General features: G+C 33.0%; 1 long non-coding RNA gene across 1 annotated transcript; it reads right to left on the bottom strand.

The window, feature by feature from the left end:
* Positions 1-69,446: 69,446 nt before the first annotated feature.
* Positions 69,447-136,870, bottom strand: LOC127543603 (uncharacterized). The gene is made up of 3 exons (XR_007949264.1): positions 136,782-136,870; positions 136,576-136,676; positions 69,447-69,646 (listed from the first exon to the last, which is right to left on the bottom strand). It is a non-coding gene; the product is annotated as an uncharacterized LOC127543603 (long non-coding RNA).
* Positions 136,871-144,179: the final 7,309 nt, after the last annotated feature.

The raw sequence follows: 144,179 nt of genomic DNA, 5'->3' as shown, positions 1-144,179 counted from the left end.
AAAAACAAACTATCACTAATAGTACAACTAGAAAGAATATAGAGAGCATAGGTATAGGATGAATTTGAGGGAATTTCATAAAAGTAATCAAAGTATGAGAAAGAGGAGTACATGAGGAGCAGAAGGAATGGAGAGACAGAATAGGGTAAATTATTTTACATTAAGAGATGTAAAAAACCTATTACAGTAGAGAGGAAGATTGGAGGGTAGGCAATGGGCATTGCTTGAACCTTATTCTCATCAGTATTGGCTCAAAGAGGGAATAATATATTCAACAAATAATTCAACAATCATTTGAATATGGAAATTTATCTTACCTGATAAGCAAGTTGAAAGTGAAAAACTGAGTAAAGGAGGTGAGAAGGAAAACTGACAAAAGGGAAGGCAGATTAGGGTAAATGGTAGACAGAAGCAAAATACTAATGAGGAGGGAAAGGGTTGCCAGGATATTAGGAGACACCTTGCTTTTTAGACCTAAGGCCTAGTAGGCAAGCTTTGCCCTGAATTTGGCATAGCAATAATCTTTTGCACTCACCCTCTGACTGATCTCACCTTCTGATAAAATCATATAATTTTTGATCCCTATTTGGGAAGGGATCCTGGGGAGCTAGTACAACAGAATGTAATCACTCAAATCCCCTAATGTGCTATCAGGGGTCCTCAAAATTTTTAAATAGGGGACCAGTTCACTGTCCCTCAGACTGTAGAAGGGCCTGCTTTGTGGGCCTTTAAATAAACTTCATAGTTCTGGGTGAGGGGGATAATCATCCTGCATCTAGCCCACTAGCATCTAGTAATATGAACCAAGCAAGGTGCTTCAATTCCTGTTCCCACCATGCTAACTCCAGTTCTGCACTCTCCTCAATCATCCCAAGTCCCTAAGGAATTGAGACAATCTTAAAGCTCAGTAATTCTAAAAACTTAGAAGCTATTCCCTTGGGACCCAAGAAGACCTAGATTGTTCTCCAAAATGCCAACTATTGAAACTGTTTACTCATTACTTAACAATGACAGTGTGGTGGTTATGTCTTTTGTGGGTTTTCTATATAAAAACCCTATCCTTGCCATAAACTATGAGCCCTCCTTGTCTGGAAGACTTCAGCTTGTAAGAGTTTTCATCACTTTGAAATTAAATTTCTATTAGATTCCTGATTCTCCTGTCTCTAGCTTGTTTTGTTTAGCTCTGACCATCCACAAATTAGAGACTTATAGAGTTTTTGATTGATTAACACTAGACTCTCTGGTACCAATACAATAGGAAATCTCCAGAATCTAAAATACACTCTCCACCCTCATCTTATGAGGCCTGTCTCTTATTCCTGCTTCAGTCCTCAGAACTCTACCTTGATTGAGTTCAGACTTCTTTGTGAGGAAAATTTCAGGGCCCTCCTATAATCTGGTTCATTTCAGATCTCTTTAGTAAGGATATTCTTTCTTACCTGCATACCTCTCTTAAATGGCCTCCCTTCGTGTCTCTAAAAAACTTCAACTATTTGCTTAACTGCATTCCTCAGTAATGTGTATGCCTTAACTGAACTAGTTCTGTTTATAACTGACATCATTTTGGCTGTGTTTCTATTTTTGTAAAATGCAAAATGTTGGTGTCATATTTGTGTTGTGAGCTAGAAATTGTTACCTTGAAAGATTTAAAATATAGGCAGAAAGATAAACTATTAAGGAATATAGCCAGAGAGTTTATAATACTGGGAAAGACTGATGAACTTTCATAGTGGAAGTAATTGTCCCAGTAAACATAGCCAACTTCCACTTTGGGCTTTCCATATGAAATTAGGTTATAAGAAGAAAAATGCATTTTTTTTGTCATTTTGCTTTTCCTTGTTGAAATTACAGGGAAAAAAGTCATATAATCAAAGTTTGTAGAACTGTTAAAAACATCTTAACAGATTCTAAAAGTTTGAAGATGAATCATTAAAGAGTTTGAAGATTTATCATTCTTAAAGGGACAACTTTTAGGATCTTTAGGAGGTAATTCTTGGAACTCACTCTTCTGAAATATCTGAGTATGTTTTGAAATACCATTCTGTAGAATTTGTTTTAATGAAAAATAAGATTAAATTTTAAAAGTTTTGAAAATAAATGGTAAAATTAATAACCTCATTTTTCTAAGGCAATAAATGAAGACAGCTAGTTTGGAAATAATTCTAGAATGAAGAAAGAAAAAAATAGGTAAACAGTTTGCACTTTACAGCAACATGCTGTTAACTCTTCCTTGAGTGTTTTAAATCAAAAAGACTCCTATTCCTCTACATGGATTCCTTTTCCATATTAACCCCTTTATCCCAGATCAGATTTCCAAATTCAGATATTGAAAAAAATGCTGAAAAATATTGGAAAGTTTGAATTATGTTCTGTTCCTCTAGCTATGCAGTTTTCAAGACCCACCTGGTAGAGGTGATTAGCAGCTACAGTGGTACTCCCCATTGTCAGTGGCCACAATGATCCTGTACTCCAGGAATCCTTTGAAATAGTGTACAATTAGCCTGTGAAGGAAATAAAAAATGCAGGCAGACAAAAGTAGAGGGACTGGGAATTCTATGTAATGATTCATAGTCATCTCCCAGATTTCTTTCACTGGGTATAGCTGTTTCAATTCATTACTGCTCTATTGGAACTGATTTGGTTCATCTCTTTGCTGGATTTCATCATGTCCATCAATGTAGATCATCATATAGTATTGTTGTTGAAGTACATAATGATCTCCTGGTCTTGATCATTTCACTCAGCATCAGTTCATGTAAGTCTCTCCAGGCCTTTCTGAAATCATCCTGTTGATCATTTCTTACAGAACAATAATATTCCATAATATTCACACACCACAATTTATTCAGTCATTCTCCAATTGATAGACATTCACTCAGTTTCCAGTTTCTGGCCACTACAAAGAGACCTGCCACAAACATCCTTACACATACAGGTCTCTTTCCTTTCTTTAAAATCTCTTTGGGATATAAGCCCAGTAGTAACACTGCTGGATCAAAGGGTATGCACATTTTGATAACTTTTTGAGCATAGTTCCAAATTGCTCCAGGAATCCTCTCTTTAAGCAAGTCTGGGGAGAAAGTACATGCTGCAAATAACTCTAACCTTAGTAGCACCTTGCCCCAAAGTTGAAATTGTTGGGGGTCAGGCTCCATGGTCAGCATCCACTTTACCCTGCTACCAAGATCTACCACCAACTGAAAGATCTTATCATGAGCCACTCTGGCCCTAGCATTCCCATTCTACAGCCAATAACCTCATGCCTATCATGGTAATAACAGTTGGGAGGGAGGGGAGCAACCAGCCTTTGCTCTTGGTGAATCCACCCTTTTCTAATAACATTGCAGAATTTCATCAGCTGTGTAATCTTAATAAATTGTCTTTTCTCTGTTTGCTTTAGTTTCCTAATGTGTAAAGAAAAATTTGGAACTCAAAATCTTAAATGCTAAAAATTGTCTTGGCATGTTATTGAGAAATAAAAAAGGGAAGGAGGGAAGTTTTTGTTTTTGTTTTTGTTTTTTTAAGAATGTGCTGACGCCTCAATTAGAATGATGTCCCTTGAGTAGAGATTGTGTGTGTATCCGTGTGTGTGTGTGTGTGTGTGTGTATGCGCTATTATATTTCCTGGCACATAGTAGTCATTTAAAAAGTGACAAATGATTGATGTATGTTTTTTTTTTCTTTTCTCATTGTCTAGTTCAGGGGTCCTCAAACTTTTTAAATTGGGGGCCAGTTCACTGTCCCTCAGACTGTTGGAGGGTCAGACTATAGTAAAAACTACAACTTTTTGTGGGCCTTTAAATAAAGAAACTCCATATCCCTGGGTGAGGGGGATAAATGTCCTCAGCTGCTGTATCTGGCCCGCAGGCCATAGTTTGAGGATCCTTCTCTAGTCCAATAAGTCACAAATTTCAGGAAAGTCTACCTAGCTATTAGAGGTTTAAGTGTGGTCCTAGAAAGAAATTGTATATTGTAAAAGGATAATACTTCATTTGTCTTGACCAAGGATATTTAGTTCACCTGGATTCTTACTAAAATGTTAGCTTCTACATGTTTTTTGTTTTGTTTTTTTTTTGTTTGTTTGTTTGTTTTTTGTTTTGCTTTGTTTTGTTTTGTTTTTTGCCACAGTATCTCATTAATAATCATCTATTAGAGACTGAAAGGGTCAGCATCTAAATTAGAGGAAAATAATAGCTAGTATTTATAAGATTTCACCAAATACTTTACAAATGTTGTCTTATTTTATTCTCACAAGGACCTCAGGAGGTAAATATTAATATTAATCCCTTCTCACAGCTAAGAAAATTAAGGCAGACAATAGTTATATGAATTATACAGAATCAAATAGTAAGTGTCAGTCTGTATTTGAACTCAGGTCTTCATATTCCTGATCTTGAACTCTTTCCAGTATGTCATTTATCTGCCCATTGATGTTCACTTAATTTAAAAAAAAATGTGGAAGAAGTAAAATATTTTACTTAAAAAATATATGTAGGGGCAGCTAGGTGGCATAGTGGATAGAGCACTAGCTCTGAAATCAGGAGGACCTGAGTTCAGATCAGACACTGAACACTTCCTAGCTGTGTGACCCTGGGCAAATCACTTAACCCCAATTGCCTCAGCCAAAAAAAAGATAGTATCTAAAGAGTCAAAATTTTTTTTAAAGGTTTAAAGGAAAGAACTTCAAACATTAGGATAATTAGCACATGGCAGAACACTTGATAATGTCAGATAAAAGAAATATCATGTGATTCTCTTTTACAAGCTGCATATATTAATTAGCAATTAGATTTATTAATTTTTTGTAATAATGTAACTGATGATGATGATGACAAATTGGTGAAGTTGATGATGGCTATTACATCTAACTTCTTCACTGAGAATTTTTTTTTAGTCTGAAAATAATTGAAACAGCTTTTTGAACTTCAGATTGTTCTTTCAAAATATTGCTTTGATGAGTTGAAAGTTGGTGAAGAAATGAATTGCTTCAATTTAGAAGCACACATTTACTGGCTAATCATTTAGCAACACTCATTTATGATTTATTTCAACTCAATAATATGTTGAGTTCATATCCTTAGAAAAAGGGAGAATCAGAACCTCTTGAAAGTATAAAAAGAATTAAATGTGGTTGGAGAATAAATTTTTTGGAGCTTTATATAGATCTTTCAATGATATTAGCAATTGAAAAATGCCATTTCAATACTTTTCATATTATGAATTTTAACATTGGAGTTATATTTTATTAAAAAGCAAATTTTAGCATATATGGTAATTATTAAACAATTATTTATTTCAGTCACTTATCATCTATGAGAAATATTTTACCTAATATTAGAAAATAAGATTTTTTTTGGACAATATGATCAAAGCAAATGGCTGAATAATCTGATATCCTCATTTCTTCCCTAAATATTCTATTGATAAATCAAAATGTGTTTTCAGCAAAGTACTTGACTAAGGCTTTCTGATGATTTTGTTCAATGAGATCTGTTCTCTGGAAGGCTTGCTCAAGTCTGTGAGAAGCAATATTTTTGATAAGATCTTTGTTTCCTTGTTCAAAAAAACTGTTGCTGGATATTCTTTAGTAGCACCTATTTTCAATCTTGCACAAAAATTATCAACAAATAAAATGTCAAGAAATATAATTAAATACTCACCATGGACAAGGATGGGCCTATGGCTAGAGTTAAAAATTCTTGGACTTTCAATATTACATGCTATTCTATAATGCTATCTAAGTTGTTGTTGAGAGGGTTATCTTTATTGAAAAGTAATCTTTCTGGGGCAGTTATGTGATGCAATGGACAGAGCACCAGTCCTGAAGTCAGAAGGACCTGAGTTCAAATCTGGCCTCAAACACTTAACACTTTCTAGCTGTGTGATCCTGAGCAAATCACTTAACCTCAATTGCCTCAGAAAAAAAAAAAAAAGATTTTTCCAATTCCAAAGGATTCATGATAAAAAAAAAAGTTCTTTCCATCTCCAGAGAAATAACTCATAAATGCTGCATTCAGATTGAAGCATATTTTTTTTAAAGATTCATATTTTTCTTGCTTTTTTGCAACATAGCTAATATGAAAATGTGACTTTGTATGACTTACATGGTTGATATATTGCTTGCCTTCTCAATGAATGAGGAAGAATAAGAGAGAAAAAGAGGGTTCAAAAGTTAACTTTTTTTTCCTGAGGCAATTGGAATCAAGTGACTTTCCTAGGGTCAAACAGCTTGGAAGTGTTAAGTGTCTGAATTCAGATTTGAACTCAGGTCCTTCTGACTTCAGGGCTGGTGCTCTATCTACTGTATCACCTAGCTGCCCCTCAAAAGTTAATTTTAAAAGAAAGGGTGGACCCAAGATGTGGAGACAAGCATTCGCCTGAAGTCTCCCAAATACAACTTCAAACAATTATCAAATAATACATCAAAATCAATTTTGGAGTGACAGAATGAAAAATGTTTGGTGAAATAATTTTTTAGTCCAAGACTACTTAGATGGTTGGCAGAAAAGGTCTGCCTCTATAGGACAAAAGGACAAGCATTGTCTGGGCAAGCCAGAAGCAGGCTATAACTTGCCAATTCAGCACTCTCAAGGCCTGTGACAGGACATGCCTCAGACAGAGGCCATGTGTGAGACCATAGAATCCCTAGTGCAGACCAGCAGCAAGGCCCAAATCATCCTTAGCATAACTCCACATCAAGTCCTCACCTATGAAAGAAGCTTGGGATGGTATCTAGTCTAGCATAGGACTAGGGTCCACTGTAAAATAAAAATAAAACTCACAAAATGGTCTGGAAAAAATTAGCAAAAAAAGGAATAAAAGAATTTGGCCGCAGAAAATTACTACAATGACAGGAAAGTTCAAAGCACAAACTCAGAAGAAGACAACAAAATCACAATGCCTATCAGGAAAGCATCAAAGAAAACTGTCAATTTGTCTCAGGACAAAAAAAGAAATCTTGGCAGGGCTCTAAAATATCTTAAAATCCAAATAGGAAAGGCCAAAAGAAAAAAAAAGAGAGAAATGAAATGAAAGTGATACAAAAAAGTCATGAAAAAAGTCAACAACCTAGGATATGAAGCACAAAAATGAGAATATATCAAATTCATTTTTTAAAAGCCCCCTTGAAAAGTAGAATTGGCCAAAAGGAAAAGGAGGTAAAAAGTTTTTAAAAATCCTTAAAAATTTAGAGTTAGGAAATGGAAGTTAATGACTTCATGAGACATCAAGAAACAATTATTTTTTAAATCAAAAGAATGAAAAAAATAGAAAAATGTAAAATATTTCGTTAGAAAACAAGTGATCTGAAAAAAAATGGATTAAGGAGAGAGAATTTAGGAATCATTTGGACTATTAGAAAGGTAGTACCTTTCAAGGAAATATCAAGGAAAACTGTCCTGATATTACAGAATCATAGAGTAAAATAGAAATTTAAATGATTACCAATCATCTCCTAAAAGAAATCCCAAAATTAAAACACCCAGGAATATTATACCCAAATTTCAAAACTCTGAAGGCAAAGAAAGAATACAACAAGTAGCCAGGGGAAAAACAAACAAACAAAAACAATTCAAATATTGTGGAACCATAATCACAATCACACCTGATTTAACAGCTTTTACGTTAAAGAACCAAGGGCTTAGAATATGATATTTCAGAAGGCAAAGGTCCCAGGATTACAACCATGATACCTATCCAGAAAATCTGAGCATATCTTTTCAGGGGAAATAACAAAGATTCAATTAAATAGAGAACTTTCTATGCATTTCTGATAAAAGAGCAGAACTAAACAGAAATTTTGATCTTCAAATACAAGATTCAAGAGAAGCCTAAAAAGCTAAAAAAGAAAGAGAAAACAAGGTGTTCAATAAGCTTAAATTTTCTACATTCCTACAATGAAGATATAATTGTCATTCTTAAAAACTTTAACAGCATTGTGGAATTTAGAAGGGGTATGCATAGACAGAGGGCATGGGAATAAGTTAATTATGTTAATTTTCTCCTCTCAGAACTAAATAAATCTAAACAAGAAAAAAATTAAAGAGATGAACATAATTTTAGAAAAGTTAGATTGGGTAGACCTCTGGAGAAAACTGAATGGAAATAGAAAGGAATACACCTTTTTTCTCAACAGGACATGGTACCCCCACAAAAACTGAATAAATATTAGGGCATAAACATGTCACAATCAAATGTGGAAAAACAGAAATATTAAATTCATTCTATTTCAGATCATAATGCTATAAAACTTACACTCAATCAAGTGCCATGGAAAGACAGATTGAAAATTAATTGACAACTAAACAATCTAATCCCTTAGAATAACTGGTCAAATAACAAATCATAGAAAAGATCAATAATTTCATTAAAGAGAATCACAAGACAATATGTCACAATTTATGGCATTTCGCCAAAGTAGTACTTAAAATAAAATTTATATCTCTAAATGCTTACATCAATAAATAGAGAAAGAACAGATCAATGACTTGGGCATGTAATTACAAAAAAGAACTAGAAAGTTAACAAATTAAAATCCCCACTTAAACACCAAATTGAAAATCTCAAAAATCAAAGGAAAGATTAACAAATTTGAAAAAAAATGAACTAATAAATAAAGCTATGATCTGGATTTGGTTTTATAAACAAAAGGAAAGAAACTATTAATTAATTTTTTTAAAGAACACAAAATTACCAGTATCAAAAATTAGAAGATTGAATTCACCTCCAATGAAGAGAAAATTAAATCAATTATTAAGAGCTATTTTCCCCAATTATATACCAATGAATTTGACAATCTAAGTAAAATGAATGAATGTTCACAAATAAACAAATTGCCTGGATTAATAGAAGAAGAAATAGAATATTTAAATAACCTCCTTAGAAAAAATAAATTGAACAAATGACCCATGAACTCCATAAGAAAAATTCCTCAGGGCCAGATGGATTCAAAGTGAATTCTATCAAACATTGAAAAAACAAGTAATTCCAATACTATGTAAACTATTTGGAAACATAGGCAAAGAAGAAGTTTTACAAAATTATATTTATGACACAAATATAGTACTGATATCTCCACTAGGAAAAATGAAAACAGGAAAAGAAAACTATAGACCAATTTTCTTTCTTTCTTTCTTTCTTTTTTAATAGCTTTTTTATTTACAAGTTATATGCATGGGTAATTTTATAATATTGGTAATTGCCAAACCTTTTGTTCCAATTTTCCCCCTCCTTTCCTCCACTCCCTCCCCTAGATAGCAGGTTGACTAATACATGTTAAATATGTTAAAGTATAAATTAAATACAAAATAAGTATACGTGTCCAAATAGTTATTTTGCTGTACAAAAGGAATCGGACTCTGAAATAGTGTACAATTAGCCTTGAAGGAGATCAAAAATGTAGGCAGACAAAAATATAGAGATTGGGAATTCTATGTAATGGTTCTTAGTCATCTCCCAGAATTCTTTCCCTGGGTGTAGCTGGTTCAGTTCATTACTGCTCTATTGGAACTGATTTGGTTCATCTCATTGCTGAAGATGGCCAGGTACATCAGAATTGATCATCATATAGTATTGTTGTTGAAGTATATAATGATCTCCTGGTCCTGCTCATTTCACTTAGCATCAGTTCATGTAAGTCTCTCCAGGCCTTTATGAAATCATCCTGTTGGACATTTCTTACAGAACAATAATATTCCATAATATTCATATACCACAATTTATTCAGCCATTCTCCAATTGATGGGCATCTACTCAGTTTCCAGTTTCTGGACATTACAAAGAGGGCTGCTACAAGATCTTGCACATTCTTGCACATACAAGATCAATTTTCTTAATGAATATTTATGTAAAAGAAAAATTGAATATGCAATCAAGTAATTACAAAAAAAAAGTATCACTAGTATAATACAGTATGATTAGACAAGATTTATACCAGGAATACAAGAGTGGTCCAGTGTTAGGAAACTAAGCATTATTGATTATATCAATAAAAAATCCATCAAAAATCATGTAATTATTTCAATAGATGCAGAAAAACCCTTTGACAAAATATTATAACCATTCTTATTAAAAAAGAAAAAAACTAGGGAGGATAGAAATAAATGGAGCTTTTATTAAAATAATAAGTAGTATCTACTTAAAAACATCAGCAAACACTATCTGTAAAAGTAATAAATGAGAAGCCTTCCCAATAAGCTCATGACTAAAGCAAAGAAACTATATGATCATAATAAAATGAATAGTCCAATCAATTTTTTTTTTTTTTACATAGAGTCCTATCAAAACAATTGGAAAAAAAAAACTGTTTCTAGGGAGGCAAGACTAATACAACAAAAATGATTCTACCTAAATTAATTTATTTATTCTGTGTCATTCAAGTCAAACTACCAAAAATGTTTTAAAGAGCTAGGAAAAAATCATAACAAAATTCATCTATAAACAAAAGGTCAAGAATCTCAAGTAAATTAATGAAAATAAATGTGAAGAAAGTGGTCTAGCCATATTAGAACTCAAACTGAATAATTAATCAGGAAACATCAAAACTATCTCATACTGGATAAGAAATAGAGTGACAGATCAATGGAGTTAATTAGTACACAAGACTCAGTTGTATATGATTATAGTAATCTAATGTGTGATAAATCTGAAAACATCAAATTTTGGGACAAGAACTCATTATTTGACAAAAACTTCTAGGAAAACTATATAGTTGTATGGCACAAACTAATTATAGACCTTATACTAAGACAGTTCAAAATAGTACATGATTTAAACATAAAAGATGGTTCTAGAAACAAATAGTTTACCCAGATTTATGGTGTCTCATAACTGAATGTGGGGATTGTGAAATTATGATTTATTACCAGTAAATGCTTGATTTGCATATTTATTTTATATAAGTATATATCCATATAGATACCTATATATTTCACAATTATGACTTTATATCCAGAGTCATATAAAAATGTCTCAGGTGAATAGGGATCATAAGTAGAAAAAGTTCAAGAAGCCCTGAATTAGAGAAGTAAAAATTTAAACAATTCTGAAATACCATCTCAAATCTATAACATTAGCTATTATGATAGAAAAGGAAAATAATAAATGTTGAAGGGTACATGGGAAAATTGGGATATGAATGCATTGTAGATGGAGTTATGAATTGATCCAACTTTTCTATAGAGCATTTTGAAATTATGTCCAAAACACTTTAAAACTGTGCGTACCCTTTTATCTAGCAATATCACTGGTTTTTATTTCAAAGAGATTTTTAAAAATAAAGTAGGAGGAAGATCTGTTTGTATAAAAAGATTCATAATATTTATTTTTGTGGTGACAAAGAATTAGAAATTGAGGGGATGTTCATCTATTGGTGATTGGCTAAACAACTTATGGTTTATGATTGTGATGGAATATAATTGTGTTATAACAAATGGCAAGTAGGATGATTTTAGAAAAACCTGTAAAGATCTACATGAATTGATGCAAAGTGAAATAAACAAAACCAGGAGAAGATCAAAGAAAGTAATCAATGATGATAAACTGTAATGTTTTAGCTATTCTCAGCAATATAATGATCCAAGACAATTTTTAAGCACTCACAATGGAAAAAGTCATTAATCTTCAGAGAAAGAACAGATGAAGTCTGAATGTAAATTGAAATTTATTATTTTTAAATTTGTTTTTCATGTTTTGTTTTGGTTTTTTAGTCTGTTTTCTTTAGTAATATAAATAATATGGATATTTTTTGCATGATTACACATGTATAACCTATATCAAGTTGTTTACTTTCTCAGGGAGGAGGTTAAGAAGAAAAGAAGAGACAATTTGTAATTCAAATGTTTAAAAAAAATGATAAAAAATTTTATGTGTAATTGAGAAAAAATAAATGTTTTTTTCTAAAAAATGAATATTGAAATGATTGAAAGAAATTGACTGAAATGATTGAAAGAAAAAACAAACAAATGGTCTTTCCTTATCAAAGAGTTTCCTAAATGGAAAAAGTTACAAGTTTGAACACAATAAGATACCTCCCACCCCAACTCCCACAAACCAAAATTCACTCTAGGTGGATATGAAAGTAACATATAATAGCTTCCCTCCAAGTACTTAAAGTCAAAATCTGACATAAAGCAGTTATATTATAAGTGCACTACAAAGTAAATAATGATAAATTCATAAGGGATACACAAAAGTTTGCCATAAGAATTTGAAGGCAAATAAGAATATGCAATGGGTAAGGAGATTATAAAAGAAGGCAGTAGTGAATCAACTTTCATGAGGAAATAACATAAAACTCAGATCTTTAAAGACATACAGGGTTTTAAAAGTAGGTTATCATCAGGGATAAGGTTCTAATAAATAAGAATGTTAAGGTTAGGAGGTAAAGCAATAAAGAGTACATTTTATCATCTTACTTGGTAATCAAAAGTAAAATAAGCCTACAAAAGCATACACTAATACTAAATTGTGGCAGGCTCTGAATTGTAGCAAGCCAAAGACTTTGGTAATAAAAGAGCTATTGAGAGTTTCTAATTGATTAATGAAATAAAAGGATTAAATCTATGCATAAGAAAAACTAATCTGATGAAGGTTTAAAAGGGGAATTGTAGCAATTCCCTCCTACTTGTCCCTCCTACTAGTATAAAGAGTTGAAGGCCTAATTTGCACTATCCCCATTCTATTTGTTTTGGTCTTTTAGTCTGTTTTCTTTAGTAATATAAATAATATGGATATTTTTTGCATGATTACACATGTATAACCTATATCAAGTTGTTTACTTTCTCAGGGAGGAGGTAAAGAAGAAAAGAAGAAACAATTTGTAATTCAAATGTTAAAAAAAAAAGAATGATAAAAAATTTTATGTGTAATTGAGAAAAAATAAATTTTTTTTTCTAAAAAATGAATGTTGAAATGATTGAAAGAAATTGACTGAAATGATTGAAAGAAAAAACAAACAAATAGTCTTTCCTTATCAAAGAGTTTCCTAAATGGAAAATCAATTCCCTAAACTTAAAATGTCATATTTCACTTCAATTCATTTGCATAGCCATAAAATGTGTTTTCTTCCTCATTTGAACCTTTCTGAATCTTTCTTTTCCTTCTAGGTTCATTTCACTTAAGTCCTTTATTCAATAATCGAGAAACTACTGTATTCAGAATGTATTTCCTGTATTTCCAACTAATAATCTAAAATTTTCAATAAGAAATTATTTTAATATTATATTTAGTAAAATTGTCTATGTTTTATATTTGAGGAGTAGAAGTATGATTTATTAAGGTTCAAATTAGGGAAGCTTTACTACAATAAAATAACTCTCTGAAAATAGGATGTTCATGTATCTACAGCATCAAAAAATCAGATATGTGCAACAGAGAAAAAACAAACAGACAAATAGCTTTGAAAGTATATACTTATTAAGATGCTAAAACAGTTTCTGGTGTTTATTATGAAAAAAAGTTAATTAAAGAGTTTACATTTTATCATGCACAGTAAAGCATTCCTGACAGGCATTGTTAAAATATGAAATGCTTCAGTCTCCAGTAGAGTTTAATTTAGAGCAACAACAAAGACAGAAGAAAAAAAGAGAAATGAAACAATTGAAATGTTGCAAGCAGACTGGCTTAAGCTCAGGGGAGGCCTTTCAGAGAAGTGTTTGGTGGAAGCAATGTGAGCTATGTTGCTACCCTGGGAATAATATTTTTCCTGAAATTGTTTCAGGCTGAAGTGTTTATAGAAGGCAGTCTATAAGTTATATATAAGTCTTTGGCTAGAATATTGGGGATATACAGCCTGCCATCAAAGCCTAATCAAACTGATATACTAGTATATGAGAGCATAGTGGGGTGCAGCCCCCAAATAGTAAAATGGCTCCATGTAGCCATTAGAACATCACCTCAAGTCTGATAGATGCCACCTGCATAGTTTCGCATATAATAATCACCATGACAAGAATGATACCATGTACCTTTGTCTAAGTCAGTATTTCTTCTGGCTCTCACTTTTTCTTTTCTTTACAGATATTATATACATTTATGGCAAATACTAAAGAAAATAGCCTAGCTATCAATGAGAAATAAATCATTGACAAAAGACAAGAAAGGGGATTGGCAATTTTTTTTTCTGACAATGGTTAAATACTGGAGGTAGTTGAAAACCAATCTAATCAAAGACAAGATCACTTCCATGAATAATGCTGAAGTTCTTAATGCAATGAACCTTTTTGAGCAGAGTGTGTAAGACCAGTCAATTAAAACAGAAGGAGGAAGGAAAGGTTAGCAAATGTTTTACTTTACCAAAGTGGCTATCACTGTGAGGGATGTCATTTTCCCTGCTATATGGCTCACCTCTTGCATCCTCCCAATGTTTCAAAGAGTTTTTTCCCCAATTGCTAAATAATGCTGTTCCAATGTTGCCAAGTATTGTCAATTCTACTTCCCTATTAATGTCTACTGCATGTTACTTTATTACCACTCACAGAACTACCACCATAATTCAAGCCATTATGACCTCTTACTTAGACTATTGCACTAAGTCCTAATTAAATTCTTCTTTTCTACTTTCACCCTTCTCCAATTCATTCCATACACAGCTATTAAAGTGATATTCCTATAGCATAGATTTGAGGATATCATTCCCCTTCTCATCACATATTGGTAGAACCTTATTCCTTCTAGGATCAAATACAAACTCTCTTTAACATTTGAAGCTTTTTACAATATGTTTCCATATGTGTGTGTGTGTGTGTGTGTGTGTGTGTGTGTGTAATAGTAGTCATCGCTAGGGTACAGAAGAAAGAGGAGAAAAAATAAAGAATTTTACATGATAATTTTATCATCTTTTTTTATTTTACCATGTTATGAAATTTTTATTTTATTCCACAGATTAAAAATAAAATTAATTACAAATATGTTTCCAATCTATTTTTAAGAAATATTAAACATGAATCCCATTTACATATTCTATGATCCAGTCTCCTATTTTATGTTCTTCACATGTAACTATAAGAAAAGGTAGCATCTATATAGTGCTATGTTCCAGTCACTATGTTAAGTACTTTATAAATTATTTCCTCATTTGATGCTCACAACAACCCTGGGAGGAAGATGATAATATATTATTGCCATTTTACAAATGAGGAAACTGAGACAAATAGAGGTTACAAGACTTGCCCAGAATTGCAAAACTAAGTATGTGAGTCTGGATTTGAACTTTGGTCTTCCTGACTCTGGGTCTAGCAATTTCTTTTACTGTACCACCCATCTATCTAAACAAAGGAAATAAAAACAGTTGTATCTTTTAAGGTCAAAGATATCACCAATAATTTATCTGATATGTGCTACAGAGAACTAATGTAATACCTTTGTTCAATAATATAGTCACTTTATTCCAAATATATCATCTATATTTCATTAATCTCATCAAATTTCATATATTGGATATAATTTCCCCAATTTCCACAAAATGACATAGGAAAAAAAAATGAAATGACTCATTATCCTTGAACTTATATCACTTAATATTTCAAGGATCTGTGAATATTTGATCTACCAATACAGAACACAGTCATCTTGGTTTTATTAGACCATCTTTAGCCATTGCTGTTGGCCCCTTCTCCAGAAATTTATATTAACTGATAATGACCTGGTAATAGAACTTATTTGCACCTTTGCCACACTTAGTTTGTTGCCATATCTATAATTTAACCTTCAGGTGTAGTGGATGGTCAGATTTTGTATTCTATTGATAAAATCAAAAATTGAGATCCTTTCTACACCACAAGGAGGCATTAAGTTATGACTTTTGAAAAGGATTTTTTAAAAAAATATGCTGTATTTGTGAAATCACCAAATCACAGACTTGAGAATTCAAAAGGATCTCATCAGTTGTATACGGTAATCCCTGCCTGTGAGAAATCCACACTAAATTGCTAGCTAACATGGTATGACTCTGCATTTTATTTCCCCATGGAATTATGGAATGTTAAAGATAGGAAGAGCATGGGAAGAGTAAATGTGATTGTGTCCTCATGTTATAAATGAAGAAACTGAGAGTCATGAAAGTTATATTAATTACCCAATTACACAACTAGAGAAACTAAGTAGACAGAAAAAAAAAATAGGAATAAAGACAAGAGAAAAAAAATGTTTCCCTTACTCCCTTTTCTATTTCCATTCCTAGGAAACATTTTTAACATCTATCTTATGTTTCCTTTTCTTAACCTTCCTTTTCCTAATTTCAGTCCCATAAGACTATGAAGAGCATCTTTATGTCCTATATGTTTGCTTTCTCAAGACTTTAGAATACATAAATCATATTTGGCTTCTTTATTTTGAGTGAAGTTCTGAATTTGGAGAATGTAATAATAGCATTGTGAGAGCTTAGCAAAGAAAGTACCTAGCTAAGGCTACAGATCATTCTAGTTTCATTTCAGTCTCATTTTATCTCTGCCACTAGTCCTATATTCAGACTTTTTTCTCTTTTTTAGTGCTTTCTAATATTATCCTTCTGTATTATTAGAAATAATAGAAAACTGAATGTTTTTTAAATTATGTGGGAGAATTGTTTAGAGAAAAATAATGCTAGATTTGAAGATAAGAAACCTAGATTTGAATCTAATTTGGACAAGGAAACTCACCTGTCAAGTCTCAGTGTTTTCATCTTTAAAAGTCAGAGAGAGGAAGAGGTGAAGTGGGAAAAGAGAATGTTAGACTAGATTTTAGATGTTTTTTTTTCAAACTCTAAAATCCCCTGGCATAAATTTTATTTATTTTCTAAAGATTGCCTTTAAATGCATACTTTTTTCCCCCTACATGGCTTGCTGTTATTTTCAATGACCTTATCTAATCACTTCAGTGTGGTAAATATAAGATGTGTTCCTTGATCAAACTCTTGGCTTAAATATTTCTTAAAATGATATGCATGTGAAGGAAACTAAAGAAAGGAAAGTTATGGACAAGTATGATGTTTAGACTCTCTATTCCAACTCAATTCTCCTTCCAGGGCCAGGTTTTATATACACAGCCACCTGATTTGTATTTTTAAAGTATCACTAAAAATGCATCAATTAAAAATAGAATATTAGGCTTTAGAGACATTATTATTCAAAAACATCCTTTAATTTTTTTTTCCAAAAAAAGGAAGCTCATTCCAAAGAAGTATGACTTGTCAGAGCAGAGAAAAGTATGTAGCAAAGTCAGGATTTGAATCCAGGTTCTCTAATCCCCAGATGCAATGTCTTTTCCACACTACAACTCTCGTGTCTTTTTCTCTCTGTCATTTGCTCTTTACTATTCATGCTTGGGAATTAAAGCTTTAATTAAGTTATTAAATATAAATTGATGTAAAAGTCTTCATAAATATATTATCTGGAAAGGATAATCTTAATAATTTGCTTAGAGTTATATAGTAATTTACATTGTATAACTTTAAAAAGTTATGAAGTACATATTACAAGTATTATTATATTATTCATTTTACATATAAATGAAAATTTGAGATTCAGAAATGTTAAGTGATTTGCCAACAGCTGTTCAGACTTTTTAATATCAAGTCCAGGACTTTCCATTATATCATGTTGTTATTAACAACATTAAAGTTTGAAAGTAGAAAGAGAAGGCAGAAAAGATCCATAGCTGACCCAAATGGAAAATGAAGATGGGAGGTCACACTAAAATACTTTGAGCAAATAGAATGTCAATAATCATAAACAGTCATTTGTATTGTATTTTAAAGTTTGAAAATTGCTTTATATAGAGTATCTCGTTTGATGTTCTCTAAAATCTTGTAAGTTAAAGTTTTCTTTCTGTTTATTTTTTTATCACCTACAAATAAGGAAATAGAGAAATTTAATAGTCTCTATTGCCATAGAGACTAGAATACAATATTTTTCAAGATGTGTTTAAATCCTACTTCAGATACTTTCTTGCTTTGAGACATTAAATTCACTTAAACTCTGCTTTTTCAGCTTCCTCACTGTTAAAATGGGAATAATAATAATGCAGGGTTAGTTATTAATTAGACCAATTGAGATAATGGACATAAAATACTATGTCACTACTAATTACCAAACAATGGAAGCTATTTTAAGGCTAAAAAAATTGAAGGATTGAGGACTGAAGGGAGGAGAACTTACTGAATATCACTGATAGTGGAAAAAAATGACTGATATGAAACAATAAGTGCTAATTCATAGCCCTTTCTCTTGTCTATATTATTAGAGAGAAAGGAATTGATGAGAAAAATTTTGAAAAGATGGAATCAAAAAGACTTGTAAACTGAATGGATTTGAGGAATGATGGAGACAAGTCAGTCAATCAACGAACATTTATTAAGAACCTAGTGGATGCCAGGAACCATGTTAAAGAGGAGTCAGTCAGTCAATGAGCATTTATTAAAGGTCTAATGGATGCCCTACAGCCAGTGCTAAAGTCTAGAGCTATTTTGACAATGACAACTTTCAGAAAAAGATTTCCTGTAGGGTGTGGCAAGCAAACTATGTTAATTTACTTGTGGGATTTTAAGAGTCAAGACTATATTCCAGGGGTAGCTTATTCAAAGATTTGTGCAGCAGTAAATATACTACAGAGCCCCAGTAATAGCAAATAGAGCGGTTTGACAGGAACAGACATTGTGAAGGGGTATTATATTCAATAGGCCTGAAAAGGACCTAATTCTTTTATATGTCTATTGATTATTGAAACTTAGAAAGATTGACTGGAGAAAGATTGTGAATAGATTGAAATGCCAACAAAGCAGGTTTTATTTTATTCTAGAGGCAACAGGTTACCTTCTTTGAATGTAAACATAACTTCTTATTAGTATCTCTACCTACAAGCCTGAAAATCACTCTGATACTTCTTTTTCTGACTTTTTAGAAACAAGGTCACGGCGATTTCTGTCCTTTATTTGGACCCAATGCCCTTCTTGAGCATAGCTATGAAGAGATAAACAAAAGAAAGATTGTTTTAAAGTTTGCTTCATCTGTGAAGAAAAAAGAGAAAGGGAGATATCAAAAAGGGAAGTTGGGCAACAGATTGCTAACCATTAGAAAGGATAATGTTTCACTTGTTTTAAATGTTCAGTATTTGTCACAGCCTGAAAAGCTATAGATCTAGTGATTTACCAAGGGCTTATAAACACACTTAGGTCTCAAAGCACAAGCTTTCCTTTTCTATATATACTTTTCTTCTCTTACTTAAAACAGATATGAATTTTCTCCAAGAAAATGCTGACAGCATACCTCTATATATCTAAAGGCAGAGAAGTTGCTTCCCCCCAGGCTGTGTGCCAACAACTTTCACATGGACACACACGACTGAACTGCCTATGGGCTCTCTTACTTTATTTGCTTCCATGATTCAATGCATTTAAAAACAGCCATGCTAACCACTAGAAAGAAAGAGAGATGCTAAACACCATGGGATTGAACATCAAAACTGTAGAACAGAAAGAAAAAAGGTGTTTAGAGTGTACTCTGCAGGACTCATCATCACAGTATTTGTTAAAGGAAAAAAGCAAATCTCTTAAGAAAGAATGACTAGCTCTTATTTATTGAAGAGAGAGAGAGAGAGAGAGAGAGAGAGAGAGAGAGAGAGAGAGAGAGAGAGAGAGAGAGAGAGAGATTTTTCCCAAAGGAAAAAAGTGAAGAAATGGGCAGATAAGGTTTGTTTTTGTTTGGTTGGTTGTTTGTTTTTGTTTTTATTTTTTATATTATTCCTTATCTGTTAAAGAAAGATAAAAGGGAAAGGAAAGTATGAGAAGTTGTGCACTTCTCCAAGTAACCAAACAAAAACATTTTAATTGCAAATAATACTAAGAACCAAATAAATGACCTTTTAGAGATACACATGCATTGACTCTAGTATTATAATTTACAAGTTAATGAATTATTCTCTCTCTTTTTTTTTAAAAACAAACTTGATGATTACAAATAACTTGCCTGATAGAATTTCCTGTGATGATCAACCCTAAAGAGTTGATCTTACAGTTTACCTCTCAAATCTGTGGAGAACAAAGGAATTTGTGGCCAAAGAATTAAGAGAACATTATTGAATACAAAATAGTTAATCTTGATATATTGATTATATTAAGTTAAAAAAAATTGTACAACAAAACCAGTGTAGACAAGATTAGAAGGGAAGCAATAAACTGGGATTTTTTTTTTTTTTTACATTCAAGTGTTCTAATAAAGACCTCATTTCTAAAATATATGGAGAATTGACTCAAATTTATAAGAATTCAAGCCATTCTCAATTGACCATTTATGGTCAAAGGATATGAACAGATTATTTTCAGATGAAGAAACTACAATTACTTCTAGTCATATGAAAAGGTGCTCTAAATCACTATTGATCAAAGACATACAAATTAGACAACTCTGAGGTACCACTACACACCTCCCAGATTGGTTAAGATGAGAGGAAAATATAATGATGAATGATGGAGGGGATGTGAGAAAACTGGGACACTGATGCATTGTTGATGGAGTGGTGAACTGATTCAACCCTTCTGGAAAGCAATTTGGAACTATACCCAAAGGATTATCAAACTGTTCATACCTTTGATCCAGCAGTGTTTCTACTTGGCTTGTATCCTAAAGAAATCATAAAAGACCCACATGTGCAAAAAGGTTTGTGGCAGCCTTTTTTGCAGTGACAAGAAACTGGAAACTGAATGGATGCCCATCCACTCAGTTGGAGAATGGCTAAATAAATTATGGTACATGAATATTATGGAATATTATTGTTTTGTAAGGAAAGATCAGCAGGGTGATTTCAGAGAGGCCTGAAGAGACTTACATGAACTGATGCTAAGTGAAATGAACAGAACCAGTAGATCACTGTACACCAAGGTAACAAGAAGATTATATTTTAGATCAACTCTGATGGATGTGACTCTTTTCAGCAATGAAAAATGAGGCAAGTTTCAGTGATCTTGTGATGAAGAGAGCCATCTACACCCAGAGAGAGGACTATGGGAACTGAGTATGGCTCACTGTTGAAATACACGGGAGAGCTGTTGGAATACATAGGAGCCACCTGACAGTGGCTACTGGAGATCCAATACAGAATGGATCTTCTCTTGTGAGAGGATGATACAAGGAGACTGAGGGGCAGTTGCTGTTCTCTGACCTCTCTGACTGAGGCTATTGTGTTGTTTGACTTCTCTCCTCTTCCCTATACATCCAATTTATCTCATTTCCAGTCTGCTACATTTGTATCAGCAAAGGCTGCCTTGCAACACATTCAGATGCATGATCCACAGCTGTGGAAGTTCTCCGAGAATTGATCTGCCTTTTAACAGATCACAACATAACATTCTCACTCTTTTTGTTGTTGTTTGCTTGAATTTTGTTTTCTTTTTTCTTTTTTCTCTCTTTTTGATCTGATTTTTCTTGTGCATATCAATAATTGTAGAAATATGTATAAAAGGATTACACATGTTTAACATATGTTGGATTACTTGCCCGCTAAGAGAGGAAGTGGAGGAAAGGAGGAGGAAATTTGGAACATACAGATTTGCAAGGGTCAATGTTGAAAAATTATTCATGCATATGCTTTGAAAATAGAAAGCTTTAATTAAAAAAATGCATTGATTTTAGTCAATACAAAGGATGATAGGTGTGAACACCTTTGATCAAAAGATGAAATAAAATTTAAGGAAGGTAACATTTAATCTTTGAAACTGTAGAATAAACAGGAGTGGAGCTCATGAATTTGGTAGTAGCTTTCTTGGTAAACTTGGAAATATTCACTCCCTAATCCAAATTCCTTGTTGAAGGGATTAAGCTATATGTTTTTGGAATGTGAAGGAGGACTATAATATAATATATGTGTTCCCTCTTGAGGAATAGCTAGGTTTTTCTAAATTTCTGCTTCTGTTCCCTCTTCTATTTTTATGTGTATATGTGTGTATTTTGAGCATGCTACTGAAGGTGAAAGTTACAAAAGCATGTTCTTTTGTTTCACTTGATATTTTGGTCATCTAATGTTAATGAGCGTCACAGAAGCAAATTAGACAATCTACTCATCTCTAATTCATTTTCTACTCCACGGTTTTCACAAGACCTTCACATTGTTGACAAAGTGGTTTTCCTTAAATATAGTTTTAATTATATCACTCCCTATTCAATTTATCTGTTACCTCTGGAATCAAATATATCCTCTTTTGGTTAGCATTTATAGCTTTTCAAAACCTGAGTTCTTCTCCCCTTTTAGTTTTCTTACACATTACTTTTATTTAAGTAAGACTTTGTAGTTTAAGAATATTAATATATTTGCTGTTTATCATGTGCAACTTTCCATCTACCCTTGTTGAGATAGGCCAAAGAAGTTGGAGTACCTGGGCAAGGACCACAATCAAGTAAGGGCACTTACCTGAGCATTCATTTGGGGTAAAGGGTGACATATCCTTTAGGCCTCTTCTTTAAAGGAGACAGGCAACCCAGAAGATTGAGAAGAAGATTTATACTCAGAAGAGAAAGTAATAAACAAACAAAGAAAACCTGGAGAATTGGGCAGAGTTGGTTAACCCCCAGCTGAGCTCATCATGGTAATTCAATTCAAAATCATTCAGATAGATAGAATAGTGGGAAATTTTACTTTTTATAAAGGTTGTCACAGCATCTAATCTAAAGCTGAAAAGTCAACACTTACTCAAGTGATCTTATGAGACTCCAAAATAAATGGGACCTGTGATTTTGTCCTGAACAATAAAAGGCAAATCTGACTTCCTTAGCAAGACTATGGTTTAACTTAGCACATCCTTTGCCATTGCTTATGCCCACTTGGATTTATTTCAACTGTGGTACAGCTCTCTAAAATGCCAACCAAACACATATCGAGTCCATATACCACATGATTCATGCAACCACATTATTGGAATTGAATTGAAAGGATAAAAACTACTGATGATTAAAAACCAACAAGACAGCAAAATTATTCTTCTGTATATTTCACTGCAAATGTACCTACCCTTTTCTGACCTCTAAATTATTTTTAAAATGAACACTCCACAGTTGTAAATATTTCTAAATTTCAAGCTGAAATTTATTTGGATTTGATGTCATTTTCATAGCAACTGCATAATGTCATTACCTGTATTTATAGAGAACAATGAAGAAAATGAATGTTTGAAGTTAGCATGAGTCAGACAGGAAGCAAGTAGACAATCCTGCCATAATTAGTCACTATAATTACTCATTCAAGCATCCAAAATTCTAAACTGTGAAAAACCTGGGAAAACAAACATGGCTTCCTTGAACTCTTGTATCTTTTTCAAGCAGTACTTATTTTATGCACTCTTGGCATATCAGCTAGAAGTTCTGGGTGTTTCAATTAAGAAATCCTCTTAATTTTTATTTTTAGTTTTATTACTATCTTTTCTGCCAGTATCCTTTTTTTTTGTCTCTAAGAATTTAAATAGAACTCTGAACTAGAAGCTTATTTTATAAATGTTCCATGGATTGGACCACATTCTTGCAAAATAGATAAAATTCTCATCCCAGAAAGAGTCATCATATACATTGTTTGTAAGCATGTTAAGTAGATTTTTATTAATTTTAAAGACTTTTGTTCATAATTTCTATCATTTTGTGAAATTGTATGATTCTGTGCTTTATGCTTCACCCCCTTACCTGAATATATATATATATATAAATTTGGGAATATATCAAAATATTTTTGTGGTATTTTAATATGACATATATATGTGTGTGTGTGTGTACATATACATATATCTATATGTACATATATATGAAAGTGATCAAAAGAAACACAATAATGATAACAGATAAAAACACCAAGAAAGTGCTAATATCAAATCCATAACTTATAATTGTGTTTAGAATTCTACCGTGAAGGCTGCCTGTTTGTTAAACTTAAGTAAGACTCTTTGCTTTGACTACAATAACCATTATGTTAAAATAGTGACAGTTTGTTATAAAATTCTAAGAAACTTAGAGGAATTTAAACACATTACCATTCACTGATAGGCATTAAGGACCTGTAATGAAGACAGAAAACTTTATTTCAAACAAAAAGATGATAAGAAAAAACAGTAGAAGTATAAACGATATTGATTAATCTGCTATTTGTTGCTCCTGCTGAAGAGATTTTCCCAGACTGGTCTTTGAATAGTCTGTATATTTTTGTAAACTCTTTTTACTACTCCAATTAAGGTTCACTCAAATGTTCTGTTAGCAAGACCTAGGAAATAGTCAACAATTGCTTTAAAGATTCTGGAAAAGTTAGCCACACAGTTTACCCCCCAGCCTCTTTTTCAGATGCTAAACTACCCACAGAATCTCAAGGAAGTCAGGCTTTAGTTGTATTTAAAATGAGGCAGCTTAATCTTGACCTTGGCTAAAAACAAAGAAAACATTTAGTTTCCACTTATTCCCTGGACTCATAGCTATTCTAGGCTAGTTTCTATGGTTTACCCTTTAAAAACATCTTATATTACATTGTTATTTCTACTATTCTGTTCCACAAATGTCTCCAAAATTTACAAGAATTTTAAACGTTATCTTAATTTGATTTCAAATTAAAAGCAAAAGTAAAGTGTTTTTAGTTTTTGTTTTGTTTTGGTTTTTTGTTATCATTCAGTTTTGTTTTATTTATATTTTAAAGGACCATTTAATTAATTCATTATCTAAAGCAAGCAAATATCTGCAGAAATAAATGTTCTCTAATTCTATGCAAAATAATGATAAGGACGGGATGGAAGTGGGGAAAATAGGCTTTATTCTTTCTAATTATGTTGAAGTCCCTAATCTCCCCTGAATAGGTAAAAATCATTTTAGAAAGTCTACAATTGTGTTTCCCTCTGTGCAAAATGAAACCTTGTATGAAACAAGGCAAAGGGAGGGAAAGAAATAAGAAAAACAGAAATCTTTTCCAATGTTTTGTTTTTCCTGTTTTCCAATCCTGTTTACTGTGTCACTGTATATGTCATAAACTAAGTTTCTTCTTCAGCTGGATAAGGGATAAATTTAAAAGCTCTTTGGAATATGTTATTTGTAATCAATAAATTTCTAAGAACATAGTTTGAAAGCTTTGGGATTTTCAAGGGCTTTTGAGGCTAGACTATCACTTAATTTTACAAATAAGTAAATTGAAACACAGTGAGGTTATCATTTCTTGAAAGTCACAAATTAAAAAAGGTTTTGTGATGAATTTTAAATTTTTAAAGCTAAAAATATCTTGCTTATACCTAGGCCCATGCAAAGGAATTTGAGTACTAAGAAGACCATCTTCCTATTAAATCTCCTATGAAAACATAATACCTAATAAGTTCTAAATTTTGACTTATATTTTATGTGCTTATATAAATATGTATAAATATTTATGTGTATTTGTATGTATATGTGTGTTATATATGTGTGTATGTATATAAGTACAGTTACATTAGTAAACTATGCTCCATGGCCAGGTCTATAAAAATCTCAAATTCATTTTATCTTCTGAGTAGTTTTTCACTTATTAAGCATAAGAAAAAAACATCAAAGATTTTCATTGTCATAAACAATTCTTAAATATTGGACAGGAAAGAATTAATAGCCAGATACCATAATATCATGTCATTTCCCCTCCCTTTTGGTCAGGGTGTAGTTGAAGAGATTCTAAATCAATTAATAGATGACTCAGCATGGGTGGAGAAGATAAAAGAGAAATCTTAAAGCAAGAGAGATAAGCAGGAGTGAGAACATTAAGATAACAAGCCTAGACAAATCCACAATAAAAAGATTAACAAAGAACTTGTGATAGAAACAAGAGAACAGATCAAAATTGAAGAAAACTTGAGAAAATCAAATGAGATGGGGATAGAACAATAGCTCAATTTAAGAAACGAATCAAAACAAAACATTTTCTATCTCCTATATATGAAGTCTTATAATACTTGGTGGAATTAAGACAACAAATTAAGACTCAGTCTCTGCCCTCAAATATATTCTAATCTAAGAAGGAGATAAGATGTGATTAAAAAAAAAAAAAAAAAACTAACAAACAAGGGGTAATGTTGTAAGTAGATAAAAATAGTTCCAGAGACAATATTAAGAGAAATTTAAGGAGGGAATTATGGAAAAGGAATGAAGAATGTCTTCTAATGGGAGGTTGCACTTACAGTGAGCCTTGAAGGGTGAGGAATTTCAAAAGGTGAATATGTGAGATTTGTATACTGGGGTTCTATTCTAATGACAGGAGAAAAGGCAGATATGATACACCAATTGAAAGTGATGGAATATGTGAAGAAGGAAGAAAATCAGAGCGTCAATAAACAACTTCACTGGAACTTTGAGTACTTGAAGAAAAAGATGATGAGATATTAAAAAATATATGATGAGATAAGTAAATGTAATCGAATTCAGATGATGGAAGATAGTGCCAGGATAAAGTGCTTATATTTTATTTGATAGAAAATCTTATTTGATATTCTGAAAATAGTTAGCTAATTTCTGAAATCACTGAGAAAAGCAAATGATTTTTTTTTTCCTCAAGCTTTCCAAAGAGAGGTACCAATGAAGACATGAAGAAATTCAGAAAGTCATTTGACTGTTTCAGAATGTTTAAAGTTAGGTAAAGTTACCATAGGAAGTTAATCATTTCTGTTACCTTTTATCAAATGTTGGACCAATATAACCCAAGATATCTGAACTTTTGGTAAACAAACTATAATTATAATAATAACAATGATAATCATAATAATAACTAGAATTTATTTAATACTTTAAGGTTTGCAAAGTCCTTTTTACAAGTATCATCTCATTTTAACTTCATAATAATATTGGCAGGAAGGTGTTATCATCCTTTATAGATGTAGAAACTGGACCAAATGCTAGTTTAGTAACTTGCCCAGGATCACACAAGTAGTTTCTAAAACCCAATTGAATTCAGATCTTCCTCTGTCCAAACCTAGCACACTATTCAATAAGACACTTCCAGCATTTACAGATATACTAGAATACATAGCACAAAACTCAAAGGCAACAACTTTAAATAATGTTTAGTCATAAAATCTCTAATATTATGTCATAAATAATTATGATTGCCCACACATTTCCAAATTAGGAGTTCAACCTAAGTGATTTATCAAGTAATACTACCTGCTACCCCATTTCACTTACATGTAAGTAAAAGAATAAAAAATGAAGTTTGACCTTTTCAACAATTCTGTGCTATGATATTCACTGAATTAAACATATGATACTAACACTATTCTGAAAATAGCTAATCACTAAGAAAAATAAATGTTATGTTGTTGTTTTGTTCAAGCTCTTCAAAAAAAGGCAGCATTCCATGGTAGATGGACATGGAGGCAGGAAAATATGTACAAATTCTTTTTTTTTTTTTTAAACACCAGCTATTTTGACCGTAGGTTGATCTCTGAATCTCAACCTCATTTTCCTCACCCTTAAAAATGAGGATAATAATAGTACCTAACCCAATTCCAATAGACTTGTGATGGACTTTCTGCAACAAGAAAGAGGATTGTGGGGACTGAATGTGGATCACATATATTTTCACCTTTTTTTGTTGTTGTTTGCTTTCTCATTTTTTCCCTTTTTGATCTGATTTTTCTTTTGCAGCATGATAATTGTGGAAATATGTAGAAGAACCTCACATTTATATATTGGATAACTTGCTGTCTAAGGGAGAGAGTGGAGGGAAGGGAGGGAGAGAGAAAAAAATCTGGAATACAAGGTTTTGCAAGGATGAATGTTAAAAACTATCTTTGCATGTATTTTGAAAATAAAAAGTTATTATTTTAAAAAATATTAGTACCTAACTCATGGATTATTGAGGGATCAAAGGGAATCAAGTATGTTAAATGATCTATAAACTTTAAAATATGATATAAATATGTTATTTTTTATAATTAAATGTAAAATACAAAATATATTACAATATTTGTCTTTTGGGGGCACTCCTGAATATTAAATTAACCTCAGATTTTCTAGTCTTGTATGCCATATTGCTCATATAGACATTTATGATACTTAAATCTATATACACAATTAAATGTTACAGCACCAACAAAGCAAAAAAAAAAAAAAACACAATAAAATCATCTATAATTATTTTGATCAAACATGACATGGACTTTGTACTCACTGTGGAGATGTGGTTTTGTTACAGCTTACCATGTACTTGCTTTCATTTTTATTTCTTTTTTTAAAAATCTTGTCTGGTTCAGACCTTAAAGAATGCAGCATAACCGTTTCGGTTTCCAACCTGTCAAGACTTGGCACAAATGATTTGTCAAGAAAAAGACTAATTATGTCTGGCTTAAGGCTGCCATGTTAAACAGGAACAATTGTGGTGACTGAGAAAGAACCGCCTCTTGGCACTTAAGGGAAATGTGAAGGCCTGATGGGTCTGCCGTGTTTGTTTCCATCGACACCCTGTGGTTTGGAAAAAGAAACCTCAAAATACTTCTCTTCTATTTCTTTCAACTTCTGCAGACTGGCAGCACCCTGGCATTTGCCATGTACTGTTAACATTAAACGTACTGCTCAGGCAACAGGAGTGCCTGCTGAATACAAAGTTTGCAACTAAGCTGCCTTTTAGCCAAGACAGGCTTAAACAGTTTGGAAGCACATTTTAATGCTCAGTGGGAATATGGCTATCTGAGTAAAAATGTCTGAATCAATTGAACCATGAGTAGACTAATCAATGCCAGGAAATGATAAATGCAGGAATCTATTCAGGCCAATATGCTAAAATAAATTCTATATTTACTTTTTAAATTAGAACTAAATATTGCCAAGACTCATCAACAGTGTTAAATTGGAGTTACTCAAATGGAGGATTAAAATTAGAATTAGCAGCCTCTTAAATGAAAAATGAAACAGAGCATAATTTGTGGGAATGGGGTAGAAGCAATGTAGATTATAGCTATATGAAGAATTGCACAATGAAATGACGTGACGATATAGTATCTTCACAATTGTATAGTAGGTCTGATAAATAATTGAAAGTGAATTTTGAGATGGTTGAAAAGCATCTTTTTTTTGAGTGAAAAAGAAGCATTTTGAAAGTTATAAAAATATCATCTTTGAATAAGAAAATTAATAACATACACATGAAGAATTATTGCATATTTCCTGAAGATAGAACATAATTGTAACTGTTAAATATAGTGACTCATTTTTGTATTGACTAATCCCCTAGTTTGAATTTTAGAAAGGGTGAAAATTAATATTCTTTTCCTTTTGCTTTCTGAATAAAAATGCAATATTTGTATTTGATGCTGCCTTCTACCTCCTGACAATACAAAGAAAACAAACATAAATAGATAAGGACAAATTCCACCATTTCATAAAGTTTTCTTCTTGAATTCAACAATCCTAAATGAATTTATTCCTCATTCCTCCTAACTCCAACAACTTCAAATAAGATAGTCTCAGAAAATTATAGGCATAAAGTCTGTGTCCTTGTCTTCAACAAGTTAAAACAAAAAGTTAAAGTGTACTCACCTAATCAATTGTTCAGTTTCTATCACACCAATTATTAAATTATTTTTTCCTCCCATTGACTTAACTGCTTCTTTTTAAATTGTTGCAGACATAGCCACTGTGTAAAAATGAGTACTATTTAACTATATTTGAAATGAACTATATAAAGAACATGACCTTAATTATTCTAGGCTTTAATGAACTGTCACAGCCACTTGAGTGATCAAGGTTCTTTATACATCAAGAGTGCTTCCAAGATCATACTTTTTAATTTCATAGATTTTTGTAGTACCCTCCTCACACCAAGCTTTTAATCGAAAGCAAACCAACAAAAATAAACATTTTACATATGTTTTTAGCTGGACAGTATATAAAATATTCTTCACTACCATTTTCAGATATATCTAGGCACAAGTTGTGCTGAAAAGTACTTTCATTTCTCATTAATTTAGCACAGGCTCAAAGAAATCAGCCTTATAGAGAAGTTTTCTGTTCAACCTCCCACTTCATACTTGATCTAAAACTATTATTTCCTTGCAAATATATTTCTGGTGAACTAGGTAGTTAAGTCCTTACTGTCTAGATTTACTAGATAGAAACCTTTACTTTCCAACAGATAGACTATCTAAAGCATTAATTAAAATTAATTTAGAAAAAGTCAATAGTATTTATAGTCCTTTAGCAGGAGAAAATAGAAAAGGTTAATTCTGACATTTAGCAATAATAATTAGTTAAGATAGGAAGCTATCAGGTGGTAAGCTGGGATGAACTTAGAACTAGATCATCAGACTCCCTCCCCAGCTTCAGTTTTGCCCTGGAAGGCACTTTTCCTGCTGTCCAGGTACCTGCCTCAGAACACTTTGGGACACTGTTTGATTATCAAGTTCCAAATTATGGCTCTATCATCAATAATGATGTTTACCAATCTGCCTGACCCTCTAACTCTAACTTAGCAGCTTCCAAATATTTTACTCAGAAAAATTTCAAAATTAAATTATCTCTGTTCTGACATCCACTTTAGAATTGTACAAAAGCCTGAAAGAAGGGGACACTAAAAGAGGTCTCTTCAGCTCTACCTTGTTGATTACAGCTTGACTTTCTCATTAGCATATTAGTTAGTTGGTGAAAGTAGTCTTTATGGCTTTCTTTTTATCTCACAGAATTTAGCTCATAGAGGGCACCAGAAATGTCCTTCACTATCATACTCATTCTCTCAGATCTTTTTTTAATTTAAATTTTGCTCTTTATTTAGAGTAAGGAAATGGTTTGGATCTGGATTTGGATAATATAGCCAACCCTTAGTGTGGAAACTGGTAACCAACTAAACAAAGCAAATTGATAACTGCTTCAAAACTATTCTTAGAGAGCTGCCTTAAGATATTAAATGACTTATCTAAGATCATTTAGTCAGTATATATTAGAGGTATGGCTTGAATCTATCTCTTGCTAATTAAACAGTCTTTTTCTACTATATTGTCTCAAAATTCCTCACCATCTTACCTCATCAATCTAATAGAATACAAGTCTATTAGATTTCCATTGAGCTCTCTTTTCTCAGAATGTTTATTGACAGAAACATTATCATATTGAAAACCCAATTCCATTTTGATTACTTTGAGTTGTGCCACAATAGGATTATTCTCAATCCAAATTGTTTTTCTATATAATCAAATTTCCCCTGTCTGCTTAAATCATTTGCCTACTATATGTAAATATAACCACTTATTATTTAAGTTGATAGTCATTATTTAATCTTTTTTATGTTTGGAAATTCAAAGTCCTTCATAATTTATATACTGATTCCCCTCCCCCCAGAGCCTTTGTACACCTTAACATTCTCTTAACATTATGAAGTATTTATAAACTTAGATCAGGACCTGTTTTATGTCTTCTGTCAGTGATTCCTTTCCTTGTTTGTAACTTCTGGATAATATAAAAATTTCCATAGCTCATGATACATTGGAGTTCCCCATGGATACTGAAAATTCCTTTTTTTGAGAATTGACAGATTCAGTGAACCTCAAAGAAAGGAATGACATCATAAAACCTAAAATCTGATAAGAACAATATGATGGATCAACATAACACAGTACACTTTCTTTGTTAGGTATAACTTTGGATAGGAAGAAGATTTATATATTTTAAAATATAATATGAATATTTATGATACTGAATTCTTTTGAGAACTACATATTGGATTTTTTTTCTAAAAAAGAGAAAACAACATTATGCTTATTTGTGTGTGTACTTGGGGGGTGGAGGTGCTCCTTCTAATAATAGTCTAGCTCTAGTCATCTTCTAGATGGTATGAAAGCTTGCTTGTCTGCCTGATCCAGATCCATTGACATTCTTAGCTCATTCTTTTCTAGAAAACCAGGCAATTGTTGATATTATCAATGAAAATACTCATAACTCAAGGAATATATTTTCATCTTTTTATTGTAACAATGTTTAGTTTTAGTATTTAACATTTATAAACTTCCATAACTAAAAATCATATCATTTATAATAACATATAGAATAATGAGACTTGAATGAGACATTGACATTTTATCTGATGTAATTCAAAAAGACTTGGCTGTACTTCAGATCTAGATAAAAAAATCAGACATTTAATATCAGGATTCATTGTACTACCAGTATTGGGGACATGTTCTATATTAATTTGAAGCCTTTAAGGAGCCAATTGTAATTGGCCTGTGCAAGACATTGCAGGCATAAAGTATGAGGAAATGATGAAGATGATTCATATTCCTCTCATCTCTAGATGAAATCTGAAAATGATATATTAATGAAATATACCTAGATCACAGATAAGTGACTTAACTTGCCCTAACTTGAACAAATAAGGAAGTTGGTAAGAGAAAAAAATAAATATTTCATGTCTGAAGTTCTTTGAAGAGTGTTAAAGTAAATGTTGCTGCTGATGATAATAAAAGTCATAATAGCATTTTTAGAATTATTTTAGAGAGAATTATGGAGCTATATTTCATCAACTGTATTTCTGAGAATAATTGGAAAACAATAGTCTACAGAGAAAAAACTTAAAGCTTATTTCTTTTTGTTAAATATTTTCTGTACCTCGGACTTTTACAAAGTGTAAATAATTTATATAATATTATTAAATTCCATGGCTTAAGCTCAATCAGTTTAATTTTTTTCAATTTAAGAAAGTTCATTTGGATATGTCAGATTGCTTGCCTTCTCAATGGTGATGTTGGGAAGGAAGAGAATTTGGAACTCAAAATTTGAAAATAATTTTATTGTTTTTACATATACTTGGTTGGAAAATGAAATATTAAATGACAAAAAACATGTTGGTTTAATACATTCTATTCTGTGTCCATGTACATTTTACTCCTTTAATCTCTTCAAAAATCAGAATTTTCAAGCACTGTGAGAATTAGATTTCTTCCATGTGTAACCCAGACAAAATCATGAAACTTAAAAAATCAGAATTTTTGAAACAAATTGAGGCTTACATACTTGTAATCATCAAATATAGTTTTTGTTTTGAGGGCAAAGTGATTTAGATTTAGCTAGGAAAGTGATATTATTTGCCGTGGTCACAAAATTACTATTTGTAAGTGATATGACTTGCATTCAAATCACCTGAATCCCAAGGCCCACTTTCTGATTACTCCAGCAGTCTAGATCTCTTTATGTAGAGTATAGTAAAGAAATTTTTTCAGTATTCCATGATAAATTTTATTATTGTTAGGTCATTTTAGCTAAGTTCAGTTCTTTGTAATTGTATTTCATATTTTCTTAGCAAAAATGCATTTTTTCCTAGGTTTTTTTTTTTTTTTTTTTTTTTTTTTTTTTTTTTTTTTACAAATAAGGAAACTGAGACAAATAGTTAAATGACTTTCCCAGGACACAGTTAATAAGTTTTTGAAGCCAGATTTGACCTCAGGTCTTCTTAATTCTACACTTGGCACTCCATACACTGTGCCACCTGAATACCCTACATGATATGCATATGCACAAATAAGGTATCCAAATAAATCAATTATGTTAAATCACAGGCCACTAAATAATTTTGAAGAATGAGTTTCAAATACTTGGCAGCATATGGGGAAAATAATTCATCAATTAACAATATTTAACTTTTCAGTCAATTATATAATCAGTATCTTTATACATACTCTTAATGGCTCTTTTTTCAAGTCTGTCAACTGTGTGACCAAAACTAGGCAATTATTTGCTAGTTATATCGTTTCAACTAAGATTTTGATCTAGTAATGAGAAGGCAGCACTGCCATTGGAATGACAAAATCAATGGTAAAATCATATCTATTGAAATTAAAGCCATCTATTGTCATATGAAAAAAATGCTCTAAATTCTACTATTTATTAGGAGAAATGTAAAGTAGAACAACTCTGAGGTATTACCTTACACTATCAGATTGACTCAGATGACAGGAAAAGATAATGATAAATTAGTGGGAAAACTAGGACAGTAATGCATTGTTAGTGGAGTTGTGAACTGATTTGGTCATTCTGGAGAGTATTTGTAACTATGTCCAGAGGGCTATAAAACTGTGCCTACTCTTTGATTCAGCAGTGTCACTACTGGATCTATATTTCAAAGAGATCATAAGAGAGGGAAAAAAGACCCTAAGTATAAAAATGTTTTTAGCAGCTTTTTGTGGTACTAAGAAACTAGAAAATGAATGTATTCCATGCAGCTAGAAAATAGAAAAATAAGTTATTGTATGTGAATGTAATGGAATATTACTGTTTTATAAAAAATGATCTTCAGGTTGATTTCAGAAAAACCTGGAAAGAGTTATATGAAATGATGCTAAGTGAAGTGAATAGAACTAAGAAAACATTGTACACAGCAATGATATGTGATGATGATCAACTCTGAAAGACATGACTTTTCACAGCAAAACATTGATCCAAGACAATTCCAATAGACTTAGAATGGAAAATGCCATCTATATCCAGAGAGAGAACTATGGAAACTGAATTCAGATTAAAACACATTATTCTTATCTTTTTTTTATTTGCTTGCTTTTTTCTTTCTCATGTTTTTTCCCCTTTTTCCCTAATTTTTTCCCACAGAATGACTAATGTGAAAATATGTTTAAAATGATTGTACATGTATAACCTCTATGAGATTGCTTACTGACTCGGAGAGGGAAGAAGCAGAGATGGGAGAGAGAAAAAAATTTGGAATTCAAAATCTTACACACATGAATGTTGAAAACTATCTTTACATGTAATCAGAAAAATAAAATACTATTGAATTCAGAAAAAAATAAATCTTATCTTTGACCTTAGACAAGTAATTTCTTTGAGTCATAATTTCCTCATCTCTAAAATGGATTAGATCAATCAATCCCCAAGAATTTATTAATACGTACTAAAAAATTGTGCAAGGTATTGAGAGAAACAAGGATTAAAATTAAATAATATCTGCCCTCAAAGTCTTACATTATATTGAAGGGAGAGAGAGAAAGAGAGAGAGAAAAAGGGAGGGAGAGAGAGAAGAAGGGGGTAGATAGATATAGATAGCCAGCCAGCCCGGTGAATAGACAGGAAGATAGAAAGGTAGGTAGATAGATAGCCTTAGATATGGATAGAACTATAGGATATTGACAGGTATACAAAATATATTAAATGAAAGCAAGGTAAATCTTTTAAGGGTAAAGCATTAGCAACTGTGAAGATCAAGTTTGGTGGAATATAGAAAATAGTATTTGAGTTCAATATTCAAAGAAATTAAGGTTCTGCCTCTAAAATCTCTATCTAGATCTAAATTGTAGGATCCTATAAAGCTGATCATTAAATATCATAAGTTTTAAATGCTTCAAGCAGTAACTGTGCTTCTATTTATATAATTCTTAATGAAAAGTATTCAGCAATCAATTTGCTTTTCATTTTCAATGAGTTAGTAATAAAAATTACTCCCAATTAGGTTTAGAAATATCACTTTGAAGTATGTAATATTTTTGCCTTTGTAATTTCTCAAAATTCTTCAAAATTATTGAGATTTTTAGAACTTAAAAATTAAAAAGAAGAAACGTGTATGTGTATTTGTCTTGGAATGACATTTTTTTAAATAACCTAAATATATCTCTTGGGAATCTCCATTTGAAGTTCAACACAAAACAGAGATGTAGACCATATGCCATCAAATAAAAAGTATAAAACTTTAGAGCCATTTTGCCATTTATTAACTGTGTGATTTTTGACACTCACTAAAGTTCTCTAAAACTCAATTTTCTCATCACTAAAATGGTGAATTATACAAACATAATTGTTTTATCCTCCTCACTGACTGCAATGATGATCAAACAAAAACTGTTTGTGAACATGCTTTGAAAATGGTAAAATGTCATATATGCCCCTGTTGGTTATAATTACTTGCTAGACTGAAATGCTATTGTTAAACAGAATAGTTAAGTGTTGATATACAAACTCATTTGAACTCATTTTATTTTCTCATTTTCATATGAAGGCCTTTTGCCAATTTCAAAACTCCCAGATGCTTACACGATGTAAAATTGACAACTTGACTTCTTATTCAATCAATTTTTGGAACACAATTATTTCTGATATTTCTGAAAGTGCAGATGTTAATTTTCTAGCAGAAAAACAGATTCTTTATATTTATCTTATAAGTAAAATTAACTCTTTGCATGTCTATAAAAGACATCATACCATGGTCAGATGCCAGAAATATTGAAGAAAAGATTGACTGATCAAGAAGCATTAAAGAAGGATTCATCCTTAGGGATCCATCTTGCAAAGAAACTGTAATTAAGGCTGAAATTGTATTTTTTCCTCTCCAGTGTATTATGTTAACCAATCAATTTGCTTATAAAGCATGTTAATTTACTTCTTAATCAGTTTCCCAAAAGGGTGTAGCAGAAGCAGTATATTAGACTGATGATGTTTTTTTTTTTTTCCATTCCACAGAGCATCAAGGAGCTTCTTATTGGCAAAACAACTCTACATTTTGTGAACTTTCACCAACACAATACTATATAAAGCTTGTAGAAACTATTATTCTTAAATTAATATTATCATATATTTAGGAAGTACATAGATGTCTTTGGATACAACCATTTTCTTTTATAATAGAGGAAATTGAGACACAAAGATTAAGTGATTGGCCCAGGACTAAAAAAAAAATTAATAAGACTCTAAAGCAGAATTTGAATCCAGATTATCCTGACTTCGAGTAAAATGTGTTATCTCTTAAATCATACTGTTTTTATTTTCCTATCACTCACGGAAAAAAAAATTGTAGATAGAAGTCCACTATAGATGTGTTTATTATTTCAGTTTATCTTCAATCTGTTTTCCTAATCTAGTTTTTTTCTCTCCTACATGTAAGCTCTTGTATCTCTATCACTTCTAAACTCTAAATTCTGATTCTCATCTTGATAAACCTTATTTTCTTCCAGACCTTCTCCAGTTTTGCCACTCTCTTTAATCTAATCCATTGTGTCCTTGCTAATCCCAACTATTCTAACCAAACTCTCTTACATTTTGTGGCTTTATCTTGACTACTCCCTTCTATCTTTACTATAATCGAAACCTGGATTTCTGCTGAGAATAGAACATTCTTCTCAATCCTTTCCTATGAAGATCATGCTTTCTTCTCTCCTCTCCCACCACCACTCACAATACCTCCAACATTTATCTCATCATCTTAGAAAATGGATTGATGTATTCTTTTTTCCTTATTGCTGATTTTAGACTACCCATTAATAAGATATCCTTTTAGTCTCTAATAAGTCTCTACAACCTCACATCCAATCTCTCTGACTATATTAGATTACCATGTTATATTACTTAGTTTTTTCATTTGCTATTATAATGAATGGATATGAAAACATTAAGGTTTACAAAGTTCTTTTCATACATTATTCAGTTTAGATAAACTATTTGGATAAACTATTCACAATAGTCCTACAAACTTACTATTACAAGTAATATTAACTCTGAATCTCAGAGAAGTTTTGTGACTGGATTTTGATCACATACCTCTTGATTGAGACCAAGCCATCACCCGAATCCAATTCTAATACTCATTCTACTAAAAAACATATCCTTCCCTTGACAACTCTTATATCCCTCAACCTCACCTACCAAACGCTATGTCATTCTCCCAACTTAATTTTCTCATTGCATCTGTCCTGTGCTTCCTCTCCACATCAGCTTTTGTCATTATCATTAGAAATCTCACTCTTCAAAAACAAGGTATAGTGAACAAATGATCAGGCTTGGTATCTGGAAGAACTGAGTTCATGTCTTTCTGATACATAGGTGTATGTCCATTCATAATTCCCTTAAATTTCCAATGCTACAGCCAATTCTTTAAGATTTTATGTTAATGGATGAATTTCTGATTTCTACTTAGTACTTCTAAATCCAAAATTTACTCTACTAGTGAAATCACAGGTCCAGAAAAAATAAAATAAAATAGTATCCTTATATCAAACAAAACAAAACCAACCCAAACACAAAGAAAGGTCTGTTCCTTCTCAACTATAGTGACCTCTATCTCTATTTGAAATAAAGAAATTTCTTGTATTTCACCTTTTCATGGAACTGATTACTTCTAAGATCTTAAAACCTAAAATTATATTTTCTAACATATATATACATGCATGTATATATACACATGTATATGTACATATATCTGAATTTATATATAATCTATATATACTAACTGTAGATATTAAAATATCTCTGACACACACACTCAAATATATTTTAACTATGTTAGAGAATATGATTTTGGATTTTAATATCTTAAAAGTTAACTCAGTGTGTGTGTGTGTGTGTGTGTGTGTGTGTGAGAGAGAGAGAGAGAGAGAGAGAAAGTGGGTGTGAATGGATGAAGGAATGGATGAATAGATGGGTACACACACACACACACACACACACACACACACACACACACACCTTTCACTTCTCTCTTTCCCTCACTGGTACTTGAATCAACTCTATTACCTAAATCCATGGAATCTTGTCATCATGGTCATCCACTTCAATAATTTACTAAAGAACACACTTTGTACTAAAATTTCTACCATTTCTAACATGTTAATCTGAAATTTTAGAAAACCTCACATATTATTTCTCCATTCTTGTCCATAAATTGCATCTATAGAGAGATTAATGCAATTATCCTAATATTGTCCTTTACAAATTTATGCAGTATGGTTTTAGCTAAGTTTCAGTATTACTTCACAAGCCTTAGTTTCAACCTGTAGGAGAATGTCACCAAAAATTATACTGTTGCTACTACAAATATAGATAAGCATAAAAAAAAAGTTTGTTTCAATGACACATTATATGTCTTATTGATCATTGCACTCATCATTTAATCTTTATTTTATTCTTTTTTGGGGTAGCAGGTAAAATAATATTTTTAAAAGCCAAAGCTGTCCATGAATCCACATGTATACTAAGAGTTTTCATTGTAAACTATATATAGCTTCAAGAAACTAGGCACATAAGTACAAATAAAAAATATTACACAGGCGTCTAAAACATCTTTTTTTGACATTAAAATAGATTTTCATACTTGATGCGGTATTTTGGGTCGGCAGCATGGATAAGTGGTGAACTGAGTTTTGAATTGGATAGGAAGAGAATGAGTGTTGAAAAACGGAACAGTGCTTTTAAGAGTCCCGAGCTTTTCCCTGAAACAATGATCCATATTTTTCATTCCAAACTTCTTCTGATAATGTTAAATGGCCATGAATCTTATGACAGAAAATTCTTTAAAGAAATAAAATTACATATGGTAAGTATGAGTAGGATATGACATAGTAACAGAGAAAAAAATATTTTCTGGAAAAAGTGTATTTGACATGATCAATGAGATATGTTACTGGAAGAGGAGGAAGTTCAGTCATGTCTTAAGAGTGAGAGAAACAACTCACACATCAATAATAATAAGGGACACAAGGGAAGTTCTTTCATATATTGTGCCTGCTGTAAATAATCTAATTGGAATACATGAGCAAAAGTCGCACAAAATGAGAATGCAAAGGCATGGGTGAGTTGTAATCTCCCTTATTGGAGGAGTTATTAACATTGATGAGCTCACAAATATATTCCAATATTGAAGTAACCAATCCTTAAAAAGGTTGAAAAATCAATGAAATCAAATAGCATAAGGATACTTGAAAGATGACACAATTAACTAATTCTAAATAGTAATAAGTAACAATGATTAAAAAATAAATAGCTAAGCATTTTAAATTTACTCCCAAGTGACTGTGTATTAAATAGTAACAAACGTTTAAAGTTATTGGTTCAAAGGTATACTATATTTTAAGTTGATAACCCATTTGCCTCTTCTTGAGCTCCTTCAGGACTAGTATAAATTACATATGAAATAATACATCTAAAAAAGCTTCAGATACTTATAAATCACTATATAGATGCTAGTTATTATTATTGATTGTTGTTGTTGCCCCTTACTTTTGAAAATTATTTGCTATTTTCCTGAAATTTTGGCATTTTTATGCCAAAGAACTATTGTCTATTTTATGCCATTTCCTATATACCACTTTGTATCATAGTTATTTCTATACTTGCCAGATCTCTTCCAGCTGGTTTAAAGCTTCTTAAAGGTCAAGAGTATTTATTAATCTTCATAAGTTCCACAGCACTAGGACAGTATTTAGTAGGCACTTGTAACTTTGAATTTTCTGGTCTGTGAATGGAAGTATTAGATTAAAAAAAAAAGATTCTAACTCTTCCTGTGAATTTTGACTGAATGATAGTCTAGTCAGCTCCTCATTTTAGAGGATTTTACATTTTAGAGATAAATAAAACCATCAGTTTTTTAAAAGAAAAATATTTGTCTTTTCTAATAATTAAAGATTCCATTTCTTTACTCTTGGATCTAGAGCACATTACTGAAGGATTCTGACCACACATATTCCAACCCAGTCCAACAGCTTGGCTTGGCTCATTTCTACTTTCCCCTCTCCCACTTTCTAACTTCTACTTTAAAAATTTTACAATTAATCCAGCTGACTCCTCTTGTTACCAAACTTTTCCATTTTTTTATCAATTTTTTTAAAATAAAGAGTCTACATTCCTACTCCATCATTGTTCTTTCAATCTCATGAAATGTGGCTTTTACTTTAACAGTGATATTTTCCTTTTTCTTTTTATTTGAACAAATAGCATATTATAATATTAAACATCTGTTTCTTAATACTTTTAATTCCTTGGTTTTAATATCAACATACCTTCCTGCTTTTCATAATAGTATTATCCCACCTTCAGTCTCCTTTTCAGTCTCTTCTTCCTTCTCTGAACATTAAACCGCAGAAGTTAGAAGGAAAAAAAAAACACACTTAAGTAAATCTAATATAATTATCGATAACTCTAAATAATAAGACTTAGTAGACTGAGCATGGACCTTGAAAACAGTAAGTTCTATGTTCAAGTATAGCCTCTGACTCATACTGGCTATATAGACTCTAGGCAAATCATTACCTCTTGGTACTTTAGGTATCCCACTATAATTCCATATAGAGAAGGAAGAGCTCTGCATTGAAAGAGGGAATTTCCTCATTGCGAGTTCTTTATACCAAAGAAATCATACAACCAGTCTCATCCCCATGACCTATACTATCATAGCTATATTTCTCTAGGTATCTTTTTTTATGATGAGCTGAGCAGTTTGGTCTCAGGGTGACATCCTGTGCTTTTCAATTACTTTAAATTCAAGGAAAGATTTTTTTTTTAAGTTCAAAATCAAGGTAGCTCAATCTCCTCTTCATTCCTTTGATGCCTCCAGTCACTTGAATTCTGATAAGCTCGAGGGCAGATATGTGTGTGTCCATTTCATTTTTAAAAGTGTAAATGTTATATGTTCACCTCTTGATTTTTATGTTACAGAAAATATCTCTCCCAGTATCTTAAAAAGGCAACAATTTATGTTTATTACTGATTGAGGGTTCTTTGGACAGGGGTTTTCCTTAGTGAAAAAAACTGCAGTTAAATCAAAGGCATTCCTACAGTGACCAAGCCTAGTTTATTTGAACTATATGCTCCTTGTCAGATGAAATATCTTACTTGAATATAAGTAGCAATGGGACTGCCTTTAGACAGCTAAGAAAGGGAAAAGAAAATCCACACAAAGCTACTGCCTTCCAGGAGATGTGCCAAGTGAGCCTATTCTCTTTAGCCTCTTGAGTATGAAGTGCCCTTTGACCTGTAGCTTTGAGTTCAGCTTCAGGTCCCTTCCACTGTGATAATGAGTTCCTACTACCTTTCATTTCCATCCTGCTTTTATTGAAAGTCCTTCTATGAGCCAGATAAACCTCTCTAAGTCAAAGGAAACCACCTTATGGTAATGAAAGGAACAGTTAGCATAGGAGTAGAATTGATTTTAGAGTTTATTTTTTCTTATAAAAGAATGGTGCATTTTATTTCTCTCAACTCTTTGACACAGAAAGTCTGGTGATTGCTATTTTTTTAAACTTTTCTCAGTGATAGGTATGTCTAAACTGGAGCAGAGAAGTCTGGACATGCATAGTGAATAACTGGTTGTAGAATTTGACATGGAATATGAATTACCTCAAAGCTAAATTGTGTTTGTCTTTTTTTTTTTTTATAATTTGGAATAAAAAGCAGGAAAAAATTGTAGAGCTACTGAAAATTCCTGTATTGGGGTTTCTCAGAATGGGGAGGGATGCAAGTAAATTAAGACTCAAGTTATTTCAAATTACTATTGCTGATACCCAAAGATGAAGAGTAACATGGGATGGTGAAAGAACATAGAATTTCATAGTAGGAGTTACATAGGAGTGCTATTCTATTGAGAGTTGTGAAGCTGTGTGACCTTCAGCAATTTTTATTTTTATTTTTATTATCTGCAAATGAAATCTTTGGCAAATTAGCTGATCTCTAAGGTTCTGTTAAGATTTTGTGATCTTGGCTTACTCATGGATCTGCTGTAGATTTTACATTTTATTGTTTAGCCTCCATTGTTCCAAATAATCTCACTTCTCTTTACTCTTCTAATCTATTCACACCTCATGGAATTCTGACTGGACTTTTCAATTTCAACTTTCCACATGAAACTTTAATTCTATTTTAATCATACCTAATTAGATAGGAAGTTTGTGTTGTTTGGGCTAGATATTTAAAATTCTACTGGAGAAAACTCAAATCTTGCTAGACACAGAATAAGCACTATACAAATGTTGGTATTATAATTGTTATTATGCAACCCAATGATCAATCCTATAGTCACTTTTCAAATAACTTCCCATTTACCTCTTCCATGATAATGAGTCTATGAATTCATGCATGATGCCATTCCACCCAGTAATTCAGATTTCAACTCATCCTTGGTGATCCTTTTTGTCCCATAAATCCTTCAATAGGATCCTCTCAGTATGCTGGACCTTTTCCTCTAGATCTCTTAATTGCATAGATAATAATGGAGCACTAATTTTTCTATATGATTTCTCTCTGGAAATATTATTTGATCTTTTCAAAGATCCTATAAGTATTTCATTTTTCTTTTGGGCCATCCTTATATTTAATGCTATGGAAAACTCTATTCTTTTATGATGTATATTCATGTAGCATTAAAGTCTGAATAACGGTATTTAAATATGGGTTTTTGCTTCAGGATAAATCTTGAGGACATTGAAAAAAATGAACACTTGCCCCAAAGTAATTTTTCATGACCAAAATAAGTATACTGATGAACCAGTTCTACAGATTGCTATCTGTACATTATAGTATGGAGAATGGTATTAATCATTCATTTTTCTTTTTTTTTAAGTGGATAATTAAACCAAACTACATTATTGATTTGCACATTTATTTATTTATTTACTTTAGGAAACTCTACATTGTCCTAATGCTTGATGAAGTCAACAAAAAGGCAGAAATTAAAGTGCAAACCTCTGAATTTCAGAGGTTTCGCATAGTTAATAATGAGCTCACCTCTCACACAGAACATCTCTCTCCCTTGTACATACACCTCTATGTAAAGCATTTAATATTGTCTTTGTGATTTATTTCTTTTAATCATTACCAAGTTTTTGTGACCATACTTGGGGTTTTCTTGGTAAGGAAAAGGCAGTGCTTTGACTTCTCTTCAGCTCAGCTTATAGATGAGGAAACTGAGACAAACAAGTTATAGTTAATAAGTATCTGAGATTTGAATTCAGATTTTCCTTACCCTAAGCCCTGAGCTTTATTCAATGTAGCACTTAGCTGGGTCAAGGCACTTACAGGTCCTAGGGCAAGCCCCATTTAGTCATTGTTTGGGTCCCCATTGAGTCAAATTGAATGTAACTGGCAGTCATGTCTGGCTTGGCCAAAAACCCTGAAGGTCTTTCACTTCTCAGAACATTCATTCACTGATTCATTCATTTATTTAGATTTTTTGATCTAGGTGAAAGAGGAAATCCTTTTACTCAATTGCTACCTAGCCCTATTCATTAAATGGGTGCAGAAAATGATGAAATTTCTTGGGCAAAAAGTGATAATGAGTAGAAAAAGTTTAAGAAGCCCTGATCTCTGGTATCTTCTGGTAAAAGGTAATTTTTGCAATTATCTCTTTTAATTGGTTCTATTTTTGCTTTTGATTTATCTGAAATCATAATTTCTATCCCTGAGTTTTTAATTTTACCTGAAGCAAAATAGATTCTATTCTAGTCCATTATTTTAATTCTTTGTTTATGTTTTTCTGTTTCAGGTATGTATCTTATGAAAAATTTATGGTTGGATTCTGGTTTCTAATCCATTGTACTATCATAGTTTCCATTTTATGGTTGAGTTCATCCTATTCACATTCAGTATTGATTATTAATTATGATTTCAACAGAATTTATTTTGTTTATCCTTCTCTCTTTTTATGCCATCCCTCTTTAAAAGTTTCTTTTGTTTCTGACTGTAGTCTCTCTGAATCTGCTCTATGTTTTATTATCCTCCCATTTTTCATATTCTCTTCCACTCCTTCTCTGTTGGGTAAGATAACTTTCTCTCTCTCTCTCTCTCTCTTTCTCTCTCTCTCTCTCTCTCTCTCTTTTTCTCTCTCTCTCTCTGTGTGTGTGTGTGTATATGTGTGTGTGTGTGTGTATTCTCTCTTTGAACCAATTTCAATGATAATTAGGTGTTGCCCAGACCTTGTATTCTCCTCTTCACTTTAAATGCTCTTCCCTATGTACTTCTTTTAGTAATTTTCCCTATTCTTCCTTTCCCTTTTCCCCTTTACTAGTACATCTCTTTCCTCCTAAAGGATTGTATTTAGTTTTTCTGGGTAAACTATTCTCAGTTATTCTCATTTATTGTGATCCTAATTCCTTTGCCTTCAAGAATATCATGTTCCAAGCCCTCCACTCTCCTAAAGTGGAAGCTGCTAAATCTTGTTTAATCCTGAGTATGGCTCTACAATCTTTGAATGGTTTACTTCTAACTGCTTAAAATGACTTTTCTGGGGTAGCTAGCTAGGTGGTGCAGTGGATAGAGCACCAGCCCTGAAGTCAAGAGGACCTGAGTTGAAATCTGACCTCACACACTTAACACTTCTGTAACCCTGGGCAAGTCACCTAACTCCAATTGCTCAGGAAAAAAAAAAAGAAATGACTTTTCTTTGACCATGGAGCTCTTGAATTAGGTAACACTATTTCTGGAAGTTTTCATTTTGAAATCTGTCTGTTTTGAAATCTTTCACCAATCCATTAATTCTCTTTTTCCTAATTTTCTTTTACCACTCATCTCTCTTTTTCTTTGAAAAAAAAAACACATTTTTAAGAATTCTTGTTGAGCTTCCTCCAATTTTCATTTTCTTTGAGACTTGCTTTTGGCTGTTTTCACTTTGCTTTTTTCCTGAGTTTTTATCTTAATCTTCCCTGTCACCATAGTATCTTTTTTAGGCCTAAGTTCTAATTTTGATTTGCTACATCCTATATCTTGACTTTGAATTTTATGATAAGGTTGGACTCTGCTCCTCTGGGATTGTGAGGCACTGCTTCAAACTTCAAAGTTGTTATTGCTGCTGTTTTCAGAGTTTAAGATGTTTTTAGAGCAACTAGGTGGCACAGTGAATAGAGCACCAGCCCTGAAGTTAGGAGGACCTGAGTTCAAATATTACTTCAGACACTTAACAAGTCCTAGAAGTGTGACCCTGAGCAAATCACTTAACCCCAATTGACTCAGAGGTAAAAAGATGTTTTTAAGGTGATGTGATTTGAGGAAAAGTGTGGTTAGTATTTTCTTGGTCTTTATCCAAGAAGGGCGCCTTCTTTCCCTACAGTCACTAGCACCAATGCTGCCCTCTAACTGCAATCTAGAGCTGCATATAAACAATGGAGTTGCAATTCTGGCTCTGTGTCCAGTGTCTGTTCAGGGCTCCCTGTACATTCTTTCCAATCACTTTTCCAATTCTCTTCCTATCTCTTGGATAAGAGTTCCTGAAACTGCTGCAAAAGCTGTCATAAGTACCTGAAAGACCCATCACTGTTACAGCCCCATTCCTTCATCCCAGTGACACAGACATCTCCTATCAACCTCCAAATTTGTGTTGGGCTGGGAAAATGTCCACACTAAGCACACTGTTCTATAGTATAATTTGACACATTGTTTTAAAGTTGTTTGTAGGGGAATGTTAGGAGAGTTTGGAAGGATTACTGCCTCTATTCTGTCATCTTGACTCTACCCCTGAATATGCAATTTTTTCATGTTTCAGAAAGGTCCTTAAAACAAAAATGGGTGCATATATATATATATATATATATATATATATATATATATGTGTGTGTGTATGTATATGTACATAAATACATATATACATATAAATGCATGTATATATAAATTTAAGAATGTGTCTGTGCTCCTAAAGCATCTGTCCCACTGAACTTTAGATTGATGCCTAAAATCCCACTATATGTGTTTCATTTCTATAGGTTATCACATTGTCAAAGTGGTAGAAGGAAAGACAATTAGAATGATTATGTCTGGCAACATTTTAGTACTAAATCTGGCAATAATTTGGTGTTTAAACTATTTTTCTCCTATTGATAAATGGGATAATTATATCTACTCTCTCTACCTCACAGGACATTGTGGTCAAGTGTTCATTCCACTGACTTCTCATAATAACCTCAAAATCTTCATTTTATTCCCTCAAAAATTCAATTAATTCTTTATAAATTGTTAGGCTAATTATTATCAATTGTGAGAGTTCTTCAGTTATTCACACTTTAATAATAATGATAATAATAATAACAATAACAATAATAAATAGAATTTATATAGTATTTTAAGCTTGGCAAAATACCTTACAGATATTACCTCAGTTTATTCTCACAGCTACCCTCTGAGGGAGATATTATTATTTTATATATTTTACTGATAGGAAATTGAGATTAATCGAGGTTAAGTGACTTGACCAGAATTTAAAACCAGGTCTTCTTGAGTCCAGGTCCACCACTTTAAGCAAGAAGTAGTAAGAAATAAATTAAAATATAGGACCATAATTAATAGATTCTATTTTCCCTTGTCTTCTGATGAGAAGCAAACTATACACTTCTAAAAAGTCAGCAAAAGAAATGAAGTATCTTCTTGCAAAGAGCTACAGGTTTTAAAGGATGCAAATTCTATGGATGCTTAATATGATATTCAGAGAATAGAAACACCTACCATATCTTACCATAATGTAAAAAATATAGTACATCGCATAGCATAATATAATATAAACAAAATGTACCACAGCAAACATAACATCAAATAACATAACAACAGAGACCAACACAATATCACACTCGGTAAATCTCAGGTTTCTTGATTGGTATTTCCTACACTGATCATACAGTGTTTAAAAAGCATAGACAGTTTGATGTGTTCATCCAATCTGCATTGTTCCCAATTAAGACAGAGACACATATACTTCACAGCAAGCCTCCAACGGCAAGATACATGCCTATACAGAACCATGCTTGTCTCCTTCTGACACACTGGACTTTCTAGTTACCATCCATTTATTATCTTGAAGCAGTCTTTTTGAATGCATGATTTTGAAAGCTTGCTAGTAGAGACCCTCCATCTCTATTAACAGGCTGGAGACTGGTTCTCTTTGTGAGAAGCTGCAGGGGATGGAAATACTTGGCACTGCCTCTCCCTTTGCTTAGGAAAATGTTTAATATAATAGTACAAAAGACAATACAAGAACAGTCTAGCATCGTCTCAGCTACAATATCTGCTCAGACCCCCAAAGAACTGAAAGCTTTGCAACCAAGATCAGGAAGTAGCCACGACAACAGCAGTCTAAGGAACATTGGATTTAGGTAAATTCAAAAGAGATCAGGGTGACTTGTGTTTATATATGTAATCCTCTATGTCTAACATAAGCAGTGTTTCTACATTACCAAACTTATTTTCACAGATATCGCTAAATCAGGTAAAAAGCTTTCAAACTTTAGGCCTCAAACCTCAAATAAGTTGTGAAAATTTAATGTATTGTTGGAGGAGGAGAATTAATGAATCAAGAGACATATAATAGTTGAAAATTGTTGGGTAAATATCAGGGGTTAGAGGTGCATGCAAACTGGAAGTTTTATGCAATAGTGCCAATGAGTTTGCTTGTGAATTGAATTTAGAATGGATAGGCTGAAGTTGGGAGTTGGGTCTAAAATAGGATTCAGGAATCTAGAGATTTATAGAATAAAAAATATATATATTGAACTTGAAATCATAATACCTCAATTCAAATCCTGATTGTCACTTATTACCTGTACAATTATAAGCAACTATAAAATGGGAATAATAATTCTACTTTCTGCTTCATAGAATTATCGTGAGGAACACATCTTAAAACATGACTGTTCTTTTATTAATTAAAAAAAGAAAACAGAAAAGAAAAAACAACAAAACAGAACATTATCACATACCTAACAGAACATCAGGGAGGATTCAAAATTATAATAATAAATTACCAGTCCAAGAAAGGATATATAATTTTACAAGAAATTATATTCATGAGTGTCCACACTTTCTTTGCTTCTTTGTAGGGTGTTCTTTTGTTCTCTGCTGCATATACATAGAGCAACAAGTATATATGTCTGCGTATACTCAGACACATATATACATCCAAATGGTTGTAAACATGCATCTAAAACAATATTAATATGGCCATAAAATGTAGATTTCTCTCTCTTGTTTGACTCATTAAGTTTAATGTTGGCTAAGATCAATGATTAATAGCCATCCTTTTTCCTCTAATAAATTCTACTCCTGATCCTTGTTGTAGTGTTTGTATATATCTCTTCTTTCCTATTCCTGCTAACTCTTCTGCTTTAATTTTGTTCCTTAATTTGCCTTGCTATTACTTAATCTTTCCCCATCCATGAATCCATCCCTTGTATTCTTCCCCCATTCTTTGCTTTCCCACTCTGCCCATCCATTTCCCCTTATTTCTTTATCGATTTTGGAGGGTGCTATATTCTTCATGATATATATATAGTATTGCCTATTTAACTCATTCCTGATGTGAATAGGTTTTCAGAACTATGAGCCCTCCTCTCCACTCTAATGACTCTATGTTAAGTTTCTTGAAATTGATCTTTGATGGTTCTTCTATACTAAATTTTCTATTGAATTCTGGTTTGGTTGAAAGAAAGTCCTGAGAATATGCAAATTTGTTGAATGTCCATTTTTTTTTCATTCAGTATTAAGAATAATTTTGCTGGATATGATATTTTTGACCACAGGCATACTTCTTTTAATTGCTGGTATATATTATTTCAAGACCTGTGGTCCTTTATTGAGGCTGCTGACATGTCCTGTACAATTCTAATTGTAGCTCTAATGTACTTGAATTTTTTTCCTTATTTCTTGTAAAATTTTCTGTTTGATGTGGGTGTTTTAAAATTTTAATATGAACTTTCCATAAAGGCTTTCTTTGAAGTGATCAGTGTATTTTTTTCTATTTCCACTTTCCCTTCATGTTCTATCACTCCCAAACAATTTTCTTGAATTATTTCTTGCATCATTGTGTCAAGATTCTTTTTTTTTTTTTTTGGTGACAGCTTTCAGGTAGTTCAATTATTCTTATATTTTCTCTTCTTAATCTGTTCTCCAGATTTTTTTTTTCCTTAGGTTTTACATTCTGTTCTATTTTTTTCATTCTTTATATTCTGGTTTTTTTTTTTCTTGGTCTCATACAGATCACTGGCTTCTTCTTGCTCAATTCTAGTTTTCAAAGAGTTATTTTTCATTTTGAAATTCTGTATCTCCTTTTTTAGTTGGTTAACATTTTTTCATAATTTTCTTATTTTTTTGTATGTTTTCTTTATTTTTTTTTTGGTTTAGTTTTTCCTCAATGTTTCTCATTTGATTTTTAAATTTTGAACTTTTCTATAAATTCTGTCTGGGCAGGGAGCCATTTCATGTTGCTCTTTGGGGTAGAAGAAGCTTTTTTTTTTTTTTTTTTACTTCAATATTCTCTTCTGAAGGTGAACCCGGTCTTCCTATTACTGTGACAAACTTCTATGGTTGGGTTCTTTTTTTAATGAAAAGTATTAGAGTAGCACCTCTAATTGTGGGGCAGAGGGTGATGGTGCCTTCAGCTTCACTTCAGCTCTTCCCTCTCACCTGGAATCCAAAAGCTCATACAAATACCCATAGCCAGCAGCATTCCTGTGTCACTGCCTCCACATTCATGCCTTCTGTGTCTCATGAACACAGCTGGGCTCAGCATTCCTAACCAGCTGAGGTTGACTCAGTCTTCTTGGACTCAGACCCTTGTCTCTTCATGGGAGACTGCAGTCTGGGAGATGAAAGTTTCTGTGGTACCTGCTGAGATTCCTGTCAAATCCAGTTATCTCCAGAGGTACCCCCTTCCAGGCTGTTTCTGCAAAGCTAGCCCAGAAGTTTGCCTTCACACTGATTAATCCCAATCTGGGGTCTTTCTTCAGATCTTGTTAGATTGTACCTGAAGGACCCCTGTTCTGCTTCAAGTCTTCTTGATTTTTCACCTATGTTTGCCTTGAAGTGCAAATTTGTTCTATTTGTGGGAAATCTGAATAGCTTGAAATTTACTGGCCTACTATGCCATTTTTCCAGAATCTATTACTATTCTATTATTATATAAGTAATTTTGTTTCATTTAAAGTTGCTGAGACTGAAGCATACTATTTTCTTTTTTTGTTAATGTGTTTCCTTTCTTGTGACTTTTTTCCTTTTGTTCTGATTCTTCTTTCACAACATGACTAGTGTGGGGATATATTTAAAATAGTTATGCATATATAACCTGTATGAAGTTGTTTTGGGGAATTGATTTGGGGAAGGGAGGGTGAGGGAGAAAGAAGGGAAAGGAGAAAAAATGTTTAACTCAAAATCTTATAAAAGTGAATGTTGAAAAATCTCTTTACATGTAATTGGAAAATAAAATACTATTAAGTGAGGGGAAAATGAAGTTGATATCTTTCTATATGGTTCACTGTGTCTCATCCATCAATGTTTCTAGAAAATTTTACATAATAAAAACATATAATATCCATTAAAGAAAATGATTAAACTAACAGAATCACATGCCCCAAACTGCATAGGTTCAGATGAGAATTGGTTGTTTTACTTTATCTATCCCTAGTAATTTCATATTCTAATATAGTAGTAACACATATAAGTCTATGCTTAAAAGCTACACTTTACCAAAATTGTAGCCATTCAAAAGAATGTTATACAGACTCTGAGAATATTCTCTAGAAAAGAATACTAAATATATTTTGAGAATGTTGGATAAATGTGAGCTTCTCAAGGTAACTATGTTAAGGCTAATTGCAATTCTGGTGTAATAATATTGATAACAAAAATAAGAACATGTATATAGTGACTTAAAGATTAAAAACTAATTTATATATATTATGCATATAGATAGAAATAAAAATAAGCATGGATATGGATATAACCACAAATATGCATACTGATTTAGATATAAACCATTTTCAATCATCTAATCATAATTAGTATATATAAGTTTAATACTGAAAAAAATTAAGTTAAGCTCATGTCTAGAAGGCTGGAGGGGGAAATGGAAGCAAATTGCAATATTCATCAATGGTATCATCGTGGGAGTTTTAATTGCTATATCATACTATTATATGATTAATTCAAACAACAACTTACAAAATCAGTTAATCAATTCAGGAAAACGACTTCAAATCTTAACTCAGAGACAATACATGAGTAATTTTAAATGATCCATTAACATTTAAGCCTCATTTTCCTAAACTGCAAAATAGAGGTAATAATAGCACAAAATTTCACAAAGCTGTAGGAGAATCAAATGAGATATGTGAAATTGTTTTGTGAACCCTAAAATGTCATGTCAATTCCAGCTGTTTATTAAATGAAAAAACAAAATCCTGCCATTCTTGCCATGATCACTTTTAGCCCCAGTCTAAAATGTATCATGGATGGCCAAAGCCTAGTAACTATAGCCACAATCATTTAAAGCAACTAAAGGACTATATCTACCAAAGAACCATAAAATCTTTAAATTCTTTCATAGTATTCATCTCTAAAGCTGTTTATTTCAAGTAAGTAAGGTCCTTCTCTCCTTCATGAAAATTAAATTGCTTTTTTCCTAGTCTTAGAATATGCTTAGCCATTCCTCACAGTGTCAATAAGTATGTAGGTTAGAATTGTTATGGACTCTGTCCCATCTAGAGTACATTTAGAATATTGTATTTGATTATAGGAAGTTTAGGACATTTAGGAAGAAAATTGAAAAATTCCCATTTAATTAGGTAGAGAAGAGTGATGGTGTCAAGAACCATCAAGATGGTAGGCAGCCTCTAAACCATAATATGTAAGAGTTGATTGAAGAATTTGAAGGCATTTAATTTGGGGAAAAGGAATCTTAATATGATTACTACCTTCAAATATTTTAAAAATTGTCATGCAGAAGAGGGACTATTACTATTCTCTTTGGTCCCAGAAAGAAGCACTGACAACTTTACTGATAGTGCTATACCATGGGATTGAGTAACAATTTTTCACTCACAGGGAGTTCAAATCAGAAAAGATACCACCATATTCACCACTAATAAGGGCCATCAAGTTATTTATTAGGCAAAAGAAAAAAGGCGGGTATATAAACAGAATAAGCCACTAACCAAAGATTCTTTCCAACTCCAAAATTAGACTGGTAATGTGGGGGTATATGCCATCCATCCAGAAAATATTTTGATATGTAATTTTTAAAATGAACCTTACTAAAGATATTGTTAAGTGTGAAACCTGCCAGAATGGAATGAAATCAATGTCTAGTTTAGGACATCTGATTCATTACAAGATTCAATTTTTGCAGACATGTTTAAAAACATAGATGTGAGGCAGAGTGGAGAAGGAAGGGTCAAGTTAGTTCACTTAGTTGCAGTAGGAAAGAGACACTGAATATGCATTACCCAAGTACAATTTTCTATTAAAGCTGGACCATTAAATAATTTGAGATGGTTTGATAAAAATTCTTTCAAATGATAAACTCAAGATTTCTAGCAGTGATGGTTCACAGAGATGCCTTCTTTCTTTTCTTACTTTAAAAAAAAAAGAATTACACCAAAAGACTTTATTTTTTACTTTTCAATCTCAGACTTTGAAGCCACTCTAACAGCTTTGGATTTGAATCCCTTGATGAAGCCCATGATAGGAAGGGCATAACATTAGAAAAGAATGAATTCTTATAGTGGTGCAATTCCCACAGACAAAAAGACTTTGCTGATGAAATAATACATTTTTAAATGCAGAGGAGTAAAAAAGAAATGGAATGCATATAATTTTGAAAAATAGCAGAAAGATATTACCCAAAGTAAATGAATGACAGACATTGGAAAGACCGTTACTCCTTCATTCTTTAATAATTTTTTTCATGTGAAACCCACTGAAAGGTGGTGTTTGTTTTAAAAAACTTATTAGACATATTCTTGGAACTGAGGAAATTATGAAAATTCAGAGGCTAAGGATTTTGTGTAAGTTTTAGTCCCAAGTACATCATTCATTTTGTGTTAATTATGTTGATGTCTATAAATTTTATATTTCAGTTCCTTAGATACAAATGAAAGATGAAATTAAATGCATTAATTTTAAAATATATATTAAAAAGAAGCAATTTAAAGAATAAAATTGTGTCAGCAATTAAATAAGTACATAGTTCATCATTTCTCTTTGTTTATATAGACAGAGAAACTGAGTTAGAGTTACATTAATTGAATTCGTGAAAAATGAAGCAAAGTATATCTCTTTTGGGATGACTTATTGTATTATTCATAATATGTAATTATCTGAATAAAAGATTAATTTTTCAATTTGACTTTTCTTCCAAAATTATATTCTTTACATTTGTTTTTCCATATTGTTAGTCTATATTCATTATCATTACAGATACATTGCATTTGGTTAAATAAACCTTGATTTTATTATTAAATCTTTAAATCTCTAAATCATGAAATTTATTTTTTTCAGTTGGAAGGAATCTTGGAAGCCATTTGTTTGAATTTCATTCAAAATGAAGAATGTCTTCTTATAATACCCTTAGCAAACAATAATGCTATCTCTTCATTGTTGGATATCTCTAATTGCTATGATTTTCTTCTTTATATTGAACCATTATTTATTTCTCGATTGCTTCCAATTTTTGTTCCTAGCTTTATCTTCTGGAATAATATAGAATGTTTACTACCTTTTCCCACATGGCAGCCCTTCAAATAGCTGAAGACATCTATCACATCTTCCCAAAGTTTTTCTTTATCCAAATTAAAAATCCATTGTACCTTCAAATATTTCTTATGATATGGTTTCCAGACTTCTAACTTTTATAGGCACTCTACTTCAAATGTAATTTTTAAAAATCTTCTAAAATGGGTTATCTAAATCTTAACACACCCAATGATGCCTAACTGATACAGAATAAAGTAGAAATAGTACTTCTCTTAGTCTGTAAATTATATTCTGTTGATGTTTAGAAGTGTGCTGGCAAAGTTTAACAACTGGCTTTCCAAATTTAAAAATTTAAAAAGACAAAACACACACGTTTAATTTGAATTATTAGTATTTTCTCTATTGCCTTTTTATATCTAAACAATCAATAAACAATCAACAGTCCTGATTTGTAGCTTTTGCTAATTTCTAGATATAAATGCTAACAGTGAATGTTTAACAATTTTTTCTCATGAGCCAATGCAAGATGGCTCTTTCACCACTGGATTATTACATTGGCTCTTGCAGTAATTATATTGGCTCATATTGAGTTTATAGTTGATTAAAACCTCCAAACCTTTTGTACAGGAACTTTTTTAATAAGATAGGTCATCCCTGTCCTGAAATTCTATAATTGACCTTGTAAACTCTAAATGCACAATGTTATATATTCCATCACTATATTTCAGCTTGTTAACTTTTTAAAGCTTTTGTATCTTGACTCAGTTTATTAGATCCCTCTCTCCCATTTTTATTTCATCTTAATTTTTGAAAAGTATGATTTTCATGCCTTCTTCTAAGTTTGATGAAAATGTCAAGTGGGAAAATTCTAAAATGAGACATCAGTAAGCTCAACATAGTGCATGTTTTTTTCTGTCACTTCAATCCATTCATTGACAATCTTTAAACTAGGATTTCATCAACCAGTACTATCATTCAGGCAATAATCCTTTATTTTAGTCTTAAATATTTAAAAATTTGTCAAATATTTTAATGAAAAGACACAATATTGTTTTAAAGATACACTGATGTTTCCAGCACCTGACAATTTAGTGACCCAATATAACTACTAAATAAATATTTTTAAGAATGTCTAGTTCAAAATTGTTTTTTCTCTGTCATTTTTCAGACATGCCTGACTCCCTTCATGACCCAACTGGGATTTTCTTGGTAAAGATATTGCCATTTCCTTCTCCAGTTCATTTTACAGATGAATAAACTGAACCAAACAGGGTTCAGTGATCTGTCCAGGATCACACAACTAATAAGTGTCTGAGGTAGAATGGGAGTGAACTCAGGTCTTCCTGACTCCAGGTCCAGTACTTTATCTATTGTACCACCTACATTCCCCAAGTATTAAAAACATAAAGGTAAAAATTTATATGTCATATACATAAAATATGGTACAAGTAGAATATAAGAGACATAAAATACTTAGGAAATTTTGAGGGAGAGATCACTTTAAACTGTAGGTGAGGATGAAGGTACTCTAGGAAAGTAATACCTCAATTTTGAAGAATCAAAAGCATTCAACAAGTAGAAACAAAAAGTATGTGTGCTTTAATTATCAGTAAAACATGCTTAGTAAAGAGAAAGGTAAAAAAAGATCAGGTGTAGCTATTAGTTAATTTTGTATAGAATATACATCATGTAAAGGGAAATAGTATGCCATAAACTGGAAAGTTAAGCTGAAGACAGATAATGCAAGGACTTAATTGACAAGTCAAAATACAGAAGTGGGGAACCCTTTTTTTTTGCCAAGGGCCACCTCAATATTTAGAACATCATGTGAAGGCCATACAAAATTATCCATTTATAAAACTCAAGCAGTGGAAGCTTTCAGCTCATCATCACCTGTGGTTACCTTAGCAAATGATTTTGTGGACTTTATAGACAGGAGAGTGGATATTTCTGCACCCCTACATTAAGGAATTACTGAAAAAAAAATTTTCTATTCTTAACTGACTCAGTAGTTCCATTAAGAATGAAGTAGTTTGTTAATATCTCCTGAAAAGTGTTACCAAAATCTGAATTTAGTACTCTTTAACACATGAATATTGAGGGGAAAATAACCATGTAGTCATACCTAAGTTTTGTTGAATCTGTCACTTTCTTAAAACTTCTCATTCTGGTATCCTCAATCATGGTTTAGGATTTTTCTCTTCTCTGTTCCTATCTTCCCTATGTCTTATACATAGCTATTTGTCCAGTCAATATTTATCCATCAGATAAGAAAAGATGTGCTCTGCAGACAGACATTCAGTAAGACATAGGATAGATTCTGGACATATTTGAGACCATTCCAGTAATGACCAGAGACACACAAACAGAGAAATGTTATGGGCCAGAACTTGAAACAAGTACTAAATGGAATTGAGGATACAATGGTTAAATGTAGTTTAGCATTGATTTAATCCTACAACAAATAATGATTTCCTAATGATATAATGATTGGTTTATATTCAAAGTACAGTATATAAGCTAGGAACCTTAGCCAGGATTCATTGGAGAAACTGACAGAGGCAAAGGACTAGCAGCAGGAGCTCAAGCTCTTGGAACCAAGGAGAGAGATAGGCCTCTAAGAAAGCTAAGTACAAGAAGGAAACTTTGTAAATGGCTAAACTAGTGCTTCAGCTGAAATGAGACAGATGTTTAGAAAACAGCCTTCTTTTCCAATTCAGACTTTTGAAAAACCAAGGTTTGATTGTAATTGGGAGCAGATCATTGAACTTTTAGAAACAGTACAGTACACATCTCCTTGGTTCTCTAAGGAAAAAGAATTGGATCTAGACAAGTGGAAATTAGTAGGAGAGCAACTATGTGAATACTACAATGATAATGAACCTGACTCAATTTCCAAAGAATCACTTTATACATATAACTTAATACAACTGGTTTTAGGAAATTATATAAGTTATAGAATAAGGAAAAAGAAGAAAGAGCAGGAGAGGGAGGATCCAGACAAACTAGGTGAAAAGGATCAGATAAGAAAGGAGTTAAGTACAATTCTGAGTGTGGTGCTTCACAGCAGAAGCCATTAGGGCATTCCTTAGTTCATGACCCTCCCCCCTCCATTAAGCCTTCATGGGTGGAGGGAGAAGGAGGAGGGGGAGAGGCAGTAACATAATCAGAACCACTTATGAAGCAGCCTATGACAAAATTACAAAAGGCACTGGTTAAGGGTAAGAAAGAAGAACAGGATATATCTGATTTAATAAATGTATACCCTATGATTGAAAATCTTGACTCTTCTGGTCAAAAAAGGAGAAGATACACTCTTTTTGATCTAGAAATAATTAAGAATTTGAAAAAAAGGTTAAACTCTTTATGGGGCTACATCATCTTATGTGAAGATGACACTAGAGAATTTGGCTTATGAAATCTTAACCCCTAGTGATTGGAAATCCATAGCAAGGACATGTTTAGAACCTGGACAAAATTTGTTGCAACTTTCAGAGTATAGTGAATAGCAGGATACAAGCCCAACACAGTAATCAAACTGGAGTTAATATACAGACCGCTTTTGACCAACTAGAAGTTGAAGGTCAGTATGCAGACAATTCAGCACATATTAATTACCCCATAGCAGCTTATAAGCAAATTGCTACTGCTGCAATAAAAGCATGGGATTCCCTCCCAGGGAAAGAGCGAGGGGAAGGCTTCACAAAAATAGGGCAAGGTTCCAATGAACCCTTTGCAGATTTGTGGGATTCCTGCAAACAGCTGTCACAAGAACCATTGAAGAAAATGCAGCTGCAAGAATTATGATAAGACAACTGTTCTAAGGAAAATGCCAATGAGGTTTGCAGAAGAATTATATGGGGACTACACAAGGATGCTCCTTTAGAAGAGATCATAAGACACTGTGCCACATGAGCACAAGTGCTTGTTATACCTAGACTATGATGAACATGGGAAGACGGGCTCCCTCTTGGCAAGGAACTTCTAGCAAGACTCGTTGATGCTTTCATTGTGGAAAAATTGGACAACTGAAAGTCTAATGAAGCTATAGAGATAGAGTGAGAGAACAGGGTGAGAGAAGAACTAAAACCCTATGTCCAAAATGCAACTAAGATTTTCACTGAGCCTCAGAATGTACATTGACCCAGGGAAATGAGAGGTGGGGCCCAGCTCCAAGATACCAGGTAAAAGACAGGTGGGGCATGATGGCAGCCAAGGTTACACCTTTAGAAGTTCAGAACTCTGATATTATCAACCGGCCAAAAAGCAATCAGAAAGAAGAATGGGATTACATTATCAAGCAGCAAAAAAGCAGTCATATGGGAGGAAGGGATTACAATTGGGGAGAATACAAGCTTTTTAACCCAACAGAAGGGCAGTGTTCAGTGCAAGCAGCTCCAATGTAATTGCCAGATGATGAGAAGAGATCTGGAAAGTAGTAAATAGAAGAGACTAGATAGGTTAACTGTTTGGGAGAAAGGGTTTGTTTGTATTTCTACAGATGGAGAAAGAATCAGATGGGTGTCAATGAGCACCTGGAGAGAGAGACAGAAAAAGAGAAAAACCTCGAAACAAAGGAGAAGACCTAAAAAACATTTGACACTGAAAGAGCATGGCTAATAATGAGACAGTTAAAGAACTTTAAAACCAGCAGGAGTCATTGGATTCTCTGAGACATGCAGGACTCATGTAGGACTTCAAAACTTGCAGGAATTATTGGATTCCTGGCACATCAAATAATGGACAATAAATTCCTTTTAAACTATTTCTAGGACTTATAGACATATAATTTCTCATGTTGATTCATGTTATTTATCACATCACTACTAGCCTGTGTTACTATGTGCTTATGTAGTTTATGTAATTATGTGTAATACCTCCCTTATTGATGGATTTATGTATACTTGTTTTAAAAGTGAGACCCTTCAGAAACCTACTAATCTGATTTGATTTCCCATTTTCTTTGGTGTTTTCATCTCCCTTCCTGAGCAGTCAAGAAGGGCATGATCACCTCCTTTTTATGGTGTTTTCATCCCTTTTTTGAGCAATCAGGAAAGGTGTGATCACCTCCTTTTTTGGGGTTCTCACCTCCTTGAGAAGTCAGGGAGGTCATGCCCACCTATGTTCTAAAAACAAATGAAAGCGGGAGATGTTATGGGCCAGAATTTGAAACAAGGTACTATGTGGAATTGAGGAGACAATAGTTAAATCTAGTTTAGCATTGATTGAATCCTACAACAAATAAGGTTTCCTAGTGACATAATGATTGGTTTATACTCAGTGTAAAGCACATAAGCTAGGAACCTTAGCTAGGATTCATTGGAGAAGCTGGCAGAGGCAAAGGACTCTTGGAACTTAAGCTCTTGGAACCGAGGAGAGAGATAGGTCTCTAAGAAAGCTAACTGAACCCAAGGAAAGGAGAGAAGACTTTGAAAGAGACAAGAAAGGATTTGGACTTTAATCCCTGGCTACTTGTGTGGTGATTACTGAACTGAAACAAAGGCTGCTCCCAAAGACTTCCAAGAAAACCCAAAAGAGAACATTACAGAGATGGGCAGAGAAGAATTCACCAAACAGAGACATATCTCCTAAGGAAGAAATAGTGAATTCCATGGGAAATATATCACATTAAGCATTGAAGCACAAGAGGTCTAAGTTGTCCTGTTTCTAAGTTTCCCCTATATATGTCTGCCTAATGTAGTTTAAGTTTGTGCCTACTCTTCCCATGAATGTGGCATGGATTGATGAGACAATGTATTGGTGAGACAACGAGGAGAATATTTTGTAATTACCATTCTTACAATGCTACGCTAGTAAATGCTTTTGTACCTATCTCTCCAGGTTGCCATGAGAATCAAATGAGAAAATGTAAGGACTTAATACAGTGTCTGGATTATGTATGCATTATATAAATGTTAACTTACTACTAGCTATTATTTTGCTTTGAGCCAATTGTGATTCCTTGTTGACTGTTAATAGGAAGCAGAGCAGTGTTGGAATATATGTCATAATGTTATGTGCATAGGCAGAAGGGATACAGTTTAAAATACGGTTTGCTCTCTGATGTCCCAACTAATAAAAGAGATTGTAACTTGGATATTGATCTATAAATGATTTGGAATAGTAGGAGTAATCTTGAAGACAGAAAATCTGGTTTCCGGTTCCAGCTCTGACATTTTAATTAATCTCAATATGTGTAACCTCTTTCAGTTTCAATTTCCTCAACTATAAAACAAATAGGCTATCTCTAAACTCTAAACTCTTTCCAACTCTAAATCTAGTATCTTACGTAACATATTTGTACAACATATACATAAATTTGGTAAAAAAAAAAATTCAAGAAATATTGATAATATTGCCTTCTGAAACACAAGGAAAAGCAATTCTTTTCTCACCATATAGGAATCTTATGTGACTTTTTTATTTTCCCCAGATTATATTTTAACTTACAGATACAAAATTCTCAAATCCTTTAGGGCACATTTTCTTTTTTTATATACATTTAATTAATTCATTTATTTTTCTCAGTAGTATTTGGTTTTACTGAATATATGTAAAAATAGTTTTTAATAAGCAATCTGATATAGTTTCAATATGTGCAATCCTTTAAAATATATTTCCATATTTGTCATGTTATGTAAGAAAAATCAGACCAAAAGGGAAAAAAACAAGGAAAGAAAAAAACAAATAAATGAAAAAAGGTAAAAATACTATGCTTTGATCCACATTCAGTCTACATAGTTCTCCCTTTGGATGCAGATGGTATTTTCCATTTAAGTGGAAATTTGGAATTGTCTTGAATTACCGCATTGCTGAGAAGAGTCAAGTCCATCATAGTTAATCATAACATAAATTTGATGGTACTATATACACTATTCTTCTGGTTCTACTCACTTCACTCAGCATCAGTTCATATAAGTTTTTCCAGGTTTTTCTGAAATCAGCCTGTTCATCATCATTTGTAATAAACCATAATATTTCATTACATTCATATGCCATAATTATTTAGTCATTTTCCAATTGATGGGCATCTATTCAATTTCCAGTTCCTTGTAGGGCACATTTTCTGGAGCATTCATAATCTGCTTATTTATTGATGAGTCTAGAATATCACATATTATGAGAAGAATATTATAAGAGCACCTGCTCTCAAAGTAGAGGGGGAAGGGAAACAAAATGACCAAGAATATCTTGGGAAAAGGGAACTATCTCAGGCAAGAGAGTCATCAATTAATACTTCTCTTCATGAAATTGGTAAACCTTTGAGATCCAATTGTAGAAAGCCTTGGATAGTGATGATCTCATCTAACTATGCTTCTCTTCTTTATCATAAGAAAAGCATAGTTAGATGAGATCATCACTATTATGCTCTACATCTGAGATGCTAAGAGAACAATGATTAGCCAGGAGCTCTTTTTACATGCCGTATTGAAGATTTTCCCCCTTTCTTTCTATTTGTGTTTTGTTTTGTAATGTCTCATTTAGGACCTTTCTGTCTTATGAGGTAATGTGAAGGAAGTTATATTCTTGATATAATGGAAATCACACTGAATGGGGTTTGTGAGTCTACTGCTAGTACTGGAACAGAGTACTATTTGGTGATGTTAAAAGGAGAAATTTATACTGATGAAACCAGACTCCATCTCAAGCCAAATATCAGCTATTAGGCCTGAAATACCTCTATTACAATTTTTCACATGTGACAAAGGAAGAAGAAGCAATAACTCTGGTACAAGCTAACAACTAAGAAAAGTGGACTGAGAACAAATAGAATGTCTTACTGACTGAGAGCATTTCCCTAGGTAACATATAGAAAAATACCTTTTTTTATTGAATTGTAGGAAAGATATTGTTGGAGACTTCAGTTACTCTAATGAGAGTTGGGAGTTTTTTAACAGCATGGAGGACAAAATTTGAGTCTAAGTGGACCCATTTCTGTGTCTGGATGCAGCAGGGGGAGGTAAACCTGATTCATCAGTTCACTGCTATTCTATGAACTCTGTAGGAAAAAAAAAAAAACTTGAGTGATAAAACTTCAGTGCTCCTGTCAGAATAGAGGACTGGGACCTCTAAATAGCCAGGCAAGAGGACAATATTCAGAGAAATTACATATACAGGATAATATTAAGTACAGTGGAAAAGTTATAAAGTAAAAGCATCAGAGAACAGTGGGGAGTCATAGCTGTAAAAAATTGGAACAATTTGAAACTAGGAACTCTCCCAAATCTGCAGTCTTGAAAGCAGACATCCCAGAAACAGTACCGAGAACTTTTATGGTATGATTCATGATGAAATTCTGTATGAGAATTTCCTTTAAGGAAGATCTTCAAGTCACACTCAAAGATTCTCAATGGTAGTCATTGCATTGTTTTACTATAATCGATGCTGTTGAAAAGCAACATGGTTTCATATATAATGGTGGATTTACAGTTGAGGACCTAGATTCAAGTCAGATCTCTAACACATTCAATGTGGAGCTCCATGGGTAAATTATTTCACTCCTTGGGGCTTCAGTTTTTCCATCTATAAAACTGTATTTGGAAGAGGGGAGGGCAGGCAGAGGAGAAATGGAATAGAAACTAAATTGCCTACTGGCTTTTCTTTTCATCTAATCAAACCACATATGTATTCTTGTGTATATGTATTTATTTATAGATGTATATGCACAATATACACATGTGTGTACAGTCTCCAAAGTTTTACTATAGTAAAATAGGTGAGACTCTTGGAATGTTTTTATTATGGACAACATGCTTGCTGGTGAAAGTTATTGTCAACCTTCTGACTTGTCCAGATTAATAATTTTTCATCTTTAGGTAAAAGTTTCAGCCAAAAAAGTGTGCCATTTCCAGAAATAAGGGGATCTTTCAAAAAAAAATGCCTCCAGAACTAATCAGGACCTATGAAATCATAGACATTTGTGACACTCTGAGAATTAACAGGAGCCTTTCAAATCACAAACACCTGAGATTCCACATATATAAATTTGAGGATCAAATAATATTAAGCACACATTGTATACATATATACGTATATGTACATATATACAAGTTTTGAAAAGTGAAAATACAAAGGTGATTATAGTGATGCTAATGATGACATAGATGATGATGGAGATGATGACGATGATTTGAGTTTATTATGACAGTATTAGAGTTTCATGTTCTAAGTTAACCTTCTCAGTCCTGATCATAACTATGAGTCTGTGCCTGATGTGCTTCTCCAAATTTTTCCTGTTTTCATCCTGTGGCATTTTATATAAAGATTTCATCTATTACCATCATATTCCTTTTTCTCAACCTTGCAATTTCTCTCATCCCTTCCAAAGAACTCCATAATTCTTGAAATCCATTCTAAATTTGTTTGTATTAAGTCTTACTCATTAGACTCATTATGGCATAGAAATAGGACTGTATTATCAAAGACTATGCCAGTATATTCTTCCACAAATTTTTCCAAGCTAAAAGGACATTGAACTCAGGTACTGGTTCCAAGAATCAATGTAGTTAACTTTGGAAAAGAGAGTATCATTACTAATATATTTGCCATGAGATATTGAATAAAGAGGCAGAAAGAGTCAAATCTAGATATAAAAATAGAGAAACAAACACACAGATATAGATGTGAATATAAACACAGACAAGCATAGATAATTGTAGAGCATTGGTATAGATGAGGATTTAATTAGCAACTTTTCTTCTCAATTTATCTATAATATGCCTATGTGTTTCTAAGCAGATATAAAGTACCTGCTACAACTGGAGTGATTTTAATTTAAGTTGGCAGAAGAATACTGGATATATCAATGAAATCATGTATAGATTATAATGTGTATAACTCCAAATATCATTCTTTTAAAGAACAAGTAGTTCCCTCTTAGAGTATGGGGTTATTATGATAATTACTCAATTTTTGTCTCATTCATATAAGGAAAGTAAAATAATATAATAGTTTATTTAATTTGAGCATTTAGAATGAGAGTTCAATGTAAGGTCTACTATCTAGTAGGTCCTGGAATGTATAAGAAAAACATTTTATCTTTGATTTTCTTCCAAATCAAACAAAAATAATTTTATTCAATCTAATATCTATTTAGTGCTACTGATAAAGTAAAAAGGGAATATTTCATATTTGCCTTTGTATCTCCAATACGTAGTACAGGGTCTGGTACAGAAAAAACATTTTTTGAATTGAACTGAATTGATTATAGCAACATTGCTATTTTTGTTATTGTTTTTGTTGTTGTTCTAACATATGAAATTGTAAGTCTCAGAGAAATGCAAATTAAGACAACTCTGAGATACCACTACACACCTGTCAGATTGGCTAAGATGACAGGAAAAAACAATGATGAATGTTGGAGGGGATGCAGGAAAACTGGAACAATGATACATTGTTGGTGGGGTTGTGAACGAATCCAACCATTCTGGAGAGCAATCTGAAATTATGCCCAAAAAGTTATCAAACTGTGCATACCCTTTGATCCAGCAGTGCTACTACTGGGCTTATACCCCAAAGAGATACTAAAGTAAGGAAAAGGGACCTGTATGTGCCAAAATGTTTGTGGCAGCCCTGTTTGTAATGGCTAGAAACTGGAAATTGAATGGATGCCCATCAATTGGAGAATGGCTGGGTAAATTGTGGTATATGAATGTTATGGAATATTATTGTTCTGTAAGAAATGACCAGCAGGATGAATACAGAGAGGCTTGGAGAGACTTACATGAACTGATGCTAAGTGAAATGGGGAGAACCATGAGATCATTATACACTTCGACAACGGTATTGTATGAGGACGTATTCTGATGGAAGTGGATTTCTTTGACAAAGAGACCTAACTCAGTTTCAATTGATAAATGATGGACAGAAGCAGCTACATCCAAAGAAAGAACACTGGGAAATATGAACTATTTGCGTTTTTGGTTTTCTTCCCAGGTTATTTTTACCTTCTGAATCCAATTCTCCCTGTGCAGCAAGAAAACTGTTCGGTTCTGCAAACATATATTGTATCTAGGCTATACTGCAACATATTTAACATATATAGGACTGCTTGCCATCTAGGGGAGGGGGCGGAGGGAGGGAGGGGAAAAATTGGAACAGAAGCGAGTGCATTCTGTCAATAAAAAAGTTATTATAAATAAAAAAAAAAGAAATTGTAAATCAAGGTAAGCAGTGATCACATCTGTTGCATCCAAACATTATGTATCTTGTCATATTCACTTTGAGTACCAAATAAATTCTTAAGGAATGATATTCCACTTAAAAGAACAGCATGCTAAAGCTAAAAGGGACCTTAGAGATCAAGTTCAAATTCTTCATGTAAGAGATGAGTTAGCAATAACTTATAATATGCAATATTTATATAGTGTTTCCAATTTGCAAATCACTTTCTGTGCATTATCTTATTTCATTCTCACTTCAACAATATAAATTGAGTATTATCACTTTAATTTCACAAATGAGGTTTTGAAATTCAAAGAGTTTAATTGATTTCCCCAACATCAGATTGTAAGGAGAAAAAGCTAGTATCAAACATGGGTCTTTCCTGATTGCAAAACCTGTTTTTCTAGACTATTCCACTGAAAAAAGAAAATCCAGAAAAGTGAAATGAAGTCACATAGTCATTCTACCCACATTTTTAATATCAGTCACTAAAAATTCAAATATTAAATTCAAGTATTATTATTATTATTTTCCTTTTCAAATGATTTATTATGAATCTAAATTTAAATACCAACTAACGTAATGTATCTTACAACTATTTATATTTGAACATGCCTTAATCTTATAATGAGCAAGGTAAGTAAACTACTCTCTGGTAAGTTGATCATTTCATTTAAGGCAACACTAATTAAAAACATCATAGGATCATAGATTACAAACCTGAAGAAACCTTAAAGACCATTTTAGAGTACAACTTCCTAATTTTACAAATGAGGACAGTGAAATCTAAAAATGGGAAAGGTTACCCAGACAATATTAAAAGATCTAGGATTCAGACCCAAGTTTTCTGACTACAAATCTAACATGTAAGATCATTTAATTTATGTTCCAAAGAGTTAACAAATACCTCAATACATTTACTTTAACAAAGTAAACTTTAGACATGTTAGAGGATAGTGTGTGAGGCCTAGAGTCAGGGAAATCTGAATTCAAATCCAGTCTCAGATGCTTATGAGATATGATGTAAAACAAGCCACTTTACTACTATCCATCTCAGTTTTCTCATCTGTAAAATGGGGATGATAATAGTGTCTACTTCCCAGAGTTGATCTGAGAATCAAATGTGTTAATATTTCTAAAGTGCTTTGTAAACCTTAAAATAGTATATAAATGCATATTGGTATTACTTTTATTCTTGTCATTTAAATACAACACAATCTAACTTTATTTAAGGCATAATTTATGCTATTGTTTTCTGACAAATATTCTGTGACAACTGTTTTCTACTCTAGGTGTGTGACTATATCCAATCTAGAATCAGGAGTTAGACTTCAGAACTCTTTTGTTTGGCTTGTGAGTAGTTACCATGAAAGCTAAGGGTATGACAACATCCAAAGAAAATTAAGTGATCTGAAGACATCTTAAATATATAGAAGAAAGACTTTAAAAAAACAACTAAAATTCAAAAGAGGGCAATGTGCTTTAAATAAATAAAGCCCAAAATAGGTATTTCTTTCCCATAGTCTACACACTAAAACACATAGTGATAAAGCCATATGTATATCTTGTTTTCCCCTCCAGATTCCAGCAGTAGCAAAAGATTTTGCTCTTGATCATGAGGTTTTAGACATGAAAGGCTTCAAATCTATCAGAGCTCCCGATGAGCACAGAATGTTAATTTTGGTTCACATGAAGAGCATAGCAAGTAAATCTTTTATTTTAAATCATTAGAAATCCATGGATTTTTTTTTTCTGCAGCTTGTCCTGAAGTACCACTAATTGATCTCATCTGAAAAAGTGTCATAATATATGAAGAGGGCATACAGTGGCTTCAATGCAAGATTTCAAAATATACACAATATTGCAGAAGGCATTAAATCTTTGATCCTTATACAACTTCTTCCATCCAAACTGATATAATTCTGTGAACTCAAAAGAATTAGCAGATTTTTGGGGAAGGATTTAACACTTCATAAGAATCTTTATTTCATAGTCTCTGTTGCTGCTTTATTGAAGAGACTTCCATTACTCATATTTTATATCTTTGGCCTTCATCTCAATGGTCAGATTCTTTCTTTCTGGACAATTGTCTAGCTTTTAATAGGAAAAACACAGAGGAAAGCAGAGAAGAAAGGCATTGAGGAGAAACCCAATACTATTAGAAAATGTTTACTCTCAAATTTTGCTTTAGTCCTTCATGGGTGATGAAACACAGTGTTCATCTCTTTGTAGCTCTGTCATATGCCCCAAACCTCAACGTTTAATGAATCATGAAATTTAAGACTAGAGGATATTTTTCAGAAATAATCTATATCAATTCTTTCATTTTGTTGAAGAGGAAAATATGGTTTACAAATGTGAAGAAATTTGGCTGAGATCAAACTGTCAACAAATGAAATAATCAGAACTAGAGCCCAAGTTTTCTCTCAACTGATGCTCTTCTCCTGACACTATACTGGCTCTCTGCATGTGAAATACAGTTCACAAGAAGTATGTTATTAAAGTTCCATTGTGTGCCTTTTATCACACATCTTTAAAGCTTTCTAAAGCATAACATCATAGAGATAAAAAGCACCTTTGAAGCCATTGATTCCAAGCCCCTTCTTTCACAAATTGAGGCTCAGATAGATTAATGAACTTTTCAAAGATTACACAAATATATATTTAGGAATTTGAATTTGAATCCAAGTCCTCTGCTTCCTGATCCAGGACTTTCTTTTGTATTTTGATATATAGCCTCCAATGAGGGGAAAAAATCAGCTGACTTTATCAGTTCTGATTAATTCCAGGCTATATCAACTTCTGGGGCCTATAATTAATGAAATGGCCACCAAAGTATTTTATGACATTCAGTTCAATGTTGTAAATGCATACCTCCCCCACAATTGGTAATCGTTTTAAATTATAATACTATCAAAATATGTGATAGTATTCCAAGTGGGAAAGCCTCCTTACCCAATAAAATATATTAAAATGCTATGAGCATAACATAATACATACAGAAATATAGGTTAACATCATGTTATACCTGGGGAACATTAGCCCACCCTCAATTAAACCATGTAACAATTCCAATGGGTATATTTAGACCTACTTTTCACTTGAAAATGTTGCTGCACACAAGCTATATTACTAAGTGTTTGTAAAATGCTGTATTCTTTCAGAAAGATATAAGATTGGGATATTGTCTGAAACTCTATGGAATTCCAAGAAGTAGTATGATGCTAGTAAAGCATCAATTCATAAAGTTCCATAATATCTGATTCTTCTACAATTCCTTAATCATTTTTATTGTTCAGTTCTTTTAGTCATGTCCAATTTTTGTGACCCCATTTGAGGTTTTCTTGGTAAAAATCCTGGAGTGGCTTGTTATTTCCTTCTCCCACTCATATTAGAGATGAGGAAAATAACAATTAATGACTTGTCCAGGGTCACATAGTTAGTAAGTGTCTGGAGCCCGGATTTGAACTCAGATATTCCTTGGTGCTCTATCCATTGTACCACCTAGCTGTCTACTCTAATCTACTGATCACTATTAAAATGAGAACTGCAGGAGACAATATGCATGATAAGTCATTTGTTGGCCAGACTATAATTGTATCATAATATATTCAACTCTATTTCATGAGGTTTTTTTTTCTTTGTGCTCCTCATTTCTTTACTGATCTTCATCTATTAAAATTAAAGACAAAACAAAAAGATAGGCAATAAATATTTATCATTTATTACTGTGTTAGGCACTATGATAAATGTTGAAGATAAACATATAGGTGAAAATGAAGACAGTTTCTGACATCAAAAAGTTTACATTATATTGGAGTAAGACAACTTCTAAAGTGAGTGGGGGGTTTGGGAGAAGGAATTTATGTAGTAGCTCAGCAGAATTAGAGCTTAGTTATAAGAAGAATTCCTATTCCCAAAAGAGAAACTCCAAGAAGTAACTTAACAAGTGAAGAAAGAGCAACGTTCCAGAGTGAGAAGGCAACCAGGTAATAGAGTTCACAAAGCACTTACTCTAGAATCAAGAAGACTTGAATTCTAATATAATATTTTCAAATCTGCATTCTTATTAATTATGTAATCCTATTCAAGTTACAACTACCATTTACTTTCATTTTCTCTATTACAAAATGAAGATAATAACAATACCTTCTTCCCAGGATTGTGAGGATCAGATGGAATCATCTTTGCAAAATGTTTAGTGCATTTCTTGGAACACACTAGGCAGTTAATAAATGTTTATTTCCTCCTTTCTTTTCTTTCTTCAACTTTCCTTTTTTTCTTCCTCCTTCTTTTCTTCTTTCCTTCCTTCTTTCCTTTTTTCTTCCCTTTCTTCCTTTCTGGAGTCCTAAGTTCTGAAAGCCAGAAGGAATCAACATTTTAAATCTCAAGCAATGCAACTTTCTTGGGCAAGCTGCCCTTAGAAAAACACTCATATCATACTTGAGTCATTTGGTGATTGAACTTGTGACCCATCTCACAAGTTCTTTGGCTTATCCATTAAACCTAAACAAAATCTAAGATAATTTGGGTTATGCATAAGTAATAAGAGTACTGCAAATTTTTATTTAATCCAAGGGAGTGGCTTGATACCTAATGATTAAAATGTCAGTCAAAATATATTTATTAAGGACCTACTATGTGCTAGACACTGGGCTGTATTTGTAATTATGCAGTATCACTTCCATAATAATTATAAATGAATTTTTTTTCAAAATTTATAAACTAATTGATATAATTCTGTATGTCACAGAGGTTTGAAGATACCATATGATACACATGAGTATGTTGAACACTCAGTATTTGACACTTGACATTATGAGAAATATGATAAAGACCCTGACTTTAAGAAGTTTAAAATCTATGTATATGAACTGATAAAACATGTCTATGTGAAAAATTAAATAACTAAATGAATTCAACATAAGTAATGTCATAAGGTAGTACATATTTAATTTCCAATGGAATATACATTAAGTGTGAGAAGAAAGAGTGAGAAAGGAGTGTAAACTATAGTAATCTAAGAGTTGCATGGAGAAGTTAAAACAAACTAGGCCTTGTTGAAAGATTGGAAGACTTTGGCCAAATGCAAAGGAGAAAGGTATTCTAGAAATTGAAAACTGAGGGAATGGTGGTACAGAAATAACTATGTGGAGAACAGAGGCTAGCCTCAATCCTTACCACAGGACAATTGTAAAGGACTATCTTATTTTTGTATTTGTAATTGCAAGGGTAGTAGCTGAAAAATAATAAGTACTTAATAAATGCATATTATATGATCCATAAATAAAATACAGATAATGATTCAGTTGAACAGAAATTAAACTAATGAGTTCATCCCATTGTACTCTTTTATGGGTAAAATTCCTATAAACCCATGGTACATGTAGAACAAGGATAAAGTTCTTACTGCATTTCTACCATTAGCTATCACATTGAGGAATAAATGAGTTAGAGGTTAGGGATGGATAAATGCTGTTTCCAGAACCATCCATGCAAGCAGCAAGGTTCATCAGAGACATCCCTGAGTTTTGGTCTTTACTTATTAGGTGAGCTCAGGAAAGGCATTTAACCTCCCCATGCTTCACCTTCTCTGTGTTTCACATGATAGTAGCAGTGATAATAGTGGTGCCCCTTGCTTGACAAAGGTGTTATTAGGATTTTAGAGTTAGCATTTGAGAGCCTCTGATAAAAGGCAATGGGTAAACACAATGTTGAACTATGGCAGATGAAAAAATGGCATTATAGCAATCCTGAGCTCTGGTAATTGCAGGATTTAGGTGCAGGTAAAAGCCACCTTTGTGACTGCTATTTTTTTTTCTCCTACATTGCCTTTATTTCCATTGCAGTGGGTTAAAAGGTCTGGCACTTATCTATTTTGTTGCTCACTTTCCTCATAACTTAAACAAGCTCTTGCATCTTAAATAAAACATAAAGGAAGCATCCTGAGACAAGATGGTCTTTCACCTGCAATACAGAAGGACCTCCAGAACAGAGGAGCATATAGCTTCCTACTAGTCCCTAAGTAACTGAAAAGTGAATCAAGGTCTATAGTATCTTTTGATTCTTGACATTATTTATGCAGGTTGAACTAATCATTACAGATAAATTTGCTCTATTTGGCTAAACTTTATGAATGTATCTGAAAAGAAAAATAGCTTGTTAATAATTTTACTTCCTACCAACACATTTTCTTTAACCCTGCCAAAACCACATGGTGCCAGGATGAAGGCCTCTTGATGATGAAGAATTACATAACTCTGCCAGTCACAGAACCACTTGTGATCCTTTTTATTATGAAAAGAAAAAGCATGTGAAGTGCATTTGTTTAAAAACAAATTACCTGGCAGTGGTTAAAAAATATTCAGAGAATCACTATAGATATCCATGAGCTCTTTAAATTTTTAATCATATGCCCTAAAGAGAAAAGTAATCAGGCTGGGGACCAAAAACAAAATTAGTGTATTCCTTTTATTTCCTTTGTATAAGGCTTTAATGGAGCTCTTGTTTGCTGAGAAACTCTCATGCTCAATGCTCTTAGCATTATGCCCCATGCTTGGCAATGAAAGACAGGCAGAGTAAGGTAATGTAAATGTGACTCAAGTAAATGGCATTATTTTTCAGACCAAATAGAATTCAGGTGTACCAAAGGACTATTGAAAATGATAGCAAAGGCTAGTTCATTTAGCATTTCATCAATTCATCATCTCTTAAGTGTCATTTCTGTGACTTATGCAATAATGATAATTGATATTCTCCAAGTTGACTTGGAAACCCTGCAAAGTTCTAAAATGCTTTCTGAATCAAAGAAAAATGAAATATTTTCTTTTTCCTGAACCTTTCCAGAATATGTTTTATAGGATTCTAATTCTGTGAAAATTGGTTTTCTTTATGTAAAATCACTATTCACACTAGAATATTTGATTAATCAGAAATCTAACCATAAAAAGGAAAATATATTTATAACATACATAAACATTTGCAAAGTACATTACACACATCTCATTTGAGCCTCAAAACCTATCTTTTAGGAAGGTACTTCAGGCATTGTAATCCCATTTTGCAGAAGAGGGAATAGATACTCAAACAAATTAATGCCTGAGACCACAAAGTAAGGGTAGAGTTGACTCCTTGTTGCTCATCTAATTGCAATTCCACTGTTACTGAATCTTCTTCCTCTGCAGTAGATCAAGCTGTAGCATAATTTTAGAGTCCTGCTTCAGAAAAGATGATTGACTTTCCCACAGTCCAACAGTTCATATGTTCTTGATAGGTCTATATGATATTCTAACGTTTCCTCTCTTCAATATTGATTTCCTCCCTAAAATTATTGAGAGGAGTCATTGAGAAAACTGTAATGGATTTAGATGTTAAAAATAAACTCTGTCCAAGTAAAAAATTGAATTCATACTAATCACAATTAACAGAACATTCCTAATTTGGGTGACAGTACCATAGTTTTAGAACTAAAAGGAACTTTAGATTCCAATTCTTATTTTCAGGTGAGAAAACTGAGGCACAGAATGGTTAATGACTTGCTTAGCTAGAAAGTGTCTGGGATGGTATTTGAATCTAGGTTTTTTTGGTTCTAAGAACATTACTCTCATCTACTAACAAGCTAATTCAGGTTGTATCTGCAGAAGCAAACCAATTTGGTAAAAATGGTTTTTTTAATATTTGTCTGGATTTCATCATACAGAACATTTCCCTCTAAACCAGCAATGAGTGTGTATGACCCTGATGTCTACAGATAGTTTACATTTCCACTTTTCAATTAAAGGCTCTTTAAACTGAATAGTTGCTTTTGTTTTATAATCAGTTTATATTTGTAATTGTAGCTGAGGGGTGAAATTTGGAGATGAAAAGCTAGGCCCATATCCCATATACATTGCATCAAATTGCTATTCCATTAGAATAGCTGGAATCTGAAAATCTTTCTTGGCATTCATTAAATGATTTCTCACTCTTCACCTACATTTTCTAAAAACAGAACTTCAAGAAATGACTTGTGGCAAGTGTGTTCTATCTTCCAATTGATGGCATATAAGATAGTAACTGGAAAAGGTACTACATTTATAAACAACACTCTCCATTCCAGTCCTTTGTCCTCTTTTCCCACTCCTCCCTATCTCACCCCTTCCAAGCCCCTGCCAAATTGGAAACTTTTCTCCTGGATTTCTGGTATAGTACTTGACACAAGTGATTGGCAGCACATTAAATAGAGCCCTGTGTCAGTGGCAGAGTGGACTCTGCAGAGGCAGGATGTCAAGTTACAAGCTGTAGACTTTGTGACTCCAGCTTAACTTCTCATTACACTCTGCAATATTAGGTGGAAGAGTATTTATTTCTACCATATCAAGAGATGAAACATATCACAACCCTCCATATTATCATAATAACCAAGTTAAAAAAAGATCAAGAATTTCAAGGGAATTAATGGAAAAAAAAAAAAAAGCAAATGAAGGCTGCCTAGCTGTAACAAATCTAAAATTATATTATAAAGCAGCAGTCAACAAAACCATTTGGTACTGGCTAAGAAATAGAGAACTTGATCAGTGAAATAGGTTAGGTTCACAGGACAAAATAGTCATTGACTATAGTAATCTAGTGTTTGACAGATCCAAAGATCCCAGCTTGAGGGATAAGAATTCACTATTTGAGAAAAACTGCTGGGAAAATTTGAAACTAGTATGGCAGAAACTAGGCATTGAGCCACACCTAACTAACGCCATATACCAATATGAGGTCAAAATGGGTTCATGATCTAGATATAAAGTGTGATGTTATAAATAAATTAGAAGAACACAGGATCTGTGGAGGAGGAAGGAATTTGTGACCAAAAACAATTAAAGATCATTATTTGTTAGAATCCTACTGGTTAACTCAATGGAATTGATACAATGCTTATTGGTTCACACATTAGCAAATCCTTACAAGGTGTTAAGTCACTAATTTTGATAGAAATAATGCTTAAGTTAACACCTTTGAGAGTTCATTTATTAGCTCACACATTCATTCACACCTTTGGGAGATTTCAGGGTTCAGTATGAGATATCCAAATTCACACCTCCCATAATATCATTCTCAGAGGAGGAATCAACCTTTGAGTTTACACCTCTAAAAAGGCATAAAAACAGCTGAGCTCAGTCAGGAAAGTTCAGTTAAAAAGATTGAGAAGGGAGCATCAGTTGGAGATTGAGAAGCCACGATTCAAAGTTAAGCTAGAGGCAGAAACTGGAAGAGCTAAAAGACAAGCTGCAAGAGCTCTTGGAACCAAGGAGGGAGATAGGCTTCTAAGAAAACTAACCGGGCTATTTTGAAAGAGACAAGACTTGGAAGGAGAAAATAAACGTTTGGATTTTATCAGTTGGCTGCATTTGAAGTGATTATTATTCTGAACGGAACTGAAACTAAGGCTGCCTCCAGAAAACTTCCCCAAGAAACCTGCTCCCAGAGAACCATTATATATTTTTTTTAATTTTTATTTAATAATTACTTTATATTGACACTCATTTCTGTTCCGATTTTTTTTTCCCTCCCTCCCTCCACCCCCTCCCCTAGATGGCAAGCAGTCCTTTATATGTTGGATATGTTGCAGTATATCCTAGATACAATATATGTTTGCAGAACCGAACAGTTCTCTTGTTGCATAGGGAGAATTGGATTCAGAAGGTAAAAATAATCCGGGAAGAAAAACAAAAATGCAGATAGTTCACATTCATTTCCCAGTGTTCTTTCTTTGGGTGTAGCTGCTTTTGTCCGTCATTTATCAATTGAAACTCAGGTCTCTTTGTCAAAGAAATCCACTTCCATCAAAATATGTCCTCATACAATATCGTTGTCGAAGTGTATAATGATCTCCTGGTTCTGCTCATTTCACTTAGCATCAGTTCATGTAAGTCTCGCCGGTCCTCTCTGTATTCATCCTGCTGGTCATTTCTTACAGAACAATAATATTCCATAACATTCATATACCACAATTTACCCAGCCATTCTCCAATTGATGGGCATCCATTCATTTTCCAGTTTCTAGCCACTACAAACAGGGCTGCTACAAACATTTTGGCACATACAGGTCTCTTTCCCTTCTTTAGTATTTCTTTGGGATATAAGCCCAATAGAAACACTGCTGGATCAAAGGGTATGCACAATTTGATAATTTTTTGGGCATAATTCCAGATTGCTCTCCAGAATGGTTGGATTCGTTCACAACTCCACCAACAATGCATTAGTGTCCCAGTTTTCCCTCATCCCCTCCAACATTCATCATTATTTTTTCCTGTCATCTTAGCCAATCTGACAGGTGTGTAGTGGTATCTCAGAGTTGTCTTAATTTGCATTTCTCTGATCAATAATGATTTGGAACACTCTTTCATATGAGTAGTAATAGTTTCAATTTCATCCTCTGAAAATTGTCTGTTCATATCCTTTGACCATTTATCAACTGGAGAATGGCTTGATTTCTTATAAATTTGAGTCAGTTCTCTATATATTTTGGAAATGAGGCCTTTATCAGAACCTTTAACTGTGAAAATGTTTTCCCAGTTTGTTGCTTCCCTTCTAATCTTGTTTGCATTAGTTTTATTTGTACAAAGGCTTTTTAATTTGATGTAATCAAAATTTTCTATTTTGTGATCAGTAATGGTCTCTAGTTCATCTTTGGTCACAAATTTCTTTCTCCTCCACAAGTCTGAGAGATAAACTATTCTATGTTCCTCTAATTTATTTATAATCTCGTTCTTTATGTCTAGATCATAGACCCATTTGATCTTATCTTGGTATATGGTGTTAAGTGTGGGTCCATGCCTAATTTCTGCCATACTAATTTCCAATAATCCCAGCAGTTTTTATCAAATAATGACTTCTTTTCCCAGAAGTTAGGGGCTTTGGGTTTGTCAAACACTAGATTGCTATAGTTGACTATTCTGTCTTGTGAACCTAGCCTTTTCCACTGATCCACTAATCTATTTCTTAGCCAATACCAAATGGTTTTGGTGACTGCTGCTTTATAATATAATTTTAGATCAGGTACAGCTAGGCCACCTTCATTTGATTTTTTTTTCATTAATTCCCTTGAGATTCTCGACTTTTTATTGTTCCATATGAATTTTGTTGTTATTTTTTCTAGATCAATAAAATATTTTCTTGGAAGTCTGATTGGTATAGCACTAAATAAATAGATTAGTTTAGGGAGTATTGTCATCTTTATTATGTTCGCTCGGCCGATCCAAGAGCACTTAATATTTTTTCCAATTATTTAAGTCTGACTTTATTTGTGTGGAGACTTTTTTTATAATTTTGCTCATATAATTCCTGACTTTCCTTTGGTAGATAGATTCCCAAATATTTTATGATATCAACAGTTATTCTGAATGGAATTTCTCTTTGTATCTCTTGCTGTTGGATTTTGTTGGTGATGTATAAAAATGCTGAGGATTTATGGGGATTTATTTTGTAGCCAGCTACTTTGCTAAAATTATGAATTATTTCCAATAGCTTTTTAGTAGAATCTCTGGGAGAACCATTATATTTTAAAGAAGAGAATACCACAATTATTTATCACAAAATAGATTATTTTGATTATATTAAGTTAAATAGTTTTTGTACAAACAAAACTAATTCAGAAAGGTTCTGATAAAGGCCTCATTTCTAAAATATATGGAGAATTGACTCGAATTTGTAAGAATTTGAACCATTCTCCAACTGATAAATGGTCAAAGGATATGAAGAGAGAATTTTCAGATGAAGAAACTGAACTATTTCTAGTCATACGAAAAGGTGCTCCAAATCACTATTGATCAGAGAAATGCAAATTAGGACTACTGTGAGATACCACTACACAGCTCTCATCTTGGCTAAGATGACAGAAAAAAATAATGCAGAATGTTGGAGGGGATGTGGGAAAACTGGGGCACTGATATATTGTTGATGGAGTTGTGAATGAATCCAACCATTCTGGAGAGCAATTTGGAACTATGCTCAAAAAGTTATCAAACTGTGCATACTCTTTGACCAAGCAGAGTTTCTATTGGACTTATATCCCAAAGAGATCTTAAAGGAGGAAAAGAGACCCACATGTGCAAAAATGTTTGTGGCAGCCCTTTTTGTAGTAGCAAGAAACTAGAAACTAAAGGGATGCCTGTTAGAATCCTAGTGTTAACTCAACTTGAAACAAGGTGATAACTCAAGGGAGGTGTTAGAATCCTAGTGTTAACTAGGATTGATACAATGATACAACTATAATTGATACAATGCTTATGTTCACACCTTTACTCATTGGAGTTCACACATTTGGGAGATTTCAGGGTTTAGTATGAGATATCTGAATTCACATCTCCCTTAATCCCTCCCTCAAAGGGGAGAAGTAAATCTTTGGGAGATGATATATAAGAAGTGGACTCAGTCGGAGTTCAGCTGAATTACATGGAGAAGGAAGCATCAGTTCATTTGAGGAGAAGCACTCTCTCGGAGGCGCAACCAGATTCATCTTCATCTCACATCACTGTGGTGGCTGGGCTCCTGTACTTCCCCCACTGAGACCAAGCTGGTCTGAAAGGCTCTCCAGAAAGTTAGCCGAGCCCCAAGTGGAGGAGACAAGAAATCCATTCCATCTTTGTGCTGGCTGGAGGCAGAAGAAAGCAGAGGCAAAGGACAAGCTGCAAGAGCTCTTAGAACCAAGGAGAGAGAGAGGCCTCTAAGAAAAACTAACTGGGCTATTTTGGAAGGAGAAAATAAATGTTTGATCTTTTATCACGTGGCTGCATTTTGAGGTGATTATTACTCTTAACTGAAACTAAGGCTGTCTCCAGAAAACCTCCCTGAGAAACCTGCTTTCACCCAGAGAGAACTATTATTTTAAAGAAGAAAAACACCACAGATGCCCATCAATTGGAGAATGGATGAATAAATTATGGTATATGAATGTTATAGAATAGTATTGTTCTGTAAGAAATGACCAGCAGGAAGATTTCAGAGATGCCTGGAGAGACTTATATGAACTTACATGAACATGGCTCTCTTCAACAATGAGATGATTCAAACCAGTTCCAATTGTTCAGTGATGAAGAGAGGCATCTATACCCAGAGAGAGGACTGTCTGAATGTGGTTCACAACATAGCATTTTCACTCTTTTCATTGTTGCTTGCTTGCATTTTCTTCTTCTTCTTCTTCTTCTTCTTCCTTCTTCTTCTTCTTCTTCCTTCTTCTTCTTCTTCCTTCTTCTTCTTCTTTCTTCTTCTTCTTCTTCTTCTTCTTCTTCTTCTTCTTCTTCTTCTTCTTCTTCTTCTTCTTCTTCTTCTTCTTCTTCTTCTTCTTCTTCTTCTTCTTCTTCTTCTTCTTCTTCTTCTTCTTCTTCTTCTTCTTCTTTTTCTTTTTACTGGTTTGATTTGATTTTTCTTGTACCAGCACAATAATTGTATAAATATCCATGCATATATTGGATTTTGCATATATTTCTACCATGTATAACATATAATGTACTACTTTCCATCTAGAGGAGGGAAACCCCCATTGATGAGATAATGATTCTCTAATTTACATGTACCTAGTACTTATTATAATTTCACAAGATTCATACATTTAAGAGAGCATATATAAGGAGGAGCTCTCAGGGCCAAAGAATACAAGCCCACTAGAAGCTCATTTGGAGGGAACTAGAGGCAGAAGCTGGCAGAGGCAAAGGACTAGCAGCAGGATCTCTTGGAACCAAGGAGAGAGATAGGCCTCTAAGAAAGTTAACTGGGACCCAGGAAAAGAGATAAGACTTTGAAGGAGACAATAAAAGATTTTGACTTTAATACCTGGTTGCATTTGGGGTGATCCAAATCATCAAATTTCCTGGGGGGACCCAGGAAAAGAGATAAGACTTTGAAGGAGACAATAAAAGATTTTGACTTTAATACCTGGTTGCATTTGGGGTGGAAAGGGAAGAAAAAATGGATGTTTTGCAAGGACTAATGTTAAAGAATTGTCCATGCATATGTTTTGAAAAATAAAAAGCTTTAATTAAAAAAATGACAATTCATATAGAAATACATTTGGGACAAGTCAGAAAAAAAAGAACTAAGTTAAGCAGTAACCAAAGCAAAATGGAAGGAAAGAAAAAACAATAAACAACCAGAAAACTGTAATATTTCACAAGGAAATGACTTCCACAAGACCACTGTGGGTTTAAGGGGCCTGTTGGTCCAGTGTAATATTCTTCTCTAAAGCATAATGCTCCCTGGGAACAGTTTTCTTAGGGGGTTTCTGGAAGCAGCCTTCGTTTCAGTTCAGAGTGATCACCCCAAATGCAACCAGGTATTAAAGTCAAAATCTTTTATTGTCTCCTTCAAAGTCTTATCTCTTTTCCTGGGTCCCAGTTAACTTTCTTAGAGGCCTATCTCTCTCCTTGGTTCCAAGAGATCCTGCTGCTAGTCCTTTGCCTCTGCCAGCTTCTGCCTCTAGTTCCCTCCAAATGAGCTTCTAGTGGGCTTGTATTCTTTGGCCCTGAGAGCTCCTCCTTATATATGCTCTCTTAAATGTATGAATCTTGTGAAATTATAATAAGTACTAGGTACATGTAAATTAGAGAATCATTATCTCATCAATTCCACTGACTTGGTACCTTGTAAGAATCCTAACATCTCCTGCTTTCTTTTGATTTAGAATATAGGTGGTCATGACCTCCCTGACTTCTCAAGAAGGTGAGAACCCCCCAAACAGATGATCACACCTTCCCTGACTGCTCAAAAAAGAAGTGAAAACACTATAAAAAGAGGTGATCATGCCCTTCCTGATATCTCAGGAAAGGAGATGAAAACACCAGAGGAAATGAGAAATCAAATCAGATTAGCAAGGGGCTCACTCTTAAAACAGGTTTACATAAATCCATCAATATGGAAGGTATTTATTACATAAATTATATAAGCACATAGTAACACAGGCTAGTAGTGATGTAACAAATAACATGGATCAACATGAGGAATTATACATGTCCATAAGTCCTAGAAATAGTCCAAAAGGAATCTATTGTCCATTAGTTATGTGCCAGGAATCCAATAATTTTTGCAAATTTTGAAGTCCTGCAATAGTCTCATCAACAATTTTTCATCTTAAGGAATCCAATGATTCCTGCTGGTTTTCAAGTCCTGCAACAGTCTTATCTTGTGTTAGGGAATCCAATGATTCCTGCAGATTTTGTTCTTAGGTCTTCTCCTTTGTTTCCAGATTTTTCTCTTTTTCTGAATCTCTCTGATGGATAAGGTGAATACAGCTCATTGGCACCCATCTGTTTTCTTCTCCATACAAGCAAATACAAGCAAACCTTCTCTCCCAGGCAGTTAACCTATCTAGTCCCTTCCATTTACCACTTTTGGGATTTCTTCTCATCACCTGGCAATTACATTGGAGCTGCTCCCACTGGACAATGCCCTTCTGTTGAGTTAAAAAGCCTGTATTTTCCCCAGTTGTAATCCCTTTATGCTATCTAATTGCTTTTTGGATGACTGATCATGTAATCCCTTTCTGCCATGTGATTGCTTTTTGGCTAATTGATCACATCAGAGTCCTGATTTTCTAAAGGCTCTCTGGGTGTAACCTTGGCTGCCATCATGCCCCACCTGTTTTTTTCTATGATATCTTGGAGCTGGGCTATGCCTCTCATTTCCCTGGGTCAATCTACATTCTGAGGCCCTGTGGAAGCTCTTGTGGCATTTTGGACATAGGGTTTTGGAGTTTTTTTTTTTTTCCTCTCACCCTGTCCTCTCATTCTATCTCTATATATACACTGAGCTCTCAGATATCCTATTTTTCCATACTGAAAACATCAATGAGTTTCTCTAGAAGTCCCTTGCCAAGAAGGACCCAGTCTTTCCATGTTCATCATAGTCTGGGTATAATAAGCATTTGTGCCCACTGTAGCACAGCATCTTATGATCTCTAAAGGAGCATCTTTGTGTAGTCTCCACATAATTCTTCTGCAAACCTCACTGGCATTTTCCTTAGCCAGTTGTCTTACCATAATTCTTGTAGCTGCATTTTCTCCAATGACTCTTGTGATAGTTGTCTGCACACATCCACAAAATCAGCAAAGGATTCATTGGGATCTTCCTCTATTTTTGTGAAGGCTTTATCTTCATCTTTCCCTGGGAGGGAACACCAAGCTTTTATAGCAGCAGTAGCAATTTGTTCATAAGCTGTTATGGGGTAATTAATCCGTGCTGAATTCTCTACAAACTGACCTTCACCTGCTAATTGGTCAAAGGTGACTTGTATATTAACTCCTGTTTGCCTATTGCATTGGGCTTGAATCCTACATAATTCATGATACTCCAAAAGCCACAATAAGTTTTGTCCAGGTTCTAAACATGTCCTTGCTATGGATTTCCAATCACTGGGTGTTAAGATTTCATAAACCAAATTATCTAGCAACATCTTAACATAAGATGATGTAGCTCCATAAAGAGTACAACCTTTTTTCAAATCCTTGATTTTTTCCAAATCAAAAGGAGTGTATCTTCTTTTTTGACTTGAAGAGTCAAGCTCTTCAATCACAAGGTATGCATTTATTAAATCAGATATATCCTATCCTTCTCTCTTAGCATTAACCGATGCTATCTTGTTATAGGCTGCTTCATAGGTGCTGCTGATTGTGTCACTGCCTCTCCCCCTCCTCCTCCTTCCATCAATAAAAGGTTAATTGAGGGAAGTAGGTCAGGGGATGAGAAATGCTCCTGCTGTGAAGTGCCATACTCAAGATTGTACTTAACTCCATTCTTATCTGATTCCTAATCCTTTTCACCTAGTTTATTTAGATCCTCCCCCTCCTGCTCCTTTATCTTTTTCCTTATTCTATAACTTATATAATTTCCTAAAGCCAGTTGTATTAAATATTATATGTATTAAGTGTGTCTTTGGAAATTGAGTCAGGTCCATTTTCATTGTAGTGACATAATTGCTCTCTTACTAATTTCCATTCCTCTAGATCTAATTCTTTTTCCATAGAGAACCAAGGAGATGTGTACTATACAGTTTCTAAAAGTTCAGTAATATGCTCCCAAATTATAATCAAACCTTGGCTTTTCATAAGTCTGACAATGCTCTCTACACATTTTCCTTGAATTGGAAGACTGTTTTCTAAACATCTGTCCCATTTTAGCTGAAATAGTACTTTAGCCCTTTAACAAAGTTTTCTTGTTGTACTCACCCTAATTTCTGAACTTTTTTTTTTTCCAACTGAAATCAGGATCATGTCTGCCCCACATTGGGCACCAAAATGTAATATTCTTCTCTAAAATATAATGTTCTCTGGGAGCAGATTTCTTGGGGGACTTCTGGGAGCAGCCTTCGTTTCAGTTCAAAGTAATCACCCCAAATGCAGCCAGGTATTAAAGTAAAAAATCTTTTATTGTCTCCTTCAAAGTCTTATCTCTTTGCCTGGGGCCCGGTTAGCTTTCTTAGAGGCCTATCTCTCTCCTTGGTTCCAAGAGAGCCTGATGCGAGTCCTTTGCCTCTGCCAGCTTCTGCCTCTAGTTCCCTCCAAATGAGCTTCTTTGGCCCTGAGAGCTCCTCCTTATCTATGCTCTCTTAAAGATATGAATCTTGTGGAATTATAGTAAGTACTAAGTACATGTAAATTAGAGAATCATTACCTCATCAATTGCACTGATTTGGCACCTTGTAAGAATCCTCACAGTCCAGCTTCAGCTTAGTCTAGGAAACAGACCTAGGTCTAGGCAGGAGCCTCTTTAGTAATTAGATAGATAGATAGATATAGATATAGATATAGATATACTTTTTATTGCTAGTTAAAGATTCCTGGTTAGGGAGTGTGTGTGTACGTGTGTGTGTGTGTGTGTGTGTGTGTGTGTGTGTGTGAAAAAGAGAGAGAGGAAAGAGGCAGAAGGTGAGGGAGAAAGAAAGGGACAAGGAGAGGGAGAGGGAAAGGGAAAGGGTAAGAACCAGGGTGAGGAAGAAGGAAGGAAGAAAGAAAAGGGGAGGAAAGAGGAAGAGGGGAAAGAGACAGGGGAAGGAGGAAGAGACAGAGAGACAGAAAGAAATGAATATAGTATGTGTGTTCTCTACTGGCAATCCCATTTCTTAAAAGCATGACCAGCCATCTATAAATGTCTTGATTTATGTACAGAATTGACATTTCATTTCATTTAACTTATTTATCTAAACACATTTCCTGAGGAAATTCCAACTGAGGTTTAATTGAGAAAGAGTTGAAATGCAAGGCATCCACTGAAATCAATACTTTAATAAGCAGGATACAGATATGGAATTCTTAGATCCATGCTTATCATGATGCCAAATGTTAGAATTCTGGGATTTAGAAAGCTGATTTAAAAGGTGACTTCTCCGATAGACCTCATTCTCAGTCCAAGGTCTCATCAGAGCTTAAAAAGAAAACCTTCCAATATGCTATAAGTTTTTCTCTTTTTAAAAGTCTTATTTTTTAAGACATACAAAATCTCCTTATCTCCTCCAGGCTGGTAGTGCAGGGGCTACACACATACCCAATCTCACTCTGATTGGTACAATAACTTTGACTTAATGCCTTTCTAATATAAGCCAGTTTTCTCCTTTTTCCCTCCTGTTGGCTCTCCATTCCCCAATGCTCATAATATTGGTGCTGGGCAGTATAGAAACCTAGTGGGTTTAGCACATGACAGCCCAGAATTCTCCAGCTCAAGCAACCATCCAGTTTCAGCATACTCTAGTAACTGGAATTACAAGTATGCAGCACTAAACCTAACATATAGCTAGATTTTCACAAAGTGTTGCCCCTTGTTATGCCAGAAGAAGAAATTTAAGATGGTTCTCTCTATTTTTTTGAGAAAGTCATTTAAAAATCATATGTTTTGTAATACTGAATCCATTTAAGAACTGATCATAAGCTGAAAAACTCAAAATTCTTAGAACATTTGCTTAGTATTTACTAAGTGATCATCAAGATTTTTTCCATATTTGTCATGTTGCAAAAGAAAACACAGACCAAAACAAACAAGATTTAAAAGTATGCTTTAATTGGCATTCAGATTCCATCAGCACTTTTTTCAGAACTGTCTTGTATAATTGCATGGATGAGAAGGCTAAATCATTCATGGATGTTCATCTTGCAATCTTGCCATTTTGGTGTATGATGATTTCTTTGCATCAATTCATAAAAGTTTTTCTGTTTTTCCTGAAACCATCCAGCTCTTTATTTATTACAGAACAATAGCATTCTATCCCAATCATATAATGCAACATCTTTAGCCATCCAACAATTGATAAGCATCCCTTCTTGAGGTTTACTGGCTAAATTTCTTTTTTCTTTTTTTTTTTTTTTTGAGAATTATTTCTTAATCCAAATTCAATTTGATTCTAATTGGCCACCAGTAGATTCTAGTTCAAGTCCCATTTGAACATTGTTTAGATCTTGATCGACTCAGAATAAATATAAATAGCAATCATTTCTATTTTGGCCATAAACCTTTAGGGACTTGCCCTCCTGTATTCATCCATTCATTTATTTATTTAGATTTTTTGGACTAAGTAAAATAGGAGATTCTTTGCTTCAATTGCTATCTAGCCTTAATCACTGAATGGGTATAGCCTCAGTCAAACTATAACCTGTTGAATACATTAGCATAAAAATGCCAAGGTCTCCCATTTCATCCAAGGCCACTGCCAGTCTTGATCTAAATCTGGTCACTGGACTTAGATGACTCTGGAGGGGAAAGTGAGGCAGGTGACTGTGCACCTCCCTCCCTCACTTTCACTCTTTCACTTGCATGTCATGGTATCACCTCTCTGATGTCACTGTCCTCTTTCAGAATGAAGAACAAACAACAACAATAAGCACCCTTCTGTAGGGTCTTCTCCTTTTTCTATGATCTCTGGGATACAGACCTAGTAGTTGTATTGCTGAGTCATGAAATGTTTTATAGTATGATTTTTTTACAGGGCTCCAGATTCTTCTCAAAAATGAATGTATCAATTCATAACTCCTTCAAAAATACATTAGTGAGCTGAGAAGTAGTTGACAAAATAAATAAAAGTACAGTAAAGCATAGATAATATAACATTTTTAAAACCAAGTGAATATGTAGCCCATAGACATTATTATATGGATTTAGATAATTCTCCTTGAGAATTCCAGGATATAGTAGAAGACTAGTGATTTTTTTTTAAATGTGCCTATTATAAAAATAGTGTTTTTTTGAATAGAAATTAACAAAGTTGCAAAAAGATGATTTGCTTTTAATCACGCAACAACCAAAAAATGGAAGAAGATGCATGAGTTCTAAGATATATAAAATAGGTGGAACTAACGATTTGCTGGCAGCCAAAATCCTGGTTCTACAACTAACTAGATATAGGATACAGGGCAAATAATTTTAACTTCTGTGTGCCTTGAGTTTTCTCAGATAAAAAATAAAAACAATAGCTAACCTATATATGTTAAAAAAAATTTTGTGAAATTTCAAAATGAGTTAAAATTTATGAAAGTGCAACATGACACTGACTTTCAATAGAAACTTCAGTGGACCCCTTTTCCTTCTAGGATCAAATATAATATGGCATCAACTTGTCTTGACTAAATTGTTTCTCCTTACTCCTCCTAAATCATTGAACATGCCATTCTAATTGGCCCACTTGCTGTTTCTTATAAGTGTAGTCCATTTCCTGTTTCTCTACCCCTTTGTATAAGCTAATTTCTCAGTGCCTGAAATATATTCCCTCTTTACCTCTTCCTTTTAGACTCCTTAATACACTTCAAAATTCTCAGTTACTACCTTCTAAAGAAAGGAATTTCTAATTTCTACACACCTATTTTTGTGTCCTGCTATAAAAAATTGCATTTAGCTTGTGAATATGTTATATTTCCATGTAGACATGTATGTATATATGTATATATATGTATATATATATATATCTATCTACATATAGAGCTATATATAGACATAGATATAGATAGACAACACATATTTATATGAAAAATAGGGCAGTTTATTGGAACTATGATCATGAAGGGAGAAATTTTTTTAACCAAATAAAACAGAGAAAATCATAAATTATAAAATTTTATATTAAAAAGCATTTGACAGCACAAAGCCAAATCAACTAGAATAAAAAAGAAACCATTATTAAGTAGAATGCAGATATATTGGTATCAATTATTTATAATGAGTCTGATACTTAAGACATAAAGATTTGATACAAATTATATACATCCATACTCCAAATTATTAACAATTATATGAAAAGGGGGCAGCTAAGTAGCACAGTGGATAGAGCACTGACCCTGAAGTTAGGAGGACATGAGTTCAAATCTGATCTCAGACACAGTAACTTATTCAATGCTGGGCATGTCACTTAACCCCTTAGAAATGTCTCTGAAAAAGATATAAAAATATATGGAAAAAATTCTCTATCACTAATAAAAAAGAATTCAAATTTAAATAAATCTGAGGAATTTATTTGAAATCCAGATAGTTGGCAAAAAATTGTTAAAGGTATAAATAATCCATGTTGGAACATCAATTAAAAAAAAAGAGGATCCTTAAAATTTGAAAAGTACATTAGAAAGAAAGAATTGGACTTTAAGAACTTTAGACACCCTTCTTATGATCTTAAGAATATTGGTCTTGCTTGAGATGGAAAATACCATCTCTATCCAGAGAGAGACCTGTGCAGACTGAATATGGTTCAAAATATTGTATCTTCATCTTATTGTGTTTGCTTCTTTGCTTTTACTTTCTTGTGATTTTTTACCTTTTTGGTGTGATTTTTTTTCTTGTACCATATAACAGATATGGAGATATGCTTCAAAGGATTATATATGTTTAACCTATTGGAAACTATGTATATTTGGAAAAATAAAATACTATTGATGAGGAAAAAAGAATATTGGTCTTTTAAACCCCCCAAATTGTCAGAAAATAACTGAAAATAGGAACTGGAAAAAATTATTAGAAGAACTATGTATGATTTACAGAAAAGTGTCATGTTAGATATACTCAACCATTTTTATTTTGTTTTGTTAGTAGGGCTGTTTTCTATGTTTTAATATTCATTTTTATATTAGTTATTTTTGTATAGTTTTTTATACTAGTTTTATACTGATAACTTAAACAGAGATCAAGACAAGGAAATACAAATTGAAAACTATGTACTAGGAATTTATAAACTTAAAGGATTTAAAGATAAGAAAGATTCTGTCACCTAGTCAAACCATTCCATTTTTACAGCTAAATGAAAGAAACCCCAGCTAAAAGAAATGACTTAAGGAGAGTCATACAGATACTATCAAGAATAGAATTCAAACGGCGGTCTTTTGATTTTAAATCCTGTACTCATTAGAGACGTAGAAATAATCTATGGTTTCAGTAGATTAAATTTTCTTAAAAGGTTTAGAGAATATTCTTATCTCAATACTTAATTAAAAGTTTATATTGAATGGTTCCTTTATGAAGAACATGTCCCTAGAATTAGGAATCCTTACATAAATGAGTGAATAAGAGTCTTTCCATCTAGGAATTTATATTCCAGTGACTATCCTAATTCCCTGTCATTTTCTATATGATTTAGGGTTTAAAAGACTAATTATTTAAGGGAATAGGGTGTGTCTCACTTAAACATAACACTACATTTTTATTCATTTAGTCAAATTTTGATTATTTAAAATTTGTGAATAGCATTTATTTCTTGACTTACTCCAACAAAAAAAGCAAGAAAATGAGTAACAGTATCATAAGATGTTTATTTGCTAATATATATAGTAAAAAAATTATCTTTGATGTCATACATGATTCAAAAATGTTATTCTGTTAAGACAGCTTTCCACATTGAATATCATTTGTGACTTAGAGTGTTTCCAAATAATGTTTGCTCTTGTAAAATATACACACATATCAACCTCTAAAACTGAAGAGCCATCTTTTCTTTTCTTTTTTTTTTTTATTAAAAATTTTTATTTACAAAACATATGGGTAACTTTTCAACATTGACACTTGCAAAGCCTTCTCTTCCAAATTATCCACTCCTTTCCCCAACCCCCTCCCCTAGATGGCAGGTAATCCAATACATGCTAAATATGCTAAAATATATACTAAATCCAATGTATGTATACATATTTATACAGTTATATTGCTGCACAAGAAAAATCTGATCAAGAAGGAAGAAAAAAACTGGGAAAGAAGACAAAATGCAAGCAAACAACAACAGAAAGAATGAGAATGCTATGTTGTTGTGGTCCACACTTGGTTCCCATGGTCATCTCTCTAGGTGGCTCTCTTCATCACTGAACAACTGAAATTGGTTTGAATCATCTCATTGTTGAAGAGGGCCACATCCATCAAGATTGATCATCAGATAGTCTTGTTGTTTCTGTGTATAATGATCTCTTCGTTCTATCCTTTTCACTTAGCATAAATTCATAGGCTGCCAGGCCTCTCTGTATTCATCCTGCTAGTTATTTTTTACAGAACAATAATATTCCATAACATTCATATACCTTTATTCAGCCATTCTCCAATTGATGGGCATCCATTCATTTTCCAGTTTCTTGCCACTACAAAAAAGGCTGCCACAAATATTTTTGCACATGTGGGTCCCTTTCCCTTCTTTATGATCTCTTTGGTATATAAGCCCAGTAGAAACACTGTTGGGTCAAAGGGTTTGCACAGTTTGATAACTTTTTTAGCATAGTTCCAATTTTGAGAACTGTCTTTTCAACAACATATATGTGTATGTGTGTGTGTGTGTGTGTGTGTATGTTTTGTGTCAATATGTATACATAGATATGTATACGTTTCAATTATTTGCTTTCAGAGAAGAAAATAAGTTTCTGTTAAGTAGGAGCAATGGAACCTTTTTCATATAATTATAGCTAAGATATAAAGTTAGTTGTATACCTATCCATTTACTCCTTTTTATCTTTCCCTTTAAGACATCTATAATGCCTCAGCACATTTTAGTGTTTTAACAATTAAATACAAAGTCATTTATTTATTCCAAATAGCATACATTACAATGAAACTAGATGTATATATTTCAAGTTTAATTTTAGACCATAAATAAAATTTTACTCTTTGAGTATGGTTTCAAGTATATAGATTGTGATCCCTTAGGATGCCAGTAACACAATAATATTCTACATTCTCATCATTAAAATAAATGATCACAACTTATTATGATAGCATATTAGCTTTTTTCTTTTTTCCCCCCCTTTTTTTGAGAAGCATTTGGGTTAAGGAATTTGCTCAGGGTCACACAACTAATAAGTGTGGAGTGTCTTAGATTGGATTTGAATTGATGTCCTTCTGACCCCAGGGCCAGTACTCCATCCACTGTGCCACCTAGCTGCCCCATGTTAGCTTCTTTCAAAAAATTTCTTAAAGTGTTCAAAAACATATTAACACAACATAACAGCATGTCATTATAAAAATAATAGTTTTTCTTATTTTGGAGGATTACTATAGAAATAAAATGATTTGTGCTTTGTACCCACTACTTTATACATTGTTTAGCACAGAATAGTTGCTTAATCAAATCTTACTGATTTAACTTATTTATCAAACAATCAATATAAATATACTTGCTACCAATTATATACTAGACACTGTACTAGGCATTTCAGTTCAGTTCAGGAAGGAAGGAAGGAAGGAAGGAAGGAAAGAAGAAAAGAAGGAAGGAAGGAAGGAAAGGAGGGAGGAAGGAAGGAAGGAAGGAAGGAGGGAAGGAAGGAAGGAGGAAGGAAGGAAGGAAGGAAGGAAGGAAGGAAGGAAGGAAGGAAGGAAGGAAGGAAGGAAGGAAGGAGGGAAGGAAGGAAGGAAGGAGGGAAGGAAGGAAGAAGGAAGGAAGAAGGAAGGAAGAAGGAAGGAAGGAAGGAAGGAAGGAAGGAAGGAAGGAAGGAAGGAAGGAGGGAAGAAGGAAGAAGGAAGGAAGAAGGAAGGAAGAAGGAAGGAGGGAAGGAAGGAAGGAAGGAAGGAGGGAAGGAAGGAAGGAAGGAGGGAAGGAAGAAGGAAGGAAGGAGGGAAGAAGGAAAGAAGAAAAGAAGGAAGGAAGGAAGGAAGGAAGGAAGGTAGGAAGGAAGGAAGGAAGGAGAAAGGAAGAAGGAAGGAAGGAGGAAGGAAGGAGGAAGGAAGAAGGAAGGAAGGAAGGAAAGGAGGGAGGAAGGAAAGAAGAAAAGAAGAAAGGAAGGAAAGAAGGAAGGAAGGAAGATAGTCAAAGAATTAAGCTTTTCCTGCTTAGTTCTTGAACAGAGAACAATAAATAGAAGCTGTCAAAAGACAGATTAAGTCAATATAAATAGGGAAAATACCTAATGTGGGCTATCTGTTTCATTTCTGTCAAACTCCAGCAATTAACACAAGTCCTAGAATATAGTAGGTGCTTAATAAATATATGATGAAGTAGAATGGGTGGCTTGAAAGAATATTAAAATCCCCATCACTAGCAGTCTTTAAGTGGAAAGGAGATGACTATATGTTATCATGTTCTGACTGGTGTCCTACTGGGGAAAAGTTTGAATTAAATGAATTCTAAAGTTTGAATCTCAATTTCTGTGATTCTATAAATTCTTAAAATTATTTAAATCAGAATTCCTAACTTTTGGTTATATGGTAAAGCCCATACATCTCTTTTCCAAATAATGTATTTAAATGCATAAAATAAAGTACAGGCTACAAGGAAACAAATTATTTTGAAATACCAATATATAGACATAGATATAATAAGTTCCAAGTTAACTTGGAAGTTAAGAACTCTTGTTCTTAGTAAAAGAATACTTTTGTATTCCATAAAGAGGCAAAGTAGAATAGTAGATAGAGAATTAGCCTCTGACTCTGAAAGACCTGGATTCAAGGTCTTTAAGTAATTCTAAACCTTTAAGTAACAGAGCAGGTGTACATCTACATCTAAAGAGGGGAATTGCCTCAAGCAAAGTACCTTATATGGATGAAATCAAAGGTCTAGATGAAAACAAAAATAAACACTAGTAACAACAAACAAACTCGAGGGCTGGGATGAAAAAATGTGACATTTTTTCACTGAGGTAAATAATGAAAAATATTTTGTAAAATATGGTATAGAATCAAGAGGGATTAAAAAAATATAGACTTTTAAACTACTCCAATTGTTCTCAGTGGTTAAATATGAATATTTTAAAGAAAAGTATTGCAAGTCACTGGATAAGTAAATCACTGAACAACCGTAAAAAATGAAATTGACTATACCTTTACAGACAAAAGATTTGTAAGAGAAATAGCAGTCATTTCAGAACTGCTTATTTCTGTGCAGTTAGATCATAGACTGGAGAGACCAAAGGTCAAAATTAATACCACCTTATAAGAAAGGATAAAAATGAGAAGAAGACACTATGTAAGGAAACAGAACTTTCAACCCAACCAGTTTAAATAAACTGTCAACTCTGAAAAAATCAGAAAGGAAGAATTGAAAAGGCATTAACCCTTAGAAAGTTTTACTGGTACAAAGCAGTTACCAGTGACCTTAGCCAGCAAGCATCCTAGTCAATTGAAAAGACTGAGTAGCCAAAAGCAACAAATTTAAATCTGAATTTGTTTTCAAAATGTTATGGAAGATGGCAAAAAAAAAAAATGTGAGCACATATATCCTTATGAAACTAATGAAAATCCTAATATGAGTTTCCTAATTCTATAAAAAGTGAAACTTAAAGTGGAGTATAGAGAAGTGCATGCTAAAGAGGATACAATCTCAAAGACACTCAAGAATAGATTTTCAACATTGTCCAAGTTTACTAAAGAATTTTCCCCAACTTCTCCTGAATTTATTTATTTATTTTTGCTTTTTGCTGAGGTAATTGACATTAAGTGACTTTGCCCAGGGTCACACAGCCAAGCCATGTTAAGTGTCTGAGACCAGATTTGAAACCAGGTCCTCCTGACTTCAGGGCTGGTGCTCTATCCACTGCACCACCTAGCTAGCTGCCCCACCTTCTCCTGACTTAATGTGACAGACAAAGTATCAGCAACTAAACAACAACAACAAAAAAAAACAGAAACAAAAAATAACTTAAGTGAATAGTCTATTAGAATCCTTCATGAAAATAAGAGAAAACAATGAATAAACTTTCACAGATAATTTTCTTCAGCAGACTATATCTTTATAGTCACACATAATGGAGAGGTGTGTAAAATAAGCTTTCAGAAAATAAGCTTTAACTGAGGCTATTGTTTACTATTTTTAAATTAATAAGTAGACTAAAATGCAATAATGATGATTTCTTTCAAACTAGGTGTTAAAATATATATGTTAAAATCACAACCTTTTCTGATATATACAACTAAATGGATAATTTTATACAGTTATCTATAATCAAAATCAAACAACATAGATAAAATTTCATGTAAGGCAGAGATTATTATCTTTTTTTTTTTTTTTCATGGACTGCTTTGGCAGGCTGATGAAGTCTACAGACCTTCAAATAACATTTGCAAATTCATAAAAGTAATATGTAAAAGAAACTAGTTATACTGAAATACAATACCACAATTTTAAAAAATAAATCATGGATTCTAGGTTAAGAACCTCTGCTTTAACTTCCAAGTATTATCCTTTTTATGTTATAGATGAGAAAATAAGGGTTAGAAAACTTAATGACATTCCCATTGTGACAAAACCAGTAATTATCTGAGGCATGATTCCAAATGATCTCATGACTCAAGGTCTACAACTTTTTTGTATCTGTGAGATATTCACACTATAATTGAAAGATGGCTTATGTATAGTGCAAAGAGAGAAAGGGACCATTCTTACTGGCAAGGCTCTTATTTGCAGATATTGAGCAAAACAAAGTGTCTTGCTTCCACAAATGCCTATCTCTTTAACATCAATCTCCAAATAACATTATATGCCTATGAGATATGCAGCATTATAACATTTAAAAGTCCAAAATTATAAGCAATGCATATGGAAATGGGAAGATTCAGAAAAGATAAAAATAATCTAGAGGATCTTATCAACAGTGATGCATGTAGGAAACAACGTAAAATAAGTTATTTAGGATGTGCATAACTTGATAGTGATGTGGGTCAGTTTGCTGTGAGAATGAGGGACAACTTAGAGCTTAGTGTTGAGCTACAAAGAGAAACATGGACAAAAAAGTAAAAAAAAATTAGAGAAAACTCTTCTGTGTGTCAGGTTGTTTACCTGACATATTGTGAATGGAAAATTATGGATAAAAATTCACAGAATGAGAAAATTCTAAAGAGGCACATCAATGGTAGGAGAGGCCACATTCATGAAATGATGAACCTACCAAACTACCAAAAAAGTTGTTAATATCCTTATTATATTATCATAATCAAGGAAACAAGACAGTTAATCTGAGAAAACAGGAAAGGAAAAAAAATCTTGCCAGCAATCCAAATTAGGGCACTAGGTTACATCCTTCTCTAAAGCTAACAACTGATAGTTTAGAATTATATACAATAAATAAGAAGAGCCCACGCTGCTGCTGATTATTTTCTCCTAATGTTGAAGCCAATTATGTTATGATTGCATAGAGCTAATTGAGAAATATATTAAACAAGCATTTAAATTTTCACTACATATTCCTCTCTGTGTTAAACATGTTATATAAAGAAAACAAAAATGATTCCTGCCTTTCAGAAGCTTACATTGAAGAAAGCAAAAGAGATGATTAAAGCTCTTTTTTGAGTAATGTAGCTTCAGAAATTTGTTTACAAAAATAAATTTTATTTTATATTTGAGCTACCTCCCCCTATTCTACCTCAAATGTATGTTCCCAAGAGAAATCTTTAGTGTGTTATCTAATTCTAGAAGCTACCTGAAGTCTTAGATACATATGAATATTGATGACCTGGGAAATAATGACTGTGTCACAGGATCAGCAAACATATCTTTGACAATACCTTTTGAGGACTTTCCTATTCTTTCAAGCGTGTCTGAGAATGTTATATCAACTATAAAGTACTCAAATTCTTGTTGCACCAGATTGGAAGAGAATTTATCATGTATTTTAACTTTCTGGCTGTATTCTTGATCTCTAGTCTACTGAGTTAATACAATAAAAACTATCATAGCAGCATAACACAGCATAGTATCACAGAAGGAATACAGATTCTAGAGAGAAAAAAAACAACATCCTGAGTTCAAATCTCACCTCTGATATTTAAATATCTATGTTGACTCTGGCAAGTTATTTAACCTCCCTGTGCCCGTTTTTTTATCTTCAAAAGGAGTAAGTTAGACTAAATATTAGCCTCTTGAGTGTCTTCCTAAATCTAGATCTACAACCTAAAAAGGACAATAAAATGGAAATATGCAAGGTCAGTTATGATAATGTGACCACTTCATGGGATTCATTATTTGTCAGACTTGATTGCAGTTGCACGGAATTTTTTCAGATTTAGGTGATAGAGAGGGAAAGGGAAGAAACATATAGTAAGCATCTCTTCCATGCCAGGTAAAATACATGAGAATTCTATTCCATTTAACCAACATTAAAACTTTGTTTTTCATGTAGAGAGCCCTCAATTTAACCAACATAAATTGAGGGCTCTCTACATGAAAAACAAAGTTTGTGCTTTTTGATATAATTTTTTCAAACAAATAATATCTAAAAACAGTCCTTTCTGCTTGATTTCTTCTGTGAAATTCTTGAATCACATAATAACATAAAATTTATTCGCATTAAAGTTATACCAAAAAAAAAAAAAATCACAAAACTGATTTCAAGACTTATATAGGCTGCTTGAATGAAGAACAAAGGAAAAATAAATAAATGTGATAGTCTTGTGGAAGTATACAGGTTAATAAGGCAGAAGAAATTAATGATATATATATGTATTTCAATTTACAAAACTGGAACACAAGTTGTATTTGGAGAGCTGAACTTTCCTTACAACTTCTGAAAGACTAATTCTACTTAAACAAGAACATATGATAAGTTCTTAACTTGTCTTTCTGATAATTTGATTCAAATCAATTCAATTTTACAATTAGTTATCAACTATGTGCTAGATATTCTACGAGGTACTGAGGTTACAAACACACAAAAAAGAATCCTACACCTACATTCAAGGAGTTTACATTTAATGTTTGATCTTTAAGAAAGTAGAGGAAACATTGAAATAAATAAGTACTTCAGAATATGAGATCATTTCTTTTTTTAATCCATAAAGTCTAATACAAAAGAAGCAATTAATATACATGTGTTGATTGATTGACCTAATTTTGATGAACAATTTTATTTAAAGACATAAAAAAGATGATTGAAAAAAGGTGATTGGACAAGAAGAAATCATAATACTGAGGAAACAAATTCTACATGTTATAAGAAGAAATTTCAAATATTTCAAAAAAAAGCTAAGTAGGCTAGGGACTTTTATCAAGGAACATGGTTCAAAAGGGATTGGATTTTTTTTAAAAAGATAATTTAAATGTTGGATTCTTTTCAACGAGAAGAAAAAGAATAAGAGATCTTTATTAGTATAAACAATGAGTCCTGTGAAAAAACTGTGTATTTTCAAATTCATATTACATGAAATCATAATTATGTACAAAATGGTCAGTGGTGACAGTAAAATGGAAATATGCAAGGTCAGTTATGATAATGTGACCACTTCATGGGATTCATTATTTGTCAGAATTAGTTGCAGTTGCACAGAATTTTTTCAGATTTAGAGGAAAGAGAGGGAAAGGGAAGAAACATATAGTAAGCATCTGATCCATGCCAGGCATAAGAATTTTAATAATACTATTTCATTGTATCTTCAAAACAATCCTCTAATTTAGACACAATTATTATCCTCCTCATTTTGTAATTGAGGAAACTGAGGCAAAGGAAGGTTAAGTGTCCTACAGCATGAGAGGAGCCACATTTGAACTCAGGTCTTCTTGACTCCAGGCCCAGCACTTCATCCAATGTACTATGTAGCTGCTATTATCATTTAGAGAAGTAGAATGGGGAAAAACAATTAACCAAAAATAAGTACAAAAGGGAGGAAGCAATATTTAAAAATATTGCGTAAAAGTCAGAAGCAGATGAGACTTGGAAAAAATATTAAGGATAAGAAAAAGAGTTTTCTGATTTTTGTGGAGCTAGAAAAGGTGGTTTTCACCTTTGATAACAAACTACAGTACTGTTAATTTGTTTTACTTCTTCCACCATTTCCAGGAAGGACTCTGCCCTTCAGACTGAAAAGGAAGAATAAGTAATAAATGTAAACAGAACTGTAGCCAAGGGCATGAGACAAGAATAACACTTACTAATTTAAAGGCATCTCTTATGAATCATAAAGAACAGAAAAAGTACAAAAGACTTGAAATGGACAAATATAGTGGATTTCTAAAAAGAAAAAATAAGTTCTGAAAACCAGGCAATTAAACTTGATGCTAACCACTTGAAAAAATTCCAAGGCACTACCTCATACTATTAGACTAATAGGGAAAAAGGGAAATGATAAAAGCTGTAAGAGATGTGGGGAAAATAATATATTAATATACTATTGGTAGAGTTGTGAACTGATTGAAACATTTTGGAGAGTACTTGGGAACTATGCCCAAAAGATCATAAAGTGATGCATACTCTTTGACCTAGCAATACTAATAGTAGATCTATATTCCAAAATAGATTTTAAAAAAAGAAACAGAATCTATATGGACAAAAATACTGAGAGGAACTCTTTTCCGTGGGGCAGCGAATTGGAAATTGAGGGGATTCCTATCAATTGGGGAATTGCTGAACAAATTGTGGCATGTGAGTATGGTGGAATTCTATGTTGTGTTTGTTGTAAGAAATGATGAGCAGAATGCTCTTCGAGAAACCTGGAAGATCTTACATGAGCTGATGCAAAGTGAAGTGTAATTTTACAAAGTAATAGCAATATTGTAGGATAGTCAGCTATGAACAACTTAACCATTCTCATCAATACAGTGATCTAAAAAAAACTTTGAAGAAGTCATAATCAAAAAAAAAAAAATGCTATCCATTCCCAGAGAAAGAACTGACTGTCTGAATACAGACTGAAGCATACTTTTAAAATTTTATTTCCTCTTCTTGAGGGGATTTTTGGGCATGTGAGTCCTATTTTTATTAATCCCTTAGAAATTGAATATATATTATATAAAGGATAGAAATTGAAAATTTTGAAGAAAATCCAATAGTTGTTATCTGCTAGTGAGAATATGGCACATAGATAGGTTATTGAATTTGTAGTCAGAAATTGTTGTTGGTCAGTCATTTCAAACAAATCCAACTCTGTGACTCTATTTGAGGTTTTCTTAGCAGAGATACTAGAGTGGTTTGTCATTTCCTTCTCCAGCTTATTTTGCAGAAGAGGAAACTGCTGCAAACAAATCTAAGTGACTTGCCTAGGATCACATAGCTCATGGGTATCTGAATCCTATTTGAACTCAGGAAATCTTATTGATCTCAGGCCCAGTACTCAATCCACTGAGGAATTTAGCTTCCCTTTGTTCACTTCAGGAATTAATTGGATGACTAGTCTCTTAAATGCTTTACACCTGACTTTCCTCATTGATAGAGAAGGCCTCAGTATTCTATTCTAACTGTATACCATGATCCTATGGGCTCAATAAGAACAAATGCTTTGAAACTGAATCTGTTTTTTTTTTTTTTTTAATGGGATTTAGACTGCTATATAATGTAGTATGAAAGTATACCTAATTTGCTAAAATGTTACTTTAACATAAAGATTGTATTTTAATAAATGTTTAATTTGTCTGTCTTTTACATCTCTATAAATTACCAATCATTTATTATTCCTCATGAAAAGAATTTTTAAGGGCATATTTTTTAAGAATTTTTTTTAAAAAATGCATTTGTCACATCTAACTAAATACTCTCCATTCTCCATATATAATCCACCTCTTCTACTCAGGGGACACCAGTCTACAGAATTTGAGCATTGTTATTGATCAAAATTCTGAAGCATTTCGATTATTTTTCCTTTATTTTGCTTTATTATTGTATTTTTTGTATATTTTTCTATACTTTGCTACATATCAGTTCATACAAGTCTTTTCAACTTTTCCTAAATAATTCATATTCAGCCTTACCTATGAGGCAATAATATTCCATTTCATTCATAAACCACCATTCATCCAATTTTCATTGATGGAGATTCTTTGTTTTTGCTAGAATAAAAATAACAGACATACAAATTCACAGATAGATAGATAGATAGATAATATGGAAACTTTCCTTTTATGATAAATTTCTAGGGATAAGATTTATGGGTCAAAGAACAAATATAGCTTAATGACAAATTGCTTTCTAGAAAGGTTGAACCAATTCATAGTCTCATCATATTCCCTATAATGTTTACAATTCTTATCATTTATTACCTATGTCAGCATAGAAGGTAAGGGATAAAGCTTCAGTGTCATTTAATTTGTATTTATCTTACTATAGTTATTTGGAATGCTTTCTTTGAAAAATGTTAATGGTTTATGTTTCTTCTTCTGAAAACTATTGTTCATTTCCTTTGATCATCAATCTAATAATTGATTATTTTGTTATTATATATTTGTATTTCAATTGTTCAATTATTTTTCAGTCACGTCTAACTCTTCAAAATTCCATTTGGGCTTTTCTTGGCAAGATACTGGAGTGGTTTGCCATTTCCTTCTCCAGCTCATTTTACAGATGTGGAAACTGCAGCAAACAGCGTAGTTTTTAGTAAATATCTGAGATCAGATTTGAATCAGTTCAAATCTCTTCCTGATTTCGTACTAGCTGGGCATTCTATCCACTATGCCACCTACCTGCCTCTTTGTACAAATCCCATCTCAGTAATGAATCCAATATGTGAACCTGGACAAGTCACTTAAATTCTACACTTGACTTTCCTCATCAGTAAAATAAGTTTCTGTTTTCTTTCAGTTGTATACTATGATATAGAAAGATATATACATACATACATACATACATACATACACATATATGTATAAACACAAATATACATAAATATGTATATATATATATAAGCATGTATGTATCCATGCATATATATGTACCAATTCCCTAAATATTTTGTTTTCACATACTTACCAGAGATATTTGACATTGAGAATTTAAATTTATATCTATAGAAGATTGAGAAGAGTAAAAGCAGAGAAAAGGACTTGCACTATATAAATATGAGATAGAAATTGTGTGAATGATTTAAAGGTGTCTGGAGTAGAAAGAAAACCAGTGATTGAAATTAGGGTGATTAAAAAAAAATTGAGCAACATATGATTTAAAAAATTCCAAGTCAAGACACCATTCCCAGATCTTATGCTCAAGCAACTTCTAACATTAAATCAAAGAGGAATTAGATTAAGGAGAGTTAAGGAGAACAGAGCTAAAGAGAAAAATTTAAGGAGAACTCAAAATGAAGGAATAAGAGAAGGTAATTGCTAAATCAAATAATGTAAGGAAAAGTGAGATTAGTAGTTTAAAGTAGCTTGGATTGAATGGATTAGTAAAATAGAAAACTTGTAAAAGTTATGGGAGGAATGAACTATTGCTATGGAATTGCTGAGACTAAGAAAACAAAGCTGATTCTTTCTATTATTATTATTATTATTATTATTTATTACAATGGGCTAATAATAAAAGCCATAGTCCTTGGAAGAGGGTAATCCTTCAAAAGTAAATTTTTTTTTAAAGGTGAAAAATCCCAATCAGCATGAAGAACGAGAGGAATTTTATGATGAGTTGCAATGACTAAATAGTATTTATAGTTTTTTTTTTTTTCCCATAGCTAAATACCTTCTGTGTTGCAGGTATCAGCTAAATATATCTACTTTTTAAAAATATAAATAAACACAAGGACATCTTTCAACAATCCACTGAAATGTTCCAATAAAAAGTTGAACCAGATAATCAATAGCAATGATAAGGGAGGATGTGAAGTTATAGGGTAACAATTAACTATTTTAGGAAACTATAAGGTAGAAAATGTCATAGAAAGAACAGGAGTTGTAACTTGGAACAACAAGAGTAACAAAAGTAGCCTTTTCCTGAAAATGAGAATGCCACGTACACTGAAGAGGAAGCAGCTGCTTGTTCTCCAAAGAACAATATATTAGAACTATATAAATCAGAAGGTGAGAGATTTTTCAAAACAAAGGTGAAAAGTAAAAAATGGTGGACACTGGTGATCATGACAAGATAATAAATTATTTTCTTACCTAACAATAGAGACTATTGTCTTCCTGAGGCATATATCTAAAACACAACAGAAAACTGTTTAAAAAATATATATCAAAATGGTGAGTATTATTCACTCTTGGTGATTCATAAAAGCATGAATGTGAATTCCAGAAGTATTGCCAAGGACTATGAAGCTTTTGGCAAAGAATACAAAGCAATACTAACTCTACATCTTTTTTTACAATCTAATGCTATTTTATACTTTTTTGAGATTCACAAAAGGAGAAAAGAAAAACTATTGGACTTAGAATTAATAAAGTTCTCAGCTTGAACCTGCTGCTTACATTCTCTAGCTCTGTGACCTTGAAAAAGTCAATTAACCTTTTTGAGTCCATGTTTCCTCATCTGTAAAATGATCCTCATTTTACAAGAGTATGCTAGCAGTATTTTCTTCAAAGGGTTGTTCTGTGGATTAAATAAGATAGTGAAGGTAAAGTCTTTCTTGGTCCTTAAAGAACTATAAATATCAATTATTATTATTAGAATCACTGTCATCAGAAAAACTAGAGGATGGAATTCTAACAAATCTAAATATATGATTATCCCAAGAAAGTTCTGGTGATATCCTATAGCTGGTGGGACATAACTCATGAAAAAAAAAAAAATACAGGCAGTTGTGAACCTCACAACTTCTATTTCCTCAAGGTGTATCCTAATTTTTTTTCTTTTTTGCCAAAAATGGTCAGGTTTTATCTTCTGATGGAATGGCTTTCAAGAACCCAGTGTCATCTCCATGATATGATGAGATCCTGGAACAAGAATTGAGTAGAGATGGTTATACAAATAGATCTAAGTATTTATAGTTTTCTTAAATGTATTCAAAAAGGAGCAAGCCTTTTTTTTGAATTTGGTTTTCTTCCTTAAAGGTTAAACAAAGAGTTTTCAATTTGCATCAATACAGTTTTTACATAGCAATATAAAAGCATGTCAGAAAAAAAAAATCTAGGGTAGATAATAAGAGAACCATGAGATTAGAGAATTTGAGAATGAGCCCTGGGAAGAAAGGTTCAAGAAGCTATTTTCCTGCAAAAGAAAAGATTGAATAATGGTGTGTGATGTTCTTCTCTTTTGTGTAATATATGATGGTTCTCTGTGGGAGCAGGTTTCTTGGGGAGGTTTTCTGGAGGCAGCCTTAGTATCAATTCAGATCAATAATCACGGCAAATGCAGCCAGCTGATAAAATCCAAACGTCTATTTTCTCCTTCCAAGTCTTTCTTTCCTTGGGCCCAGAAAGCCTTCTTAGAGGCCTCTCTCCCTCCTTGGTTCCAAGAGCTCTTGCAGCTTCGACTGCAGTCTCTAGTTTGTCAATCTCCTTAACTGAACTCACTTAAGCTTTCTTTGGTTCCAAGAGCTCTCGTTGCTAATCTTTTGCCTCTAGGAGCTTCTGCTTCTAGCACAACTCCAACTCTTGGCAATCTTCTCAGCTCCTTTTTATGCTCTTTTAGAGGTGTGAATTCAAAGGTTGACTCCTCCTCTGAGAGAGAGTGGGATTATGGGTTTCTGACTTGTGAATCTCATACTGAATACTGACTTGTGAATCTCCCAAAAGTGTGAACTCCATTGAGTACTTAAATACATTAGTAAGCTAGAGAATTTGCTAAGTACCATGCTAAATTAGGCAACTGACTTATCACTTTGTAAGGATTCTAACAATGGTGCTCAAGTATGTAAAGGAATTTTAAATGAGATCATGACCAGGTTTTCTCTATTTCCACCTAATCACTAAAATGGTGTGTGTTTGGGGGGGTTGGGGAGGGGGGGAAGGGAGAGAATGGAAAGGGTTCCTGGGAAAGTTTGTTTTAATGTAGGTATATGCATACATACAATAGTGAGAAGATAGACAAGCTGTTCTTAGTTTTACTTGAAGGTTGGGGCTAGACAGAGGAAAACTTCAAATAAGGCAAGAGATATGCTAAAATGTTTCTCCAAAGTCATAAATTATGACTCTTGAGACCCAGAACCCTAAGATCTGAATTTTTCTATGATATTTTGAATATAATGCTTATCTGTGCTCACTTTCGTAGTGGCAATTGAATCATCTAAATACTCTAGAAAACTATCAAATAAAATCAAAATAGTGATAGTAAATCTGGCTTCAGTGTCACATTTCTCTAATGATATTCTTTAACAACAACAACAAATAGCAAAATATACCTCTGATTAAGAAATTAATGATAATCTTAAGAACCTTAAGTTTCTTGAGTTAAGAACCTAAGGAAGAAAAATGATAATACACATGTATGTGTGTATATGTACATATGCATCTATACAAATATATACATATGTATACATATATACACATACAAATATATATATACAAATGTATACATATATAAATATATAATGTATATATCCATATTTGTATATATATTACATATTTATATATAATCCATATAGATCTCTCTATGTGGATAGATATAGAGAGAAATTTATACACACATATAAACCTATGCACACAACTACACACTCATATGGCTCATTCATCAATCACACATTCCAAACCATGACTTACTGCTATATCCAAATGACCCTTAAGTTGGATGGGTCTACCCACAGCCTGTAATATTTTTAGTCACCAATCAAATTAGATTATTTTGTATCTATTGCTGTCAGCATGGAAGAGCTCTCATCATTGTGCGTATATGAGAGAGAAAGATAATAAACTAAGCCCTATCAAAAATTAATCTAAAAAAATCAAAAGTGGTGAATCCTTTTTATAAGAAGAAATGTCCAAAGCTGCATTTTTTCCTAAAGCCTAGTAAAAGCCTGAAAATGACTCAAATAGAAGAAAAAGGGAGACCCAGTGGGGGAAGGGCAGTGCTCACTGAGTTGACGGTGATTTATAATCAATATTAACTACATAATATACTGGGAGGCACAGTTTGCAGAGAAAGGAGTGAGGACTATAGTTCTTTTATCCCATGAAGGTCATAATAAGATGGGTGAAATGAGGAGAAAAATTGATGGAAGATAGTTAGATCTACAATGGAAAAAAATACATCTGTTATGATGAAGAATTCCCTCTAGAAATCTTGCAAAAGTACTGACCTCTGCTGTAAATTTGCTTGAGAACTAGAACAGAAAGTTTAAATGAGATTTTTAGTGATTTCTGGCCTCACTGAGAGCTGGAAAATGACAATTATTCAATTTAAGAGTCTTTCTGCAGCAAAAAAGGTAAGAAAGAGAGTCGGGTTTGATGGCTTGACAGACTAATGCTACAGTCTGTAGGCCTCCTTGTTTCTGAAAACAGCAGTTCTAAACACTGCTAATCATGTCAACACATTTGTTCCTTGTGTCAAGTAATGAAGGGCTTTGTGAATTGATCTTGATTTCAATTGAAGGGGAAGAGAGGAAGAAATGTTGATAAAATCCCCAGGGGAATTCTCAGGTAGACAGATGTAAGTAATTTCATGAAGTAAAATTCCCATAGAAACTCTAAAAATGTCTTAATGTTTCCCTGAGTTTTGCTTTTCACTCTTAATGATGCTCTGTAGATTTCCTTTGGAATACATTTTGAAGTGCCATAATATATCTAGGGCAAGGAAATGGCAACAACCAGAGTTTCCTTTCCCTCTCTTCCTCTCTCCCTCCCTCTCTCCCTCCTCCCCCTCTCTCTCTCTCTCTCTCTCTCCCTCTCCCTCTCTCTCTCTCTCTTTCTCTCTCTCTCTCTATGTGTGTCTATATTTTATCTTCTCCTTTATTGTATTTTTAGATATTTTTAAAGTGAGTGCGATACTATGCCCTACAATGTACTCTTTTTGACAGGCTGCAAGAGCTGCAGTTGTATAATCAAGAATTTCCCTTGGGTTACTTATTAAGAGACAGTTAAATTTTCACCTGAGACATTTTTATTTTGGATTTAATATTTTTACCCAAAATTCTCATGCCCATTTATGAAGATAAGCATTTCTCTTTTCTCATTGCAATGATCACAGTCCCTTGGAGAATTATAATTTTCTTAGAATATTAAGAATGATGGAAATCTCTAATGACCTACTTCCAGTCATATAGGGATTTGGATCTTTCCTCTTCACTTTATCCTTCATGAAGAAAATTAGACTGCTTTATACAGTTACTATAACCAAAGGATTTGGACATTTCCAGAGATACTTTTCATACAGTGAAAACATGGGTAATTAGAGACCTATCTTGATACATCTAAATATACTTAACCATATATTTTTTTCTTTCTTCCTTTATTTTCATAATAGAGATAAAATTCCTTAAGGAAGAAAGTAAATCTCAATATCTATACTTTTTTAAACCTCGATCTTTTCTTGTCTATTCAATAAGCATTTATTGATTGCTTAATATATCCCAGGTATATGGGATACATAAAAGAGATACAAAAACAAAAATGAAGGAGTACCTGTCCTTAAGAGTTCTCAATCTATCATGGAAGACAATACAGGTAATATAGAAAATTGGACAGGAATTAGAGATATGGAACTTCTTAGGTGAGAAAATTCCCTTTATAAATGTGATTTTATTCCTTTTCTGTAACTTGTAGTCTTAGAGTTGTACTGAGAGGTTAAACTACTTATTCAGGGTCACATAACATATATATAGTATATATACATATATACTATATATATATACTATATATATGGTATATGCATGTGTGCATATATATATTGTATGTGTGCATATATATTTATTGTATGTATATGTGTATGTATGTGTATATATATGCCAGAGGTGAGACTTGAACTCAGGTGTTCCTGGTTCTAAGTTCATCTCTCTCTATTCCCTATTTCATGCATTCTGTCTATATATGAGTATATTTAGAAAGAGAAAGAAAAAAGTAATGGTGAATGTTAGGAATGAAAATAAAATGCAGCCATTGTAAAGTGAGCTTTACTGTTTTCCTTATAACTACAGTCCCCCAGCACATGTTTTTATATTGCTAGAAAATGTTGGGGGAACAAACTGGGGTTTAAGATGTCTGAAGACACATATGCCCCAGTGGTGAACTATGTAAGACAAATGTAATGTATTAACACACCATTTCAGAAAAACCTCTATGTTCTGTTCCTCCAAAGGGAGATTCTTGTATAAACCATTTAATTAATTCTCATTCAAGTAGCTTAAATGACCTGTTACCCTTAGGATTGCCCCTATGTGATTGGTGTAGAGGTCACAAGTTTATTCCTAGATTGACAGTCTATGTCTGTCAATCATAGCCCTTTTGGAATAAGAATGATCAGATTGAGGATAGTTCCCTAGTTGGCTCAAAAGTCAATAAAGAATGTGATATTTTGCTTCCACAGTTTTTACCTGGTACCTCTGCAACTAGATTAAATTCAGCTCTACTTTTTCCTACTCTTTTCCTGAAATGCTGAGATCTGTCTTTCATTCTTTGCCTTTCCTTTAAGATACTAACGATTTCAAAGAGTGGCTAGAAGCAAATAAACATTTTCAGATGGAGCATAGTAAGAAGCATATATTTTCAACTTTTTAACATGTGGCAGCTCATTTTGATGGCTCAGCTTGGGGCAAAAAATAAATTCCTTGTAATACTGTTAAACCAGTAGACATTCTGGCATCACGGCCGCTGTGCTGGCATCAAAAGCAAGACTATTTCTATACCCTATCACCTTTCACGGGGACATGGCAATATTTTTTTGCTTGGTCTCTGTGCCTCCAATCTGTTCTTTCTGAACCATATTACAGAAGGCAACCAAATCCATCACCCAAAACACAGATCTGACCAGATGAATCCTCACCTCAAAAGCTTTCATTGGCTCCCTCTTGTCTCTAGGATAAATCACAAACCATTCAACTATGTATTTAAAGGAACTCTTCAATCTGGCTCTTAATTGTTCCCTTTCACACTACATTCCTGTTTCTTAGGCTCATCCTACTCTCTCCTATCTCAATGAGCAGGCCATTCTTCATATTCACTTTCCTGTCAATTGTTTTTCTTGCTGTAAGTATAAGATGAGATTTTATCTCACCCAGATTTTCCTTATTCCTCAAGCTAACGATAATCTCTTTCTCCTCAAGCACTTTCTTGGCATCCTATGCTACCTGGTACACTTTGGAATCTTGTACTTTCTCTTATTATATAATCTTTTTGAATGAAGGGACTCTTTGGGAGATTATTTTTACTCTGAATCTCCAGCATATATCTTAGAATATCACTTGACGCATTGGTTCTTTTTAAGAGTTTTTTAAATGTACTAAATTATATTGAATGAGTTGTGAATAGATCCCTGGATCTTTTTTTCCAGAAAGGCAGCATAGAAGAGTGGAAAGACTATTAAGCTAGGTAGAGAATACTTAATATGAAGTCATAAGACCTGGGTTCATATTTTGCTTCAGACATTTATAAGTCATATAACCCTTAATAAATCACTAAACAGCTCTAGCTTCAGATTCTTTACCTATAAAATAAGAAAGTTAGAATAGATAGAGAGCTCTTTTGAGAGTTGGGACTTGACACTTTTCTTTCAATCCACAGCACTTAGCACAGAGAATGGCACATAGTAGATGTTTAATAAATCCTTAGTGACTGATTTACTTATTCTATCATACTTCCCACATCTAAATTCATGATCCCATGAAAAGCAGAATTTTATATAAGCTATTTTTGTGTTAAATTTAATATCTTTCCAAAGCTCTGTGTAGACTATATGAAAACACATTTTGTGATCTTATATAAATGTTAGATGAAAATTATGATAGTGTTGGCATGCCTGGAATTTTGTTTTGTTTTGATTTTTTTTTAAATTGTTTTGGAAGAATTTCATTTTATCATATGATACAGGCCTAACTTTAAGAGCAAGTTGTAAGATATTAAAAGTAGAAGGGTCAATTTTTTTAAAGTTCTAAATTGTAACTTTTTCAACTCTTCTTTAGAAAAAAGTGTTTCTATAACAAAATTAGATATATGTGTATCTAAACACACATTTATAATATTAGATAGTGTAACAATTTCAATTACATATTGCAACATTTTTATAATACCAATTAGAAAAGGAATTATGGTATTTAAAATTAAAACCTTTTTCCCCTCCATTATTTATTGTTATTTTCAGCTGCTTAGAATTCAAAAGACTCCTTTCTTATTGCCAAAAGTACAGTGGATTGGATAAGATGGGATAAGTTCATTTGGACCACCATAGCCCTGAGTATAGCTTTTCTCTTCTCCGAAGAAGAAGAAGAAGAAGAAGAAGAAGAAGAAGAAACATTTCATCTCTTAAAAATGAAGTATGAATTTGAGTACATGTTTTAAATGTGCTTTCTTCCAGCATAGAAACACTTTATTAATGATCTTCTAATATCATTTTTTAGGTTCTAAAAAGTTCATAATATGAGCAAAATCTCAATGTTTTCCATGCTTTGGATCAATTTCCTTTGTAAAGACTATACATTTTAGACACCCAAGAAAGTTAGCTTGGAAAGTTTACGTAAAGCCATCTTTGGGGCCATTCATCAAAAGAAACTGAGAATTGAGCTTACAAACTACTTTAAGTTCCATCTGTTCTCTGATGCTGCAGCAATTTCAGACTGCATTTGGCATAGAACATTGCAAACATTATTCAACAGTGCCCTTTATGCAACATAAATGTGCTAGCAATCCAATAATGAAGTGCCACAGAGCATCTGTTTGTATTCCCATATAGTATAAGGACCAAATTTCTAAAGAAAGAATATTCAGCATCTGGTTGAAATGAACTGTGTAATTTTAGTATTTTGAAGATTCGTATTTTGCCAAAAGAAACTTCCCTTTCATGTAATGATAACTTTCTTTTTACCCCCAGACTTAACAAATGTGCTAATTCTCAGTTGTGAATATGCATTCCAGATTCACATGCATTTTAGCAGCTCTACATTGATGTCTCTTAAACTCATCACACACGGCTTAGTACTTTCTCACAAGAGCTAAAAAACCTGCATCTTCACTAACAAATCAGCATAGGTACTTTTTGTAAAAAAAAAAAAAAAAAAAAGAAAAAAAGAAAAGAAAAAGAATATAACATACCAGGTCCATGTTTGCTCAGATTCTTTCTTTTTCTCTTGACTTGTTTAACTTACATGCCAGGAAATATGCAATCATCATTTTAAGTGATTAAATAGATCTGGGTCTGAAATCTGAAAGATGAAGCTTTAAAGAGAAAATCCTAAATTTGTAAGACTGCCTGAGGCTAGAAAACCTTTCCCCCAAAAAAACCTCCACCAACTTCTCAAGTTGAATATTGAATATTATTTTATGCCAGGGGTCAATGCAACTTGTCAAGATACATCCCAAACATTAGTACCATTATATCACCACCACTATCATAATCTATAGCTAGTATTTGTATAGATCTTAAAGGTTTACAAAACATTTTACATATATTATCTGGTTTTCATGACAACTCTGCAAGGTAGGTACTTTCCTTATCTTCATTTTAAAGAACAAAAAATAAAAAATGAGAGAAGTTACATGACTTCCCCAGAGTCACATAACTAGAAAGGATCTGGGACAGGATTTGAAACCAGGTTTTCCTGTTCATTGTACCACCTAGCTTTCTGTTACCAGTACCATTTAGGCTATGTTTCAGTTAGGCCATTGTAAGCAATAATTGTAGCTTTATAAAAGCATGCAAAAGTTGGAAAAAGTTTCCCCCTTCTAACTGTGCATCTTTTCCCAGTATCCTGAGAGTAGCTGATCTCAATGGCATGGAGACTTCTATTAACTGCTCCTATTTCACAGATTTACTGATGATAGTGGGAAAGGCAACCAATCTGTCAAGCAAGGCTTCCAGGCAAATTCTTGTACATCACAATAGGAAATAGCACAGGATTTCTTTCTTCAACCTTTCTTTAAGGAGAATGCAGACCCTTGATGGATGCTGACAGTGTGGCAGGATTTGATGTCCCAATGACTCATAATGAGAAGCCTTTGTTAAACTTAGAATAACCATGCAGTAGGAATTATCTTTATTATCATCCCCACTACACTTTATGTGTTAGTTTGTTTTTTGGTTTGCTGACCAAGAATGAACTTCCCTTTTTTTTTTTTTTTTTATCATTTCTTTTTCTTTAAGTGACATTTTCAGCAAGAAATGAATGGCATTTTCTACCGCGCAATTGGTATTTTTATAGAAGTGTCTCATATACAAAGGCATAGGTATTCTTACTCTACTTTGATATCATAGGCTCCAAAATATATGCCAATGATTCTGAAGTATGGCTTCAAAACACCCTAGGGTGTCTCCAATTATCGCCAGGGATGTCATGGAATTGTAAAGAAAGTTTCGATGTGTATGTGGGGGAATGGGTGCACTTTTTGCTCAAATACTCCATAAAGCACATCTAAGAAGAGGATCTACTGTTAAGAGAAATTTTAATGGGTTGTTACAATTTCAAAAAGTTCAGGTTTCTCAAAGATTTAAGGTTGATCAAGATTCTCAGGAGGAACATGAAGTTAACTTCCTTAAAAATGTGATGATTACACCTTTCATTCAAAATTTCATAAACGATAGGTAATACTAGATGAAACATCTATCTACATTACTAAAATGAGAAAAAAAATTGATTTTTTTTTAAATATAGGAAAGAACTCCATGCAGCATAAATAACTATAAACATTGGTATGGAACTTATGCAATTCTCTTCTAACAATCTTCCATTCATACTGTGAAAAATACCTTTTGGTAGGAAAAAATAGTATACTTATCTCGCAAATTCACAGATTCCTACAAAGCAACAGATTTTCATTATTCTAGTAATTATCTCTGACTGTGGATATTTTTTAAAAAATAAGTGCTACACATTTTTAAAAATCAAATTAATAATATTATTTTTATCTCATTTTTTGGAAAATTTTTAAAGTTTTTGATTACTAAGATTCATCCAAAAATATTTATGAAATGCTATTATATGGGAGGTAGGGAAGGAGAAGAGTTAGGTAGTGGGAATTCAAAGACAAAAAAAAAACAAGGCAGTTCTTTTCTTTAGGGTACCTGCATTCTATTGGGCAGACATAACATATATATAGGTAGATATAAAATATTTTCTAAAAAACAACACATTTAAAGAAACTTAAGAATAGTCTCGTGCAGGACATGACGCAACTGAATTTTGAGTAAAACTAAGGTTTCCTTCACATAGAGGTGAAAAGGCAGAGTAGAGTATTCTAAGAACATAACACAGGCTGTATTTTCACACAATATAATGACAAAGCTTTAATAAAAAGATAAGGTAGAAATAATGATTTACTTAAGTCAAAAAGAGAGATCTGATTCACATGATAGAAAAAAAAAAGAAATTACTGAGGTTTCATGAACTGGGGGAAAACATGGGAAACCTATATTTTAGGCATATCAATAGCAGCTTTATGAAGTGTATTCTAGAACAAAGTTTCTTAAACTGTGAGTCATGACCCCATATGGGGTTGCATAATTGAATATGGGAGTTGTGAAATTATCATTTATCATCAGGAAATATTTGATTTGTAAATTATTTTGTATACCTATTGTCCTGGGTCATGTAAAATTTTTTTCAGGTAAAAAACAATTGGAAGTAAAACAAGTTTAAGATGCCCTAGTCTAAAGTATAAAACAATGAAAGCAGAGAGAAGAATATTCATGCTGCTGGAATTATTCAGAACAAAAGAAAATGAAGGAGAAAGGAAGGGTCAAATGTGTCTCCAAATGTGTGAAAATATTGTTTCTATTTATTTTCTACAGATTTTGTATCTACTTATCTAGGTGCATGTGATTTTTTCCCTTGAAAAATATGTTTTCTTTTCAAATCTCCCTATAACAGAACACAAAGTCTTGTGCATAGTAGAAATTATAATTGCTTATAAAATAAATGAACTGTGAAGATAGAATTGACAAAATTTGTCAATCTATTGACTATGGTAAGTGTAGAGGGGGAAATGAACATGAAGGGCTAAGGTGTACAAAATTGCTCTTTTTTCTGAGCAGTTGTTTTAGACTTTTTCAGAGATACTAACATTATATAAAAGTAACTTTATCATCCTCTCTTTATCTAACATGAAATTCACAATCCTCATATAATACTTCTTTAGGTTTCAGGGATTTACCCAATGTAATTTGAATGGCTGTTGCATTGGGGATAGTGGAATATGATTCTGCTTAAAAGCAAAGACAACAGAAAGCTGTTTCTTAATAAACGTTTGTTCACATTCGTTCTCCAAAAGGTGATTCAGTAAATGGGGAATGGCATTTAAGGAAGTCATTGATCAGTGACTTCCTAATAGTGTACAGATTGTTTCTTTTGAAGCAGATGAGTGATGTGGAAAAGCAATCAATTAAAGCCATGTGTGGACTTAGTTTCCTCTGAATCACCAAAAACCTGGCACAATAAAAACAAATAATTTTATAGCTCACTATGGGTTAACTCTTTGCAGTCCATCTGTGAAATGTTGGATTTTCACTTTGAAAAATGGTGTTCAGAACACTATGAGCTAATGGGTTTCATTGGATAAATTGAATGTCTCTACTTTGTCCAACCTGTTTCTAATGATAGTGGTCCATACCAGTCTTCCATTGAGACAGAACATTTATTGGGGCTCCACTGCTGAAAGAGGAATAGAAAGAGCAGTTTAAATTTGTATATATGCTATCCTACCAAATACCTGCCAACTATTTTAAAGCTATTTTCCAAGCCTCTTATGAAAATTTCTGTAGATGAGAATTTGGGGACCCAATAAAATTGTAAGTCAAAAGCCAATTTTTTCCCTTCATTTGATATCTCCAAGTCTTCATGTGGTCTCAGTAAGCAAGCAACAGGTGATTGGAAGAAACTTTGATGACTTGAGACATTTCATTGTTTAATTCTACTCCCTGGCAGGCAATGAGAGCTCCCCAAAGTCAGTGCTGGTGTGTGTGCAAATTTCCTCCAAATGTAGCAAAATCTCTCAATAATGAAAGAGTACCACTAATTTTTCAGAGGCAAAAACAAAACAAATAAACAACAACAAAACACACAGCTACACAGTGTTACCTAGAATGGCTACTGTGTGGGTACACCAATTGGGCAATTTAGCTGAAGAATCATTTCCTTTTGTGCATAATAATGATCATTATAGAAGCTTATGAAATGAAAAGCTAAGGGTGAAAACATTGCAATCTTCCAATTAAGAAAAGAGAAGAAAATGGTATCACTAAAACGTAACAAGGAGCAGCCTTTATTTTTAACAAGCTATTGTGGTTACTTCTTTTTTTTTAATTCTAAAAGTGATTTCAAGGCCTTAAATCGTGTTTAGAGTACATGTGCAAAATTTCCTTGTGGGCCACAATACCTTTTTTTTTTTTTTTAAGTTGATAAACTTTGCCATTTACTTACATTTTTTTTTGTCTCAGATGAGAGCAATTTGATGTAAACTGGAGATGACCATAATTTTCCTCAGAAAAGACAGTTTTGCTATCAGTCATCTACCTAGCAAATTCTTCATTGGAAAGTTCCCTTATCAAGATTGTATGCAATAGACAGAGCTGTTTTGAAAGTCAATGCCTTTAAAAGAAAAAAAGGGGCTCTACTTGCTGTTTGTTTTCAGATGCAAGCTTCAAACTGTCAAGGTTTTGTGGCTAGTGATAAAGCTGGTTTGGGATTGATGCCCAGAGGGTGGTCTGACTTGAAATTATGAGACAAAACTTGAATTAAATTAATTCTCTTGGTAGTGCAGAGAAAAAGACAGCAAAGGATACATGCTTTCAGAGCCACAGTAATGGATAATCCATAATTGTTATTGGTCAGAGAATGTCTTGCTTTTCTAACCTTAATGACATCTCTTACATACTTAGTATTTACCAAGATAATATTTCTGCCGACATTTGTATCCCATGGTCTCCAAAGAGAAGTTGCCTGCAGCATGCATAATGCCTCTAAAATGCTAACTGACCAGCTACTTGAATATGGTCCTCTCAGAAAACAAAATGATTTTTATTCCTGTGAGAAATACTAAATATTACATCATAAAGATGCATTTTCTTTTAATCTTGGTGGGAAAAAGCATTTTTACTACAATATTCCTACTTTGATTTTATCAGTTTAAAGATTGTATTTTTGTTGTTGTTATTGTTCATAACCTACCCTAAATAATGAAGCCCAAGACTATTCAAATGACTTTGGGTGCTCTGACAATTTGGGGGGGGGGGAAGGGACTGTAGGACTAAACCTACAGTTTAGAAGAATAGCCCAGCAGAAATAAAGTAAGCACTCACTAATAATGCATCTTTTTCCTAAACAAGGTTTTTGAACTGTCTGTTTTAAAATTGTTTTGTTTTTTGTTTGCTTATTTTTCCTTATCCTTTTCAAAATAATCTATTGGTTTGGCTCTGAACATCATTGTCCATTTCCTCGAAGAAACTTACCAAGGAACTATTTGAAACTAGGTATATTTTATAACTTTGCTTATTAAGATTCAACTTTCAATATCAGTGTCTTTCTCGTGAAGAGTTAAGGAAGCCAGCTGATGAGAGTTTTTTAGAGAGAACCACATCTAGAGAATCTGTTAACTTTCCCATCTTTTGATTATTACAGTGGTCAAAAGCTGTCTGCTTCCATGTTGCCCTAATGTGAGGCTTGAGATGTTCTGGAATGTACTCTTTGGTCCAGGATGTGATATGGTTATAATTGGTAAGGGCATAATAATAATTGAAATTGAACTGAATTGAATTGAAATGAACTAAAATTATTATGTGACTAGAAAGGCAAGAAAGGCAAATGTCAACAAGAGGGGGAACTGTCAAGAGCAAATCAGCACTAAAGAGGTGAGGTGATGGTAAACTCCCCAGTTTTTCTATCACTTCCCCCACCACAACCAGAAAACTAGAATTTTGGGGAAAAAAGATATAACTGGAGACTTTGACCTATATAATATCTTCTTTACTTTCTCTGACAGAATAAGGCACTGAAATAAATGTACTCTAAAGTGATTTATCTTGACTCTATAAAGACTCTGCTATTATATATATATAATATATATATAATATTATATATATTATATGTTATATATATAATATATAAGTAATATATTATATATATAAATAAAATAATAATATATATTATATATAAATAATATATAAATGAATATATATAATTACAATAATTAATAATATAATATATTGATATATTAATATATGATATATAATATATTATATATAATATTATATATATATATATATAAGAAAGATTGACTCTGCTATTATATATATAGGAAAGATTAGACTTAGAATCAAGGACCTTTACTCTTATCACAACTCTGGCCAGTGTTCAATCTTGGACAAGTCACTTAAATTCTCTACACTACATTTCTTCGTGTGTGAGGGAATTGAACTAGATCATAACATTGAATTGTAGATTGAAAGATAGAAAAGATCTCAGAAGTCATCTACTCTAGGTACTTTGTTTTACAGAAAAGGAAACTAAGGCCCAGAGAAGCAGAATAATTTGCCGAAGATCACACAAGTAATAAGTAGCAGAGACAAGTTTCCAATCTAGTTCATAAAACAGAATTTGAGAATTAGAAATGATCGTGGCTATTTAATGTAATCCAAAATATATCCAAAAAGTCATCACCTAGCCTCTGTTTTGAGGAATTACTTCAAGAAAGTCCAACTCATCATCTCTTCAAACAGCCCATTCCACTTTTACACAGCTCAGATTGTTAAAAGGGCAGGTAGATAATGTAGTGCACAAGGTTGGGACAGGAAGATTTGGCTTCAAATCTGTCCTCAAATACTTACTATCTGTGTGGCCCTTAGCAAGTCATTTAACCCTGTTTGTACCAATTTCTTCATTTGTAAAAATAAGCTGGAGAGAAAAATGGCAAACTGCTCCAGTTTCTTTGCCAAGAAAACTCCAAATGGGATCAAGAAGAGGTGGACAAGACTGTCAGGAAGATTTGTCTGAAGTAGGTGAAGTTAACTCTCAGGCTTGAAATTAAACATAATTTTGCCTCTACTGTTTCTTCTTAAGTTCTGTCCTCTGGGGCCAATCAGAATGAAGCTTATCCCTCTGTCATATCACAACCTTCAAAAAAAAAAATTAAATAGCTATATCATTCTCCACCCTCATCCCTGAGTTTTCTCTTCATCAAACTAATGTGTCTGGTAACTCCATCGTATCCTCATATAACAAGGACTCAAAGTTTTTCACCAGTTTGGCTACACTTAAAACTTTTTTGCATGGAGACAAATTTGAAATAAGTTAAGACAAGAACAGAGCACATTGGACCCTTCAATTGCTTATTCCAGGAAGCATGAAAGAAGCCATAAATCCTGTAATTTGTAACTGACCTAAATTCACAAAGCTTTCTGCTAAAAAAATATTTCCTCCCTTCATATCAAAGTCTATGATTCTATGATCTTATGTCCAAATAGACAGTTACAAGTCCACACACTAGTTGCAATAATTGAGATAACGAGGAAACTGAGATAGTTTTCTCAGCCCTAATTGTTTCTATCCAGTCATCCAAACCCAATGTTTTCCCAATCCCATGACTCTGGTAATTCAAGATGTCTAATAAGAATAATGATAACAAAAAAAAATTCATCACAGTAACAACAATAATTATCATTATTGTAGGCAACTCATAGTGTTGCAGATAGAATGCTGGGCCTGGAGTCGGAAAACAAATTCAAAACTGGCCTCAGACACTTGCTAATTGCATGATCCTCAGGAAGTTTGTTTACCTTATTTTTCTCAACTACAAAATGGAGATTATAATAATATCTACATTGTTGTGTGTGGATCACATGTACATGGATCACATAAGATAATATTTGTAACAGACATTGCTTAGCATAGTGCTTGGCACCCAGTAAGAGCTACATAAATTAAAGGTTTATTCTCTAGAGGGACAAGGAAGAAGATTATGATATGATAAATTATGATAAAAATAATAATTTCCTTTTATTTTTCACCTCCAGGTAAAGCTCTAATTAATTTCTCTCACCCACAGAGAGAAAGAAGTTCATGATTATCTATATCTAGTCTACTCAGTAGTTGGCAGTTATTTGATTCTACAATTCTTAGACCTAATAAGTTTTCTTGCTTTACAAAAAGATGTCTGCTAATTCCTGCTTCACCAATTCAATCAACATTTTCCTTTTATTCCTATTATCTCTGAAACTGGGGCTCACCTTCACCACACATTGTTCAGTCCTCTAAAGTGATTTACCCATTACAAATCATCATATATCAACAATTTTGTTGATATATCCAGAAAGGGACATACTGACTATAGCCAGGGGATATTCTAGGATACTATGTAGTGAAGGAGCAGGCAGGAGAGAAGTTCTTCCCACATCCAGAATATAAGAAAAAAAAAGGATAAATAAATTCCTCAGAAAAGCAAATCAGAGTTCCCCAAGACTACAGAGTTTAGAATAGAATTCTGCATGTTCAATAAATGGGGCAAGGCCTTCAGGTGGGAACTTAATTGAAACCAGTTTCATTGAAATTTAAAGCCAGGTTAAATAATCAGCATCATTGACTCCGGATTTCATGAGGTCAAATGTAGTACTTGGACTCCATATCAGGAGCTACCCTGGGTAAGCTATTGAACAAAAGGGAGTCTTGGTGATAACATATAACTAATAAAGAGGAGCCAGATCCCTGTTGCCTCACTCACATCCTTGGAGGATATTACTGATTGACTACCTAGGCAGACTCAGAAGGTAGTAACTTGTGGCAACAAATTTATGTGCAAGAACAGCAAAGGAACAAAGGTTAGAGAAACACATGACAGGCAGATTGTTTTAATTTATCTAAACATAAGATGAATAAATCCAGCTGGGTTTTGGTTTTGTCAAAACATTACATACTGTTTATAAAAAAATCATTTTTACTAAAAGTTTCTATATCATCAAAGTTTTAGTTCTGGATTTCTTTAAAAGAAAATATAAATCAGAGTTATCAAGTAATTTTAATACTGATCATAAAAAAAGATTATTATAAGATAAAACTAGGTTTAAAAAAGTCTTGGGAAACAAAATATCATAAATAATTTCATTTGACAAAAGCAAATTCAACCTCTGAAATTTTGAGATTGAGTTAATACATAGAAACAATTCAGAGCCAATTTTAAAAGTTAGAAAAAATATATTATTTCAATTTCAAACTGAATTCTAACCATATAGCTTTAATGGCTCTAAGCCACTAGTATCCTGAATCTCTAAAATTATATCCCTTCCAATTTAACATTCCATTTCTGTCTATAAAGCACAAGTGATCATGACATCCTGAAATATGCCTCTGTTTTGATGTTTCTTTCATAAAGGTATATAATAATCTATATACGCCTAAATAATTCATCATATATGTTTCCCTTTAAAGGAACATATTATAAATATCTAGTCTTCAAGAGAGCAAAATATAAACTATCAGCAACCCTATGCTCTAAATCAATAATAATGTCACATGCAAATTAAAGAACTCTAAGGTCTTATCTCTTACTCATCATATTGGCAAGTTGACAAAAGGTAAAATGACAAATGTTATATGGGTTACAAGTAGACTGGACCATTAATGCATCGTTGGTGGAACTCTGAATTAGTTCAACCACTCAAGAAAAATATTGAGAATAATCCTAGAAAAGTTATTACATTACTCTATAAGTGTATTATAAATGTAAATGTATTTATAAATTTAAAATGTAATTGTATTACATATACCTTAATACCATTACTGGTCATATATTCCAAAACCATTAAGATAGAGGAAAGATTATAAAAAAACATTTAGATATCTATCCATCCAAACATCTATCTATATCTATCTATCTATCTATATATTTACATATATATTTATATATGTATATATAATGTGCTAACATACATACACATATATATATATATAATGTGTGTATGTATGTAGACATAAGTACTTTTTGTTATAACAATAGCAAAATAGAATTGTAAACAAAGTGGAATGGCTAATGGCTAAATAAATTATGACAAATAAAATGGAATATTATAGAATAATAATAAGAAATAATAAATGTAAAGAATTCAGAGACTTGCGGCAGGGGGGATTTCTATAAACTGATGCAGAACAAACTATTCATCTGATCAGACAGAAGAGTTAAGTAAAGTGATTTTCTGCTTTCCTGTTTCTCTGGTGGGGTAGGACATTAAGAGAAGGCTATTATCATATTTTTTTAGAAAAGCAAAAAATTAATTTTTCATTCATATGTTATAACTTTTGGTGGATTGAAAATGCATCAATTTCAAAGGAATATAGCAAAAAAAAAAATCCATAATAATAAAAACATTACTCTTAGCTACTATCCTTCTTCTGCTATAGAGAAATTCTTTTGGCAAAGTAATATAAATCATGATTATTGATTTAATGAATATTTTAAATTAGCATGATTATATGACAAAATATTAGTCACACTTAGAAAGTTCAAGTGACAGTCATAAAATTGCTAAACATGATCAGTTAAGTAGTACAGTAGATAAATTACAAAATCTAGGAGTTAAAAAGACCTGAATTCAAATGCTACTTCAAACACTTGCCCAGTATGTGATCCCAAAGAAGTTCTGTGCCTTATCTGCAAAATGAAAATAATAATAGTACTATCTTTGTAAAGATTAAATTAGTTAACATATATAAAGCATTTTGCAAACCTTAAAGTTATATATAAATTCTAGTTATTTTTAATAAATGAAAATAATGATGGAAGCACTTTGGAAACAAACACAACTGATACATTGGAGAGTTGCTGATCGGTACATCTGTTTTGCAAAACAATTTAGAATTTTGCTGGAAAAATTACTAATTTATTTGTGCCTTCTAGATAAGGATCCTGTTACTAGATTTATACCCAACATTGTCATTGATAGAAAGATCTGCCACATTATTACCTCTGTGTGTGTGTGTGTGTGTGTGTGTGTGTGTGTGTGTAAAAATCTGAGTTAAAGCATGCTCCCTTCATTTCTATTAAATAGTGAATTTGACGAGTAGAAAGTGAAATGGGTTATCAGTTCCATTTACTCCATGAAGAATTTTGGGAAAGCTTTTGTTTTCTTTGCTTCTTTTGCCTTGTGTATTTAGAAGGGATGATGTTATTTTTTTTTCCTTTTTCCTTTTTTTTTTTTTTTTTTTAATTGCACAGTGATATGAAGAGATTTGCTCATTTGGAAGTGATTGAATTATCAAAATAAAAAGTTGTTATAAAAACAATAATATATGATTATACTGAGAAAAGCTAATCACAAAAATATTGAAATCAGTCATTATATGCTCTCTTTTTGAGTTCAAATTGCTGACTTTTGTGAGCAGAGCAGGAGCTTTGGATGATTTTCTCATACAAATGAAATGGGGATGATTCCAAAAGTGAAAGGGTCTGTTTCTGAATTATTGTGTTCCTCCCCCATTGGAGATCTTTAAGCAAAGATTAGATGAAACTTGTCTAATGTGCCATAATACAGGGTTCTTTTCTGATGCTGGCTCATTCTGAGATTCTGTTATTCCCTAGTTGTATTGTTAAAAGGATGATTTGGTCATTTGGACTTTCTAATCCTTTCTATTGTCCATTTGCCCTATAAAGACTTATTGTCCAGGTGAGATTTCCCAGAATGAACACTCTTCTATTCTGTCTGGGAAGGAATAACAAAAGATTTATAATTTTCTTATTTTTATATTCACTGTGAGCCCCCACCAAGAGATAGCACCTTTGGCAAAATATCTCAGTGTTAGATCTATATCTCTTCTTTAAGACTGTTTGCTTGGTCTTTTTTTTTTTTTTTTTTTTTTTTTTCCATTTCAACTGTGTTAACAGTAAGTACAACGATGAGTAGCAATCAGCAATGGTTACCACATTTATAAAGACAAAGTAAACCTTTAAAACAATGAAAGACTAACAACTTCCTACCTTTATACTTAGGAGGAAAGACTTCAAACTATCATGAAGGAGTTCAAGGGATGTAAGAGATATAGGACACTGCATTAGTGCCTAGAGTGGGTAAACAGTATAGGGATAGTGGACAGTTTCTTTTCTGACATGCTTCAAACCTGAAGGAACAAATAGCTTTACTTCTAGTCATTTTCATTGGTTTCTTATAATAATGATGAGGTTTAGGTTTTGGAGTTCCCTTCTGTCAGGGAACCAAATGATAAGGTCTAGATTTAGGGAACTAAAATGAGATTAGGATTTCTGGTGGTCAGGGAGTTAAATGATGAGGTCTAGTGGCAGGTTTGGGGTTCAGGAAACCAAATGGAGAGGTTTGGTTCCCCTACAACCCCTTGGGATTCGGTGCATAGGTAAGGAGTTTTGGGGAGCCCCTTCTGGTGGAGCAGAGATTCTCTGTAAAGAAATTTACAAACCCCCAAATCTAGATTGATAAAAGAGGTTTATTATTGGCATTGAGGAGTCAGACTTTGCTATGCATGAATAGGAAAGTTTCTAATAGAGAAATCCTGACAGAGAAGCATGGAGAAATCCTGACAATCATAAAGTCTCATTAGGGAAATAGATGAGGATAAAGAGAGGGTAGTGCTGGAAGAGAATATCATCCCAGCAGACAGAGGTTTCCTTGGCTTAGCCTACCGTGGCATAGTATGGCATGGCATGGCAGGTCCTCTGCAAAGAAATTAGTTTAAAATTGGCTCTTTTATCATAGAACTTTGGCTATAAGCTAGGCCTGCACCATGGGGGCTGAGCTAGTGGGTGGAATTCCAAGTTGGCTCTTTTCAGCTTGAGCTAGCTAGCCCCACTTGGAATTGAATAGAAAGTCTTCAATTAAATAGGATTGGAATTCTTTAGCTCAGGACTGAACCAACCCCACCTAGATAAACCACTTTATCTGATTCTCTGGGGCGATTTCTTACTGAGGCAGGATTGAAGGAGATTTTCTCCTTCAAAGAGCTTCAAGTGCTTTACCTCATGGCTCATTCCCAAAGTCAGAGAGAGAAAGAAAGAGAAAGAGTTTTGGAGCTCCCCTCATCAATAGCACACCCTCAAACTCCATGTGTATTCTATGAGTAGTGTCATGATTTGGATTCTTCAAGTCTCTCTCTCCTGGACTAGGTGAGATCTCCAGGTATTCTAATCTATGTCTCATCATTAGACCCAGATGGCTTTGGGGAAGAAAGTGAGTCCTTCTTTCCTTTCTTTCTTCCTCCCTGCTTCTTCCTTCCTTCCTTCCTTCTTTTCTTTTCTCTTCTTCCTTTCTCCTCTCACTCAGTCTACATAGAGTATCTTGGAGTTTGCAAGCTAGATTTCTTCCTTAAGTATCAGGCCTTAAACCCAAATTACTCTGGTTCTTTCAACAATAAGTCCTAGCACAAATCTCATTTGGTCATTGTTTGAGCCCAGATGGCTTAAAGTAAGTGAAAATAGCCATTGTGTTTTTGTTTTATTTTGTTTTGTTTTGTTTATTTGGTTTTTTTGGCCAAAAACCTTAGGGTCTTCCCTTCCCAGATTTATTTTTTTTTTTTTTGACTAGGTAAAAAAGAACATTCTTTCCGTTATTTCTACTTTTTTAATTTTTTTAAAATTTCATTTATTTATTTAATTGTTTGTTTGTTTGTTTTTACTTCATTTATTACCTAATCTTAATCACGGAATAGGCATTGCCTCACTCAGGCTAAGACCTGGGAAAGACCTTAACTTTAAAAAAAGACCAAGTTCTCCCCATCTTAGCCAAAGTCACTTCTAGAACCAGATGGCTCTGGAAGAAAAAGTGAGACAGGTGATCTTGCACAGTCCTCCCTTACTTAAATTCAATTTATTTGCAACCTCACTTTCTTGATGTCATGGTTCTCTTTGAGAACAAAGAAAAAACAATAATTTCCTGGACTAATAGAACTGACTTTTTAAAAGTCACTTTGACATGTACCTCTCCTTCAATGCTATATGACTGGGATGAAGTGGATAGGGAAGTTCTTTATTCTCACCTACAATAATCTCCTCCACAGCTGTATTACAATCCCTCCCACTGCTGAAATTCATTTATAACTTTATTATTTCAAGTTCCCAGAATTATGACTAATTTCTTTGATCAACTAATCAAAGGTGATTCTATTCTTCACTTAATTAGAAAGGGTCCTAACCACATGGAAACAGGTTTTAGAACTTGGTGACATATTAAAATTTCAACTTTTATGATTATATTCTATAATGACATCAATTGCACAAAAAGGAGGATCCAAAATATCTTTCCTCTTCTTACATACTTAATTAATTATGGTACCTGCAGCATATGAATAATATGTTGCCTACATGACAACTATAGATTAAATGTATCTACATCATCTAAATCTCCCAATAATAAAAGGGAATTACAAATATTAGCAAAAGAAAAGATAGCATATATCCTACTGATTCTTTAATTATCCTATTCATTTCTAGATTATTTTCATTTCTCTTTTCCATTAATTCTTTCTCTATCTATCTAGTCTCCCATTCCTCTAGCTACCATATGTTTCAGTCCTTTAGCTTATGAATATAAAATATTTTAGCTAAGTCTATTCTTTATTCGCTTATATAATACCAAGTATGCTTCATTTTTATCCTTCCCACAATCCCTATTTGTGGTGATAAGGATTGGGCCAAAAATAAGAAACTTATCTAATCCAAACCTGGAATGGGAAGGGGAATACATACTAGAAGCCACAGCAAATTAAAAATTAAGAAATTTGGGTTCGTTCAAAAGGTTTAGATAATGTCTTTATCCTTTGAATTCTTAAATTTTACATTGGTTAGTGAAAATCCTATTGCTTCATTGCACATTATTGTCCTCTTTCTCAACCTAAAACACTATGATTTTTCATAACAATCCTTTGTTGATATATTGCTTTCCATTTGCAATCAATCAATTAATTAGAATACTACCAGGCTGTGCTCTACTCCAGGGCTTTTTAAACTTTTTCCACTTGCTACTCCTCTTCACCTGAGAAATTTTTATGTAACCTTGGTTATATAGGTATATAAAATAAGTATACAAATCAAACATTTATTTTTAATAAATAATAATTTTGCAATCCCTTCATTCAGTTGCAAGAACCCACATCATGTTGAGAACTACAATGTAAGAAACTGGACTCTATTCCACTTGCTAAAATTCTCCTGCTAGACAGAGGATATCTTAAATACCCTCCAGTCTTGTCTTTGTCAACATCCCTCATTTGACAACTGAGCAAACTGAGACCTAAAGCCTATCCTGGATACATCTCTACATCTATATCTATAAGATTTAATATAAATGCACATATAAGACACATATGTGTATATTATATTTACATATAAGATTGTATACACACACACACACAATCTTTCCAAGAAGCTTGTGAATCCCTGGAGGATAAGAAGTGTCCATGTATTTCATTCATTTGGACACTGATATTCTCTAAATAATTCTTGATTGAATGATTAACTTAAATTCACTCCTTCAAGTAGACAAAAAAAAATGGTATAAAAATTCAAGCTGTCCACTTAATAATGACAAAGCAAAGCCTCACATAAATGGTTTATTTATCAAAGAAGAAAAAAAAATCTCGCAAAGGATCATATTCAAAAATGGATAAAGTGGGAAAGAGGCAGGAAAAAAAAAAGAGACAGAGTGAGCACAGTTGAACATTTTTTATTTAGATATAAGAAATTAAGGAGAACATTTGGGGTTGGAGGTAGAGAATCAAAAAAAGCTTAAAAACAAACAGAATCATTGCAATAAGTGGCCTTCTCCTGTCTTTGTCAACACTGACTCTGATCTGCTGTGACCCTTTGTTACATAGAACACTGTTATTAGTGTTACATAGAATATGTGCTCTATTAAAGATCTGAAAGTCTATTTTTTAAAATAATTTATTGGAAGTAGGCACTCCTTACTCTTTTAATGATGTGACAAGCAATTCAGTTTTATACAAATGTTTGTGGAAAGGCCATTATGCAACTTGTTTCCAATAAGTCAGAATCAGCTTTATTATAAATCCATTTGCTCCAGCATCCTAATGTTACTAAACAGTGAGGTTATTATCTCATTTAGATAAGAGTCTCATTATCTTGGGTGGGGCCAGATTTTTGTTTGTACTGGGATTTCCAGAGCTCATTTTAAAGTAAAAGTATTTATGAAGGTTGGCTTCTAAAGAACCAAGTCACTCATTGCTTCTGGAAGGCAAGACCAACATACAGGTTAGGTCCAAGAAGGGCTGGTCACAGTTTGCCTGAACAAATATTACTAGATTAATAACAGTAGATTATTTCACTGTGGCAGGCCAGCTAGCCAGCTATACTTTGAGTAACACTTGAAATTTGAGACAGTAAATATTTACTGCAGTTGTTTAGGGATCTTTTCATAAATAATTGATTCTGGCCACTTGCATCTGATGTTGATAAATGCAGCAGCAGGGAACTTGGTACTTAATTAAACAAATGTGTTATAAATGGAAAGCCTAGCTTTTAGTTTGCTTTGCCAGCAGTATTTACTCTCTTCTGTTAACAAGCTCATGGTCCCACCTATGCTAAATAGATCAAGGTTTTCCTGTTTCTATTTGTAACTCCTGCTTGTAGGCTAACCTATGTTTAGTTTATATAGCCAAATTTGAAATGGCAATGAATTGCCTATCTTAGATGAAGATGCTTGATTCAGAATTATTTTTCAGAACTTATAAATGCTCTCTTTTGTTTCATTAATATATATTTTTAGAATGACTTCAGGAGGGAGAAAAAAGTCTATCTTTTCCTGTTTGTTACTCTCAGAAAAGTTCCAGGGAGGCAAATTATCAATACTCCCTTTGCATTGCTCAGAAGGGAAATGGACAAATACAAGAAAAACTCATATAAAATATTTTTCTTTTTTCAAGGACTAACATACCTTGCCAAACTGAATTTGTTGAGTGTGTGTGGGAGGGGTCAGAGAAGAATTGCATTTTGGACCCTCCTGGTGGCATTAAATCAACCTCATTTATGGTAATTTCAAGCCTACTGTCAAGAATTTTATCATCATGGCTTTTCATCTAAATCTTTTTCCCATGGTATATAAGTTGTAGGACTTTTCCTCTGATAGTATTTTTTTCCTCTGGATTTCAGTAACATGGATTCTCAAAATTAGATTTTGAGATTTAGATTAAAAAGCATGTTTTATCAACTAGACTTACATTTTTCACATGAAATGTATGTATGTGAGTCATTTTTTGTTGTTAATTTGTTTATTTCTATTGAATGAAAGAATGAAAAAACACCTATTAAGTACCGATCATGTGCTAGTCAGTCACTATGCTAAGTAGTTGTCATGCAAATATAAAAATTAATCAGTCCTTGTCCTAAGAACTTCCCCATTCTTATGGAGAAGATAACCCATATTGTGGCGGCTATAGAAGAGCATTTTGGAATGGGCAGTTGGATAGGGAGTGTGATATCAAGATAGTCCTTGGGACATCCTTTTCAGAAACAATGCTAGTGGGAGTTTTAATGAATGAAATAATTTTTAATACTTTTTTTTTAAATTTGAGTTCTAAAGTTGCCCTGACTCAGTTTCCCTAAATTGTCCTGCCTCTGTTTCCCTGAATTGTTCTGTCTCAGCTCCTGATTGCTCTGGTCAATCCTGCAAAACCACTCCTCCCTCCTAATCATGATGATCTAGATAAGGAGAAAGACCTTTTATCTTAGACATCATCAGAATCTCTGGTGCCTCTTGCCATTCTGTAATCCCAATTTATCAGAATGCCCCCCCAACCTGTCAGAACCAGATTGATAGTCCTGTGTTCCTGCTCTCAGCACTCTGACTCTGCCCCTGCCTTGGTCTATTCCTGTAGCTGAGCCATGTATGTGTGTGTATGTGTGTATATGTGTGTGTGTGTATATATATATATATATATATATATATATATATATCATTGAGAATTCACACTAGTGCTGGATACTTGGAGACAAGAGTCTCATTCAGCCATGGGACCAAACTATGGATTCATTTGGTCCCAGTAAATCTCCCCCTTTCAAATAAAACATTAAAAACTCTCTAATCTCTATGTTGCCTCAGTTTCTCCGGCATTACGATCACAATCAAATGCCAAAAGATGAATTATAGTATGTATGTTTTTACTAAGAAAAAAAAAAGAGGTGTAAATGCTCTTGAATAAATCTTTGGTTATTTTATCCCATCTGTTCAAGAATTCAAATATTCCAGAACCAGAATAATGATGTGTCATCTATTCCTCCCTATTAATAATGGTGAAAAGGAGGTGGAAGAGAATGAAGATTAAATTATTTTTATAAATCATTCTTTAATTTCCAATCTAATCATGGATATGATATTTGAGACGTTCAAGTTTTTATTTCCTTCATGAGTATAAGAACAGGCCTAGATACCCCAAATTTCTGGAACATCATATTGTGTCTCTGCAAAAAACATAATAACCCTGAAATGGAATCCCAGTTTCTCAGTATGAAGAACAAAAGCTCAAATACAAAAGGTCATGGCACACCTACTAGTTCAAAGCTGCATGTGGAAAGCTAGCAATGTTCTATCAAAAAGATGCATCAGGTATAGAGCCAGAGATCTTGACCTTTATATCCCTTAGTTACCAAAACAGTAGAAAAAATTTAAATATTAAGTAAGAAAAGATGAGGAAGTTCTTAAAGAATCCAGGGGTAGCTAGCTAGCCAAAGCCATCAGGTTCATTCCTTTTTACCTAAATAGATATAAGGAAAACAAGAAAATTTGAGACCACAGTCATACATACAAAGAAAGGCAACATGAAATTACTGCCAAAAAAAATAATAGTAAAGAAAGGAAAAAGTACAGAAAATAGCCAGTGTAAGAATACCAGACTGGTAATCAAAAGACATGTTTTAGTCTGCATAATCCAATGTTTTTTACTTTATTACCTTGGTCAAAAGATTTCAATAGGCTTGTTCTCAATTTTCTCCTCTCTAAAATTAGGGAACTTCCTTACAATCAATTCTGTTCCTAAAATGCTATCATTCCATGACAAATTTTTAGATTTCCCATGATTCTCTAAAATTGAAATGAATGTTAAAATATTGATGTATTTGTTCCAAAAGAAGTATATCATTACCCAACTGGACCATCCAACCTGTAAACTCTTGTTCAGATATTCCCATATATTTGCCACTGGAGCTATTTGGTCTTTTTTTTTTTTTTTTTTTTTTTTTTTGTATCCCCAGCATTTAGCACAGTGCTAAGCATCTAAAGTACTTAAGTGTTGAATGAATTGGATTGAACATTGCTCAAATTTGCTTAAGATAAAGAAGATACTCATGAAGCGCCAAGATTGCCTGTCAGTTATCCCTTGCTTTTGCTCTAATGTCAGGTTATCTTTTTATGATAATCCATATTACTACTATAATGATGTCCTTTAAATAACTCCTTCATGATTTTAATTATGTGATACAACTTCCTTCAACTCTCTGTGAGTTTTTCCATTGTCCTTTGTAGATCCTCATGTCAAAGTCTTTGGAGAATCTTATGCTCCCTGACTTATTATCATACAAAATAATTGGAAGAATAAATTTTTATTTTCCTGGCAATATAAGTAAAATGGTATAGGGAAAAAAGAAATTATAGATTGAAAACTGAAAAGCACCTTAGAAGGCACATAGTCCAATGCTGGAATTCTGCATATCATATGAGTAAATGGAGGCCCAGAATAGTAAAGTAAAATTTCCATGCTTATACAGGTAATTGAATTAAAAAATAGAAGGAAAAAATAATCTCTCCTTCCAACTTTTGCATTATTTTTTCTCCAATATTTTAGAAGATAAGTAAACTCTTTGCAGAACTTTTCAAAATTTAAGAAATCATAAAAGAAGTTTTCATAATATATTCTCATTTGCAAAGTTACTCAAGCATCTTACAACTTTCCATAACAATTCCAAATAATGTCTCCCAAAGTTCATAGGTATAAGAGAAAGTACCATAAGCATATTTGTTAAATGACTAATACACACTTAGAATTCATTTAGCAAAACTTTCTAAATTGAGGTCTATTTGAAGGAAAAAAATAAATTATGTATTGAAACATTTGATTTTCAACATACAAAAATTATTGAGTTTTTCAATTGTTTGGTTAGGAAAAAAATAATGAACAAAAGTGAAGCAATTTCAGTAAAGATCAATCAATAACAATAAAAAAAAAATCTGGGAAGATTTAAACAAGAGTTTACAGGTTGAATGACCCAGATGGGTTATGATATATATATTTTGGAGCAAATACATCAATATTTTAAGATTTAAGATAATATTAAGATTTAAAACTATAGTTTTAGAGACTAATGAGATTATGTGATTTGCCATGGAATTATAACATTTTAGGACCAGAATAGATTGTAAAGACCATCTAGTTCAGTTCCCTAATTTTAAAGAGAAGAAAATTGAGGACAAGACTATTGAAATCCCTTGACCAAGGTAATAAAGCATTTCACTAAGGGAAAATTAAATAGGAAAATGGAGAAAAACCAAGAAAAAATTGTTAAATATCTACGTTCTGACCTGATACTGACTCAGGCTAGTCCTTTAATAGTTTATATTTCTTATCAATAAATATTTATTAAGTTCCTCCCATGTGCCAAGCACTACCTGGCATAGTGAAATGAAATGAGTACTTAGAGGTCTTTCAACAATTAACAATGACAAATTAAATAACACATCAAAATGGGTTAATATTTGCAAAACATTTAGTACAGAGCCTGACATATAGTAGACACTATCCAAATACTTACTAAGCTTTCCTTCCCTTCAACAAAAGGAAATTTACTTATCCATAGCAGAAAAAGTATACTCAATAAGCATGTGTACTAAGGATACTCCAAGTTGATTTTACTGAGCAAGGATCCCCTGGCTCTGAGTTACCTATTTTGATTATTCAGCCAAGCACCAGAAAGCATCTAGAATGAGCTGTGTCTGATTTATACTCAAGTGACAAGGAAAGATATCAATAATCTGAGACTTTATTTCTGTCTGGAGGATGGTCTGGTCTTTATACTGTCTAAAGGAAAATTGGCCTAATCTGGGAGCAAAAAAATTGGGCTATTGTTCCCACTACAACCTATAATATCCAGTTTAAATACAGGTCAAGGTTTTAAGGAGCAAAGAGGAATCCTTCTAACTCTAGGATTCCCTGTACAAAGAAATATTATAAATGATATTTGTGATAAAAATACCTCCATAAAGAATGTCTAGACTATAGCATATAAGATCATGTCAGTTAGGCTATCAACTATAATGTTTCTTTGGAAAAAGGCCTAGCAAAGAAAACTTTAATAATGTTCGGTCCCAGGAAACATGGAGAGAAAAAAGAAAGCTAGAAAGGCGGTAGCAAAGTGGGGAAGTAGTTAGAAGGGGAGTGCATTTTACTGTACTTTTCCAGATAAATGATCTTTAGCATAGCCTTCATTTGGAATGGAAATTTTCCCTTTCAAAAAAGGCTGAAATAATATGACATGATATATATCTTCATGCATTTTTTCACTCAGTTTAAAATATTAAATGACATATAAAGGCCAAACATAAATCTAAACTTTTTTCTTCTAAATTAAGAAGTATTTTGATAACAAATCTCATAGTGTTTGTACATTTTCCAGAAAGAAAAAAATTTAAATGATTCTCTTCCACTTTGGATATTTGAAAGATTTTCATTCATGACACATGCCAGGCCCAAAAATCTCTTCATGTGAACTAAGATGTCTTTTGTGTGTTTTAAAGAGAACTGTGATATCCATTTCTTTTGGCAGAGAATACTTAATGGCAATCTTGACCCACATTCCACCAGAGTTATTAGTCAAAGTAATAGTTTATTTTTTCACCAGAAAAATAAACCATAATGCACTCAACACAGCAGTTCACTAGGCCATACTTCTGCTTTGTTTGACTTAGGAAGTGCTCTATATTATGAAAAATTATTCAATAATGGATGAGGAGCCTGTGAAAAGTTCTACTGCATAACATTAATTTGCTAGCATTATCCTACTTGCCACCGAATGAGACCACCAAGGGTTATCTCAGAGCTGACAAGGATCAGGAGAGAAAAAGGCAAGGGGTGAAGCAATGAGCTTTAATGGCAAAGATCTGTCTCTCTTCCTTTATAACATCTCAATAAAGCAATTACAAATGACCTCTTATAGCAAAATTTATCTTGTGTTCTTCAAACAAATGAAATAACTTGATCAATTTGAGATTTTAAGCACAGATTTATACAGGATATGGGAGCATTTGTGAATTGGGTGGTCTCATGTACCATCAGTTCTTTGAATATGTAAATCAATCAACATGTATTTAAATACCTATTATATGGCAGGTACTATGTTAAATGCTGGAAATACAAATGTGAGATTCAAAAGAACCTTGCAGTTTTATGGGGAGAATATAATATTTTCATAGGAAAAGGAACTGGACATAAGATTTTGTTGGTATAGGGAACTTCTGAATGAAAAAAATAACAACCTCCATCAATGATGAATAGTCTTGGGAGAGCTACCAGATCAATTAGAGATAACCCAGTGTCACCTAAACCAGCATATCGAAGGAACAGGACTTGACACCATTTCTTCCTGGCTTTCACATTAATTTTCTAGCCAATATGCAATACCAGCTTCCTCTGTCACATCCTAGGTAAGCACTCTGTTCACATCCATAAATAGATAAATAAAGAATACATAAAAAAATAAACATAAGGTGATTTCAGGTTTATAAGGTAAACACTAAAAACTAAGGAAATCAGGAAGACCTCACTAAGATGACACTAGTTGATCTTTAAAGTCTGTGAGGGGCTCTAAATGGTACAACTCAGAAAGAAGAGGTTTGGAGGAACAGTTAGAATCTGTTCCAAGACACAGAGCTAAGAATTGGAGATTGACATACTGAGAATGACAGTACTAATTCGCTGGAGCATAGAGTGAAAGAGAGGGATAATTATAATTTACATAGAAAGAATGGCTTAAGAAAGCATACACATAAATAGAAACACAAATTAGGGTTCCCCTTAGATTCCCCTTAGTCTCAAGCTGCCTCAATGAGACTTGTTTTTCTATCCCTGTTTGATTCCATTCTCCTTTAAATCCTCAAGCTAAATTTAGGAATAAATGGATATGATTGGGGGAATAGAAGGTTTTTCTAAAAGGAATAGAAATCCTACTATGGATAAAGTACAGAAACGCACAACACTTTCTTTATGTAATTGTCATTTAGGGTAGAAAATTTAAGAACAAGTCAAAAAAGGACAAAGTTGATCCTCTTCAAAAGAACTGGTTTTTTAAAAAGTCAAATTCCTATAACTTCTTCCCTACTTTTTTCCAAGTTAAATATCCTAAACCACAGTCACTGTCTCTCAAAGCAATATTGTTGTTCCCCTACATGAACAAAAATCTTGGATTTTTCTGATACTTCTAATTTTCTTAAAAGTATGGGAAAGAAAATCCTTCCCTTGGAGAATTTCAAAATGCAAAACTAATGGAATCTAAAGTTTAAAATTCTTTTAAACACTGTCAAAAAAAAAAAAGAATGAAAGATTCTATATTTCTTTTTTTCTCTAATTATATGAATAGCCATGTGCACACACATATATGTTCACACACACACACACACACACACACACACACTCTTATAGTAATCTCTATCACCAAAGTGACATTTCTTTTAAGATTATGCCTTTCTCAATGTCTAATGGGGAGCATCCTTTTTTCAAATCTACTCATTTAACCATAATTTGTGTCTTAGAGACAAATGTTTCAAATGCTCTTTTTAGTGGCAAATTTTTTGTCCTGGAGATTTTATTGTATCTTTTTTTGGGGGGTCTCTAAAACAGGAAGAGCCATTAAAATGGGACAAAAGGATTTTTTTTTTAAAGTTTGGGGCCTCCAATTGATTTTCTTGATTCACAAGTCTGTATTGACATGACCCCTGTTGTTGTTTGGTATGGTTTTCTTTTTGTTCCCCACCACTACCATAGTCTGCAGATATATAAAATTATTCATGGAGATTATGTGTAATGTTTTACAACTTCATAAGTGTCTTAAGGAGAAGCAAATACTATTTGCTTCATTGGGAATAACAGTTGCCTGACCTAATAGGATAAAGATATACAATGGCCCAGAGAATACTGATTGTTAAAGGGGGAGCAGCCCATTAGGAAATCCAGCTAGATGTGTATGGGATCCTTAAAAGCTGAAGAATGACTTGTATTGTTTTATTTTAATAAATATCTTTATGTTCTAGAAATGATTGTATTTCTGGTTTTTAGTCTAAAACTTTTCTACTTTTACTAAAACAAACAAACAACAAAACAACTCTCCATATCTTTCAGAGATATGAACAAATTTGCTCAACAAAAACAAATTAGTTATGAATATAAGGCTGTGGAATGTTTTATTTTCTTGAGAATAAAACAGAATTGAAATTTTTTTTAGCTTATAAAAGTTTGGACAAAAATTACTGATTTTTTTTTTAATTTACCAAAATTAAAATCAAAATCACCAAGTTGCAAAAAAACAAATGAATGCCTAAGACTGTAGAACCTGGACTTCATTGCCTCATTGTTTTCATATTAAGTTATAGCTGAAATATCAAACAAAGCTGAAACCAATTTAAAAAGAAAATATCAAATTCAGAAGAAAGGAAGAACTGCCTACAAAGTACCAAGAATAGATTGAATTTCATTTCCATCTAGTTGATGAAGTGCTATTGGCATCCCAAAGTATTGAAAACAGAAACTTAGGTGGTTGCATCAAACTGAGTCTGGGTCCTGTCCTCTTCCCTGCTGTAGGTCCCATGGTATCACTAGTCTTTATTCAGAATCTTTGAAAAAGTGCTAAGCATTCCTGTGCCACAAATTTCTCAAAAGATAAAAGGGGTAAAGGTTACCTATGACAAAGTTCTAAAGAAATTGATTTTTCAATTGTCTATGTTTATCTGCTCTTCATGATTTCTTAATAAAACACTTGGAAATAAGAGGAAAGTACTTTCAAATAATATGATGAGTATATATATCTTATATATCTATAGATGTATATAGATATACATACACATATGTAAAATCAGCAGAAAGAAATGTATAGACAGCATGTATATACTATATATGAGCATATACATGTGTGTATAATATATACATACACTATACATGTGTGTATTTAATTTATATACACACATATGTAGATATGTACAAATATACCTATACACACATAAAAGGAAGTGGTTCCAATTGTCTAGACACAATGTGTGTTTATGTGTGTATGAATATATGCATGTAAATGTGTGTATGTATGTGTGTGTGTGTGTATATATATATATATATACACACACACACATACATAAAGGGAAGGTATTTTAATTGTCTAGACACACACACATACACACACAATTAGAACCCCTTCCTTATATGCAGCAGTGAGAGATCTGACCTGATATAGTCTTCCCTGGATTCCAGATCATGCACAGATTTTTTTTTCCCCCAGATTGGTCACTATATGAAGAAAAGGAATGTTTTGATTGGCTACTGAGCTGGAAGCGGTAATACCCAAGTGATGGGTTCTATAGATTTCCTGACTGCATTTGAGTATAGTGGTAAGGAATGTTTTAATTTCAAGGTGGGGATAGAAACCTCAGGCCTTTATTTCTACCTTCTCTTCCCCACTCCCAATCTTAGGATACTGCCATGTAGTCACTGAGCTTTTTATCCTTGCTTCTCATTTTGTCTTTTTTATTCTTTCCTGCTCTTAGGTGAATAGACTGCAGGCTTTGTGAGCACAAAAAAAGGTCAAGAGAAAGAGTCACCAGAGATTTACAGGGAGCTGTAGTCTATACCAGATTTTGCAGCCAACTGAGCCTGATAAATAGCAAAATGTTTAACTATCACCTTGAATGAGGATAGAAGGGGATCTAAGGAATCCAAGAGAAAACAATTATGACTCATCACTTTTTTTTTTTTTTTATTTGAAAGGGAGCTTTGTGGTGTGAGTGCTCTGTAGAAACTTCCTTAAGTTTGCACATACTCTGCTAAAGAAACAAGGTGGCATAAGGGAAAGTGCAATCCTGGGTGTTGAGGTAATGACTGCACTTTATTTGCCATTCCTTGTGGGTAATCGCAACATCTAAGTGATATTAATTGGTAAAATGAAATAAGGTTGTGGGGTGATAATCCTTGTTTATTGGTATTGGGGGAAGCACACATTAGAGAAAAATCACCCTACCTCTACCAGGGAAATCCCTAGAATTCTGATGGGTGAAGATAGAGCTTTGCTCAGAGTACCAACTTTTTGCTAAGAATGAGGGTTTGAATAAGGAATTTATGAAGAACTACATAAAATGTAAATTACATGTATATATAGAATTAGTGTTTTAATTGTAATGAAACTATTTAATTTCATTTTATGTTCATATTTCTATGTAACATACTCACACCATATATGTATCTGTGCATATATTTATGCAGAATTACATGTATTTTATATATACCTAAAATTAGTGTTCTAATTTGTCTTTATTTATTTCTCTGTAACATACACATATATACTTGATATACATATAATTGATAATGTAAATACATATATATATATATATAAAACACATATTTATTTGGTAACTAAAATATTGTAGAATACATATTGTGATGTTTGTGGGCATAATATGCCATATAGAAGGAAACATTAAAAGAAAATGCATATTGTTCCACTAAATTAGGGCTGTAATTCTGTATAAAGTATTTATACACATATATATGTGCATATTTCCTTTTAGTATTTCTTTCTGATTAATATATATATTATATATATATATATATATATATATATATGTGCATGCATACATACCTATGCAAGCCTATACATAGGTGTATATATACAAGTATGTGCATGTCTAGGTGTACATATACACATATGTATATGCCTGTGTGTATATGTTTATATATACACATATATGTATTTATGAAGAAATAGTAAAAGAAAATAAAGACATATGGTGCCACTAGAATTAAAAGGCTGAAGAGGATTAGAATCAGATTCATGTATTTTTCTGAGCCTTATTTTCAGTATCTTCAGGTGCCAAAGACATTTCATTTTTACTAAAAAAGGAAATTTTCAAGTCTATTTTTGTGTCCCATAACCAGAGCTTCCTTTTTAGAATTTTTTTTCCCCTTGTATGTAAAGACCTGCACGTTCTCCTAAAGATTTTTCTGTGAACTAAGAGATCTGTTCCTAGGTGAAACTGGAAATGACAATTCATATTCTAGGGGAGACAGTGTCCTGGAATGAAAAAAGCACTATTTTAAGTCCAGAAGTCTGGGTTTGAGTATCAATTGGTTCTAGATCTTCCATTAATTAGCTAGATGGGTAAGTTTGAGAAAAAAAAATGTTCCCCTTTTCTATTTCATATATCATATCAGCAAAATGGAAACTTTGTCAGATTTTGTGTGTATTACTAGAAATAAGTAGAGCTGAGATGGATTTCTGTAGCTAACTGTTGTTGTTCTATACCTAGTTTTGGCAGCACAGTGGAAAGTGTCTAATTCACTTTCTAAAGATCTAAATTCAAATTCAGCCTCAGACACTTAACTGTTGTGTTACCCTTGGCAAGTCTCTAAGCCCCTCTCTGCCTCAGTGTCCTCAATTATGAAAAGGAAGATTGTTTTAGGATTATTGTGAGAAGCAAATGAGATAATATTTATAGTGTCTAGCACAGTACCTAGTACATGGAAGGAACTTAATTTAATGTCATACCAGTATATAAATAAAGTATACCACAAGGTATACTTTATTTAAATTATTCATATCCAGTATACAAAAAAGAATTTTACCTAGTTTCTCATCAGAACTCAAATATTAGTGTTACTATTAGTGGAGAGCACTGGAAAAGGGAACACAGCACCAACTTTAAAACTAAATGTCCAGTTGCCATGCACTTGGAGAACTGCACCACTGTCTTTAAAACATACAGACTTCTTAACATATATGTTTTTCCCCTTCCAAAATTCCTAAGACTATTATATGTGACAATATCATTACAAAATACTGCCTCTATCTTTTATTCCTCTTACATAGACTTGCTTTACTCTTTATACTGTCTCCTCCCACTCCACATAGAAGTGTTTATTTCTTCTCTCTCACTTAACAATAGTATCCTGAGTTTGTACCCACTATTTCTTGAAATAGGAAGATGAATATACTTACATGCCTCCTAAAACCTTGGCCTGCAACTTTTCCAGTATCTCCAACATCTGACACCTGGAGCATCTCAGAGTAGAATAGCAAGGAAATCTCTTTTCTTTGGCCTAAAACAACACATAATTGGAATTTTCTGAACATAGCCCAAGAATTGACATGGCTAAATTCCCCTTATTTAGTGAAATAAAAGCCTAAATGTTCTCTTTTCTTACTGTTAAAAACAGCTTCTTCCATAAGCTCTCTGAGCCCAATAGATAATGTTAAGATTTTCCCAGACTTGCATGTTACTACAGAATTGCCAGACCCATGTACCCAGTGCCAACTTAGTACAGGTCTGGTTTTTAAACTTCTTAGGGAATGGCATTCAGTTATTCATTATACTGAATGTTTTGTTTTCCCTTGCAATTATTCAGCACAACTTGAGTTACCTTTTGTTCCCTAAATTCTAATATGACTGGAATCTAAGGCTGAAGGTCCCTCTCAAGCTTGGGGATAAGCTGCTCAAAGGACTAAGGTAGTTTGCTGCAATCCTGTTCACAATATGAAATAAACCATTTGAAGTTCTTCTGCTGTTAGTTAAAATTCTATTCAGTCACATCTCTTTCAACCCCTCAACTCAGTTATTTGAGGATGGCTGGCAGGAGCTGGGACAAAGAAACAGTGACAAAATTTCAATAAAAAATGACTGAATCATAAAGAAGATAAAGGGATGGAGTTGTACCTTGTGAAGCATATATTTGAATGTAAAAGAAACAAGTCTCCCTCTTGTATCACTCAAATATGTTTTTAAACATTCTAAAGAGTCTTTTATGGGGGAAAAAAAACAAATACTGTGGAGTATACAGAAAACAAGCAGTGCAGAAAAACTTCATCGGAAGTATTTACCAATGCTTTTCTTGGAGATTAAAATGAAGTATCTTCTTTATGTTGTGATAATTGCAACATCTGTTTCATTTAAATCAAGAAAAATATAGCAGCACATTTGATTGAATTTAACCTCTAAGGAGGCATTCATCTTTGAAGAACTATATAATATTTTAACACATTAAGATACAATTACCAGAGCTGGAAGATTTCCAGGTATTTTTTTTTCCAGCAATTTTTTCCTGATTAATTTCTTCTAAATGTTTTCTTATGGTTATATTTTCTCATTGTGTTTCTATAATTATTTTAACTAATATTTTCAGTGGTTTATCTTTATTTAGCATTTAAGAGGAACTGTGTTTCATGAATACAAGTTGCCTTTCCAAAGGAAATTAGAGGACTATTTTGCATGCAGTCTATTAATATGCAAAAGTCACCTGCACACTAACTCTACAGAAAATTTTAATACCTAACAATGGAAATGAATAATTTGTGAGTGCTATATTTCAAAATACTTCTAATTGTCTAACTCCCATTAGAAATTTATCAGCCAAATGGATATATTATATAGATGTGTGTATACATACATATATATGGAGATAAAGATAAAATGTCAGGAAAATAAGTGGTTCATTTCCAAGAAATAAACTCACAATAACAATGAGTTAATTGTGTGAAGGGGTTATCCCCCCAAGTGATATTATATTGTATTGATATTATAAACTCAATAAATACAAATGAAAAATCAAGTTGGAACAAAGTTCTTTTTTTTTTTTTTTTCTTGGCATGTCTTTCTCTGGCCTTATTTCATCAATGAAGGGATCTGTCTAGTAAGAAAATTGTACCTAGCAATACAGAGTGGGAAACCTTTTGAATTGTTTTAACTTAGAAAGTTGTCTAGGGCCCTAAGAGATAAATTTATTTTCTTACTATCTAATAACCAAGAGATGTTCATTTTATTTCACGTGTCATTTTAACAAATCAAGAGAAATAATTTAGTTAACATTATAAGCAAAATGGTAAGAGAGTGGAAATGAATATATTTTCTTTCTCCTGCAATTTTCCTTTTTCCCCTTCTCATAGGTAAAACACAAAGAAGACTTTTATCACACTTCCTGGTCACAAAATCTCTCATAATAAAAAGAGTGCCAGGCCTGGCATCAGAAAGACACTTACTAGCTGTGTGATTCTGAACAAGCCATTCAATCTCTATTTCCCTCAGTTTCTGACCTGTAACATGGAGTTGATAATAGCACCTACTTCCCAGGGTTATTGTAAGGATCAAATGAGAATAATTGTAAAGTACCCAGCACAGTGCCTAGCACACAGTAAGCAATATATAGATGTTAGTTATTATTATTATTTTTATTATCCACTGAAAATCATATCATAATGTGTCTTAATACTGTCTAGCAAGAAATCAGCTAGGGTTTATTTGAATAAATGTCACTTAACCTTTGAGCAGAGCCAGCTAGAAACTATTTTCTGATTATTTATTCACTTATTCTAGTGAATACTAATAGGCTAATTTTTTCTTCATTAAAAAATTCTCTTTCTCGGTGACATGTCTTTGTACTTATTATAATAATAATTTGATGACTCTTCCTGATATGGACCTTGATGTTATGGGTACATGGCAATCTTGGGGAAAGCACTCGGTAGAATCTGGACTATTAAATGAACTTGTAAAATTACTGTAGAGGTAAACCAGCCTGCCCATTCCCAAAGTGAAAGAAAAAAAATAGTAGGGAAATAACATCTAGAAACTAGCATTTATATAATATGTTTTAAGTTCTGCAAAACCTACTTAAACATATACATAAGTTTGTAGATGCTGGCATAATATATATACATATATATATTACACATATCTATAAAATATTATATTGTGGTGATCAATGAAAGTACATATATATACATATATAAAATAAGATGCTATATAGAGAGGCTGTATTACATCACTGTTGTATATAATTTATATTTTATATGATACATATTATATATGCTATATAGTCATATGACATTAAATATATTTACATGTATAATATATGTAAAATGATATTACACATGTAATCTCACTAATCACCACAACAATCCTCTGAATTAGATGGGTAACATCATTCTCATTTTATAAAAGTGGAATTTAAGGTATAGAAAATTTAAGTGATTTGCCCAGGGTCACTTGGCTGGATGACATTTGAACTCAAGTTTATTGATTCCAATTTTCACACTCTAAATGGCTTATTGATAAGATGGTGCAATGGATAGAGCATTGGCCCTGAAATCATGAGGACCTGAGTTTAAATTCAGCCTCAAATACATAATGCTTACTAGCTATCTGCCCTGGGTAGTTTACTTAATCCCAATTGACTTGCAAAAATAAATAAATAAATAAATGAGTGCCAATAAAGAAATTGTTGCCTTATAGTAAGACATATTAAATTATTTTTAAGATTGAAAAATTTTTATCCAAATTTTTATCAATGTAATTTATCAATTACATTCCAAGTCTATTTTCAATTGAGTTTCCTACATCAAAATGTGCTTCTGGTTTCCTTAGTAGTCATCTATATCCTCTTTTCTCACATCTGCTAAACTGATTATTAAAGTAATTTAATAGATCCTGTTATTATTTAGCCAGATTTGCCATCTCTTAAAAGATAAATCAAAGTCACAAAAGTTAACTATTCATTTATGGCATTTTTGTTGTAAAGAGAAAAAAAATGATGGTTTTATTTTAATGCTTTTTTGGAAGAACTGTATACCATATAATCTGAAGCAACAAATAGGAAGAGCTTGCTAGGGGCCAAACAGTATGGAAGATATTGGGAAAAACAAAGACAAAAATGAACTCTCAGGGAGATTACATTTTTCTGGAAAGATACAACAGGACCCATATAAGTAAAGTCAAGGATGAAAAAATGAAGAGAAGTCAAAGGCAGGATAATGGATTGGAGGAGTAGAATAAAAAGGAAGAGATTAAAAGTCATGGTAATGATGAAAACAGGAATAAGAGGAATGAAATTAGAGAAATATGGAAGTAGTGGGGACTATTAAGTTTACTGAGCTTTGAAGGAATGCCTGGCATTCAGTCTTTATTTGTGAAATTCTATAAGGACCTAAACATACTAAACATGAGGGGAAAAGGCCCAACAGCTAGAAACATGCTAATATATCATTGATGGTTCTGTAAATTGGTTTGGTTGCTCTGGAAAATGATTTGGACTGAGGGGAAGTGATTTATTATGATGCCCAGAAAACATTAATTATTATACTGCTTACATCTCAGTAGAGCTTGTTTGAACCCAAAATGTTGCCCTGAGCTCAATTACTCCCTAGAAATACTAGAGATGGATACAAGGAATTTGGGGTTCCCCCAGCTTCTGGATCCAGCAAAATTATACTCAAGTCTTCTTTGGGATCCACCCAAGCTAGTGTTTTGTGTTCATCAAATTTTATTGAGTATTTACATTTTGTTCATGTCAATCTCAATCTGCTTTGCTTTCAAGCTGTCTTCTCAAGAAGACTGCTCAACTATGTACATGTAATCTATGTGTTGGTATCATTGTTAAAATTTTATATAATAAGCTTTCTAGAGCCTGGGGATAGAAATTGGGATTATAATCATAAATAGAAATTTCAGGATGATAAAGAACTATTGTAATATATGATGGGAAAATCTATGGTATTTTAAGATACATAGGTATCTAAAGATCATAGCTCCAGGGTTATGGGCCAGAATTCTGAACTTGAAACAAAGATTTTTACAAGGTACTAACTAAGTGGAATTAATGAGATAATGATTATCTAATTTAGCATGGTGCTTAACAGTTCTCTAAATTCAGTATGATTGATTTAATCTTACAACAAAAAAAAGTTTCCTAGTGATATAATGATTCACTTATACTCAATGTAGAGCATATAAGTTAGGAGCCTCAGCCAGGTTTATTCAGAGGCAGAGAAGATAAGCAGACTGGAAGCTGAAGCACAAGCCCTTGGACTCAGATTCATTCATTCCATCTCACACCACCCTGGTGGCAGGCTCTCCTCCTGCATTTCTCCACTGAAATCAAGACTCTGGAAGGCCTCTAAGAAAGCTGCCCAGCCTCAGGCAAAGAGATAATAAAGGATTTGGACTTTATTTTTTTTTTATAACTTTTTATTGGTAGAGCCCATGCCTGGGTAATTTTTTTACAACATTATCCCTTGCATTCACTTCTGTTCCGACTTTTTGCCTCCCTCCCTTCACCCCCTCCCCCAGATGGCAAGCAGTCCTATACAAGTTAAATATGTCGCAGTGTATCCTAGATACAATATATGTGTGCAGACCCGAACAGTTCTCTTGTTGCACAGGGAGAATTGAATTCAGAAAGTATAAATAACCTGGGAAGAAAGTCAAAAATGCAAGCAGTTTATATTCATTTCCCAGTGTTCTTTCTTTGGGTGTAGCTGCTTCTGTCCATCCTTGATCAATTGAAATTGAGTTAGATATTCTCTTTGTCAAAGAAATCCACTTCCATTAGAATATATCCTCATACAGTATCGTTGTTGAGGTATATAATGATCTCGTGGTTCTGTTCATTTCACTTAGCATCAGTTCATGTAAGTCTCGCCAGTCCTCTCTGTATTCATCCTGCTGTTCATTTATTATAGAACAATAATATTCCATGACATTCATATACCACAATTTACTCAACCATTCTCCAATTGATGGGCATCCATTCATTTTCCAACTTCTAGCCACTACAAACAGGGCTGCCACAAACATTTTGGCACATACAGATCCATTTCCCTTCTTTAGTATCTCTTTGGAGTATAAGCCCAGTAGTAGCACTGATGGATCAAAGGGTATGCACAGTTTGATAACTTTTTGAGCATAGTTCCACATTGCTCTCCAGAATGGCTGGATGTATTCACAATTCCACCAATAATGTATCAATATCCTTGTTTTCCCACATCCCCTCCAACAAAAACCTTTTTGCCTCAGTTTCCTCATTTATTACATAAACTGGAGAAGGAAATGGCAAATTACTCCAATATCTTTGCTAAGAAAACCCCAAATGGGATCACCAAACAAACTAAAGGTCCTTGACTTGGTTTGGAAGGAGAGGGTATGTATGTATCTTATCTTTTTACAAGAAGCTTTCAATTGAAGCTTTTTGAAGGTAAGGTTCATCTCTTACCTGAACTTTGTATTTACAGTCAGAACCTTTGACTGTAAAAATGTTTTCCCAGTTTATTGTTTCCCTTCTAATCTTGTCTGCATTAGTTTTGTTTGTACAAAAACTTTTCAATTTGATATAATCAAAATTTTCTATTTTGTAGTCAATAGTGATCTCTAGTTCTTCTTTGGTTATAAATTCTTTACCCTTCCACAGGGCTGAGAGGTAAACTATCCTATGCCTTTCCAATTTATGGATTTGGACTTTAACACCTGGCTACTGTTATGGTGATTACTGAAACAAAGGCTGCTCCCAGGACCACCAGAAAATGACCAAGAACATTACACTACAGATTTGGGAGAGAAACTATAGACCATTGAGTCCAGCACCTTCATAATGCAGAAGTAGAAACCCATATAATTTAACTGACTTGGATAAGATCATATGGTCACAAGGAGAGTCAAAGATAATATTTGAACTCACTTCCTTTGACAATGAAGTTGGTTCTTCCCCAAGGTGCCATATTGCTTCCCCTACCTAGGGTATTGTAATTGAGGTTTATGAATCACAAAATCACATTTTTGAGGAGACAACAAAATATCTCTCTTCCTTCACTCTCTAGTAGCATAGTCGACAAAAAACAAAGCTCAGAGTTAGGAAGAGCCATCTTTGTGAAGTCAAATATGGCTTCAGACACTTATTAGCTATGTGGCTCTGAACAAGTGGCTTACCCCTCTTTGACTCAGTTGCATCTGGAAAATGAATTGGAGAAATGGCAAACTACTTCCGTATCTTTGCCAAAAACAAAAACAAAACGCTAAATTGAGTTACAAAAAGTCAGACATGACTGAAAATGTAAAGTATCAAAATATGAAGATAGTGGAAAGTTATAGGGGAGTGTTGGATGTCAGATATCAAACTTCTTGAGAAAATGGAAAAGTGAAATTCTACTCTAGAAATAAGGCTCTGAATGGGATGACATAAGTGAATGAATTGAACCTCAAATGAATAGTGATCATAGATAGAAATTCTAGAAGTAATTGGAGGATGAATATTCGTCTTCCTGGCTTAGGATGAAAGGGTAGCCAGGTGTATCTTTTTTTCAGGACAGAGCCATATTTCCTTGACTGCCAAGAAGATCTAAGATGAAGGGGAATTTTAAATTTAAAGTAGTAAATCAGGGATGCCATGAGTTTGTCAGCCATATAATAGAGAAACAATCATTTGATTAATACCCTTACTTTCCTGAGGAAAACTGAGTACTGTGCCAGTGTTGAGACATATCAATCTTACTTAAGTACTAACTAAAATCAAAGTACTTAAGTACTTAATTTAAGTACTTACTCTGTGCCAAGCATTAAATCAAGTACTAAGATATAAAGAAAGAACAAAATTACTCCTTGTCCTTAAGGAACTCACTTTCTATTACCAGTGAAAAACATGAAAATAATTAAGGACAAATGAGATATATACAATTTATAGATAGAAGTTAATCTCAGAGAATAAGGCTGTAACAAATGGAGGGAAAAGAAAAGTCCTCTTATAGAAGATGAGATTTCAAGGCCTAAATGAACTATGATAGAC

Source organism: Antechinus flavipes, chromosome 1 (genome assembly GCF_016432865.1).
Source record: "Antechinus flavipes isolate AdamAnt ecotype Samford, QLD, Australia chromosome 1, AdamAnt_v2, whole genome shotgun sequence".
In the NCBI taxonomy this organism is placed as follows: Eukaryota; Metazoa; Chordata; class Mammalia; order Dasyuromorphia; family Dasyuridae; genus Antechinus; species Antechinus flavipes.
The sequence above is the reverse complement of the archived record's forward strand: the minus strand, read 5'-3'. Positions and strand labels throughout refer to the sequence as shown.